The sequence below is a fragment of the Suncus etruscus genome, chromosome 6 (genome assembly GCF_024139225.1).
Source record: "Suncus etruscus isolate mSunEtr1 chromosome 6, mSunEtr1.pri.cur, whole genome shotgun sequence".
Taxonomy (NCBI): Eukaryota; Metazoa; Chordata; class Mammalia; order Eulipotyphla; family Soricidae; genus Suncus; species Suncus etruscus.
In genome coordinates, this window is record NC_064853.1 from 25,384,104 (window position 1) to 25,528,282 (window position 144,179).

General features: G+C 44.7%; 3 protein-coding genes across 3 annotated transcripts in view; 1 reads left to right on the forward strand and 2 right to left on the reverse strand.

Annotated features, from left to right (window-relative positions):
- Positions 1–12,870: 12,870 nt before the first annotated feature.
- Positions 12,871–37,790, forward strand: ECHDC2 (enoyl-CoA hydratase domain containing 2). Its single transcript, XM_049774981.1, has 10 exons — positions 12,871–13,117; positions 19,549–19,616; positions 19,698–19,785; positions 28,233–28,319; positions 29,424–29,516; positions 32,068–32,124; positions 32,350–32,537; positions 35,977–36,027; positions 36,598–36,645; positions 37,642–37,790. The coding sequence occupies exons 1-10, from the start codon at positions 12,997–12,999 to the stop codon at positions 37,717–37,719; spliced, it is 879 nt and encodes a 292-aa protein (XP_049630938.1). The 5' UTR covers positions 12,871–12,996; the 3' UTR covers positions 37,720–37,790.
- A 1,980-nt stretch (positions 37,791–39,770) lies between these two features.
- ZYG11A (zyg-11 family member A, cell cycle regulator) lies at positions 39,771–80,487 on the reverse strand. The gene is made up of 14 exons (XM_049775476.1): positions 80,452–80,487; positions 70,740–70,905; positions 66,531–67,279; positions 61,810–61,950; positions 58,804–58,980; positions 55,620–55,684; positions 53,051–53,150; positions 52,811–52,864; positions 51,961–52,122; positions 51,833–51,877; positions 48,431–48,634; positions 44,892–44,953; positions 44,405–44,502; positions 39,771–39,985 (listed from the first exon to the last, which is right to left on the reverse strand). The coding sequence occupies exons 1-14, from the start codon at positions 80,485–80,487 to the stop codon at positions 39,771–39,773; spliced, it is 2,274 nt and encodes a 757-aa protein (XP_049631433.1).
- Positions 80,488–110,354: 29,867 nt separating this feature from the next.
- ZYG11B (zyg-11 family member B, cell cycle regulator) overlaps positions 110,355–144,179 on the reverse strand; it is a 57,372-nt gene continuing 23,547 nt past the window's right edge. Inside the window, exons 3-15 of the mRNA XM_049775170.1 lie at positions 143,481–144,179; positions 135,653–135,793; positions 134,230–134,406; positions 130,843–130,907; positions 122,803–122,902; positions 122,499–122,549; positions 120,319–120,480; positions 120,166–120,213; positions 118,120–118,317; positions 117,941–117,993; positions 113,994–114,091; positions 111,678–111,877; positions 110,355–111,245 (exon numbers count right to left, since the gene is read on the reverse strand). The exon at positions 143,481–144,179 is cut by the window's right edge and continues 56 nt beyond it. Coding sequence (XP_049631127.1) covers positions 111,687–111,877; positions 113,994–114,091; positions 117,941–117,993; positions 118,120–118,317; positions 120,166–120,213; positions 120,319–120,480; positions 122,499–122,549; positions 122,803–122,902; positions 130,843–130,907; positions 134,230–134,406; positions 135,653–135,793; positions 143,481–144,179 — 1,983 coding nt within the window. The 3' untranslated portion in view covers positions 110,355–111,245; positions 111,678–111,686. The remainder of the gene's footprint in view (positions 111,246–111,677; positions 111,878–113,993; positions 114,092–117,940; positions 117,994–118,119; positions 118,318–120,165; positions 120,214–120,318; positions 120,481–122,498; positions 122,550–122,802; positions 122,903–130,842; positions 130,908–134,229; positions 134,407–135,652; positions 135,794–143,480) is intronic.

The window sequence follows — 144,179 nt, forward strand, 5'->3', positions numbered from 1 at the left end:
TGCCAGAGAGATAGCATGGAGGTAAAGCCTTTGCCTTTCACACAGAAGGATGGTGGTTCGAATCCTGGCATCCCATATGGTCCCCTGTGCCTGCCAGGGGCAATTTCTGAGCATAGAACCAGGAGTAATCTCTGAGCACTGCCGGATGTGACCCAGAAACAAAACAAAAAAAAAACAACAAGTATTTATTTCACAATCATTCTTTAGTTCGTACATTTGTGTACAATATACTCATATGCATGATCTATTTCATAATAAAATATTTCATTCCTGTCCAAAAAAAAGTATTATAGTGCTACCAGAAGCCCTGCCTTCATTGGAGACTGGGGGAAGGGATACAGACTGCCAGGGAGGAAGTCAGATGAACCCAGATCCCATTTTCTCCATTCTTTGGCTATTAAATAAAACTGTTTTGCAGCTCCCAATTTCCTTTTTTGCTAGGCATAATTTTGTATGTTCATGTGCTAGAGAAAGGCTCACACTTAAGAACTCTTCTGGAATCAAATTATGATTTATGTGTTGAAACAGGTAAGTACTAGAAAACAACAGAACAAATATAAAGTTTTAAATCAAGACATGAAATATCACAAATAAGAATGAAAATAGCACATACGCAAGATCAAAACATTCAAAGAAGATAGATGAGTACAAAATTAAGAGACAAATCCTCCCAGGGCCAACAGTAGGTAGTGTAAACAGTATGTAGTGCCTTGCTTTGTATGTGTGATGTCAGACACATATTTTGTATGTGTGGTTTCAGACTCCAGTAGAATGATATAAATTAATGATGTAATTATAAGGTTGGGGTTCAAAGAGACACAGAGAGGAAGAGAACATTTTTCTTCCATGCTGTGTTTATTTTCTTTTCTTTTTTTTTTTTTTTTTTTTTGGTTTTTGGTTTTTGGGCCACACCCAGCAGTGCTCAGGGGTTACTCCTGGCTGTCTGCTCAGAAATAGCTCCTGGCAGGCACGGGGGACCATATGGGACACCAGGATTCGAACCAACCACCTTAGGTCCTGGATCGGCTGCTTGCAAGACAAACACTGCTGTGCTATCTCTCCGGGCCCCATGCTGTGTTTATTTAAAAGAATTAATAGTCAATGCTTCTAGGCCTTTTGTGGCAAGAGAAGTTCCTTGGTAAGAGAAGTGTTCTTTCCTAATCTTTGCAGCAATTAAGAGCAAGTTTTTAATAGTAATAATTAGCTAATTGGGTGAACAGGTAGTTCAGAGGTTAATGTACTTGCCATGCAGTCAACCCCAGTTTGATTCCTGGTCCTCTCCCAGAAATAATCCTTGCGCACAGAGCAAGTAGTAAACCCTGGGCATCACCAGGTATTGCCCAATATGCCCTCCCTCAAATATTATCTCTTCCCTTCTGTGGATTTTATTTCAAAATCAGACATTTCAGAGGCAGTCAGCATTTGTTACTTAAATTTTTGAATTCCAGTGAGTTCTTGTTACTGGGTTGCTCTTAGATAAGAAAAGGGAAAATTATTGGAGCATTTCCTGATCAACTGTGGATTTTACTAAGTGACCTAGTTTTATCCCAGGAGTTCTTTACTTTGCCAAGTGGAGTTCTTTAGAGTCATTTCGGAGGATTTTGCTTTACTTGTATGGCTAAGTTCTCCCCAGATAGAACAGTTTCTGATTCAGCACAGTTGGGTCTATACATGAATGTTTGAATTAACCTATTCCCAACATGGCACAGTGGATATGAATGTTCAGTTTCTCTAAGGTCTTTTACCTCAACTTCCCTCTATGTGTTTGCTCTTGCTGTGATTGAGCAATCACAAAAATTCTTGGCATAGGCCAGTAGTTATGGTGCTCACTGCAACTGGACAATCTCAACTTAAACTAATTTGTCTCTTTCCTCTGTCCCCATAGGGCAGCATTTTCAGCCTTAGAACACACTTCCATTTTCTCAGATGTTCCTTTGGTTTTTTTCCTTGTAGCCATACTAATCCTCTCCTACCCTTGGCTCCCAAGTAGACCTTTCTTCCAAGAGAACACTGTGTTTACATTCTCTTAGATAAGAACAACTTCAAGAAACAATCTTCCAGATGATTGATGCTTTATGCAAGAGAGATCTTGCATAACAGATGGGTTCTTTCCATAGACCCTCAGGGCTAGAATGAGAAACACATACACACACACACACACACACACACACACACACACTTCTACTTCTTGTGGCAGTTACATTCCAGCAACCTCTTTGAAACTAAATTAATGAACTTAAACTAGAGCTCCTAAAGAGAATATGGGACTAGGTTCATGTAGGTTTTTAATCTGTTTTTTTCTGAGCCAATCAATACAATACTTTGCTTGTTTTATTGATTTCTGTTGATTTATTAACATGGAACTCAGGCCAAGAATATTCATTTTTGAACTATATTACTAATTTTCCTTTTGACTTATTTTTGCTTATTAAGCCACAACTGGTACTGCTACCACCGGCTTGGTTCTCAGGAATCGATCCTTCAGTGCATTGAGGACCATGTGGTGCTGGATAAAACCTAGACCTCCCACATGTAAAATATGTGCTCCAGTCCCCTACTACCTCCTTATGCAGAAATAAAAGCAAGTATGTAGACTAAAGGGAAGCAGGGAGAGAAAGCAGTAAATTTCTTGGGCGGTAATAAAATTAAAATTTGAGGGGCCATAGAGATATCACAGTGATTAAAACATTTACCTTCCGAGGCCGGAGAGATAGCATGGAAGGCATTTGCCTTTCATGCAGAAGAATGGTGGTTTGAATCCCGGCATCCCATATGGTCCCCCAAGCCTGCCAGGGGCGATTTCTGAGCATAGAGCCAGGAGTCACCCCTGAGTGCTGCCGGGTGTGACCCAAAAACCAAAAAAAACAAAACAAAACAAAAAAAAACCGAAAAACATTTACCTTCCATACAGCCAATCCTGGTTATATAATCAGCACAACAAGGTTTCCCAAGCACCTCCAAACACTGAGCCAGGATTATCCAGGGAAACACTGGGTATGGCTCAAAAAACAAACTGGATGGAACCAAGATGTGATTTAAAGAGTTCATAGGTCATCAGCCCTAAAGGAACCTCAACAAAGGAAGTTCAGGTCCCACCGTGGACCCAAGAATTGAGGCCTGATAAGCCAATAATGATGCCAGTATCAGCCCAAAGAAGGCTGGAGCCCTCAGAGAGAAGAAACTTCAGCAGAATCAAATGGTTATGATCAGAATTTGAAAGAGAACCAACAAAAGTTTAAAGCTCTTCCCTTTGACAAGGCCCTAACAAAAAAAACTCTCTGTCTGCATAGAAAGCTCCAAGGAGAGGCAATTTGGGAAAAAACAATTTTGCAAAGGTAAGCAGGGTACATACCCATTTGGGATGTAGACTCTCAGCTCTATCCCCTCTGGAGATACGCACAGTGTCTCTTGAGTGTTTTAAACTCTTTCCTTCCTCATAGTCTATGAATCTGAATTTCATTATTGTCTCCTCCTGACAATTATTTTCCCCTATCTGGGAACCTGGGTGGAGGCCAAACTGACTTTCCTTTTCCTGCCAAAAGCAGCCCCCTGTTCGGACATGAAACCTCAGTCCCCAAGAATTCAAGTGATGGGGTTCAAGTCCTTGGCTTGCAGATCCAATGCACCCTGTACCCAGTGGGCCTGGAGAGGCGCTAACAACCATAAATTGCAGGTGCTCCTGGCTGACTTTACCAATCAGAATCCCCAGGCATTTCCTCAGGGAGATCGGGTAGGTCAAGCAGAAAGATTGACCACACTGCACTGAGATTACCACCTCCTTCAGATGCAACTGTCACACCAACATCATTTGGGGAAACACAGGTACCTATGTCTTTTGAGAATAACCATTCAAGTCACCTACATCATAAGTACAGTAGATACCACTTCAGGTACTTTGTTTGAGAGCCATTTAAACACCAAAAATCACCCAAGAACACACAGAAAAGGAAAAACACACACACACACACACACACACACACACACAAGAACACCCTGTATTTTACTGACTTTGTTTGAGTTTGGGAATAAATATACATTGTGTAACTCAAATATTTTGGCACTTCAAGATCTCTTTGTGTAATGATTTAGCATTTTTTAATTTTTATTTACTAGGGTCAAAGATAGTACAAAGGGTAGAGCGCTTACATGCCTTGCATGTAGCTAGCTAACTAGGCTTCAGGCACCAACATTACACAAGGTCCCCCTAAATCTGCCAGGAGTGATCCCTGAGTACAGATCTAGGAGAACCAACAGGTGTGGCCAAAAAAACAGGGAAAAAATGGGGAGGGGAGGAACAGAGGATAGCACAGTGATAGGGCTATATAGTGCACACAGCCGACCAGGGAAGGACTTGAGTTCAATTTCCGGCATCCCGCATGGCCCCCCGAGCCTGCCAAGGAGCGATTTCTGAGCACAGAGCCAGGAGTAACCCCTAAGTGCCACTGAGTGTGGCCCAAAAACAAAAAAATTTTTGAGTTGGTGCATGCTGAGGTACTGACTCTGTACTCAGAAGTGACCCAGGAGGTCTCTGGTATCCAAATGGGATTCCAGGGATAGACTCGAGTTTAACTCCATGTAAAACTTAGCTCCTGTTCAATCTCTTCAGTCCTACAAATAACTTATCTTATTATATTTTTGTTTGATTTGGGCCATACCTGATGGTGCTCAGGACATATTCCTGACTCTGTTCAGGGATTGCACTCTAGGAACCATGGCACTGACAAACCAAGGTTGGCCACATGCAGACAAGCACCTTTAGATCTGTATTATTTCTCCAACCCTAAACATAATTTAAAAAATGTTGGGGATGGGCTGGAGAGATAGCATGGAGGTAAGGTATTTGCCTTGCGTGCAGAAGGTCGGTGGTTCGAATCCCGGCATCCCATATGGTCCCCTGAGCCTGCCAAGAGTGATTTCTGAGCGTAGAGCCAGGAGTAATCCCTGGGCGCTGCCGGGTGTGACCAAAAAAACCCCAAACAAACAAAAATGTTGAGGAGCCAGAGAGATAGCACCTTGGTAGAGTGTTTGTCTTTCATGCGGCTGACCCAGGACTGATGGTGGTTCCATTCCCAGCATCCCATATGGTCCTCCAAGCCTGCCAGGAGCGATTTCTGAGTGCAGAGCAAGTAGCCCTTGAGTGCTGCTAGGATTGACTTAAAAAATAAATAAGCAAATAAATAAAAATAAAAAATGTTGAGAGTTGGAGAGATAATACAGAGAGTAAGACTCTGGTCTTGCATGTGACTGACCCGAATTCTACTACTGGGACTGCCTGAGCATTACTAGGAGTGATCCCTAAACACAGACCCAGGAGTAAGCCATGACCATTGCCAAGTATGACCCCAAAACCAAAAAGAAAAAAATAAATAGAAGTAGTTAAAATAGTACACTAAGTAAGATTTTTTTAAATAGCAACAAAAAAGACAGCTTAAAGACCATAATACCTTCTACAACATATAAAAACCATGTAGTAATTATAACTTATTCAAACCCTGGGATTCACAGGGTTACCCCTGTGCTGGGGTAACACCTGAGCCCTGTTTGCTGTACCTCCCCAAAACAAACAAACAACAAACAAACAACAACCCTTCTTGGATAAAAACAAAGGTCTCTGCAGAGAAACATTGGCAAAAATAAAAAGACTACTGAATGGGAGAATATATTCAGAGACCACATATTTGACAAAAATATAGAAAACACTCACAAAACTTTACCTATGTACAAAAAAGTGTACATCCCCAATAAAAAAATGGGTAGAGGAGATGAACAGACAATTCCTCAATGAATGTATTCAGATGGACAATAGCATATGAAAAAGTGCTCATCATCACTAATTATCAGGAGATACAAATCAAATATGACAATTAATTACCACCAGTAAGAAAGGCATATTCAGGAACCTCCGAAAACGACCAGTGGGGCTGGAATACAGAGAAAAATCACTTTTGTTTAGTGTTGTAGAAGGGTCACCGGGGTCAGACTCCTGGGAAGACAGTATGAAAATTTTGCAACATAAAATAGAATTACCACTTTGCCCAGCAACTCCACCATTGACATCTACCCCAAGAGCACAAAATCATTAATTAGAAATTATTTTGGGGGGGCCGGCGAGGTGGCGCGAGAGGTAAGGTGTTTGCCTTGCAAGCTCTAGCCAAGGAAAGAACCAAGGTTCGATCCCCCCGACGTCCCATATGGTCCCGAAAAACCAGGGGCAATTTCTGAGCACTTAGCCAGGAGTAACCCCTGAGCGTCAAACGGGTGTGGCCCGAAAAACCAAAAAAAAAAATTATTTTTGTACTTTTTTTTTTTTTTTAGTTTTTGGTTTTTGGGTCACACCGGGCAGTGCTCAGGGGTTACTCCTGGCTGTCTGCTCAGAAATAGCTCCTGGCAGGCACGGGGGACCATATGGGACACCAGGATTCGAACCAACCACCTGTGGTCCTGGATCGGCTGCTTACAAGGCAAACACCTCTGTGCTATCTCTCCGGGCCCATTGTACTTCTATATTCAATGTGGTGTTATTCACAGTAGTCAAGCTCTGGAAACAAGTCAAGTGGCCAAGAACTAAAGACTGAATAAAAAAGAAACAGAACTCCAACTCAGTTATAAGATGAAATCTTGGCTTTTGCTACAAGCTAGGTAGAACTAAAAAGAGAAGTTTTCTGAAGAGAAATAAGTCAGAGAAGAACAGCTACTAATGAACTCACTCATATGTGGCATATAAAAATAAAAAAGAGTGGATATAGCTAAGAGGTACTTCACCTCACACACTTGATGCCCTCCCTGGGTTTGATCCACCCAAAGAAGAAGAAATAAAGGGGCTGGTGAGGTGGCACTAGAGGTAAGGTGTCTGCCTTGCAAGCACTAGCCAAGGAAGGGCCACGGTTTGATCCCCCAGCGTCCCATATGGTCCCCCCAAGCCAGGGCCAATTTCTGAGCGCTTAGCCAGGAGTAACCCCTGAGCATCAAATGGGTGTGGCCAAAAAAAAAAAAAAAAAACAGAAGAAGAAATAAAGAAAGAACATGGACAGTGTTCAATGAAACTTGGTAAGTAAAATTACCCAGTAAGGGAGGGAGAATGAGGCAGACTCGAAGTCACATTGGACGGCAGGAAAGGGATTCTGCCTCACTACTATTGTTACTGCCAAAAATGAGCAGTAACTTTGTCCATCAAAGGCATAAATATTGAGGGCCACAGTGATATAGTACAGCAGGGAGGGTGCTTGACTTGCATGTGACATATCCGGGGTTCAATCCCCAGAACTCCATAAGGTCTCCTGATCCAATCAAGAATAATACCTGGTCATACAGCCAGGAGTAAGACCTGAGAACCCCGAGTGTGGCTCAAACATGAAGAAACGAAAAGAAAAGAAAAGAAAAGAAAAGAAAAGAAAAGAAAAGAAAAGAAAAGAAAAGAAAAGAAAAGAAAAGAAAGAGGAGAGGAGAAGAGAGGACAGGAGGGGAGGGGAAAGGAGGGGAGGGGAGGGGAAGGGAGGGGAGGAGAAGGGAGGAGAGGGGAGGGGAAGGGAGGAGAGGGGAGGGGAGAGGAAGAGAGGGGAGGGGAAGAGAGGAGAGGGGAAGAGAGGAGAGGGGAGGGGAGGAGGGGAAGGGAGGAGAGGGGAAAAGAGTAGAGGGGAGGGGAAGAGAGGAGAGGGGAGGGGAGGGGAAGAGAGGAGAGGGGAAGAGAGGAGAGGGGAGGGGAGGGGAGGAGGGGAAGGGAGGAGAGGGGAAAAGAGTAGAGGGGAGGGGAAGAGAGGAGAGGGGAGGGGAGGGGAAGAGAGGAGAGGGGAAGAGAGGAGAGGGGAGGGGAGGGGAGGAGGGGAAGGGAGGAGAGGGGAAAAGAGTAGAGGGGAGGGGAAGAGAGGAGAGGGGAAGAGAGGAGAGAGAAAGAGAGGAGAGGGGAGGGGAGGAGGGGAGGGGAGGAGGGGAGGGGAGGAGGGGAGGGGAGGGGAGGAGGGGAAGGGAGGAGAGGGGAAAAGAGGAGAGGGGAGGGGAAGAGAGGAGAGGGGAAGAGAGGAGAGGAGAGGGGAGGGGAAAAGAGGAGAGGGGAAGAGAGGAGAGGAGAGGGGAGGGGAAGAGAGGAGAGGGGAAGAGAGGAGAGGAGAGGGGAGGGGAAGAGAGGAGAGAGGAAGAGAGGAGAGGGGAGGGGAGGGGAGGAGGGGAAGGGAGGAGAGGGGAAAAGAGGAGAGGGGAGGGAAAGAGAGGAGAGGGGAAGAGAGGAGAGGGGAGAGGAAGAAAGGAGAGGAGAGGGGAGGGGAGAGGAAGAAAGGAGAGGAGAGGGGAGGGGAGGAGGGGAGGAGAGGGGAGGGGAGGAGAGGAGAGGGGAGGAGAGGGGAGGGGAGGAGAGGAGAGGGGAGGAGAGGGGAAGAGAGGAGAGGGGAGGGGAAGAGAGGAGAGGGGAAGAGAGGAGAGGGGAAGAGAGGAGAGGGGAAGAGAGGAGAGGAAGAAAGGAGAAGAGAGGAGAGGGGAAGAGAGGAGAGGGGAAGAGAGGAGAGGGGAAGAGAGGAGAGGGGAAGAGAGGAGAGGAAGAAAGGAGAAGAGAGGGGAGGGGAGGAGGGGAGAGGAAGAAAGGAGAGGAGAGGGAAGGGGAGGAGGGGAGGAGAGGGGAAGGGAGGGGAAGAGAGGGGAGGGGAGGGGGGAGGGGGAGAGGAGGGAGGGGAAGGAGAGGGGGGAGGGGAAGGAGAGGGGGGAGGGGAAGGAGAGGGGGAGGGGAAGGAGAGGGGAGGGGAGGGAGGAGAGAGGAGGGGAGGGGAGGGAGGGGAGGAGAGGGGAGGGGGAGGGGAGGGAGGGGGAGGAGAGGGGAGGAGAGGGGAGGGGAGGAGAGGGGAGAGGGAATGGGAGGGGAGGGGAGGGGAGGAGAAGGGGCCAGAGAGATAGCATGGAGGTAAGGGATTTGCCTTGCATGCAGAAGGACAGTGGTTTGAATCCCGGCGTCCCATATGGTCCCCTGAGCCTGCCAGGAGCAAGTTCTGAGCATAGAGCCAGGAGTAATCCCTGAGCACTGCCGGGTGTGACCCAAAAACCCAAAAAAAAAGAAAAGAAAGGGGAGGAAAAGAAAAGGAAAGGGAAGGGAAGGAAAAGGGAAGGGAAGGAAAAAGGGAAGGGAAGGAAAAGGGAAGGGAAGGGAAGAAAAGGAAAAGGGAAGGGAAGGGAAGGAAAAGGAAGGGAAAGGAAGAGAAGGGTAAAAAGAAAAAAGAGAAACAAATGGATGGTAAGTTAACTAACTATTAATGAACCTATGACTCCAGTGCAGAAAAGCCTTTTTCAGTGTAATGTTGCACTGACATGTAAGTATCTATAAGCTAAAACCCTAGAAATCAATATTTTGGTCTGGAAAAGAAAATGCCATTGATGAAAGAGCTGGTGGCAATAATGATTCCATTTGGTGCAATATTAACACCAAGTCATAAAGTGTGGCCCTGTCTTATGACCTTGCCACTGCTGCTTCCAAATGGCTCTTCTCACCCATTTCAAATAAGTGCCTTTTTACATAACCACTTCAGTAGCCTGTTTCCTAATTTCTCTAAGATGGGGTGAATTGGTGGCAGAAATGTTGCACTGGTGAAGGGGGGTGTTCTTTTTGTGATTCAAACAAACTACATGTTTGTAATCAAGGTGTTTAAATAAAGATAAAATAAGTAAAAATAAAAAAAGAAATTAATCCTAAAAAATCAGTATTTTGAATTGAGATGAAGTGATTTATACTTCTGATATATTTATTGCCTATTAAAGATATTCCTACCAGCAAAATTTAAATGCCTTCTGGGGGCCAGGGAATGACTTAGGTAAGAGGAGAAGGATTTATATATACGAAGATCCTAATATAATTCCCAGTACCACACATTCTCCCAGCCATATCAGGTGTGGCCCTGAAGACCTCCAGCACCACTGGGCTGAGATAACCCCATATTGTCCTTTGGCCAAGTATGACCAGACGTGTCCACTAGACCCCTAAGCACTACTTGGGACTCTCCACTCAGGGAAAAGTGTTCTTCATATAATGTTTTTAGAATAAAACTAATAGCTTTATAAACTTTTAATTATATTTCAGAAGAGAGCAATGAAGTGTTATTTATTTATTTATTTATTTTTGGTTTTTGGGCCACACCCAGTGGTGCTCAGGGGTTACTCCTGGCTGTCTGCTCAGAAATAGCTCCTGGCAGGCACGGGGGACCATATGGAACACCAGGATTCGAACCAACCACCTTAGGTCCTGGATCGGCTGCAAGGCAAACAAGGCTGTGCTATCTCTCCTGCCCGAAGTGTTATTTTTTATGAAAGCCTGCAGGATTCAAAGAAACCAGTGTCTAACTGAACTTATTATCATAATAATAGCATTACTGTGCTGGAGAGATAGTATAGCAGGGCGGGATCTTTTGTCTTTCATGCAGCTGACCTGTTTGAATCTCCAGTACCACTGGAGATGGTCCTCATACACCACTAGGAGTCACTCCTGAGCAAAGAGACAGGAGTAACCCTTGAGCACTGCTAGGTGTGGCCCAAGCCCCCTGTAAATGAATTATAGTATTATTACGGCTGTTCTTTGAGAGGTTGGGAAAATTTGCATCACTCCTGGCAATGTTTAGGAAACCTTATTGTGGAGATTAGAAACTGGACCAGCTATTTGCAAGGGAAGTGTCTGCACCATTTCTTTGACTTACCACTCCCCACAAGACAGAAAACAGAACTCCTGATGACTACATAAGCAGTTGGGGTGGGAGGAGCAGCTGCCAGTGACTTACACTCACAGATATCTTTTTTTTTTTTTTTTTTTTTTTTTGGTTTTTGGGCCACACCCAGTAACGCTCAGGGGTTACTCCTGGCTATGTGCTCAGAAGTTGCTCCTGGCTTGGGGGACCATATGGGACACCGGGGGATCGAACCGCGGTCCGTCCAAGGTTAGCGCAGGCAAGGCAGGCACCTTACCTTTAGCGCCACCGCCCGGCCCCATTCTCACAGATATCTTTACATCCAGTTATTGAGCACAGAATTGGCCTGAATGGAGGGACGAATGGGAGGCGAGGCAGAAAACCTATGACCAAAGGGACTAGAGTGATATAGTACAGTGTGTAGGGCAATTGTCTTGCCTGTGCTCAGCACAGGTTGAATTGCCAGTACCCCATAGGGTCACCTGAGCACAACATGGAGTCCTCCCTGAGCACAAAGCCAGGAGTAAATCCTGAGCACCACCAGGTATGGCCCCAAAACAAAAACAACAACCAAAACTTTTCTGAACAGAGACAATGTCAGAGGGAACATGTGAAATGCTATTTCTTTTTGTTTTTGGGCCATACCCAGTGACACTCAGGGCTTGGGGGACCATATAGGATGCCAATGGATGGAATCATGGTCTGTCCTAGGCTAGCACATGCAAAGCAGATGCCTTACACCCTGCACCATCATTCAAAATGTCTTTTTTTTTTTTTGGCCCTTGCCCTATTACAGTTTTGCTTCAGGGCCTGCTGATAAAACTCAAAGCTGCCCAGAAGAATGTGTTTATTCCAGCTAAATCCCTAAAAACAGAGCTCTGCCAGCAAGCAGACATCAAAGCCAGTAGGATTTAACCAGAAACAAGGACCTTCCCAGACTATAAATGTTACATTTCCTGACTCTGGACAGTAGGGCTCACTCCTCCCTATTTCCCCGAGTGTCCCTTTCAAACTACTGTAGGAATGGAGTTTGTCCAGTTCACTGGACTCTTGCATATCTCTGTGCAGTCAGGGCCGTATGCTCTGACTAAACAAACCAGCACAAACTGCATTGCAGAATCCTCTTTGTTTATTTCGTGGATCCCATGGCTGGAAGGCCCAGAGGCTGCCCAGTAGCCCAGAGTATCATCCTGTCACCCCAGCTCCAGAAAAGATGGACATTAAAAATCCCAAGTATAGGGCCCGGAGAGATAGCACAGCTGTGTTTGCCTTGCAAGCAGCCGATCCAGGAACCTAAGGTGGTTGGTTCGAATCCCAGTGTCCCATATGGTCCCCCGTGCCTGCCAGGAGCTATTTCTGAGCAGACAGCCAGGAGTAACCCCTGAGCACCGCTGGGTGTGGCCCCAAAACAAAAACAAAACAAAACAAAAAATCCCAAGTACAAGGGCTGGAGCCATAATACAGCAGGTAGGGCCTTTGTCTTGCACATGCCTGATCCGGGTTCGATCGGGTAATACAATCCCTCACACACCACAGGAGTAACCTACCCATGAGCATTGTTGGGTGTGCACCCAAAAAAAATATTTCCACTGAGTGGCGGACACCATGACAGCAGCAGAAAATCCAACTATGCTGTCAAACATATGGAATGAGATCCGAGACACAGTAAGCAGGGAAGGAGTTTCCCTTGAACCAAGGCTCCTGGGCTCAATGCCCACCACCACAATGCTCCATTGTATGTGGAGCCTGAGCATAGCATAGAGAGGGAATGAGCCCTGAGTGGGTGTTCTCAAATCCTGCACTCCCCAAAGGAGTCTCTCTCTCTCTCTCTCTCTCTCTCTCTCTCTCTCTCTCCTCTCTCTCTCTCTCTCTCTCTCTCTCTCTCTCTCTCTCTCTCTCTCTCTCTCTCTCTCTCTCTCTCTCTCTCTCTCTCTCTCTCTCTCTCTCTCTCTCTCTCTCTCTCTCTCTCTCTCTCTCTCTCTCTCTCTCTCTCTCTCTCACACACACACACACTCTCTCTCTCTCTCCAGTGTCCCATATTGTGGGATTGTGACTCGCCACCCCTTAACATCTGCTCTCACCACGGCCTGCATGGCTTTCTCTCGGATCCCTTTCCAGACAGGCTGTTCCTTCGAGAAAGTGCAAAGCCTCCTGCTTCTTAATAAATAACGTTTGCAGGAAGCTCAGGAGGCCGGACCTGAGGCCCTGAAGCCAAACTTGTAAAAGGCACGTCAAGGAACTGGGCGTTTCCTCTCAGGGCTGAGATCTCAGAGACTCGGAGCCTTGCAGAGTGCCCGCTGAAGGCCCGGGGCCCAGTTGCAAACTCTTGGCTCTCCGGCTCGCTTCAATGCTGCTGCGCGCCCTGACCCGCGCCCTGCGCCTGGCGCGCCCCGAAAAACCCCTTCAAGCCCGGGGCTGCGCCTCCTCCCCGGAGATCCAGGTGCGCGCCCTGGACGGTCCCCACCAAGGTGAGCCTGCTGGGGAGACAGAGGCGGGGAGAAGAGGCAGAGACAGAGGGGAGACAGAGGAGAGACAGAGGCGCTGGGGAGGGCTGGATGGACACCCAGGGTGCATGTTTGGACTCTGCAGAGGCGTACGCTGGCAGGCGATCACCGCACTGGCCCCAGGCTCGTTGTATATTAACTAAAGTGCTCCTGGGGGTCTGGGCTTGTCAGGGGGTCAGGCCAGCACCTCCACCAAACAGTTCCAGATGCTCGATTTGGGAGGGAGGGAAGGAGCACATCTGGAGGAGTCACTCCTGGCAGTGTTGGGGGACTGTGTGTACTGGCCTCTTGAGAGACACTCGCCTTAGCTCCGCAGAGTGCGAGTGTTTTTAATAAAGTTCCCATTTCCCAGTAGCCTTGGGTCCTGGCAAGGCTCCTGGGAGGTCCAGGCTGATGGGGTAATGCCCCCAGGCCTTTGCGCAGGTTTAACTCAAAGGCGAAAATTCGCTCTGGGGGTAAAATCTGGACTGAGCACACAGCCTGTGGATTTCAAGTTGCATCTGCGGAAATTTCCCAGGGTTGTACCACCCGGACTCTTCTCTCTGTTTGGTCCCCACACTTCTACTCTTTCCTGCTCTGGAAGTAGCCCGTTATAGGTTTTATTTGTTTGATTTTTTGTTTGTTTAGGGGTTACACCCAGAGGCGCACAGGAGTTATTCTTGGCTCTGCACTCAGGAATCATTCCTGGCAGGCTCAGGGAAATATATGGGAAATATATGGGATGCCCAATGTGAGGGTGTGAGGCATGCCCACTGTGCTATCACTCCGGCCCCTGCATTTACACAGGAGCTGCTGCATGGAACATTTCAAGTTGCACCCTCCCCCTCTTGACACTGTTTTGGTCTGATTTGGGAGACACGCCTGGCAAAGCTCAGGATTTTTGTTTGCTCTCAGGAATCACGACTGGTGGTGCTTGGATGAACATCACAGCTCTGAGCTGGATTTCTGGTACTGCACCACATACCAGGTCCCGCAATACGGTTTTTTGTTTTGTTTTCTTTTTAGGTCACACCTGGTGGTGCTCAGGGATCACTCTTGGTGAGGCTCAGGGAACCACATAGGGTGCCTAGGATCAAATCCAGGTTGGCCATATGCAAGGCAAGTGCCTTGCTATCTCTCTAGACCCCCAATACTGAGTTTTCAAGGGTTGATTTCCCATATACATCTAGTCCCTTGCTTGCTTTTGCATACTATATCCTAGTGCACATTCTTAAATATTTTTATTTAAATCACCATGACGTAGACTTAAAAAAAGTCATTGATAGTTGAGTTTCAGTCATACAATGTTCCTTCACCAGTGTTCACTTCCTGCCGCCAATATTCCCAGTTTCCCTCCCTCCTCCCCTCAACCCCAGAGTTCCTCTACGGCAAGCCCTTGTCTCTCTCTTCCCCTCCCCAATTTTTCCTATTTGGTACCATGGTTTGCACTATTTTTCCTGAAGGGATATCATGCATATCACTTTACTTCCTTTCAGCACCCAGTTCTTGTCCAAAATATTCGTTTCCAACAATTATTGTCATAGCGATCCCTTCTCTGTCCTAACTGTACCCCCCCAATCATTTCTATTGTCTTTGGGTGGGTATTATTCTCATATTAATCTTTTTTTATAACCAGTAGATGAGTATTGATCATTCTGTCTGTCCCTCTCCTTCGGACTCATTACACTTTAAGTCTGTCCATGATTAAGCAAATTTCATGGATTCATTTTTCCTAACAGCTGCATAGCATTCCATTGTGTAGATGTACCATGGTTCCTTTATCTACTCATCTGTTCTTGGGTGCTTGGGTTATTTCCAGATTCTGACTATTGTGAACAGTGCTGCAATGAATAGGATTGCAGATGTCTTTTTTGTATTGCACACATCTACACATTCTGTTTTATTTTTATACCACAGTCAGTGATTCTTGAGGGCCACTCATTGGCTCTGTGCTAGAGGTCATTCCCAGCAGTGCTTAGGAGACCAGGCAGAGACAGGGACTGATTCTACATGTATAAAGTCTGCACTCCTGCATTCCTGCTCCTCTCACTTTCCTGCTTAATTCGCCACCAGTGAACAGCAGCAGCTCTACCATCAGACAATTATAATACTAATTCCTCCCAAATTAAAGACTAAGAAACTGAGGCACAGGGATGTGTAATCATTTCAGCCAAATAATTTTTTTTCTTTTGGTTTTGGGTCACACCCGGCAGAGCGCTCAGGGGTCACTCCTGGCTCCATGCATAGAAATCGCTCCTGGCAGGCTCGGGGGACCATATGGAATGCCGGGGGATTTGAACCACCGACCCTCTGCTGAAAGGCAAATACCCTACCTCCATGCAGCCAAATAATTTAAAATTTAAATCTGGAGGGCCCGGAGAGATAGCACAGTGGCGTTTGCCTTGCAAGCAGCCGAGCCAGGACCAAAGGCGGTTGGTTCGAATCCCGGTGTCCCATATGGTCCCCCGTGCCTGCCAGGAGCTATTTCTGAGCAGACAGCCAGGAGTAACCCCTGAGCAATGCTGAGTGTGGCCCAAAAACAAACAAACAAACAAAAAATTAAATCTGGAGGGGCCAAAGCGGTGGCGTGTCTGCCTTGCCTTGCTAGCCTTGGACGGACTGTGGTTCAATCCCCGGCATCCCATATGGTCCCCCAAGCCAGGTGTGATTTCTGAGCACATAGCCAGGAGTAACCCCTGAGCGTCACCAAACAAAATTTAAATATGGGGCCAGAGCAATAGCATAGGGGTAGATTTGCCTTGCATGAGGCCAACCAGAGACAGACCCGGGTTCGATTCCTGGCATTCCAGATGGTCCCCTGAGCCTGCCAGGAGTGATTTCTGAGCACAGAACCAGGAGTAACTCCAGGGGTGGCCTGAAAAAAAAGTTAAATCAAAACTTTTGTTGTCTGCCATTAGGCCATTACTTCCTTTTTTGGCAAATCAGCATTTAAAAGAATAGATTTGAACTTTGATTAAAAAAAAAAAGGAAATAATTTTCAAGGTATTCAAGCAGAGGATAGTTCAATAGTCTGCCTTGTAGCCACAAGGCTCTGAGCTGGATCTCTGGTTCCAAACCACACACCAAGCACTGTCATTGGAGGTCCCCATGTAGCAACTATCTCCAGAGCACCCAAATCAAGGGGGTGAGCCCCCCACAACAAAAAGGAAAGCAAAGGGAAAATTCTTTCAGGACTAGATATTAGGGCTAAAATGGGGGTTTAACCAAATACAACAGAGATCTGAGATCAGCTTCCCCAGGAGATAGGAGAAAAGGTGACAGTCCAGGAGAAGAGAGATGAGGAAACCCAAGGAGAGTAAGGAGGGACTGGAGGAAGCGGCTCACCTAGGAAAACAACCACCCAGAACTATGTGGGTCACTATGTGGGTCTTGGTGTTGGAAGCAACAGCCATCCATTCTACCCTTCACTGAGTCTTGGGCACCAGAGTCTTACTATGTCTGGCAGGTTGGCCTTGGCTGACCCTTTCATTCCAATCCAATTCCCCAACCCCTGGCATCCTGACCCTTCCAAACTTGTACTGTGAGCTTGTATTTTGTTTGATTTGGTTTTGGGACCACATCTTGTGGTACTCGGGTTACTCCTGGCTCTGTGCTCAGGAATCACTCCTGGTGAGTTCAAGGGACCATATGGGATGCCAGAGATCTAACGCAGGTCGGCCACATGCAAAGATAATGCCCTATCACACTGTGCTATCTCACTGGCTCCTGTGGGCTTATTTGGAATAGACCAAGTCTGTGTCTCGCTTCATTGATTCATGTTCTCTCCCTTCGTCTCTGCTGTAAATCCTTCTAGAACTGCCTTTTCCCTATCCCTGTGCTCTTTTCACCCCCCTCTGTCTGGACTCATCATTCTTGGGACTGTTCTCTCTGAGGTGAGCGAGGCTTGGCTCAGACTCACCTTGTTCAGTGGGCCTCTCCCAAATTCCACATTGCCTAGCCTGTGCCCAGGCCCTGTATAGAGAGATCACTCTGGGTCAGCATTGAGAAAATTATTAGCCAGGAACAAGGTGGATCTGGTAAGACTGCAGAGGGGGTGGTGGGTGCCACTCCATTGCTAGGCCCTGAGCCCTGAGCAGGAAGTGTTCCCAGAAATGGGCTTAACCTGTTTCTTTAGGTTCTAGGGTGGGCCCATACACATGACATGTTGCCAGATGGACAGGTGAAAGCTAGGAGCATCCTACGAGGGTTCACGCCCAGAGAGGTTCTAGACTTCCCCTGAAATCTGTGTCTGTTCTCTGCTTATTAAACCCACAGCCTCTGGCTAAGTACTTCTATGCATTACCTTTGTATTTAGTATTATTTTTGTTTTAGTACTATATTTGCTCTATTAATGATTTTTTTTTTTTTGGTTTTTGGTTTTTGGGTCACACCTGGCAGTGCTCAGGGGCTACTCCTGGCTCTACACTCAAAAATCGCCCTGGCAGGCTCAGGGAACCATACGGATGCCAGGATTCGAACCTCCATCCTTCTACATGCAAGGCAAATGCCCTACCGCTGTGCTACTCTCCAACCACCATATTTGCTCTATTAATAATGCTTTCTTGTTGACATATTCTAATGACATATTCTAATAACTTACCCATCATCATGTCATCTTTCTAGTCTTGTTAGAGAAAAGAAAGTCAAATGCCATCAGTGTAATGTGACTTGCCCAGGGATAGGGAGTTGGTATGTAGCTGCTAGGATCTGGCAGCCAGTATTCTGCAGGAGATAAAAGGAAAGAGGTCATGAGTCAATCACTCAGAAAGAAAAAAAAAAAACAGACAAGGAGAGAGAAAATTTTCTGCTGATCCCAGGATGTCATGAGTATATCTATTTCCTTTTTAGACTTTAAGAGTTTCTTTGGGGGGGGGGGGCGGAGAGATAACACAGCAGTAGGGCATTTGCCTTGCATGCAGAAGGATGGTGGTTCAAATCCGGCATCCCATATGGTCCCCTGAGCCGCCCAGGAGCGATTTCTGGGTGTAGAGCCAGGAGTTAGAAAAAAATAGTTTCAAAAAAAAAAAAAAGAAAAGAAAAAAATAGTTTCTTTGGGAGAACAGGGAAACAGGGTGGCAGCTGTGATTGGGTCAGGGCATAGGATGGGTTCCTTAGAGTTCTCCTTACCTGTGCATTGGCCCAAGTCAGACTTACTGGGCTGGTCAGGTCAGGCTATGTATGAAGCAGGGGCTGGAGGGTGTTTGCCTTGCATTTGACCAACCAGATTTGATCAATGCGGATTTGATGCCCTGGATCCCCTATGATCTCTTGAGCCTGCCAGGAGTGATCCCTGAGTGCAGAGCCATAGTAACCTTAGTACCACTGGGTTTGGCCTCCAAACAAACAAAAACAAAAACACCCACCCCAGGCTGTGAAGGAGGGAGGCACTGGAGTTCTCATACTTGTCCCCCACCTCCACTGCAGGATTCAGAGCTCTTCTATGACTCTTGGGTACTGTAAAATAAAATCACCCCCACCACCACCATATTTCCAACCCTGAGTGAATGGGTCTGAAGCAAATAGTCACAAAGAATCAATAAACCAAACCAATCAGGAGAGAATCATGGAGTTTGATTGGCTTCTCCCCCTTGTGGTCTTTTTGCGCCTCGCCAATCCAAACTGAACCTCTTTATTTCCAAACCAGGAGAAAATGACAAAGGTACCTGTATCAAGCTACTCCAATCTAGGACATTTACATATCCAAGGGATAGGTGAAAATGGAAAAGGAATTAATATCGTTTTTTACTATGTTCTCTTGACTCCAATCCTTAAGAAAAACAACCCATTAAAACTTTTGAGGTTAACTTAAACTAGTAAGCATGTGCATGGAACTAGATAAATGTACTTTGCCCTCAATGTTTAAAGAGTTACATAAGTCTAATATCTTTAGATTATATGGTGTGCTGCTAAGAAACAATATGTACTACAACTGGGGATTTGAGGGACAAAGTAATTGTATTGTACATGGGTTCAGTTTTGTTTTTCTGAATGTTCTTTGGCTGAAAGTTCAAGGCTGGGATATCATCGATGGAACTACTGAGAATCCTGTTTATGGGTGATTGGGCTTCCACTGTAACTTTACCCTGTCCTCTTTCTTTGCATCTTTGTTGTCATAATTAAAATAATAAAAAAAATAATTAATAAAAAAAAAAAAAAAAAAGAAAATGGAAAAGGAAGATGGGGGACTGCCTTTGTTTTGGGTAAAGGCAGGGTGTGACCTAAAAGGGCACCAGAAAAGCAAGGCCCTTCTTTCCATGACTTACTTGCTGGGTCTCAAGGTGACCATTGTCTGTTGCTGGGTAGCCATAAGTGGTCACTTTCCCCAACATTGTCCTGGGTCTCACTGTTCCCCATGGTTAAAGTGAGAAACCAGGAACAAGGCCAGGTTCATCCCACTTGGACCACTGTCCCTCCAGGAATCTCTGAGATCCTAATGGACAGACCTCGAGCCCGGAACTCACTGGGGAATGTCTTCGTGAGTCAGGTAAGGCAGCCTGACTGGGGCGCAGGGGTAGTGTGGGGGACTAGGTCCAGGACTGTGACTGGGTTCGAGTCTCTTCTGCAGATGCTAGAAGCGTTGGCGAAGTTGCGGGGGGATCGGCAGGTGCGTGTCCTGGTTTTTAGAAGTGCAGTGAAAGGCGTGTTCTGTGCAGGTAAGTTCCCCCGATCCTCGCCCATCACATGTACCACCCCTGGGCTCCGTGCGGCTCCCACGTGGTGCAGAGTTTGGGGAAAAGGTTAAGCTGGTTCCTGCCTTGGACTCATTCCCATTTGACAGGTGTGAGTTCAGAGTCCCAAAGGTCAGATTCTTTGCAATGGCACCACAACAAGCCAGCAGGAGCGTAAGTTCGACTGGGATGTGACGATGCTCACCTCCAAATCCTCATTTTTTTTTCTACTCTTCCATCCTGCAACTGAGTCCAAAGGCAAACATGAGGTCAAGGTAGGGGCTGGAGCGGTGGTGCAAGCAGTAAGGCGTCTGCCTTGCCCATGCTAGCCTAGGATGAACTGTGTGTGGTTCAATCCCCCTGCATCCCATATGATCCTCCAAGCCAGGAGTAACCCTTGAGCATCACCGGGTGTGACCCAAAAACAAAACCAAAACCAAACAAAAGATGGGATTTGGTCTTTTCGGCCCACCCAGGAGGTCCAGGCACCCAAGCTCACCACTGTGCATCCTGGCATCACTGGGCCTTTCACCATAGGGCAGGCTCCAGGAATTGGTACGCAGCTGAAAAGAGGGTCTCCGGGGCTGGAGAGATAGCATGGAGGTAAAGGCATTTGCCTTGCATGCAGAAGGATGGTGGCTCGAATCCCAGCATCCCATATGGTCATCCGAGCTTGCCGGGGGCGATTTCTGAGCATAGAGCCAGGAGTAAGCCCTGAGTGCTGCCGGGTGTGACCCAAAAACCAAAAAAAAAAAAAAAAAGAGAGAGAGAGAGAGTGGACTCAGAAGAAAAAAGAAAGGGCCAGAGTGATAGCACAGCCAGTAGGGCTTTACAATGGAATAATATGCAACTGTCAGGAGAGATGAAGTCATGAAATTTTCCTATACATGGATGTACATGGAATCTATCATGCTGAGTGAAATAAGGCATTGGGAGAGAGAGAGAGAGAGAGAGAGAGAGACGCAGAATAGCCTCACTCATCTATGGGTTTTAAAAAAAATAAAAGTCATTTTTGTAACAATCCTCAGAGACAATGAGAGGAGGGCTGGAACACCAGCTCACTCCATGAAGCTCACCACAAAGTGTGGTGAGTGCAGTTATAGAAATAACTACACAGAGAACTACCATAATCATGTGAATGAATGAGGGAACTGGAAAGCCTGTCTGGAGTACAGGTGGGGGTGGGGTGGGATGGAGGGAGATTTGGGACATTGGTGGTGGGAATGTTGCACTGGTGAAGGGGGTGTTCTTTACATGACTGAAACCTAATCACAATCAGTTATGTAATCAAGATGTTCAAATAAAGAAGAAGAAAAAAAAAACGCAAAAAAGAAAAGAGGGTCTCCCCAGCCTGCAAAAGGAATAAAGTCCATTAGAGTGGAGCTAGATCTCTGGGGTCTGAGAAGTGGGTCACAGGGTCACTAGAGAGGGGAGACATCATGGGTAGGTGAATGATCAGGATTTCCAAGGATGGGGGAGTTGTTGGGCACTGTTGTCTGCCTGATGTCTGTCTGCCCTGGTTCCCAATCCTTCCTCTGGCCCTATTTATTTCTTCCATTAAGGTCACTTCATGCACCCAATGAGTCCTGGGCTCACTGGTCATCCCATCATAGCCCATAGATGAGGCAGGGCTCTGCCCCGCCCTGCTCTGAAATCCTGGGCCAATTCCTGCCTCAGTCTCTCCACCTGTCACCTTGATGCTGGAGTAAATCAACAATTCCCACGTGTTCTTCTAGACCAGGATTTGACCAGGCGTTATTCTCCTCCACCTGTGTCCCTCTGCCTTTAGGCTTCCCACACATCTCTGCTCTTTTCTGCCACTGGGGCTTACTCCCTAGTTCTCTGGGGGATTTTTGTTTAGGGGGACACACTCAGTGGTGCTCAAGGGCTTCTCTCCTGGCTTTGCATTCAGGAGATACTCTTGGTCTTGGAGGGCTCAGGAAACCATATGGGGTATCAGGGACCTCAGGACTGCACTTGCAAGGTGAAAGCCCAACCCACTGTACTATCACTCTGGGCCCCAATTATCTCCTTTTTAAATTTTTTTAGTTTTTGCACCACATCTGGAAGTGTTCAGGGTGTTAGATCATACCAAGGATTAAATCTGGGTCATTTGTGTACAAAGCAAGCATTTACTCACCACCTATCCCTCACTGTCCTAAACTTTCTATTGAAATGCTAATATCCTCTGGAGGGTCTGAACCACCCACACCTGGAAGGGGTTTGAAGTATAAAAGGTGTTGCCTGGGAGGAAGGAGGAAACTAGGAATTTTGGGGCGCAGCTGAAAGGGAGACTGAGAGCTCCTGAGGGGGGGAAAAAAAGAGGCAGAGAGCAAGAGAAGGAGCAGAGAAGTGGCTGCTTGGAAAAGTCTTAGCATAGAAGCCATGTGAGGAAATGCACATGGCACGGCCATGATATAAAGCTGGCTGACTCCTATAAAACTTTATCTGACTGCCTGTGAAATTATTTTGCTGCTACTACCCTTCTCCAGACCTGCTAGCAGAAGGGGTAAAGGCACCGTGCTGAGAAAGGCCTCACCCCAACACTAGGACTTTAGACTTTATATTTTATATTAAAACAACACACACCACCCCCTCTCTCTTTGGGCCCATTGAAACTCACTAGCCCCTCCTCTTAAAATATCAAGGTGGGGGGCCAGAGAGATAGCATGGAGGTAAGGCGTTTGCCTTGCGTGCAGAAGGTCAGTGGTTCAAATCCCGACATCCCATATGGTCCCCGGAGCCTGCCTGGAGCGATTTCTGAGCTTAGAGTCAGGAGTAACCCCTGAGCGGTGCCAGGTGTGACCCAAAAACAACAACAACAACAAAAAATCAAGGTGGGAGCCCTAGCACAGTGGTTAGGATGTTTGCCATGCATGCAGTGGACCTGGGTTTGATCCCTGCCATCCCATATGGTCCCCCAAGCCTACCAGAAGTAATTTCTGGGAGCAGAGCCAGGAAGAATCCCTGAGCATGACTGGGTTTGGCAAAAAAATCTGGAAAAAAAAATATCATCAAGGGGCCAGAGTGGTAGCACAGCAGTAGTGCCTTGCACTCGGATGACCCAGGACAGACCTGGGCTTGATCCGGCATTCCATATGGTCTGCCAAGCCAGAAGCTATTTCTGAGTACAGAGCCAGGAATAATCCCTGAGCACCGCCAGGTGTGGCCCCCAAAATAAAACAAAACAAAAAATAACATTAAGGGGTGGGGAAGATAGTTAAATGGACTGGAGCTCAGGCTTTGCAAGCAGAAGCCCCAGATAAAAGTCTCCAACACCAAGTGGTTCGTTGAGTACTACTGGGAGTAACTCCTGGGCAATGAGCCAGGATTGACCCCTGAATACCCCAAGAGTGACCCAAAAAAATCTAAACAAAAACTGTACTTAATCATGGACTGGAGAGATAGTATGGAGGTAGGGCATTTGCCTTGCATGCAGAAGGACGGAGGTTTGAATCACATCATCTCACATGGTCCCAAGCCTGCCAGGAGCAATTTCTGAGCACAGAGCCAAGAGTAACCCCTAAGTGCTGTCGGGTGTGACACAAAAAAAAAAAAATTGTACCTGGGGATGTACTGGATAATATGTTCCCATACTATCAAATGTAGGACCCAGGGCTCAGTCCATCACCTCAAAAACACACGCACATCACCCATTATACAAGACATCTTCATAACCCCTTTCTCTTGTCTCTGGTCACTTCTACTTCCTGTTATTGAGATTTTGTTTGGGGATTCATCCATGCCAGTGTTCAGAGGATCATGCAGTGCCAGGGGGTCTTGCCTGGGCTCCTGCAAGCAGCACACATACTCTAGTCACTGTGAATTTTTTTTTTTTTTTTTTTTTTTTGGTTTTTGGGCTACACCCGGCGGTGCTCAGAGGTTACTCCTGGCTGTCTGCTCAGAAATAGATCCTGGCAGGCACGGGGGACCATATGGGACTCCGGGATTCAAACCAACCACCTTTGGTCCTGGATTGGCTGCTTGCAAGGCAAACGCCACTGTGCTATCTCTCCGGGCCCACTGTGAAATTATAGTTATTCCTGGGTGGGTTTCGGGCACACATGTTTTTTTTTTTGTTTTGTTTTTTTTTGTTTGTTTTGGTTTTTGGGCCCCACCCGGCATTGCTCAGGGGTTACTCCTGCCTGTCTGCTCAGAAATAGCTCCTGGCAGGCACGGGGGACCATATGGGACACCGGGATTCGAACCAACCACCTTTGGTCCTGGATCGGCTGCTTGCAAGGCAAACGCCGATGTGCTATCTCTCCGGGCCCACATTGTTTATTTTTTTGTTTTGTTTTGGTTTAGTTTTGGGTCAGACCCAGCAGCGCTTAGGGGTTCCTCCTGGCTCTAAGCTCAGAAATCACTCTTGTCAGGCTCGGGGACCAAATGGGATGATGGGATTCAAACCACCGTCCTTCTGCATGCAAGGCAAATGCCCTATCTCCATGCCATCTCTCTGGCCCAACACATTGTTTCAACACCAACCCCTTTGCTAGCATCAATGTCCTTCCACCAGCCCCTTAACCCCCATTTGCCTTTCACCTGCCAATTTACTTCTAAGAATGGTGCTTTTGTTTAAAAAAAAAAAAAAGTTGTTGCATTGTGGTTTACAGTACTGTTGCTAGTACAGGGTTTCTTACCAAACACTTAGACACCTTTATTTGCATTGCCTTTGAGTATTCACTATTCTACCATTCATTATGTTTCTTTTTTTTTTCTTTTTTTGATTTTTGGGCCAAACCCAACAGCACTCTGGAGTTACTCTTGATTCTGTGCTCAGAAATTGCTCTTGGCGGGCCCAGAGAGTAGCACAGTGGTGTTTGCTTTGCAAGCAGCCGATCCAGGACCTAAGGTGGTTGGTTCGAATCCCGGTGTCCCATATGGTCCCCCGTGCCTGCCAGGAGCTATTTCTGCGCAGACAGCCAGGAGTAACCCCTGAGCATCGCTGGGTGTGGCCCCAAAACCAAAAAAAAAAAAAAAAAAAAGAAATTGCTCTTGGCAGGCTTGGGGGACTATTTGGGGTCCTGGGAATAGAACCCAGGCCCCATTCCAGGCAGGCTGCATGCAAAGCAAACGCCCTACCACTGTGCTATTGCTCCGGACCCTCTTTTAATCTTGAATATGAGAGAATTTTATTTTGGTCTTTTCCCTGAATAACTTTATTTAGCTGATACTCTTCAGGTCCCTCCATGTAGCAACAGATTTCATTATTTTATCTTTTTATGGCTGCGTAATAGTCCATTGCATAGACATACCATAGTTTCCTTATCCAGTAACTATTCTTGGACACTTGGTTTATTTCCAGAATTTTTCTTTTTTGGGTTTTTTTTGGGGGGGTTTGGGCCACATCCGGTGAAGCTCAGGGGTTACTCCTAGCTATGCTCTCAGAAATCGTTCCTGGCTTGGTGGAACACATAGGACACCGGGGGATCGAACTACAGTCCATCCTAGGCTAGTGTGGGCAAGGCAGATGCCTTACCGCTTACACCACCACCTTGATTTCCAGATTTTTTTCTATTATATTTTTTCTATTATGCAAATGTTTATTCTCCATTTTGTTCTTGAGCCTTTAGGGCAGGGGTCTCAAACTCGTGGCCCGTGGGCCACAAACAGCCCTCCATACATTTTGTGGCCCTGCTCTAGAGAAATCTTTTTTTGTTTTGCTTTTGTTTTAGTTGTTTGGGTCACACGCCCCAATATTCAAGGCTTACTACTGACTTTGCCTCCTGTAGCCCCCAGGTAAATTGAGTTTCAGACCCCTGCTTTAGGGCATATTCCAAGAAGTAGAGGTTCTGGGTCAAATAGAAGCTCAATTTCCAGTTTTGTTTTGTTTTTGTTTCTTTTTGAGGAATGTCATTTGTTTTCCAGAAAGGTTGGACCACTTAACATTCCTAGTGCAGTGAATATGAGTCCCTTTCTCCCCAGATCCATGCCAGCACTGGTTATTCTTGTTCTTTGTGATGTGTACAAGTCTCTACTGTGAGATGATACCTCATTATTATTTTATTTGCATTTCCCTTGTGGTTAGTGATGTAGAGCATTTCTTTCATGTGCCTTTGGCTAATTGTATTTCTTCTTGTAGAAATATATCCCCCCTCCTGACTAGTTTCACTCAGCATAAAGATTCCATGTACATTCATGTATAGTAAATTTTCATAACTTCATCTCTCCTGACAGCTGCATAATATTCCATTGTGTATATGGCCCACAGTTTCTTTAGTCATTCGTCTGTTAAAGGGCATCTTGGTTGTTTCCAGATTCTGGCTATTATTAAAAGTGCTGTGATGATTGGGGCCGGAGAGATAGCATGGAGATAAGGCATTTGCCTTCCATGCAGAAGGTTGAAGGTTCAAATCCCAGCATCCCATATGGTCTCCCAAGCCTGCCAGCAGCGATTTCTGAGCTTAGTGCCAGAAGTAACCCCTGAGCGCTGCTGGATGTGACCCAAAAACCAAAAGCCAAAAAAAAAAAAAAAAAAAGTCCTGTGATGAATATAGGTGTAAGGAAGGGATTTTTGTATTGGATTTTTGTGTTCCTAGGGTATATCCCTAGAGTGGTATAGCTGGATCAAATGGGAGCACAATTTCCAGTTTTTTGAGGAATCTCCATATTGTTTTCCATAAGGGCTGGACTAGATGACATTCCCACCAGCAGTGAATGAGAGTTCCTGCTTTCAGCATTCTATCTTCATCTGTGGTTTTCATCATTCTGATTAGGATCTGTCTTGGAATATTCTTATTTGGATCTCTTTTAACTGGTACCCTTCAGGCCTCCTGGATCTAGGTGCATGCACTCTCCAGCTCTGGAAACTTCTCAGCAATTATGTCATTGTTTCTTGCTTCTTCTTTTTTTGGGGGGGAGGGGGTCACACCCTGCAGCGCTCAGGAGTTACTCCTGGCAGGCTCGGGGAACCATATGGGATGCCGGGATTTGAACCACCATCCTTCTGCATGAAAGGCAAATGCCTTACCTCCATGCTATCTCTCCAGCCCCTGACTCTAGCTTCTTTTTCTTTTTAATTATCTTTATTTAAACACCGTGATTACAAATATAATTGTACTTGTATGATTATAGTCATGTAAAGAACACCCCCCTTCACCAGAGCAGGATTCCCACCACCAATATCCCAGGTCTACCTACTCCCCACCCTACCCACACCTGTACTCGAGACAGGCTTTCTTTTTCCCTCATTCATTCACATTGTTATGATAGTTTTCAGTGTACTTATTTCTCTAACTGCACTTATCATTCTATGTGGTGAGCTTCATGTCATTAGCTACACCTACATGGGAGGATGGGGGGAAGTAAGGGTTGGGACTGAGGCAGTAAAATATTAGAAATGAACTTTGTAGGGCAGTATCAAGATCCCAATACAAGATGGATATTATGGATATATAGAATATATGCACACAATAATATCAATATGAAAAAAAGAGAAAAAATTTCCACTGACTGTCCCAATATAAACCAGTGCTAGAACAGCCTGCCCTCCTCCCAGAGCACATTCCCATTAGTGTAGGGAGAGATAGGGGGAAAGCCTGTTGACCCCTATAGAGTCCACCTAGACCGGTGCCCAGGGAAAGACTGAAGTCCAGGGGAGAAAAACCCTATACCTGGCAAGAGCTGGTCTCCAGAATCAAGGATGAAATCGGAAGCCAGATGTCTGCCCGCCCTCCTCCCCATGCACCTCCCCCCTGGAGTACGGAGGGAGGGGGGAATCTGAGGACCACTAAGAGTCCACCTGAACCCACTTCTGGCCATCTGAGCTGGCACCCAGGGAAGGCCTGGAGTCAGGGGAAAAAGACAAGGACAGCTGGGGGCCTGCCATGCCTCCCAGCACTCCCCAGGCTAGGGAGAAAAGCTCTGGTATGGGGCTTCCCAAACCCTATACCTGGCAAGAGCTGGTCTCCAGAATCAAAGAGGAAACAGGAAGCCAGATGTCTGCCCGCCCTCCTCCCCATGCACCTCCCCCCTGAAGTTCAGGGGGAGGAGGGAACCTGAGGACCACTAAGAGTCCATCTGAACTCACTTGTGGCCATCTGAGCTGGCACCCAGGGAAGGCCTGGTGACTCTAGCTTCTTAAGAAGGGTTGCCTTCCTGACCCTTGAGACCCTGATAATTTTAAATTGTTCCTCTTGAATTCATCTCAGAGTTCTCTTATCTGCTCTTCATTTATTTCATGGCTTTTTTCAGTCTTCTGCATGTCACCTTGGAATGCACTAATTCTGTCCTCGGCTGCTCTTCCTCATTGGGTGTTATTCAGCTGATGAGGCCTTCCAGTGAGTTTTTCATTTCACCTACCAAATTTTTCAGCTGTCATGGACTTTTGTATTTTTCTTATGTCTGCTGATATCCTCCTATTACAGCCTGGGTTTCAGCAAGGGGCCACTCTCCAGACGAAGCTGCCCCTCTTCCCTCTCTCCCTGCAGGCGCTGACCTGAAGGAGCGGGAGCAGATGAGTGAGGCAGAAGTGGGCGTCTTCGTGCAGCGACTCCGAGGCCTGATGAATGAGATTGGTGAGGGGACACAGCTACCTGCAAGAGGCTATTCTGGGCCCTTCTCTCTGTCTCCCCATCACCTGTCTCTCCTCTAAATGAAGGCTCTTCCTGTCCTGAGTAGGGCAGGAGCAGGAAACAGCAGAACTTCGCATGGGAATTCTGTAAGGCTGACAGAAAGTATCCACAGAAGGCTTTTTGTCAGGGGTAGCTCTGGTGGCTTCTGGACCTTTTATGTCGGTGAGGAGACTCCTACACACACACACACACACACACACACACACACACACACATAGACACTGATATACATACACATATGGATATAGACATACATATATTCAAACACAAACATACATACACATTGATGCACACACATACACACACTATGGATGCATGCTTCCAAGCTTTCACACACACACACACACACACACACACACACACACACACACACACTATGCATTTATGTTTCCAAGCTTGATAGTGACTGTTCTCTTTGATGAGTGCTCCTTCCTTCCTCCTCCCTCTTCCTCCTCTAATAAAACCATTCCTACAGCCTCCTCCAGGAAACCTTCACTGGGCCACCCTTCAGAATACAGGTCAGGGACCAGGGAGATAGCTCCAAGAGGCAGCATAAGTGCTCTACAAGTAGGGAACTTGGCTCATTCTCCATACTGCTTAGTCAGAAGACAGAACACAGGAGTACAGGTCAAACACACTGATCCCACCGCCTCTGCCTGAGTGTCATACTCCCAGTCCCGCATGTGGCAGGGTAGCAAAGGGTGGGCCGAGCTTAGCCAGCTACTTCCCAATCTAGTTTTCTAACCCATCCCCAAAGTTTCTGGGGAAAACTGGCTTACTAGGCCAATGGGGGTGCACACCTAGCTGTGCTCAGGGTTTTTCTCTTGGCTCTGCTCTCAGGGGACTGAGGGTACAGGGAATCACACCTCCCCTGCTCTGCCTGCCTATTACTGACATGGGAAACTGACTTTGAAGCTAACCTGGCTGAAGTGTAGAGAACCCCCCCCCAACCCGTGATAGTGGGACCCTCTGTCCCTTTCTTCCACTTCTTCCCACCCCAGCCTCCCTGTGGTGCCCTGTAGGCTGACCCTGTCTCTGTCCCCACAGCGGCCTTCCCTGCACCCACCATCGCTGCCATGGATGGCTATGCCTTGGGTGGAGGCCTGGAGCTGGCCTTGGCTTGTGACCTCCGAGTAGCAGGTATGGACAAGGAGAGGAGGATGGGCTGGGGAGTTGTGGGAAGGGGCGCAGGCAGTCTGGAATCTGCAGGAAGCCACCTCAGATCTAACAGGGAGGTAGGGACTCAGCAGGGCCAGGGGAGCTGCTTGTCTCCTAGCTTGGAGAACCAAGAGGCACAGCTCCACCCTAGTTCCAACTAGTCAGGAATATTGTGTTGTTATTGTTGTTGTTAAGACCACACTGGCAGTGCTCAGGGACTACACTCAGCTCTGTGCTCAGGAGTCATTCCCCACAGTGCTCAGGGACAGTGTGAAGTCAGGGATCCATCCCAGACCTCCTAGATGCAAAGCATGTGCTCAGTCTAGTGGACTCTGGCTCCAGGCTTGGTTTTGGATTTGTTCTGTTTTGGGGGAGGTACTGGGTTTTTGGTTGGGGATAAACAGAAGTGCTCAGGAACTAGACCTGTCTCTGTGCTCAGGAGTGACCCCTTGCTGTACTTCAGGGACATATGCAGTGATGAGATTGATACATGCAAGGCAAGTGGCCTAACCGTGTATCTCTGACCTCTATCATGTTGGGATAAAAGAGATCTCTGGCCTAGCTAACATAGATATTCCTGGCAAGGTTGTGTTGTCGGGTCAGAGAAACAAGGGCTGTGTTGTCAGTTCAGAGTTTCTGAAGGGAAGGAAGGAGAAAGAGAATTAAAAACAATCAATCATCTTTTCTTTTTGGTGGATTTTGGGCCACATCCAGAGATGCTCAAGGGCTTTTCCTAACTCTGTGCTTGGGAGTTACTCCTGGCATTGTTGGGGAATCTCTTGGTGTTGGATATTGCACTCAGGTCCTACGAGCTTTGCTATCTCTCCTCTCCCTCTGTGCCTGTGTAAAGAAACAACAAAGCAATGAGCCTTGTCAAAGAGGCTCTTCTGTGGACTTAATTTTGTGTTTTGGGGCCATCCAGCAGAGCTCAAGGCTTACTCCTGCTTCTGTGCTCAGGGGTTACTCCTGCAGATGTGGGTGACCACATGAAGTGCTCAGCATTAAACCTGGATTGGCCACTTGCAGGCCAAAGCCTTCCCTGTTGTACTATCACTCTTACTTCTCTGGACAAATTAAGTTATTTTTTGTTTTGTTTTGTTTTTGGGCCACACCCGGCATTGCTCAGGGGTTACTCCTGGCTGTCTGCTCAGAAATAGCTCCTGGCAGGCACCGGGGACCATATGGGACACCGGGATTCGAACCAACCACCTTTGGTCCTGGATTGGCTGCTTGCAAGGCAAACGCCGCTGTGCTATCTCTCCGGGCCCCAAATTAAATTATTTTAATTTGTTTTTACAGAGCTTGGGGGAGTGTTGTTGAACTCAAGTCTCACATATATCGGACAAGTGCTCTCTCTGACCTACATCCCCAGCCCTACTTGTATAATTTTTAAACTTGCCTGTGTGGTAACTAGTTGGTCCCTTCTTGGAAGCAGTTAGACAAAGTCTGTTGGGGCCAGTACACCAGGGTGGGCGTTTGCCTTGTACATGGCTGACCCCAGGTTCAATCTCTGGCATCCTATATGGTCCACTAGGAGTAATTCCTGAGTGCAAAGTCAATAGTAACTCTGAACATTTTGTCTTTTGTGATCCAAAAACAACAACAGAAAAACAAAAGAATAAAAATTCTCATGTCACCCCAAAGTATAAAACTGTTGAACTCCATGGGCTGAGAGATAGTACAATACCCAATTTCAATACCCAGCACTACATGGTCCCCAGGCATCACAAGGTACAGTCCTGGGGGGTCCCTGAGCACTGATGGGTATCCCTGAGTATCCCTAACACCACATACAAGCCCCTCAGGCCCTTGCACTGATTCCCCCACTCAGATGGCCAAGATTTGCTAGTAGGAGCACCCCCAAAATAAGTTCCACTCCAGAGTCAGAGAGCTCAAAGGACTGGAGTTAAAGCTTTGCATGTAGGAAGCCCAGATTCCATCATGCACCACATAGTTCATCTGAGCACTGAGTCAGGTGTAACCCCCAAACAAAACTAAGGCCAACTCCGGGCATAGAAACAGCTTACACCTCTCTGTCCATTGCTCATCACAGACAAAAAGAACCGGATCAGGCCCTAGCCCCAACTTCATTGCTCTACCTATCTTCATAGGTAAGGCTATCACAATCTTGGGTAGGACATCCATAGGAACATAGAGGGGGTGTTCTTTTGACCCTTCTATGCATCCTTAAGAGTCCCAGAGCAGAAGCTAAAGACAAATGCCCACTAAAGCACATGGGGGGCTTCTCTGAGGAGGTTGCATTTAAGAACATGTGGGCAGGGCCGGAAGGCAAAGACAAGCCAGTTTTGGTAAGGAGAAACTGGGGGCAGCAGTAATCAGGATCTTCAGGCAGATCAGAGTAATTGTAGGGCACCTTTCCCTCACTTCCTCCAGTGCATCCAGAGGCCAATAGCACGTGGGAGCCTCGGCTCCTTGCCTGGGTCCTGGGCTTGTTTTCAGGGCAGGTCAGCAGGGTCTGGCTTTGGACAGTGGGGTAGGGGAGGGCAGGGGCTCAGTCTGTCTGTCTAAACAGCTTCCTCGGCCGTCATGGGACTGATCGAGACCACACGTGGGCTCCTCCCAGGAGCAGGTAACCAACCCCTGTCCTACTCTATGGAGCCTTTTGCCCTACTTTCCCCTGCCCCTGGGCTCTGGACTCTGCTCTGTCTGTTGTGGCAGCTCTTCCCCAGCTCCTACTAGGCATGGAAATTCAGTTCACAGGGACACACACACACACACACACACACACACACACACACACACACACACACACACACACACACACACACACCTTTCCTCTCACCCTCGCACACAGGAGGAACACAGAGGCTGCCCCGGTGCCTGGGAGTGCCGCTGGCGAAGGAGCTTATCTTTACTGGCCGGAGACTGACCGGGGCTCAGGCCCAAGCCCTGGGGCTGGTGAACCACAGCGTGGCCCAGAATGAAGAGGGCACCGCCGCCTACCTGCGGGCACAGGAACTGGCCCGGGAGATCCTACCTCAGGTGTGGTGAGAACCCTAAAGGGCAGGTGGGGGTGATGTGGAGCAGGCCCATTTCTCTTGCTTTTGCCAAACCTTAGGGATGGGACTGATCCTCAGTAGTATGGTTCACTCTGCAGCCACCTGCAGCTTCAATGAAAAATTGACACCAGTAGGGGCCTGAGCCATGGCACAAACAGTAGAGCATTTATCTTGCATGCCCTTACCTAGGATGGACCTCGGTTTGGTCCCCCAGCATCCCATATGGTACCCCAAGCCAGGATCGATTTCTGAGCGCATAGCCAGAGTAACCCAAGCGTCACCGGGTGTGGTCCAAAAAGCAAAAACGACAGAAGGAAAAAAGAAAAACTGACATCAGGATATGACTAGAGCCACAGTATAGTGGGTAGGGTGCTTGCCTTGTACTGGCCAAGCCAGGTTTGATCCCTGGCATCCTGTATAGTCCTCTATAGTCCCCCAAGCACTGCCAGGAGTGATTACTAAGTACAGAGCCAGTATTCGGATATCTGAGTACCACTAGGTCTGACCCTAAAAGAAAACAAAATTGGCATCAGGGATGTGCCTCAATGGTACCATGTAAAAAAAATCACCCCACATGCCATATTTCAACCTGGGTGAGCAGGTCTGTCTGAAGCAGAGTTGCTACACAAAATAGTCCAAATCAGGCTGAGGGTGAAACGTGTAGTTTGGCAGTCTTCTATCTCATATAGAGAGCGAGAGCTGGCCTGCCAGAACTATCGTTTTTATTGAGTACAGAGACCACCCCTAGGTGGGATGGGCAGAGTAATGGCAGATAGCTCAGGCTCCCCTGAGCCAGTTCCACCCTGCTTTACATGGAAGACAAACACTGTTTGGGGGCAAAATTAAGTTATAAACAAATAGATACAAAGAAACCAGGAATGATCTTCGTTTTGAGTAAAACAAGGTGTAATCTAAGAGTACCACCTATGCATGTGTGAGGCTCTGGATTTGATCGCTGCCACTAAAAAGAATTCTAAAGATGTAGTTTTGCAGTTAATCTTCCTACATTTTCAATTCAAACGTGGCTAGTTGTTTTCCAGAGATACAATTTCTGGAAGGCCTATTTCTGACCTTGTGTTGCCCTTAACTGCTTTAAGTTCTTCCTATAGGCTGATACAGTCTCTGAGCATAATTCACTCAGGAGTGAGTCAAGGTCCGGAATACAGGCAGTTCTGTATACAGGCAGGTCAAGAGCCTGCACAGCCCCCGCGACCTGACCACAGGGTCACCAGGAATCTGAGACTGTGCTAACTACTCACCACTCGAAGGGGATGTTAGAGAGACCCTGACTCTCAACGGAGATATCAAAGCAGCTTTAAAAACTGATAGTGCAGGGGCCAGAACAATAGCACAGCGGATAATGTGTTTGCCTTGCTGTGGCCTATCTGGGTTCGATCCCCAGCATTCCATATGATTCCCCAAGTCTGCCAGGAGTGATCTGAGTGCAGAGCCAGGAGTAACCCCTGAGCACTGCCAGGTGTGGCAAAAACAAAGCAAAATTCTTAAGACTGAGTAGTTCATACCCGCTGTTAGATGGAGCACCCCCTCTGTTAAGACACACCCATGGTGCTTGAGCAGGGGCTCCGATATCAGAGAACCCAACTGGTTCTTTGTATCATAAAACAAAAGTACAGCCCCCAAGGGGTTAAGGTACTTGTATTGCATGCAGCTCACCTCATTTTGGTCCCTGGCACCCACATATGGTTCCCGCTGAGCACTGTCAAGAATGAATAAACCCTGAGCACTGTCAAGTTGGCCTAATATGCTCTTCCCCATAAAGTTCAGTATACTGAACTTTTACAGTATGAAAATATTTAATGTTTTGAAATACAAAAAATTGTAAGTTAAATGCAACCAGGATTTTCATTTTAATATTAACAAATGAAAGCCTTTGATTATACAAATAAAATACTTTATTTTAGAGGCCTGAGAGATGATACAATGGGTAGGTGACTTGCCTTGCACGCGACTGATTTAGGTTTGATTCCCAGCATCCTTCCTATATGGTCCCTTGAGCCTGCCTAGAGTAAACTCTGTGTGCAGAACCAGGAGTAACCCCTGAGCCGCCAGTGGGTGTGGCCCCCAAAACAAACAAACAATGCCCTTTATTTTAGAAAAAAAAAAAAGTCCCATAGGGCCAGAGATAGCATGGATGTAGGGCATTTGCCTTGCATGCAGAAGGACAGTGGTTCGCACCCCAGCATCCCGTAAGGTCCCCCGAGCTGCCAGGAGCGATTGCTGTGCATAGAGCCTAGAGTGACCCCTGAGCGCTGCCGGGTGTGACCCTCCCCCCACCCCCCAAAAAAAGGAAAGGAAGAGACAGAAGAAAAATACCTACCCCAGAGGCAGGCAGGGGGAAGTGCAGGAAAGAAACCAGACATTGGTGGTGAGAAATGTGCAGTGGTGAAAGGTGGTGCACACCGTATGACTAAAACTCAATCATGAACAGTGTAACTGTGTATCTCATGGTGATCCAATTAAGGAATTTATTTATAATTTTTAAAAATACTGCAGTTTAGATGAAAAAAAAATTAAGTCAATGCTGTCCATTAGTGAACCATGACTGGGAAATCAAATGATGTGCGACCAGGGTCCCAAAGGTCTATAGATTTATTCTCCAATACTACTATAAACTATTATATATATATATGTGTGTATATATACACACATATGTAATCATATATGATTTTTCCCCTTTTTTGGGGGGGGTCACATCAGTGGCTCTCAAGGGTTACTCCTGACTGCTCAGAAATCTCTCCTGGCAGGCATGGGGGACTATATGGAATGCTGGGATTCAAACCAGCATCTGTCCTAGATCTGCTGCGTACAGGGCAAATGCCCTACTGCTGTGCTATCTCTTCAGTTCCGATTTTACATTTTCCTTGGTGAAAAATCTCTAGTAACTACCTAATTACTATTTATATTTATGATGAAAAAAATCGAACAGAAGTGTAAGATGGCCAGAGCGTAGTACAGCTTGCTGTTGACCTACGTGCAGTCCCCAGTACCCTATAAGGTCCTCCAAACCTGCAAGAAGTGATCCTTGAGCACAGTGCCAAGATTAAGCCCTGAGCACCACAGGGTATGTCCCAGAACCAAAAAGTGGAAGCAGAAGCATCTTCAATCCCAGCTTGCCCTGGGACTCTCCTGGTGGCAGCCCAGAAGTGGGGAGGTTTTGATGAGACTGTTGGAAGACTGTTACAGGGTCATGATATTCAGTGGGTTCCAAGAGAAGAGCCCAAGATGCCAGGGTGAGATAATCAAGATCTAGCCAGGCTTCCTCTTACCTGCTAGGCTATGCAAATATCAAGACAGTAGCGGGAGCTGGACAGATATCCCCTTCTTGTCCAGACTCCCCCAGCAAGTAGTTTTTGTTTGAGCTCCTCTAAATGTTAGTGGATTCCTTCCTCTCGTTTTCGCAGGCCCCCATTGCTGTGCGGCTTGGCAAGGTAGCCATTGATCGAGGAATAGAGGTAAGGAGGTTTGGGGCCACTTACATTGGTGGGGGGTCTAGGAGGGAGCACTTCTATGGCTAGATGGACAGCAATGGGGAAAGGAGTAAGGAAGAGGAGCTCTCTGTGCACTGAGCTTACCCACAGAACATTATTTTATGCTTCCCCTCTTCCTTGGTAGCTTGTGTATAGTGGAACAGTGCTTGGAAGTGGTATAAGCTAAGAAGGAGTCTGGTCGTAAAGGCCAGGGACTGCCTTATTAGTTTTATGTGGTGGGGTTTGGAAGCCACATCCAGGGCACCAGGAATTAAACCTGAGAGCAAAGCCTCTGCAGCCTACTTGAATCAGGACCAATTTGGGAGTGGGGGAGTAAATGAAGGGGCAGGGGGACAAGAGAAGGGTGCCTGCAACTGTCTCAGGGTCCTCTCATCCCAATTTGCTGAAAGGGCAGGAGGGACGCTGGCCTGTCACTCCTGCCCTTACCGAGTCATCTATGGGCGTACCTGGACAGTGAGCTGGAGTGGCAGCTGGCCCTGGTGTGGGTGCCTGCATGGCAGAGGCAGGCTGATCTCAATGCTGCTTCTTCTCCAGGTGGACATTGCCTCCGGGATGGCCATTGAAGGGCTATGCTATGCCCAGGTATGTGGTTCTCTGGCTGATCTATGCTTGTTCAGAGGCTAGACCTGGATGGGGGTGAGCAGTGGCTTAGGCAGCACAAGACTAGACCAGTAGGTCTCTCCCAATCTTTTTAATTGATTGGTTGTTGGGCTACACCCAGCGGTGCTCTGGGGTTTCTCCAGGTTCTGTACTCAGAAATTGGTCCTGGGAGACTGGGGGGCGGATATGAGATGCTGGGAATCAAACCAGGTCCCTCCTGGGTCAGCCACATGCAAGGTAAATGCCCTACTGCTGTGCTCTCTCAGGCCCTCTCCCGATCTCAAGTCTCTGAAGTGCTTCTCCCTGAGGCCCCTCAGTCTCACAGTTCGTCCTGCCTCCCTGCAATGATCAGACTCAGCCCAGAGGAAGTGTCAGGGGCAGGCAGAGACCTAACTCAGGTGTTGGTGTTTGCAGGCTGTGAGCTAAGAGGGAGAATGCGGCTGTTGAACCCTCACTCCCAGACAAATAAAAGGCCCAAAATGCAGGTAACATACCCAACACGAAACAGGCTCCCAGGACTTTAGGAACATGTATGAAGCAGATACCACAAGTCAGACTGAAAGTCAAGTTACTCCTTTTGTTGAGGGGCTCCTGTCTAGTTTAGAATCCAGGGACCATTCCTGACACTACTCAGCCAATAAGGTCAAAGGGTTTGATGCTGGAACCCAAAGCTGTGGGGGCTGCTTGGTACCTTCAGGTGTGGGAGTCCATGCAGAGCCAGGGACTGAACCGGGGTCCCACAGGCACAAGGCATACACCCCTGACCCTGGAGCTACCTCCCTGCCCAATTTCTAACTTGCAGTTCTACTTTTCCTCTATAGAGCAGCCTAGCCAGGCATGGCAGGCACCTGGGCACTGCAGAAGTGAATGCAGGCATCAGCCAATACAATGGCCGCAGGGCCTACCAGGTGGAGAGGCCACGGCCAGATTTGTTGTTAGCTTGTTTGTCTTTATCTTAAACCCATGCTGTTTTTGCAGAACATCCCTACCAAGGACCGGCTGGAGGGCATGGCAGCCTTCAGGGAGAAGCGTCCCCCCAAGTTTGTGGGAGAGTGATTGCTACTACGCCTCAAGCATGGGAACATGGTTGTTAAAGGGTGCTATCTGGACGGAAAATTATAGCGTGACTTTTTGCCATTTCATCTTCTCTTTTTCCACACTAATGTAAGACACAGAGCATGCATGGCTGGCATTAGGGGAGCCCCACCACCTATTGTTCCCTTATTCTCCAGCCTGCTAAAATCTGATTGGTTCATCAGAAGCACTGGACTGGCTCTGGAGAATACAGCTTTCTCCCAACAAAGTTAGCAGAGAAGCCGAGGGTTCCTTATCATCTCAGGGCCCTGACACTGCTTGCTTCTCAGGCCTGACCTCTGTGCCTCAGAGCTCATGGAGGTGGCATGGGGCTGTTTAGAAAAACCTCACCACCCACTCACACACATGGATAAAAGGAAACCATGGTAGTGGCTGGGCTAGTGTAGAGACTTGAGACTGGGATCCCAGATCTCTATACACCTCAGTTTCCTCATCTGCAAAATGAAAATGCTGTAAGAATTTCAAATAAAACACCCCATGTTCAATCGATGTGAATTGTAATTAATGTATAGGGTTCATGTGAGAATCAAATGAAATCACAGAGCAAACCTGTGAAGCACAGAGGCAGCTGAAGAGCCTTCAGGAGCACGGAGCAATCCCCTCAGGCTACGGAGGGCCAGAAATGTGAGGGCGACCCTGGGATTGAAGCCTGCAGGATCAAGCACTGAGGCAAATGGGAGTCAGAATCATGTTCAGAAGAGCACCTTCTTTTTGTTTTTGGTCACACCCGGCAGCGCTCAGAGGTTACTCCTGGCTCTATGCTCAGAAATCGCTCCTGGAAGGCTCGGGGGACCATGTGGGATGCCAGGATTCCAACCACCGTCCTTCTGTATACAAGGCAAACGCCTACCTCCATGCTCTCTCTGGCCCCAGAACAGTACCTTCTAAAAGGATGTGGGCCTAAGGGATTGTACAGGGGTTAAAGCACTTGCCTTTAATGTGGCTAACCCTTGTGGGCACTACATACTGGCCCTGACCACCACGTGTCACCCAAGTGCAGAGCCACGACTTGTGCACAGCCATGTGTGTCCCTCAAGCCAAACCCAAACAAAATAAGGTGGCAGCCGCCATCTATGGAGACTGGGCCAGTTCTTTTCAGGCAAGGATTGAACCTGAACTGCCATGTGACAGGCAACTATTTCGATTGTGTGTGTGAAGGTGTATGTGTATGGAAGATCCATTTGCCTTGCACATAGCCAGTCATGGTTCAATTCCTGGCACCTCCTATGGTCAATAGCACTGCCAGGAGCAATCCATGAACACAGAGCCAGGAATATACCATAAGCACAGCCATGTATGTGTTACTCACCCCACCAAAAATACTGTCTACCTAAAAATACAATCCCAATATAACCTACATCCAAAGGCTCTTATTCTCTATCCTAAATCCCACATGGTCCCTTCACTCCACATACACATCCTCAGATGGTCACATTTAAAGTGTAAAAAAAAAAAAAATAAGTTAACAATACCCAAAATTGGCAAAACAAGTATCTATTTCCTTTCCCTCCACAAGTGGAAGAAGGTTCTTTGGTATTTTTCTCTTTATCCTCCATGAAGCTTGTGCTTTCCCAAAAAACACCTTCCTCGGCATACCGTTTCCAAGAACTTTTTCACGTATAACTTTTCTCAGGGGTCTCACATAAACAAGAACAAAAAACATGAGCAAAAAGATTAACATAAACACCAAAATCTTAATGTCGGGCTTTCATTTCCCTTCCTTTGAGAAACTTTCAGAGATGAGCACTGAGTCAGGGCTGGAGACACTTGGCCCAGCTGCATCGATGCAAAGTCACAGATCTCCTCAGAGTCCAGGGTGGATTCTTCAGAACTGCTGAAAGAATGTTCCCAACTTGATTCTGAACATGGTTTGCATAAACGTTTTTTTGTAACTTACCAAAAAAATTAAATTAAATTAAAAAAACACAACAACAGAAAGACCGTGAAGTATCAAACTCAAAAAGTCCAGTGACACCAGGTTTGCAACATAACCGCTGACAAGGCCGAAGACCTTAGGTGGGAACAGCGGGGTCATCTCCGGAGTCATCTCCAGAGTCCAATCTGAAGACATCATCATCATCTTCCATCGGGGCACTCTGGAAATTCATGGAGTTTAGAAGGGAAGTGGTAATCTGCTGTTCTTGGGAGCGTGCCTCACTGCACTCCTGGATGCCCCACAAAAGCTCCAATCCTCCTTCTTCTACTAAGATTTTGCTATATTTGCTGGCTTCAGGGAGGGAGAAAAATCATACAAATAAATATGATGGAAAAACTGGCATTTTAAATATTCCCAACTCACCACTACTCAGTTTTTTGAATATAGAGGTTAGAACCCTTTGACACAGGAAACTAGTAGATAAAATTCATCTGACAACCATCCAAACTAAGAAAACACTTAAATAATGGTAACTAATAATTATGTTAGTATGTTTCCTGCTAAACAATACTAGGCCTCAAAAAGCTTTAATATGTATTAAAAGATCAAGAATTTCTTAAATTATGAAGGATTTGTTGAAAATACATTTCAATTACAGTTAATCTGTTGATCCAGACACCCTGTAAACACCAGGTACTGAATAAAATGTAATTTTAGAAAATGTTTTATGCATACTTTTGTATACAAAGTCTAGGAATTGTCGAGAAGCCAAAATCACCAATCAGAAAATCAACAAAGCTCAAGTAGTTGACCTGCAACTATAATGGCAGAAAGACTATCAGTTTAGACAAAAATAAACACAAATCTTTTTCTCGTATGTGTCTTTTGGGCCACACCCATTGATGGATGACTCGGGGTTACTCCTGGCTCATTGCTTAGAAATTACTCCTTGTAGGGCCCGGAGAGATAGCACAGCTGTGTTTGCCTTGCAAGCAGCTGATCCAGGACCAAAGGTGGTTGGTTCGAATCCCAGTGTCCCATATGGTTCCCTGTGCCTGCCAGGAGCTATTTCTGAGCAGACAGCCAGGAGTAAACCCTGAGCAACGATGGGTGTGGTCCCCCCCCCCCAAAAAAAAATAAGAAATTACTCCTTGTGGTCCTTGGGATGACTATATAGGATGCTGGGGATTGAACCTGGATCGGCTAAGTGCAAGGCAAGCACCTTAGATGCTGTATTATCTTTCCAGTACTGCCCCCCACTCATTTTTTTTTTAGGTCACACTGAGTGTAGATATTCCTGACTCAGTGCCTGGGGGTTTGCTCCCAGTGGTGTCTGGAATTAAACCCACACAAAGCACACACTTCCTTCCAGCTACCTCCCACCACTTCCAATACATGACCACATGCCGGTCAAACCAGGATCAGCAATATGGAAGGCAGCCCTCCTGTATTTTGTCTCTGGTCGCAGGAATTAAGATTTTCTTAACATACAGCATGTAGAGCATTTGTCTTGCACATACCCCACTTGGATTTGTTCCCCTGCACACTGCCAGGAGTAATTCCTGAGTGCAGGAATAATTCCCTGAGCATCACCAGGTGTGGTCCCAAAACAAACAAAAACATAATAGAAATAAAAATGAGTCCAAGAGGTTTGTTTCTCAAGTGGATAAAGATAAGCGGATAACTATTTGTAGTTTTGACAGATACAGTGAAATTCATGACCAATTTGAATTTCTCTGAGCATGTATGTTTCTGTTTCTTTCCATTCTGGCAAAAACAATGACAGAACTTCTATGGGGGGTAACCACCCTGTCTCTATCTAGGCCTGGGCTCTGGATAGGTATATGAACCCAGAAAAGAAAAAGCCTTTGATGAGAATTCATAACCACAGTACCAACTAGTATACTTTAGGTTTTAACTTTGTATTATCATCAGTCTGAGAACCCGAGTTGAGAAGTAACCATAAAAATGAATCCAAGGGGGCGAAACCTAGAGTGCAGTGGGTGGGGCATTGCATGTGGTCAACCCAGGTTCAACCTCCGGCATCCCATATAGTCCCCCTATGCCTGCCAGGAATAACTCCCCAAGAGTTCAGTTAGAGAAATAACTACATGAACAACTATCATGACAATGGTAGTGAGAGAAAGAGGATTTCTGTCTTGAATACAGGCAGGGAGTTGGGGAGGAGGGAGATGGGGAGCACTGGTGGTAAGGAATGTTACACTGGTGAAGAAGGGTGTTCTTTTTAATGACTGAAACCCAACCACAAACATGTTTGTAATCATGGTGCTTAAATAAAGATATTGCTAAAAAAAAAAAAAAAAAAAGAACTGTTATATAGGGGGGAGGGGAGGAGAGAGGTGAGGAGAGGGGAAGGGAGAGGAGAAGAGAGGGGAGGGGAGGGGAGGGAAGAGAGGGGAGGGGAGGGAAGAGAGGGGAGGGGAGAAGAGGAGGGGAGGGGAAGGGAGGGGAGGGAAGGGGAGAAAAGAGGAGAGGAGAGGAGGGGAGGGAAGGGGAGAGGAGAGGAGGGGAGGGGAGGGGAGGGGAGGGGAGGGGAGGGGAGGGGAAGGGAGAGGATGAGAATTCATAGCTGGAAATGTGGCCCGGAGGTTGAGCACTTTCCTTTCATGAAACACTGGGTTGATGCCTGGTAAAACAAGTGCGTGTGATACAGTGAAATGAAAAACTAAAGGTAACAAGTCCACTTATGCATTTGCCTTCCCTGCAGCCAACAAGGGTTCAATTTCCTGCACCCCAGAGGATTCCCCCAATCGCCACCAGGCCTGAGCACTATTAGGTGTGTCCTCAAAGACCTTTTCCCCCTAAAAAAAGGTCTTTGGGCTGGAGAGATACAAGGTATTTGCCTTGTATGCGTTTAATGAACTCAATGCACAGCAGTACATATGGTCCTCTTGGCACCATCAAGAAGTGACCTCTTAGTATAGAGCCAAGAGTAAGCCCTGAGCAACTGGTAATTGGTATGAGTTAAACAGGACAGTTTAACTGTATCTATCAAAGATAGATAAGTTAAGAGCCTTGCCTTAGCAATAAGTATTCTTCAAGTTAAATCCTTAGTAAGAAGTGCCATGTACTATGCTTGCTTGCATTAGTACTATGTTATGTAGTGATACTATACTAAGTACAATTGCTAGCATTGAGCTAAGCAATGTTCGAATGCTTTACAGAGACATTAGCCCCCTGAATCCTCACGACAACCCTACATAGTATTTTATTCCCATTTGATAGTTGAAGCACAAAGAGGTTAAGTGACTTGCTTTAGTTCCCAGGCAGTAAATAAATGGTCGAACTGGGGACAAAGTATTGCCTGTCTGACATCTGACCTCTTTCTACCACACACATGTATCTTCCCTTTCTTCCTGGGTAGAGAGGGGTCTCATCACGTGACGTGCTCAGAAGCACAGGGAAGACACGGGACCATACACTACTGAAAAGCAAAATCTGTCTTCCTGCATGTAGAACTTGCAAGCTCTCCTTTACAGAGAAAAGAGGGGGAGAAAGAGAGATAGGAAAGGAAGAAAGAGAAAGGATAGGGGAGGAGGGAGCAAGGGACAGAGAGAGGGAGCACACATAGATCATTCTGACATGGGCAGAGTCACTTAGTCAGCATCTGCACTCTCAAATAGAGGAGCCTATTTAAGTGACCATGGCCATGTAAATTAAGAAGCACCCAGTAGTCCAATGGTGGCAACACAATTCTGCAGTTGCTGCTGAACAACTTTGGACAAATCAGTTAATTCCCTGTGGCTGTTTTCTCTTCTGCAACAGCCCAACAATAAATAACGACAGTACTCCCTTCTAGCTGGTGAAGAACAAATGCTTCAGTCATCAAGAGCTCCAGAGCTGCCTGGTACCTGCAAATTGTCCTGCATGTGCAGCTCTGATGGTCCACATTACCCGCTGTTTTGATTGGTCTGGGGTCTGCTCAGACCTTTGGCACCAACTCATCTGCTTTTGTCTACCCACAAGCAATCACAGGGCACTTGGTGGCAAACACCTCTGTGGTGCTGAAGGGATGGGGCCAAGAATCAGCCCAGGTGATCTCTGGCCTAGAGTCACTTGGGTCCAATAGTACTTAAGGGCCACCAACAATACTCAAGGTCCTTGCCAGCAAGAGCATCTTGTGATTCTGGTGAGGTGGGGACAGGTGGTGCCAGGGTCTGAATTCAAGAGCCTGCATGTACTCTCCCACTGAATCCCCTCCCATCCCACCACAGAGCGGGACAGGGAAGCATTGACTCCTCCTTATACTTCCTGATAATCCAACTACAAATTAAAATAATTTGGCATCTAGGAACATAGAATGTCTCCTATTTGAGGCTTTTAAGTTATTATTCAGAGTTTTCACTATTTCCCATAATTGCACAGATCTCATTATTAAAGCTGTCTTTTGTTCTTAGGGATAGGGGCAAACCTAAATTAACAAAAATACTTCCCAGTTTCTTATTGAAAGGCTTAAATTCAGGACATAATCAATAAGGCTTTCAAAAATCCCACCTTATTCTTAATCCTAAACAGCAAGCTGCTAGAGAATGCCTCTAACTCATGGGGTTTTGGGGATGTTGTTGTTTTTTTTTTTGTTAGTTTGGGGGCCACACCAGGCTATCTCAGGGCTGACTCCTGGCTCTGCACACAGCAATCACTCTGGGTGAGTTTAGGGGACCATATGGGATGCCAGGGATGAAACCCAGGTTGGTCTGATGCAAGGCAAGACCTTACCCGCTGTGCTATCTCTCCGGCCCAAATACTTACGGTTTTTACTGCAGACATGATACATAGCCCAGAGCGCCCAGAGCTGAACCTCTGGTTGACAGAAGTTGCGGAGGAGCGGGAAAAATGACTTGAAGGATCTAAAAAGATACAAAGATGGTGTTCATTCTCAGGCTAAGGTCAAGGATAGAAGAGTTTTCAACTTTTTCCCACAGGGTAAGTTCCTCACTGAACTTGTAACCTGTATTTAGTATACAATAATCTCAGTTCATTCTCAAACTTGTATATCTCCAGCCTCATCTTACAAATTGGACCCCTGCAGTGCCCAGGACCACCCTGGGCAGGTCTTCAAAGGGCTGCAGTGGCTGGGGTCCAACCCAGGATGGTACAAGCCTTGTATGAGCTGGAAGCTCTGCACTGTCTTTCCAAGCCTGGCTATTTGGCTCTCAACATATCATAGCACCATGGCCTGGACAGGAGAACAGATATAAATGAGCATTGGAAAAGCACTGCACCATCACGAGAGTACCTGTATGTCACCAAAGATTTCATCTTACAACTTGCACTTGGCCAATTCTGGACAGTTGCATGCTGTACAAAGAGAAAAAAAAAGATTATAATATTGTATTTTATAATTTAGAAAAAGCCCTAACAGGCTATTTCTCGTCACTTAAAATGGCATCCACATGAAACTAGATAAATTTATAAAATAAGGGATTGATAACTGAGGTTACCTACTTGCCAAAACATCAATTAAGTCATTATATGTAGGATAAAAATTCCTGTGGAAAACAATGAGATAAATGGGGCTTCTGTTTAAAAATAGAATGAAGTACGTTCTGCTTCATTCCTAAATCCCATAAATAGAACAGGACATATGGCTAACACTGTTGTGTGTGGTCTCTACAATATCAAAATAAACAATACAAAAAATACTTTAAGGCTAGAGTGATAGCACGGTGGTAGGGTATTTATTTGTCTAGCATGTGGCTGACCCAGAATGGACCAAAGTTCAATGCCCAGCATCCCATACAGTCCCCCGAACTGGCCAGGAGTGACTTCTGAGTGCAAAACCCAGGAATAACCACTGAGCATCACTGGGTGTGGCCAAAATTTTTTAAATATGATTAAATAATAAGATTTATAGATTTAGTAGAACATTTGCCTGGTTTGAGTCCTGGCATACTAAACCCACACACCATGCACATATACACGCACTCACTGTATACACATATATACATGCCACAAAGACCACACATACACACACACAAAAAAAAAACAAAAAAAAAAAAACATACACAATTGGTTGAAATTATCAAAAAATAAAAACTCCCAGGTTTCTTTTCCCATTTCCTAAAAGAAAAGGTGGGGGACAGCAGAGATAGTACAGGGAGCAAGGCACTTCCCTTGCATCTCACCAACCACAGTTCAAAATCCCAACCACTTACTGTTAATTAAATATATATATGTATGTGTATGTGTGTGTGTGTGTGTGTGTGTGTGTGTATGTATATATACATACTAGAACAGGTTGTTTGCCTTACACACAGCTGATCCAGGTTCAATCCTCAAGCACTGCCAGGATGACCCCTGAGCACCACTAGGTGTGGCCCAAATACAAACAAAAATTTTATATATATATTTATATCAAAATATCAATACATAGCAACTAAAAAATAGTAAGATACTGTACCGTATTTTCTGGCACATAAAATGACTTTTGAAACAAAGAAAGTCAACTGAAAATCGGGGGTAATCTTATATACCAAGTATGTCCCGAGAAACGTTTCGATATGCCGCTAAATGAAAATCGTCTGGATATTGCCACAAAACAAATTTTCCAACTCGATCTTGCACCAATCACTACAAGGCTGCTCGGACCGTCTCTCTAACTCAGCCAATCAAAGCAGATACTTTATGCATGCAAATTAGACAATGTTCTGTACCGAATCTACACTGTCAAAAGCCTGCTCAGATTGGCCAGAGTCAGAGAGGAAGTCTATGACAGTATAACCTTTGAACCTTTGCTTGTTTTGATTGGCTCACTGTGGTACATACAATTGCAGCACAGGAACGTTCTGTCTGATACAGCGAATATAGGCCTAAACCCATGTTTTAACTGCAAAATTAGGGGGTCATCTTATATGCCGGAAAATATGGTATTTTAAAATATTGAAGTTATAAAAGAAATTTCTGAAAAGTAAAAACAGCGGGTCAGCAGCTATTCCACTCCTAGGGATATACCCTAGGAATACAAGAATACAATACAAAGGGGCCCTGGAGAGATAGCACAGAGGCATTTGCCTTGCAAGCAGCCGATCCAGGACCTAAGGTGGTTGGTTCGAATCCCAGTGTCCCATATGGTCCCTCGTGCCTGCCAGGAGCTATTTCTGAGCAGACAGCCAGGAGTAAGCCCTGAGCACAGCCGGGTGTGACCCAAAAACCAAAACAAAAAAACAAAAAAACAATACAAAAACCCCTTCCTCACACCTATATTTATTACAGCACTATTCACAATAGCCAGGCTCTGGAAACAACCAAGATGCCCTTCAACAGACGAATGGCTAAAGAAACTGTGGTACATATACACAATGGAATATTATGCAGCCGTCAGGAGAGATGAAGTCATGAAATTTTCCTATACATGGATGTACATGAAATCTATCATGCTGAGTGAAATAAGTCAGAGGGAGAGAGAAACAGAATAGTCTCACTCATCTATGGGTTTTAAGAAAAATAAATGTCATTTTTGCAACAATCCTTAGAGACAAAGAGAGAAGGGCTGGAACTTCCAGCTCACATCATGAAGCTCACCACAAAGAGTGGTGAATGCAGTTATAGAAAAAACTACACAAAGGGCCCAGAGAGATAGCACAGCGGCGTTTGCCTTGCAAGCAACCAATGCAGGACCAAAGGTGGTTGGTTCGAATCCCGGTGTCCCATATGGTCCCCTGTGCCTGCCAGGAGCTATTTCTGAGCAGACAGCCAGGAGTCACCCCTGAGCACCGCTGGGTATGGCCCAAAGACCAAAAAAAAGAGAAAAAAAAGAAAAAGAACTATACTGAGAACTACCATAATCATATGAATGAATGAGGGAACTGGAAAGCCTGTCTAGAGTACAGGTGGGGGTGGGGTGGGATGGAGGGAGATTTGGGACCTCGGTGGTGGGAATGTTGCACTGATGAAGGGGGGGTGTTCTTTACATGACTGAAACCTAATCACAATCATATTTGTAATCAAGATGTTTAAATAAAGAAAAAAAGATTAAAAAAAAAAAAGAATTGACCCTCCCCAGGGGGAAAAATATAGCGGGTCGGAGAGATAGCATGAAGGTAAGGCGTTTGCCTTGCATACAGGACGGTGGTTTGAATCCTGGCATCCCATATGGTTCCCCTGAGCGTGCCAGGAGTGATTTCTAAGCGTATAGTCAGGAGTGACCCCTGAGCGCTGCTGGGTGTGACCCAAGAAAACAAAAAGAAAAAAAAGTAAAGAAAAGTAAAAATAGCAAAAATTCAAAACTCAAAAGTTATGGAAGTTATAAAAAGTTTTAAATAATAGGGACATAGGTAAAAAACAAATGAGCCTGGGGTGGGGACCATCTTGGAAAGGAGGGAGAATGAAAGGAACACAAGAAAATGTTGATAAACAGGGGCCTGAGTGACAGGATAGTGGATAAGGCACTTACTTGGCTTGTACACAGCTAATCTGGGTTTGATCCCCCGCATTTCACATAGTCCCAAGCCCAAGAAAAGCGAATCCTGAGTGTGAAGTCAGGAAGAACCCCTAAGAGGACTGCTGTGTGTGGCCCAAAAGCAAAATAAAAAATTGGGGCCAGAAAAAGCACAGCGGTAAGGCATTTGCCTTGCATGCAGCTGATCCAGGATAAACAGTGCTTCAAATCATGGCATCCAATATGGTCCTGAGTCTGCCAGTAGCCAGCCCCTGAGCACTATTGGGTGTGACCCAAAAAAATCAACACACACACACCCCCCAAAGTTGTGATCTAAAACAATAGATTTTCTGTAAGAAAAGATTCCTCACATTGGGAAGGAGAAAAGACGGACATACCAGATCCTGGAGAATATTGAACCTCTGGAACTGCAGTGCCTCGACATTCCAGGACATAATGTCAGACGTCAGGTGGGCAATGATGCCAGCAGCAAAATAGCTGACCTCCAACTCTTTGCTGTGTAGGAATCTGACAATCAGGGCCAACAACTGCTCATCTTTCACCATCATGGGAGTGAGCTCTGAGACCTCAGCTATGTTGTTCTACAGGTCAAATGGAACAGAAAGGGTCAGGAACACGAATGGCTCTTCCTGTCTGCAACTGTCATATATGTTCGGGACACACACTCCCATCCTCCTCCCATCTCTGCCTGAGCCCCACAATCCCACCCAGTGTCAAGAAGACCAGTGAAAGCCAATCTTGGCGTGAGTACTTAGTGGCACTGTACTCTACAGGAAAAAAAATGTCTATCTGCCATCTCTATCTCATTTAATCTTATAATCAATATAATCGCAGAGAAACTTGACATGCCATGAAACAAACTTGTCAGGTTCACAATGAACTAGAAGAGAAATCTAAGTGTTTCTTAAATATCTAATATTCCTGGGATATTGCTAGTACTTTAGCTTGAAGCTGAAATAGCAGCAATAAAAGGGAGGTAGCCATTTTGTTTTTGGGCCACACCCATTGACGCTGAGGGGCGACTCCAGGCTACACACAGAATCACTCTTGGCTTGGGAAGACCGTGAGATGCAGGGGAATAGAGGGGAATCGAACTGCGGTCTGTCCTAGGCTAGCACTTGCAAGGTAGACGCCTTACCTCTAGTGCTACCGCTCCGGCCCCCGCATTTTCTTTGTTTTATATATTGTATTAGAAAATGTGAAACACTGGGCCAGTGAGATAGCATGGAGGTAGGTTTGCCTTCCATGCAGAGGGATGGTGGTTCAAATCCCGGCATCCCATATGGTCCCCTGAGCCTGCCAGGAGTGATTTCTGAGTGTAGAGCCAGGAGTAACCTCTGAGCGCTGCCGTGTGTGACCCAAAACACAAGGAAGGAAGGAAGGAAGGAAGGAAGGAAGGAAGGAAGGAAGGAAGGAAGGAAGGAAGGAAGGAAGGAAGGAAGGAAGGAAGGAAGGAAGGAAGGAAGGAAGGAAGGAAGGAAGGAAGGAAGGAAGGAAGGACAAAGAAAGAGAGAGAAAGAGAGAGAGAGAAAGAGAAAGAGAGAAAGAGAAAGAGAGAGAGAGAGAGAGAAAGAGAGAAAGAGAAAGAGAAAGAGAAAGACAGAAGAAAGAAAGGAAGGAAGGAAGGAAGGAAGGCAGGAAGGAAGGAAGGAAGGAAGGAAGGAAGGAAGGAAGGAAGGAAGGAAGGAAGGAAGGAAGGAAGGAAATGTGGAACACACTTGTTTTCCTCTGAGAGTCCCCTATGGATCAGTTCAGGCAGTTTAGCTAGACTTCTGCTTTGACAATCACAGTGCTAGCTGAGAGACCAGGGGTGTAGCTCAGTAATAAAGCACAGCCTTACATGCATGATTAAAAAACCCAGGTTTCAAGGGGCTGGAGCGTGGTGCAAGCGGTAGGATGTTTGCTTGCACACTCTGACCTAGGATGGATGGCGGTTTGATCCCCGGGCATCCCATAGGTCCCCCAAGCCAGGAGCAATATCTGAGCGCATAGACAGGAGTAACCCCTGAACGTCATTGGGTGTGGCTCAAAAAACAAACAAACAAACAAACAGGTTCCTCTCATACCCACTAGTACCCCAAAATACTGTCTTTGCTCCAACCTCATCTGAAAGCCCACTGGAGGGATATCTAACTCCAAATTCCTCCCCCAGTGAACATAGGCAATTACTGCTCCCTTTGCAGCACCTTTCAGAAAAGTAGACTTTATACACAAACATTCCAAATGGGAAGACTCAAGTGTAATATCTCAAACTGTAAAAATACACAGAAAGAAAAACCATCAGCACTAAGAGCCTGACTTTGAGAAGTCAACGCACCAAGAGCAGAGAAATGAGCAAAAGTAAACAAAACCAAGAAAATATTTCTGCACAGCAAAAGAATTATCAAATAAAGAGGCATACTACTCACGAGGAGACATTCATAACTCAAAATATCAGATTAAAAAGTTAATGACCAGGGCCGGGCGGTGGCGCTAGAGGTAAGGTGCCTGCCTTGCCTGCGCCAGACTTGGATGGACCGCGGTTCAATCCCCCGGTGTCCCATATGGTCGCCCAAGCCAGGAGTGACTTCTGAGCGCATAGCCAGGAGTAACCCCTGAGCGTCACGAGGTATGGCCCAAAAACCCCCCAAAAAAAAAGTTAGCGACCTCTGCCTGCTACTCTACCACCCCAGGAGAGGCTCGCCCTTGATTGACATCACTGGGTCCATCTCCAACTAAAAGACAGAGAGCCCCTCTCTACTGGGAGTCTCCATACCCAATATGTGCCATATACATAAGAACCCAAGTCTCAGTTTTTGGAGCATGCAGCAACATATCAACTCAACAAATTACAGGCTGCTCATCCTATGAGTACAGGCAAAGAAAACATGCAAAATACAACATCTTCTTGGGACCGGAGAGATAGCATGGAGGTAAGGTGTTTGCCTTGCAAGCAGAAGGACGGTGGTTCGAATCCTAGCATCCCATATGGTCTTTCGAGCCTGCCAGGAGTGAATTCTGAGCGTAGAGCCAGGAGTAACCCGAGCGCTGCTGGGTATGACCCAAAAACAAACAAACAAAGAAATAGAACATCTTCCACCTGACTTCAGGACAAAGGCTCAGTTTCCTGATTCCCTGCGTGAGGTGGCTGAGGATGACCCCAGCGAACTTAATGCCATCAAGGCTCCCCAGCCAGGTAGGATGTCCCAGCCCACAAGGGTGGTACCAGACTCCTGACAGGTGCTTTTAAAAAGTCTCAGTACAGGGCCCGGAGAGATAGGATAGCACAGCGGCATTTGCCTTGCAAGCAGCCGATCCAGGACCAAAGGTGGTTGGTTTGAATCCCGTTGTCCCATATGGTCCCCCGTGCCTGCCAGGAGCTGACAGCCAGGGTTTAACCCCTGAGCACCGCTGGGTGTGACCCAAAAACCAAAAAAAAAAAAAAAAGTCTCAGTACAAAGGCTCACCCCCAGCACAGCAAGACCACTAGGGAAATACAAAAAAGCCTGTCCATAGCAGGCTGAGAAGAAGAAATATACAGCTCAACTGAGCTCAAACTGCTGATCCACAGTCTAAGTTTTAAGTGAATTAGAATAGCTGTTAAGTTGTGGTTTGTTCATCATAAATATTTAGTTCCTATGTGATGTATTCATTATATTTAATATTTACTTGTAGGGATGGTATGACATTAAACAAGTCAACAGATATAAATTGCTAAGTGCCTAGCATGTAGTAGTTACTATGTGTTAGTTTTCTTATTTTTTTTAAACCACTAAAGAACTCAAAACAATTCACCTTACCAAAAGACCAAGAGCTCTGCTCTGTATTGATGATTCTGAAAATGTCTGTAAAAAATAAACAAACAAGTTACTTTGTTGTTGTTGTTTTACAAAGAATTTTCCATATAAACCTGATCCTGTCTTCTCACCTCCAAAAGTTGGACAAAGATGGGCAATCCCCGATTTTCCACAAAGCTCTTGCAGCCAAGTGGAGACTCATCTGTAAGATTCCAAAGTGCTTTCAAAGTAAACAAGAAGGTGACATCATCTAATCGTTCATTGATTTTTCGTCTTATGATTGCCAGGAGTTCCTTTAAAAATGCAGAGACAGGGAGATTAGTATCAATAAGGAAAGTAGTATTAGAAGATCTTTAGAACAAAACCAGTGCCTGCCATTTAATGATTTTGTGGTCCATTTTCTCTCTAAAAAGCTATAAAACCAGGGATCAGGGCTGGAGAGATAGCACAGCGCTAGGGCATTTTTGCCTTGCACGCAACCGATCCAGGACAGTGGTTCGAATCCCAGCAGCCCATATGGTACCCCCGGCCTGCCAGAAGAGTTTCTGAGCACAGCCAGGAGTAACTCCTGAGCATTACTGGGTGCGACCCAAAAAAACACACAAACAAAAAAAGTCATATGGCTTAGGAGCCAGAGCTCATGCTACCATGGGTATTGCATTTGCCTTGCAGATAGCTGGCTTGAGTTTGATCCACAGCAACCTATATGATGCCCTGGGCCTATCAGGTGCGATTCCTGGGCACAGATAACACTATATTTCTTCAACCCCTGAGTTTCTTTAATTAATAAAAAGGGGGGTGGAAAGATAGCTCAAAAAGTTGGGGCACAAGCTCTGCACAATGGAGGACTGGATTCAATACTCAGCATGGCATGGGAACCCCAAGTACCACTGGGAGTAACGCCCTGAGCAACAAGCCAGGAGTAGCCAAGGTGCACTGCTCTATGTGGCCCCCAAACCAAGGTTGTAAGTAACAACTTACCCTGATTGTCATGAAGAGCTCTTCTTTAACTTCTGCGATTTTTGCAGGTGAGAGCTGTAAGAAAAGAAAATGAAAATACTAAGAGAGGGAGGAAAGAAGAGAAGGATAGGCAGACAGGGAAGAGAGGGGAGGAGAAGGGAAGGAGAGGGAGAAAGAGAGAATTCAGGGAGAAGAAAAGGGGGAGAGGGGAAGAAGAGAAGAGGGAGCTGGAGGGAGAACTTGCCTACAGCAATTCCTTACCTGCAGTGCGAGAATAGAGATGATGCTCACTGCCATTGTGTGCATCTTGGAGTTTTCCTTTTTGCTGAGCCACTTCACAACAAACTTGGCAACCTCAATCCTGAAAGCATTATTTTTCTCTTAATAAAGTTTATTAAACGGTACTTGAGAAGATATGACTCAACTTCCTCATAATAAAACCTTGGTGATTATAAAGTCTATCTTGCTCGCCTGTTTCTCTTGAACATATCCCCCCACATTCTCTCCTCCTCTCACATCTTTCTAAGCAAGTTTCAGGAAAGAAAACTTGGCTTCACAAGTAAGTAAGGGCCAGAGCAATAGCAAAGCGGTAGGGCATTTGCCTTGCATACAGCTGACCCAGGACAGACCTGGGTCCGATCACCGGCATCCCATATGGTCCCCCACGCCAGGAGTGATTGCTGATCGCATGGCAGGAATAACCCCTAAGCGTCACCGGGTGTGGCCCAAACGAAAAAAAATTAAGTAAATAAAGATGTCAGCAAAATGCAAGGATCCGAAGAAAGATGGGCAAATCTAAGAAGACATATTTTAGCTTTCAGTGTCTACCATGACTGGTCTGAAAAAAGAACGGAAAGGGCAATCACCAGTGCTGGGAGCTGCTCCCAGCTCAGTGCTGAACCTTTTTCCTGTATTTTTCGGGGAACCACGTAGTATTCAGATCAAATCCAGGGCTTCCTCAGCAAAGTATGTGCCTGCCCTTATAGCTATTTCTCCAAACTACAGAATTCTTGTAAGATGAGGACTGTTGGGGCCAGTGAGAGAGCACAGTGGTGGAGTGTTTGCCTTGCAAGCGGCCGACGAAGGACCAACGGTGGTTCAAATCCCAGCATCCCATATAGTCCCCTGTGCCTGCACTCAGTGCAGGGCCAGGGTAAACCGAGGGCTGTCGAGTGTGGCCCAAAAACCAAAAACCAAAAAAAAAAGATGAGGACCACTGTCCCCATTTTTAAAGTCAACACACTTCTCTTGGTAGGGAGGGGCATCCACACTCAACAGTACTCAGGACTTACTCTGCACTCATAAAGAATTTCAGGAATTAAACCCAGGTTGGTTACATACAAAGCAAGCATCCTACCTGCCATATTATGTCTCTGGCCCAAATCATCTCCCATTTTAAGCACAGGGGCTGGAGAGAGCCAGCAAATAAGGTAATAAGGTGCAATCCCTAGCACCAAAATGGTTACCCAGCCAGGAGTGATCCCTGAGCACAGAGCCCTGAGCATCACTGACTGTATCCTCAAACTAAACCCAACCAGACCAGGGATGGAATAAAATCAATTCGCTTTGAGTGACTCAGCCTACAACCCAGCCATTTTCAAGGAAGGCCTGTGCTCAATTTTTCTGCTGTTTACAGCTTCCAAATACAGAAATCTAAAACATTACAAAGTCATCAAGAGTACCCTCTCTAGAGTGTAAAATAATGATTTCTGAATATCATGAAATAAGAGGTACTAATATTAAGAATCTCCTTTTGGTTTTTGGGTCACACCTGGCGGCAATCAGGGTTTACTCCTGACTCTTCACTCAGAAATCGATCCTGGCTGGCTGGGGGAGGGAAGGGGGGAAAAGACCCATATGGAATGCTGGGATTTGAACCACTGTCTTGTCCTGGGTCAGCTGTGTGCAAGGCAAATGCCCTACCGCTGTGCTATTTCTCAGACCCCAAGAAAAATCCTTTTTATTTTTTTTTTTCAGATCAAAGCATTTTATTTTATTGAGGTGTGGGAGAATCTTCAGGGGAGGATAAGCCGATGTCCTCAGCGAGCCGGGATCTCCAGACCTTACGGTCGCAGAGAAAAATCCTTTTTATAAGGATCTTTTTATGGTAGAAACTTTATACTTTTATATACTTTATATATATTTATACTACTTTTATAGGGTAGGCACTACAGAAAGTTCTTTACAAAACCATCTTAAGAATCACTCTTTTGGGGCCCGGAGAGATAGCACAGCGGCGTTTGCCTTGCAAGCAGCCGATCCAGGACCAAAGGTGGTTGGTTCGAATCCCAGTGTCCCATATGGTCCCCCGTGCCTGCCAGGAGCTATTTCTGAGCAGACAGTCAGGAGTAACCCCTGAGCACTGCCGGGTGTGGCCCAAAAACAAAAAAAAAAAAAAAAAAAAAAGAATCACTCTTTTGGAGGGGACTACACCAGGTGACTTGGGGGCTACTCCCAGCTTCCTGGTGGCATGTTGAAGAGAGGAGTGTACAAGTGGTACCTGAAATGGAAGCCAGATACCACCTACCACTGGCAAAGCATGCTTGCAGCCCTAAAAGACACTGATTTTAAAATGCTGAAACCTCCTCAAAACAGTAATAGAAATCTTATAACTCGAGTTCAAGAAATGTGACTCTGGTCTCCACCTGCCCTGCTCACTTTTGGAAAAGACATTTGCAAATGGGTATGTCTGATCACCTCATAGAAGAGGTGCGATCATTCTCTTCAGACACCTTACTCAGAGCTTAAAAGACCTTCAAATAAGCTAGTAACCAAAGTCAACAACGCTCAAAGTAACAACCTGTCACTGATGAACCAGTTTCACACTTACCGGTCAAATGGAACATCCACAAGAATTCTGGAATTGGTTAAGAAGAGAAGGCAATTCTTCTGCAACTTTTAGAAAATAAAAAAATAAATAAATGATCTAATAGACATACTTTATTCCCACTAAGGGTTCTCACAGCACCTGGAAGCTAACTGTGGATGAACCTCTCTGACAGAAAACCTCACTGCTGCTGACCCTTCCAAATTCCTTACTTCACCTACAATGAACTGTCATATTTACTTTGGCATTCAAGTACCAGTCTTCTCCTTTTGGGGTCTTGGGGTGTTTCTAGCTTGTGGCTTTTCACTTGTGGGCCACATCAGCTGTGCTAAGGGCTTACTCCTGATTCTGAACTCAGGAATCATTCCATCCAAACTCTGCGGGACCAGATAAGGGTGCTAAGGATCAAATTAGGGTCGGCCACAAGCAAGGCGAGAGCCCTACCTGTTGCAGTATCTCTCTGGTACCACCAGTCCTCTCCTTTTTAGAAAAAGGGGGCCTTGTACCTTTAAGGCCTAACAGGACTCATGTTCAAGATAGTCTGATTTGACTCCAAGGGAATGATCTGAAACCTGCCTGATGCAAGCATATAGAAACTTGTTTTAAAAAATCTCATTTAGGGGCCAGAGAGATAGCATGGAGGTAAGGCGTTTGACTTGCATGCAGAAGGTCGGTGGTTCGAATTCTGGCATCCCATATGATCCTGAGTCTGCCAGGAGCGATTTCTGAGCATAGAGCCAGGAGTAACTCCTGAGTGCTGCTGAGTGTGACCCAAAAACCAAAAAAAAATCTAATTTATTGGGCTGGAGCAATAGCACAGCAGTAAGGCATTTGCCTTGAATGTGGCTAACACAGGATAAACCCTGATTCGAATCCTGATATTCATATGGGTCCCCGAGCCTGCCAGGAGTGACTTCTGACTTCTGAGTACAGAGCCAGGAGTAACCCCTGACGCCACCAGGTGTGATCCCCCCCCCCAAAAAAAAAAATCCAATCTATTATCTAGTATAGCAGATAACTCATTTTACAAATATTAAGATAATGATTAGATCTTGGATGGCAGAGAGACAGTACAGTGGGTATGACATCTGCTTTGCCAGAGCGATAGTGCAGCGTTAGGGCGTTTGCATTGCATACAGCTGACCCAGGACGGGCGTTGGTTCGATCCCCTGGCGTCCTATATGGTCTCCCAAGCCAGGCCCAATTTCTGAGCACATAGCCAGGAATAACCCGAGAGTCACTGGGTGTGCTCCCTCCCCCCCAAAAAAAACCTAAAATAAACCCTGGCCAAACTATTTGTTGTTATTTTGGGGTGCTGTGCTTGGGGGAACATAATGGTGTGCTGGCGATCCAACAAGTATGGATTAAAAAGAAAAAAAAAAAAAAAGAATTCCAGTAGCTCCACACTCGTCAATACTTGACATTGTCATCCCAAAATTGTGGAGGACGGAGGCTCACCTACAGGTGCTCAGGAGCAATGCCCAACTTGGTGTTCAGGAGTTGTACCTGGCAGGGCATAGGGGACCATTCAATTCCAGAGATCAAACCCAAGCCGAGTGAGTGTTAATTTTTGGTGGGGGTCATTTTAGGCCACTCTTGGAGATGCTCAGGGATCTTATGTGGTGCCAGGAATTAAACCAGGAACAGTGTGTGCAAGGAAAATGCCTTAACCTCTATACTATTTTCCTGACCAATCAAATATTCTGCCTTTTTTTATTTTGGCTTTTGGGCTATACCCAGTGACGCTCAGGGGTTACTCCTAACTATGTGCTCAGAAATCGCTCCTGGCTTAGGGGACTATATGGGATGGCGGGGATCAAACCCAAGTCTGTCCTGGGTCAGCCTGTGCAAGGCAAATGCCCTACTGCTGTGCTATCGCTCTGGCCCCCAAATATTCTGCTTTTTAAAAAAACTTGATTTATTTGGGGCTGAAGACATAGTACAATGGAGAAAAAGTATGCCTTGAATGTGAATGACCCATGTTCAATCCCCAGCACCCTTTAGAATTCCCTAAGTCTGCCAGGAGTGATCCTGGAGCACAAAACTAATATTAAGTTTAGCACAGCTCAATGTGGTCCTAAATAAAAAAAAACAAAACAAAACAAAAACCTCGATTTATTTGTTTTGTGTTACTAAGTTTAAGTCTCTGTAGTTTGGATAAAAGCTCTAAGTCATACATACAAAATAAACATAATAGGCAACATATAGCCTATCTTTATATTTCTGTTTTTCCTAGTGAGATTTCCATCTAACTCATTACGTTTCTGAAGAATTCTTAAGTAATTTACTACTTTTGATTTTTGTACCTAAGAAATCTTTACTTGCTGAGTTCACTATTACTAAATCCCGTGTTATCTTCTAGTGCTATATTTATATATTTGTCTATAAGTCACTTCAATGTTTACTATCACCAATTTTTTTTTCGAGGGGGGGTACATGGGCAATGCTCAGAAGTTACTTCTAGCTCTGTGCTCAGGAATTAGCCTTGGGGGTGGGGGAAACCTAAAAGAAAAAAATGCTAGGGGTCAGAGAGAGAGCATGACGGTAGGGCATATGCCTTGCACGCCACAGACTCCAAATGGGATGAACCCGGGTTCTGTCCCACCCACCCCCCCCACCTCCGAGCCTTCAGAGAGTGATTTCTGAGCACAGAGTCAGGAGTAACCTGAATGCCACCAGGTGTGGTCCAAAACCAACAACAAAAAGTATTAGCCCTGGCAGTGGTCAGGGGAATATATAGGATGCCAGGGATTGAACCCAGGTAAATTCCATGCAAGGCTTTTATACTATCTCTCCAGACCACTGCTGATAATTCTATAAGTAACTGAAAAATGAGAAATTTGAATTTAAGACCACTGTTTTTGTTTTGTTTTGTTTTTGGGTCACACCCGGCAGTGCTCAGGGGTTACTCCTGGTTCTACTCTCAGAAATCGTTCCTGGCAGGCTCGGGGGACCAAATGAGATGCCGGGATTTGAACCACCGTCCTCCTGCATGCAAGGCAAACGCCCTACCTCCAAGCTATCTCTCTGGCCCCTAATAAGCCCATTGTTTTGATCACGTTTATATTTTTTTCTACAACGAACATAACACCCTTTTCTCAGGATACCCCCCGCCAATCAGAACAATCTATATTTACATCTATTTGTTCTAAATTCAAAGCACAGACAAGTATTCAACTCAAATTACCTGCTGGTAGTGGGGGAAATTTTTCAGAGCCTTGAGAAGTAGAGTAATGATTTCTGACAAGAGACGAACAGGCATCCCATAGGCTAGGCTCTGGCGTGTTAAGCTGAGAGCACAAGCGCTGGCTGTGAACTGCAATGTCAGATCCATAGGGTGATTCCTCATTGCTTCAGCCACCAGCTGGAGATGAAGGTATTTTTAGTACTGCCATGATACTGACGTGCTTTATACAATCGTGTTTTTGTGCTGGTAGGCAAAAATATTTGTCAAGCCAAGTGGCAACGTGTTCTAATTCAAATGCAGTCTCTAACAGAAGCTTGTGATTTTAGACCAAACCAATTCCCTTCTGTGGACTTCAAATCTATGTTGATAAAGACGCTTTCTGGGATGGCATCACAAAAGAGAAGCATGCAAGCTCAATAAAATTTACAAAGCACAATGTTATATATGAAAAGGATGTTTAAACATATTACAAGGTTGTTACCACAGAGAAGAAATAAAAGTCAACAGTCTTTTATAACACTTAAATTATCTAATCTTGGGGCCGGAGGGATAGCAGAGCTGTAGGGCGTTTGCCTTGCACCACAGCTTACCCAGGACGAACCTGGGTTTGATTCTTGGGTGTCCCATATGGTCCCCCAAGCCAGGAACAATTTCTGGGCACATAGTCAGGAGTAACCCCTGAGCAGTACTGGGTATGGCCCAAAAGCCAAAAAAAAAGATCTAATCGTTCATGTTCTTTCATGGTACAAATGGCCATATTGGGGGGGGGGGGGGAATCCCCTTAGAAATGTTTAGGGGGTGCCTGGAGGCATCATTCCCAGCAATACTCAGCCAACTGGGTAGATGGTCCTAGAGCCAGGACATGGAGTTAGTTACACATGGAAGACCACCACGCTGGAGGTAGTGGGGGCATCGAAACGGCCCTTTGGTGTCAAATTCCATCTCAGCCCAGCATACACAAAGCATGTATCTCAGGTTGCTGCCATCTTTCCTGGGCCTGAGAAGGGCCCCTTCCTCCCCTTCCCCTCTCCCCCAGTCCCTGCCCCCCCAAGTAACAACAACGAATTTCAAATAGTAAAGATGAGGTGACTTTCTCAGGAACCGCCTTCTCATGTCACATTCCATATTTTTATTTGGGATGCACTCCTTACAAGACGGGGGGCTACCAGGGCATGTCCAGCCATACTGGAAGGCTATGCAACCCTTACCAAGGGAACCATGTACACTTTCACTGGAGCCACAATCACATAATAAGTCATTCACTTGCTTGACACATGGACAACCGAAGTTCGATCCTGGCACCAATATGGTTCTGCAAGGCCCGCCAGAAGTAAACCCTAAAACACACCCACCTACCGAAACAACTACACAACAACAAAACTAAACTAACCCAGGGCTGGGGAGATAGTGCAATGGGGAGTCCTGGTCTGGTTCCCAGAACTGCAGTGAACCCCCAAGCACCAGTGGGGGTTTACGTTTACCCACTTCCCCAAACTAAGAAAATTTAACTTTAGACACAAAATGTTAGTTCTAACACATTTAGTTATTTTATTGTCTTTTTGTTCTGTTTTTGTTGGGATACTGTTATCCTTCTTTTTTTTTTTTTTTTTTGGTTTTTGGGCCACACCCGGTGGTGCTCAGGGGTTACTCCTGGCTGTCTGCTCAGAAATAGCTCCTGGCAGGCACGGGGGACCATATGGGACGCCGGGATTCAAACCGATGACCTTCTGCATGAAAGGCAAACGCCTTACCTCCATGCTTTCTCTCCGGCCCCTATCCTTCATTTTTTAAAGAGTAAACAAATGAATGGACACATCACAAACAACTCCTTAGAAATGGTGAATTCTTGTTGAAGACTAAATTCTTTTCTTTTTTTGATTTTGTTTTTGGGCCACACCCGGCTGTGTTCAGGGGTTACTCCTGGCTATCTGCTCAGAAATAGCTCCTGGCAGGCATGGGGGACCATATGGGATGCCGGGATTCGAACCAACCACCTTAGGTCCTGCATCAGCTGCTTGCAAGGCAAACGCCGCTCTGCTATCTCTCCGGCTCTAGACTAAATTCTTTTAGAGAACAGTTCTGCTTTCCAAAATGTAGAAACTAGATGTTTCAGATAATTCATGTGCTTAAAATAAAGACAATCTGGGGCCGGAGAGATAGCATGGAGGTAAGGCGTTTGCCTTTCATGCAGGAGGTCATCGGTTCGAATCCCGGCGCCCCATATGGTCCCCTGTGCCTGCCAGGAGCAATTTCTGAGCCTGGAGCCAGGAATAACCCCTGAGCACTGCCAGGTGTGACCCAAAAACCAAAAAAATAAATAAATAAATAAATAAATAAATAAATAAATAAATAAATAAAGACAATCTAGCATTTAACAAGAGTTTTCCTTCTTCCTCTGAAGGCACTTTTACTCAAACAAGGAATAAATTATTAGGGTCGGAGAGATAGCACAGTGGTAGGTTGTTTGCCTTGCACACTGCTGAGCCAGGCAGGACAGACCCAGGTTTGATTTCCATAATCCCATATGGTCCCCCAAACCTGCCAGGGGCAAATTCTGAGTGCAGAATCAGGAGTAACTTCTGAATGCTGCCAGGTGTGGCCAAAAACGAATAATAAAAAAAAAAGAATAAAGGGCCTGGAGAGATAGCACAGCGGCATTTGCCGATCCAGGACAAAAGGTGGTTGGTTCGAATCCCGGTGTCCCATATGGTCCCCCGTGCCTGCCAGGAGCTACTTCTGAGCAGACAGCCAGGAGTAACCCCTGAGCAACGCCGGGTGTGACCCAAAAACCAAAAAACCAAAAACAAAAAACAAAAACAAAAAAAAGAATAAATTACTGTAGTCAGTGGTTTTGATGAATAATTTTAACTGAAATATTAACAATTAGGCATAATTATATAAAATTTACATATAATATATAGTCTCTAAAATATACAATATAAATTTATATATAAATTATATAAATTAATATATATAAATATATAATTACCAAAAACTACTGCTTACCTTTAAAACAGCAGGCATAGTTTCTTGAATTGAAAATATCTGAGTGAAAAGCCGGCAGAGAGACTCCTTAACGAAACAGGACCTATGCATGTACCGATTCAAGGCTCTAGAAATCTGACTCAGATTGGATCCCCCTGCAACCTGAAAAATAAAGACATTACCAAGTTTTCACCTAGTCCCACCATGCACAGGAATAATAATTGCTTAAAACAGCTGGTGTGGGCTGGAGAGATAGCATAGAGGTAGAGCGTTTGCCTTGCATGCAGAAGGACGATGGTTCAAATCCCGGCATCCTATATGGTCCCTTGAGCCTGCCAGGAGCGATTTCTGAATGTAGAGCCAGGAGTAACCCCTGAGCGCTGCCATCCAAAAACAAACAAACAAAAAAAAAGCTGGTGTTTGGGCCAAACAATGGCAGAGCAGGTACAGTGTTTGCCTTGCATGTAGCTGACCTGGGTTCCATCCCCAGCATGCCATATGATCCCCAGGCATTGTCAGGAATGACCCGAGCACAGATCTAGGGGTAATATCTGAGCACTGCCAGTGTGCTCCAACCCAAAAAAAGACAACCGATGTTCAATAAATTATTTACAAATTCGCTCTTATTCAATCACAATTCTGTTAGGTAAATCTTCTCCCCAGCCTCATTTTTTATATCCTTTATTTATTTTTGAGTTCCTGGGAACCACACCAAGTGATACTCAGGGCCTACTCCTGAGGCTCTGAGGCACAGGAATAAAACTTGTCAGCTCAGTGCTGGGGACTGAACTGGAGTTCAATCCTTAACCCCAGTGCTATGTCTCTGGCTCCCAATCTCATTTCTAGAGAGGGGGTAAGCCAGGCAAAATGTGTTGTTAAGTGTAACAAGAGACTTATGTGTATGGCTATAAAGTGCATAGTACTTTGAAAACAAAGCATTGCTATGAAGGTAAAATGAATCATAAATTCGTGTGGAATTCCTAAAACCTAAAAAGCAGATTATGGTTCAAATCCAAGGATCACATTGTCCCCTGAACATGCCAGGAGTCAGCTCTGAGTATTTCGAGTATAATAATAATATAATAAAAAACAAAAAACAAAGACACAGATAAAAAAAATTAGAGGGGCACACTATACCAAATTTTGTTTAGGTGTATTTAATTACCTTAAGCACACACACCCTGGGGTTTTGTTTTTGTTTTTTTTTGTTTGTTTGTTTTTTTGTTTTTGGGCCACACCCAGCGGTGCTCAGGGGTTACTCCTGGCTGTCTGCTCAGAAATAGCTCCTGGCAGGCACAGAGGACCATATGGGACACCGGGATTCGAACCAACCACCTTAGGTCCTGGATCAGCTGATTGCAAGGCAAACGCGCTATGCTATCTCTCCGGGCCCACATACCCTGTTTTAATACCCAGAACAAACAACCTGCTTTTCCTAATCCCCTTACAGTCTTCCCAAAACACAGAAGAACACACACTGTGGTAATCCCTCTCACATCCTACTGACTGACAGAGTCAACAACATCCTCTCCCCTAAATATCCATTTCCCACCTACTAGAAACCAAGTTCCTCTCCCCAAGAGGTTGCCGGATGCTTCTTTGTGAATGCTCTAACCTCACCAGTGACTTTTACATCTTGGGATCTGACTTAAGCAGCATCAGGTTTACTCCCACCTCTGTGCTTAGGGAGCCTGCCTGTGTGCCACGAATGGAACCTGTAAGGCAAATACATTGCTACTGTACTATCTCTCCAGCCCTGACAAAATTATCTTATCAAAACCAGAAGACTAAGGCCAGGAAATAGTACTGCAGTTAGATGGCATGGTATGCCTATCACATGGTCAATCCAGGTGCAATTAATTCCTGGCACCACATCGAAGTTCCCTAAATCATTTATAGGTTTAGCCATGGAGGACCCCAGCACCCCTGGATAACCCTGGAGCAATGTGGCATTCTCAGATCCTTGCAATGAATTTCGACTGGCCAAAAATGACCAGTGAGCTTAGGAGGCCCAAAACAAATACAAATAAAAAAACCCCAAACTGGAAGACTCATGGTTCCTGATTTTTTTTTCCTTTGGTTTTTGGGCCACATCAGGACATTCAGGGGTTACTCCTGACTCTGCGCTCAGAAATCACTCCTGGCCAGCTTGAGGAACCATATGGGATGCTGGGATTTGAACCGGGGTCCTTCTTGGGTCAGCCACATGAAAGACAAACACCCTACCGCTGTGCTACCACGCCAGCCCCTCATTTCCTAATTTTTGAAACTTATTTTAAAGTTGTGCAATCGGGAATCAAAGAGATAACACAGCAGGTAGGGGAAGGTCCCAGCCTTGCATGGGACCAACCCAGGTTTGATCCCTGGCACCCCATAAGGTCCTCTGAGTATTAAGAGTGATCTCTGATAGTACAGCAGTAGGGCATTTGCCTTGCACACACCTTTGCACACACCTGGGTTCGACTCCCCGCATACCATAATGGTCCCCAGAGGTTGCCAGTAGTGATCTCTGAGCAGAGAGAAGAGTAAACCCCTGAGCGCGTCCCAGGTGTGGCCCAAAAACCAAAAAAAAAAAAAAGAGTGATCTCTTGAGAGCAGAGTCAGGAGTAATGCCTAAGCACTACCAAGTGGTTCCAAATAATAAAAGGCTAGCAATGAAGGGCCAGAGATAGATAGTACAGCAGACAAGGCACTAGCCTCACACAGCCAACCTGGGTTTGATTCCTGGCATCCCATATGGTCCCCAGAGCTTGCCAAGAACGATTTCTTTTTTTGGTTTTTGGGCCACACTCAGCAGTGCTCAGGGGTTATTCCTGGCTCTACGCTCAGAAATCGCTCCTGGCAGGCTCGCTGGGGGACTATATGGGATGCCGGGATTCGAACCACCAACCTTCTGCATGCAAGGCATGCTATCTCTCCGGGCCCCGCCAGGAATGATTTCTAGGCACAGAGACAGGAGTAATCCTCAAGTGCCAAAAAACAATAAAAGGAAAGAAAAAAAATAGGAGGCCCTACAGATGGCTCAGTGCCTTCCTTGCCGGTGGTAGGGCTGCAAGCATCATCTCCACCATGCCAACAAGCCCGGGCACTGCAGCTCTGCTGTTTGGGAAGCCAGCACAGCAAGAGAGGGTGTGGTCTCCAGCACACTACACCTGGAAGTGCAAGCATCTGGATAAAGCTGTGAGCACATGTGGCCAGGAGTGCCACTTTGGAGAGCACAACTAGAAGTGACCAACAGGATCACAGCAGACAAAGATACGAAGGAGGGGACAATTACAGTTTTAAAACAGAGGGCTGGGGAAACTTGTCAAATGGCTGAGCACCTGCTTTGAATGCTGGTGGCCCAGGATCAGTCCCCAGCACTGCACTGTCATCCAAGCACCAAAAGGAAGCCCACCCCCAAAAAATACTCTAAGAGCAGTTTCTGAGCTGTCCCAGATGCTGCCCCAAAACCAAAATAAAAAGTTTAAAGTTTTTTTTGTTTTTGGTTTCTTTTGGTTTTCGTGCCACACCTGGTGGCACTCAGAGGAGTTACTCCTAGCTATGTGCTCAGAATTCGCTCCTTGCGTGAACCATATGGGATCAAACTGGGGTCCATCCTAGGCTAGTGCGGGCAAGGCATACACCTTACCGCTTGCACCACTGCTCCAGCCCCTAGGTTTTGTTTTAGTTTTTGGGCCACATCCTATGACACTCAGGATACTCCTGGCTATGTGCTCAGAAATTGCTCCTAGCTTGGGGGAATCATATGGGACCTCGGGGGATCGAACCATGGTCCGTCCTAGATTAGCGCGTGCAAGGCAGATGCCCTACCACTTGTGCCACTGCTCCAGCCCCTAAAAAAGTTTAAAGTTTTAAATTAAGGATAGGGGCCAGAGAGACAGCTCAGCAAATTGAGCACATGCTTGGTAAAGAGAGGACTCAAATTCAATCTGTAGTCCTGCCTGGTCCCATGAGCACTGCTAGGAGTGACTGCTGAGCAAAGCTGGCAGCAGATCCGAAGTACCACAGTGGTATAACCTTAAAAACAGAGTCAGCACAATAGTAATGGCTGACCTAGCATCCATATGGTTTCCTAAGCCTGCCAGGAGCAATTTCGGAGCACAGAACCAGGAATAACCCCTGAGCACTGCCAGGTGTGACCCAAAAATCAAAAAAAAGGGAAGAAAACACAGTGCGTGTCTGACTTCGGCATCCAGGAGGAAAGGGCCAGACTACTACCCAGCTAAGACTAGACAGAAGGGGGGCCAAGGGTGCATCTTCTCATTCAGAAACACAGTAATTATTATGTGCCTTAAACAATTTTTGTCTTGGGCTAGGAGGTAGTTCGATGGGCCAGGTGCAGGAGAACCTCCAGGGGCAACTAGCAACACAGATGGGTGTGACTCAAAAACAAAACAAAAGAAAACAAAAAAACATTTTTTAAATGTTTTGTTTTTTTGGGGTTTTTTTTTTTTTTTTTTTTTTTTTTGGTTTTTGGGCCACAACCTGTGATGCTCAGGGGTTATTCCTGGCTATGCGCTCAGAAGTCGCTCCTGGCTTGGGGGACCATATGGGACGCCGGGCGATCGAACCGCAGTCTGTCAGAGGCTAGCGCAGGCAAGGCAGGCACCTTACCTCTAGCGCCACCGCCCGGCCCCTTAAATGTTCTTTTAACAATAATCCCTAGAGCAAAAGTTCAATAATGTTCTGAAAAATGAAACCAACATATTTTTAGAAAGAAAAAATATAATAAAACCAACCTTCAAGTCTTGCCTGGTAGTAAAGAATTCAGAATAGCCAGCATTCGTAGACAACAGTCCCACAAACCGAATTGTAGGCCGCTGCTGGATAAACTTCTCTACGGCTCCATCAGTGATGTAGTTGCTCCCTGAAATATCCAGGGACACAATTTTAGGGAAGATGTTCTCCTGCTTCAGCACGTGAAAAGCTAGGTCAGACCCGAGTTGCCTGTGGTCAGATATATCCAGGTCAAGCAGATCTGACAGCTTTGTGAAGACCTGCAGGATCTGTCCGATGGTCATGTTCAGGCACTTGAGATAATGCATCGTGAGAGATCTGAGGCGATTCCTGAGCAGCTCGAGTGCAGTGATGTTGGTGACCAGTGTATTGGAGATATCTAAACTCTCTAGTTTGGGGAGGTGAGAAACACTAAACAAGTCGTTGTTGCAAAAACTAACGTTGGAGACATTGAGAACGCGAAGGCCGGTGAACTGACCCCACAGCAGCTCTGAATCTTTAGGGATACTGGTTGAGTTGAGCAGCAGACTCCACATGTTCTTCTGTACCCAAGTATTACTGCAGAGCCCACGGATGATGTCCGGTGCGGGGAGGTCGGGGTGCACAGCGGTGGCATTTAGTTCGGTGATTTGGTGATGGCAGAAGGCTTTGCCAAAGGTGACTGCAGAAATCTTAGCATTTTGAATGTTGACTCGTTTCAGCTTCATTTGGTTGCCTTGGAAGATGCCTGCTGTTCTGTCAGTCAGCTTGTCTACAAGAGAACCAGAAACTTGTAAAAACCACCAGATTGGATCAGAGAGCTAACAGAGGACATGCAATGCTTGTATAGGTCATACAGTGCTTGCCATGCATGCGGCTTACTGAGGCTCAGTCCTGGCACCTGAACACTATCAGGAATGATTCCTGAGAGAGAAGAGCCAGGAAAAAGAAAATAAATTTTCTGACAAAAACTGCCTAATTTTCACAAAATATTATATTTTGTGTGTGAGAGGAGGGGCTTAGGACATGCTTTAGGACATGATGCTCAGAAATTATGCTTGACTGTGTTAAGAGGCCACTCCTGGCAATGCTCAGGGAATCATAAGCAATGCTGGGATTTGAACTGGCGTGGGCTATGAGAGCAAGTCAAGAGCCTTAATCCCTGAACTAGCTTTCTGCAGCCCCAGAAAATTACCATATATACTCGAGTATAAGCAAAGGTTTTCAGCACAAATTGTACTGAAAAACCTGAACTTGGCTTATACTTAGGCCAGTCATCTTCTGCTGGCTGCTGGAGGGGGCGGTGCTTCAGCTCAGTCCACAAGTTGAGGCTGAGCTGAAGAGGTGGGCAGCTGAAATGAACTGTTTGCCACTGAACTATTTAACCTACAATATTCAATAACACATTTAATTAAGTGAAAAACCCACTTAAGGCAGTAAAGTGTGTAAATAAATGTTTATAAATCCTGAATCCTTATTATCAGGGATTTTGGAGTATAAGGATTCAGGGTTTTGTTTTTGTTTTGTTTTTTTTTGTTTTGGGGCCACACCCATTTGATGCTCAGGGGTTACTCCTGGCTATGCTCTCAGAAAGCGCCCCTGGCTTGGGGGACCATATGGGACACCGGGGGATCTAGGGGTATCTGACCGCAGTCAGTCCGCTTGCAAGGCCAACACCTTACCTCTAGCGCCACCTTCCCGGCTCCAAGGATTCAGGTTTTTCAACCATTTATTTACAATGCTTTACTATCTTACATGGTTTATTCACTTTATTAAAGTTGCCATTAAATACTATGGGTTAATGTCGTACATTAATGGTCTACAGTATATAAAAATAATCATGTAAATGTAATTGTGTTCATTTACTGATTCCTCAATTATTTAATTGTTTTGAGTAAATATTTTTTGGGGGGTCACACCCAGCAGCACTCAGGGGTACTCCTGGCTCTACACTCAGAAATCGCTCCTGGCAGGCTCGGGGAACCATATGGGATGCCAAGATTCGAACCACCATCCTTCCGCATGCAAGGTAAAAATGCCTTACCTCCATGCTCTCTCTCTGGCCCCTTATATTTTTTTTTTTTTTTTTTTTTTTTTTTTTTTTTTTTTGGTTTTTGGGCCACACCCGTTTGACGCTCAGGGGTTACTCCTGGCTATGCGCTCAGAAGTCGCTCCTGGCTTGGGGGACCATATGGGACACCGGGGATCGAACCTCGGTCCGTCCTAGGCTAGCGCTGGCAAGGCAGACACCTTACCTGTAGCGCCACCACCCGGCCCCCCCCTTATATTTTTATTTTTGAAATTTACCAGTGGCTGCTCCATTTTCCACCTCGGTTTTCCCAGGTTTTTTTTTTTTGGGGGGGGTGTAAAATTAAGGGGTCAACTTATACTTGAGTATATACAGTATACTTTGCCTATGATAAAATGTGTTCTATGATTAAAAGATGACAACTCCGATTGAAGGGCATGCTGACCACATGATACTCTATGGTGATCTACTTTTCCTATTTCATGCTGCCTGATTTTCGTTTGAGGACTTCACAAGCAGTGCTCATGGGGCCAGCAGGCCACTCTTCGTGCTGAGGTCCTGCTGCCCAGGACCAGAGGACACAGGGTCCCACTAGGGCCACTCCCAGTGAAAGCTCAGTGAAGTGGTCCAATAAATTCCCACAGGAGAGCTCCCCTGGTTTGGTTGTCCCATGTGAACAGTAAATGACATGTGAGAGAGACACCCTGGGCTTTGGCAACCTAGACTCTCTGGACTTCACTCCCCCTACACTTGCTCACTTCCCACTAAGCCAAATAGTGGAGTACGGGGGGGGGGGGGGCTGCGAGGCTCCATAAAGGGGGGCGCATTTGACCTTGGCAAAAACTGTCATAACAAGCGAAGTCCTGTGTTTATATCTCTGTATGTGTCGGGCTGAGTTGCTGTGTCCTGCTTCAAACCCTGCTTCGAAAAGCTATGCACTGCAAAACAGGCTCATTGTAGCCATTCATCCGGACATCACCTCTGATTAAAAAATCAGCTCAAATTATTTTATATATTTTTGTTTTGCAGGTTAAATGTTTAATAAAGATACTATTTACAATGTGCGGGGGAGGGGGTGACGGAAAATAGTCGAGAAGCACTGCACTAAGCTCACCAGAAACAGAACTCTTCAGGCACACCTGCCTCTTGGGGAAGGGAGTAAGATGCTTAAGAAAGATAAGAGAGAGCAAGGAGGCGGAGATAGCATGGAGGCGGGGCATTTGCCTTTCAAGGAGAAGGACGGTGGTTCAAATCCCGGCATCCCATATGGTCCCCTGTGCCTGCCAGGGGCAATTTCTGAACATAGAGCTAGGAGTAACCCCTGAGCGCTGCTGCCGGGTGTGACCCAAAAACTAAAACAAAAACAAAAAACTGTAGATAACTGTCTGCTCTCAGCATTTCAGTAGCCCTCTCAGGGTTGAAACAAGAGGTCCACAATTTTCAAAAAAAAAAAAAATTGAAAAATGGGCCCAGAGAGATAGCACAGCGGCGTTTGCCTTGCAAGCAGCCGATCCAGGACCAAAGGTGGTTGGTTCGAATCCCAGTGTCCCATATGGTCCCCCGTGCCTGCCAGGAGCTATTTCTGAGCAGACAGCCAGGAGTAACCCCTGAGCACTGCCGAATGTGGCCCAAAAACCGAAAACCAAAAAACAAAATACAAACATTGACAAAGATGCCTAAGAAAGATAAAAGGTTCCCAAAGCTGTGCTCTGTTCTTCTCTGGAAGGAAGGGCCAGTTTAGTCTCTGGTCTGGAGGAGTTAGGGAACACCCAGCAGTTCAGGGAGAGTTAGGGAACATCCAGCAGTCCAGGGGTTAGTACTGGCTCTGTGCTTGTCAGAGCAGAATGGTTGGCAACAAACAAGGTAAGCACCTTAACCCCTGAATTCGCTGGCTATGATAAACACTTCCTCTACCAGAGGTCCCAAACTCAGCCCATGGCCCTCAGTACAACATTTTGTGGCCCTGCCCTAGAGGAATCTTTTTTGTTTTGTTTTGTTTTGTTTTAGTTGTTTGGGTCACACACCCCAATGTTCAAGGCTTACTACTGACTTTGCACTCAAGGATCACCCCGACTTTGCCTCCTGCGGCCCCCAGGTAAATTGAGTTTGAGACCCCTATTCTACACTCTTGCTAGTTGGTCTATTCTTTTGACAGCCCAAAAACAAACAGGAAAGAATGAAAAAACAATAGAGAGTTTATTACCTTGAGAAGCCAGCATTTCAAGTAATTGATCGGCTATGTCCGGAGGCAAACTCCAATGTTGTGGAAGACACAGAGTCCCATCAGGTCTTTCAGAACAGATTTTCTCCAGGTTATCAACTAGGTAGTTCATGCAAATGTTGAACAATGAATAAGGAGATGCCTCCTCCTAGAAAATAAAACCCAGACAAACTTTGTTAGGATACATCTGCAGAAAATACTCTGGGTTTAGAACTTCTGCCTTGCAAACAAATGGGCATGACCTCAAACCCGAATATCTAGCATGCACTGAAGAAGATAATCCTAGCAATTTAAGTCTGGCATCTCTGCTGCCTCTGAGTACAAATGACTTCCAGCTGTGATCAAAAGTGTATAATATAACCACAAAAAGGGGTTCTCAACTCCTTGTGAGAACCACAACTAAAGTAATGTGAAGCTCAGTGAGCTGAACGTGTATGCACCTTAGCGTGATAGATGATCCTCATAGCTAGACAGGTGTGCAAACTAGTTGTTAAAATAGTAACAAGGAAGGGAATACAAAAATAAGTAAAAATTTGACATAAAGGGGCCTGAGCAATATAGCACAGCAGTAGGGCATTTGCCTTGCATAGGACAGATCCAAGACGGACCTGGTTCCATCCCTAGCATCCCATATGGTCCCCCTAGCAGGAGCAATTTCTGAGCCAGAAATCTTCTACATAGCCAGAAGTAACCTCTGAGCATCACCTGGTGTGGCCCCACCTCAAAATTTTTATTCAACATAAAAATAAGTCATGGGGACCAGAAAGATAGTACAGTGGTTAAGATGCTTACCTTGCATGTGTTGACCCAATTTCCATCCCCAGCATCCCAAATGGTCTCCTGAGCACCACCAGCAGTGGTTCTTGAGTGCAGAACCAAGAATAAGGCCCCAAACATCACCAGGTGTGCTCCCTCAAAAAAGACAGTCATTCCAGAGGAGCAGAGTGGGGGGAGTGCATGCTCTGCAGAGGCCCAGGTTCAATCCCAGATACATGATGGTTGTCCCCCACCCACCTCCAGTTCTACACATAGCTGGGTGTGACCCTAAGCTCAGACATGGGAATAGTCCACCAGGTGTGGCCTCCAAATTAATTTTCTTGCCATATATTTTGCTGCTTGAAGCAGCTACCTAGAGATGCCTTCGTTGTACTCTACTAATGGTCCCTTTCTCCTCCATGACTGGTGTTTATTCAACAAATATTTGAAAGGCAGGTATATATTAGACATGAATGTAAACTGATTGCCAAAAATAGAAAGTAATCTTGGGCTAAAGCAATAAAGCATTTGCTTTGCTTGTGTCCAACCTGGGTTCTATCCCCAATACACATATGATCCCTTAGATCCCACCAAGAGTAAGCCCGGAGCACCTTGCAGTCCCCCTCAAAAAATATTCATTATCAGAGGCTTCAATTAACCTCCATACTACTTTCAACTGATGAAATTCCCTCAATATTCCTAAACTACTGTACAAATATCATTAACTCTTTGTCCTTGCTACACTCTGCAGGAGTCCTCAAACTTTTTTAAACAGGGGGCCAGTTCACTGTCCCTCAGACCATTGGAGGGTCTGACTATAGTAAAAACAAAACTTATGAACGAATTCTTAGCACACTGCATATATCTTATTTTGCAATGAAGAAACAAAACAGATACAAATACAATATGTGGCCCGCAGGCCATAGTTTGAGGACCACTGCGACACATCTTTATTCCAGAAATAACTACACACCTTTTTTTGTTGTTGTTTTTGGGCCACAACTAGTGATGCTCAGGGTGACTCCTGACAGTGCTTGAGGGACCATACAGGATGCTGGGGATCAAATCCAAGTTGGGAGAGTGAAAGGCAAGCACCCTTACAACCCAAAAAAAAATTGGAAGGGGGAGTTAATTTTGGAGCCATACCTGGTTGTGCTCAAGAGTCTTCACTCAGAAATCAGTCCTGGCAGGCTCAAGGGAACATATGGGATGCTGGGAATTGAAACTGGGTGGACCACATGCAAGGCAAACGTCGTGGGGGGGGGACCTCTTTATCCATTTCTAATGGTTCTTCCCATGACTTGTATCAGCCCAAGAGCACTGCACTACTCCCCTTCCTCTTTTGTTGTGATACCAAGTGCTTCAACTACTGACAAACATCACCAAGCACCTTCCTTTCTTATAAGAATAAAATTCAGGTAGACACTAAATCCAGAAAAATCTCATAAAGACCATAGATTACAGCCAGTCAGGCATTTCTCCTGTGCACAGATCTCTCTTAGATCTCTCTTGCATCCTGTCTGCAATCCTGCACACCTCCAGGAGTGATTCCTGAGTGCAGAGCAAGAAGTAAATCTTAAGGGGGGGGGGGGGGCAGTGGCGCAAGCGGTAGGGCGCCTGCCTTGCATGCGCTAATCTAGGACGAACTGTGGTTCACAACCCCAGCGTCCCATTTGGTCCCTCAAACCAGGAACGATTTCTGAGCACATAGCCAAGAATAATCCCTGAGCATCCCAGGTGTGGTTTTCCAAAAACAAAAAACAAAAAAAACAAACAAAAAAAAAACCTTGAGTACCACTGGTTGGGCCCCTCAAAAAAAAAAAAAAAACACATATATATAAATAAATCCAGGGCCCGGAGAGATAGCACAGCGGTGTTTGCCTTGCAAGCAGCCGATCCAGGACCAAAGGTGGTTGGTTCAAATCCCGGTGTCCCATATGGTCCCCCGTGCCTGCCAGAAGCTATTTCTGAGCAGACAGCCAGGAGTAACCCCTGAGCGCTGCCGGGTGTGGCCCAAAAACCCCCCCAAAAAAAATAAATGAATAAAAATAAATCCAGAAAATTTGAAAACTTTCTATTTAATTAACACTTGCAAATATTATCTCCAAATGAGGTCAAATCACAGGTTTCAGGCCTTAGAAATATGCTTTTATTTTATTTGGGGAGGGCCACACCCGTTGACGCTCAAGAATTACTCCTGGCTATGCGCTCAGAAATCACTACTGGCTTGGGGGGGACCATATGGGACCCTGGCTGGGGGATGAACCACGGTCAGTCCTATGCTAGCACTTGCAGGGCAGACGCCTTACCTCTAGCGCCACAGTCACAGAGCTATGCCTTTAAAGGTCAAAATTCCACTCGCTACATGTAGGTTACTTTCGAGTAACTCAAGGGATCCCCTTGAGTAATCTGTGTGGGATCCACCACCACCCACACCTTCCCACCCAACTCCACACTGTCTCTGAATCTACCTGCATTCTCAGCTTTAGTCCAAATGCCTTTCTCCAGAATTCTCTGTGAAATCTATTCCCTCCACTTTGAAGGTGTAGGTGTAGGGAAGTGCAAATCTTTGGAAAGTGATTAGACCTGAGGGTAAAGTCTTCAAGAATGGAATTTCTTACAAAAGACTTATGCAAGTCCCACCCCTTATACAAAGTCCTTATGAGCCCATCTAAGAGTCCTTATAAAGAAGTCCAACTAAGTCACACCCACTCGATGTATTTTATATTTTCAGTGCTCTATTTTCATGTGTCCGTGTTTATGTGGAAAATAATCTCTAGGAAATTTTATTTGGGATGGCAATGCTGAGTGGTACCAGTGATGGAGCCCAGTGTGCGCAGCATGCGTGCAATCTTTTGAGCTACTCTGACTGCTGTATTCTTAAATGGCAGCAGGAGCAGGGGAAATCATGCTGCTGAGTCGGTTCAATCCCTGGCACCCTGTAAGGTCTCTCAAGCCCACCAGGAGTGATTCCTGAGCCAGGTGTAACACCTGAGCACCACTGGGGTGGCCCAGAAACAACAAAACTAACCAACCCTGGGAAGGACTCTGTTGTCTTATTTGGATATGATCCAGAAGCCAGTACTTCGGGACCCTGTGGCAGTGTGACAGGCAATGCAACATGTAGGTGAAGGCAGCAGAGGACGCAATTTCAACCCAGCCGTAGGTCAGACATGAACTTCTAGGGCTAGGGAGCTAGTGATCTAACCATCCCCCTCTCATTCTCACTGAGGTTATCCTTGTTTAGAATCTCAGACAATTCATAGATCTTTTTGTTCAAACATTAGGTGGCAGGCCCCCAATTTCTTTTCTTTTTTTTTTTTTTTTTGGTTTTTCGGGCCACACCCGTTAGATGCTCAGGGGTTACTCCTGGCTTGGGGGGACCATATGGGACGCCGGGGGATCAAACCACGGTCCTTTCCTTGGCTAGCGCTTGCAAGGCAGACACCTTACCTCTAGCGCCACCTCACCGGCCCTTGGCCCCCAATTTCTAATAGTTACCATCTTGGCCTAGAGCCCATAGGTAAGTCTAGAACCTAGAGCTGACATCTTTGGCATCTGGAGCTCCTTTGCCCATCCAGAGCAGATTATTTCAACCTCTAGACAGAGTTCAACCCCTGTTGCTAAGTGTAGTGGTCCTTCTTTCCTGGCTAGGATCTCTTTATATGGGAAATCCAAAGACGTTTGGTTTTTTTGGTTTGGTTTGGATTTCGGGGACCATACCCGGTGATGCTCAGGCGTTACTCCTGGCTATGTGCTCAGAAATCGCTCCTGACTTGGGGAACCATATGGGACACCAGGGATAAAACCCAGGTCCGTCAGGGGTCAGCCATGTATAAGACAAATGCCCCACAGCTGCACTATCACTCCAGCCCCACAAAGACATTTGTATTGTTAAACTTCCTAGCACCAATTTGGCCTATAAAGGAGCAGGCCTCATTGGTGAGGGGCAGCTAAATTCAACAAGCCTGTTTGAACCCATGCTGCAAGTTCAGATGGTATGTAGAAAAGAGGACACTCCCTTTCTCACCCATTGAGTGGTGAATGGGGTGACACTTGGTGACACTTGGGCATCTCCCTATTTCTACAGATGAGGAATGTCACCTCTGGATTCACTCCTTTTGCATGCATTATAAAAACTGGCAAGCATTCAACTCGAGACTCTCAAGAAAGACAGCCTGATTTTTTTTTTCTACACAAAAGCATGGCCTGAGTATCCTCTGGATGGTAGTGAATGCTATTAGCAATTATGGATTAATTTTGTCAAGCTATGTGGAAATAAACAGATTCCCTGTTATTTGGGGAATTGTGGCAAAAACCTGACCTTTGTAAGGAGTCCCTGATGGATCCTGGTGCTTTTACAATGTTCTTTTTTGGTTCGGGTTTTGGGTTGTTTTTCAAGTTGTGGGGTTTTTTTGTTGTTGTGGTTTGGTTTTTTTTGTTTTTGTTTTTTTTTTTTTGGTGGGGGGGTTCACACCTAGCAGCACTCAGGGATCACTCCTGGCAGGCTCAGGGGTCCATCACCTGCAAGGCAATGCCCTACCTGCAGTTACAAAATTATGTAATAAGTTTTTAAAGGAGAGAAATTCTTGAATTTTGTTTCTTTTTTTTGTTGTTTTTCTGCCACACCTGGTGGCAGAACTACTTTGAAACTGACTTGTTGGGGGCGGAGAGATAGCATGGAGGTAGTGCGTAGGTGGTTCGAATCCGGCATCCCAGATGGTCCCCTGAGCCTGCAAGGAGTGATTTCTGAGCCTGGAGCCAGGAGTAACTCCTGAGCACTGCTGGGTGTGACACCCCCCCACCACCACCAAAATGGCTTGTTTTGTTACCCTTGACTCCAGAGAGTAAAGAGGAGAAAAGTTCTGTTGTGCTATCACCTCCTCCCCCCTCATCAAGCTCTTATTACAGCAACTAAGTGGGATCCCCTGGAGTTAAGCTCTGAGGGGATCCAGCAGTCAACTTGTATTTGTAGCCACTTCTCAGACAGGATGCAGCCTACCCCGAGGCTAATTGCTCTAAGTGCAGCCACCCCCCCACCCCCAGTTGCCCCTTTCCCTGGGGAACTTGAATTTTGCAGAGCTATCAAGGTCACCTCTTCCTCAAGTTATAGCTCTCAGCCAGTTCCTCCCCAGATCCTTCAATTGCATGAGATCCCTCCAGAACAATGGCGAGATTCTGCTCAAATTTATAAGCCTTTCTCATTGCAAGAATTTTAAAACTAATTTCGAAAGATCTGAATAGCGCAGCGGTGGGGTGTGCCTAGCAAGCAGCTGATCCAGGATGAGGAGGAAAGTTGGTTCGAATTCCTATATGGTTTCCCCTTCCCCCCCCCAGCCAGGAGCTATTTCTGAGCTTAAGTGCCCATGGATATGACCCAAAAAAAGAAAGACCTGGAAGGCTACACAGATAGAGGAACTATTATCATTAATAGTTTTAAATACAGTAGGGTTTTAATACAGTGCTTACGTTGCGAGGCAAAACCTCACTGCTGCTGAAAAGGACATAAGGTTTTATGGGGATATAGTATTGGCCAGGAGGTACCCCTAAAAGGGAGGATGCAAGGCCCCAGAGACAAGAAGAAAACTCACACTTAGGCCGAAGAGATTGCACAGTAGGGTGTTTGTCTTGCAAACTCCAGTGCGCTGTTGGGTGTGGCCCAAAAAACTAACCAAAGACTAACAGGGCCAAAGAGATAGCGTGGAGGGAGATAAGGCGTTTGCCTTGCTTGCTGAAGGTCGGTGGTTCAATCCCAGCATCCCATATGGTCCCCCGAGCCTGCCAGGAGCGATTTCTGAGCATGGAGCCAGGAGTGACCCCTGAGCACAGTAGGGTGTGACAAAAAAAAAAAAAAAAACCAAAAAAGACTAGCACTCAAGTTCAGCCTTAGGCAGAGACCAGCTTTTCTGAAAGGGGGCAGAACTCTAGATGGGACAGAAGACTCAGGATCGGGGGATATCAGCTGGGTTGGGGAGGGGGATGGACCAGTTCCCAGTCAAACCCCAACTGATCTAACAGAGGGACAATGGCCATTGGACCCTTCTTTTTCTCAGTGCTTTATTGAGGGACTAAGTGCAAGGGTCAAATCTCTCAATTACAGTCAAGAGCCCCTCATTGGACAGGAAGCAGATGAGATCCCCTCAACCTTTCTTGAACTTCTTGAAGGACTAAGGGGAGCTCTAATATTAGCTAATAGCTATGAGGACCAGTTAATACTCCAAGACAAATGTATCTCTCAGGCTGCCCAGACATTAGGAAAAACCTCCAGAAGGGTCCCACATGCCCCCCCCCCAGGAAATAATGAGGTGCCTTCTTGAGGTAGGCCAATAAAGTTTATTATGCCCTGAGGAAGGAGGAAGCTAGGTGGGAAGAGAGAAACAAGGGAAAAGAGGCACAAAAGGCACTGATGGTAGCTCTAAGAGAGGTAGATTACAGGGGAGATTGCATAGATGAGAAGTCTAAATGTCACCTTTGCAAAAAAGGATCCTCACTTCCTAAGAACTGCCCCAGGTTAAAAAGTAGTCTGGGAAGCTGGAGGGATAGCATAGTAGGTAAGGCATTTGCCTTGTCAGGTCAGATCTCCTGCATCCCGTTTGTCTCCAGGGCCTGGCCTGCTAGGTGTCATTTCTGGGAGCAGAACCAGGAGTAACCCCAGAATCACCACCAGATGTGGCTGGGAACAGAAAAGGAACAAAAACAAAAAAGAAGTTTGGGCAAGGGGAATCAACTGAAAGGTCTACCCTGAGGGGCAATGGTCCCAAAGGGACAGTTCCCAGTCCAGAGGGTGAGGACCAGGACTAGTAGGTGCAGAGGCTCTTGTTCTTTGAGGCCCTCTTATATATCAGACAATGATAAACTTTTCTACATTTAACTCTTGAGTCTGAGCATCATTACTACTCAATATTGTCATCCCTGAAAAGAATTACTACTCAATATTTTCACTTTTGAAAAGATAGAATATAACCTGGGAACTGTGGACAACCACCTGCCTTCACTAATCCTGCAACATCACCACATATGGTTCTCCCAAGTACTGCCTGCAGTGATCCCTAAGCAGAAAGACAGAATAAAGGCTTGAGAGTCTCTGTATAGCCCCCAAAATAAAATTAATAACAACCCTCCAGGGTTCAAAAGATAGCACAAGTAGGTGCTGACCCCGATTCCAATGACACATGTGTCTCCTGACCCCAAGCACTGCCAGGGGGGTCATTCCTGAGCACAAAGCAAGGAATAAGTCTCCAAGTACCACAGGGTATGGTCCTAAAACCAAAGTAAGTAAATGAAACCTTTCAGCAAGCCAAGATTTAAAAAAAAAAAAAAAAACTTCAGAAATCGAGACCCCCCCAAACAGCCAAACTGACACTGAGAAATGAGAAACTGGGAGTAATCTCATTACATAACCCGCAACTATACACAAGTTATCAAAACAGCAAGGTACTGGAATAAGAACAGACTGATGAAAGGGTCAGAATTGAATACTCAAGAAAAAAATCCTCATATCTATGAATAGATAATTTTAAACAAAGGAGCAGAGAACATGGAAAGGAGTAAAGATAAGTCTCCTTGACAAATGGTATTACAAAACTGAATAATCACATGCATTAATTAAAGTTGGATCCATATTTCAGATCTTGAAAGTCAACTTGAAATAGATCAAAGACCAAAAAAAGAAAAAAAGAAAAAAAAATGGGCCCGGAGAGATAGCACAGCGGTGTTTGCCTTGCAAGCAGCCGATCCAGGACCAAAGGTGGTTGGTTCAAATCCCGGTGTCCCATATGGTCCCCCGTGCCTGCCAGGAGCTATTTCTGAGCAGACAGCCAGGAGTAACCCCTGAGCACTGCCGGGTGTGGCCCAAAAATCAAAAAAAGAAAGAAAAGAAATAGATCAAAGACTTAAAGAGATCAGACGGGATTCTATAAAGTACACTGAGGAGGAAATAGGAGCAACAGGACAACAGACAACCACCTGCTTCCATCTCCAGCATCCAATACTTTTCTCCTTCACTACCAGAAGTAGTTCCTGAGTGCAGAGTTAGGAGCAGCGGTCCTCAAACTATGGCCAGCGGGCCACATATTGTATTTGTATCTGTTTTATTTCTTCATTGCAAAATAAGGTATATGCAGTGTGCGTAAGAATTCGTTCATAAGTTTTGTTTTTACTATAGTCAGACCCTCCAATGGTCTGAGGGACAGTGAACTGGCCCCCTGTTTAAAAAGTTTGAGGAACCCTGGCTAGGAGTAATCAGGACATTGCCACTTGTGGCCCTAACTCAGAATCAAAGTTTACTTCCAGCTTCTGCAGGGCCTGGGGGAACCATACCAAGTGCTGAGAATATAAAACACCTGGAATGGGGCTGGAGATAAGAGGAGTTTTCTCCTTGCATGCACAGGGCTGATCCAGGTTCAGTCACCAGCACCCCATATAGTCAGTCCCCTGAGCCGGGAGCAATTCCTGAGTGTACAGTAAAACACTGGGAACCATCTGTGTGGGTGGAAAGCTGATAAAAAAAGAAAAAAAAGCAACTTTCATCCAAGACTAGTGGGAATGTTGTCAGGTTCAAACTCCCACATAGATTTCTCAGGAAAGTTAGAATCGCACTGCCATAGGGCCCAGGGATTACATTTTTGGGTATCTAACCCCAAAGTGCAAAAGCATCCATTCAAATACAACCTGTTGGGCCCCGAGAGATAGCACAGCGGCGTTTGCCTTGCAAGCAGCCGATCCGGGACCAAAGGTGGTTGGTTCGAATCCCGGTGTCCCATAGGGTCCCCCGTGCTAGCCAGGAGCTATTTCTGAGCAGCCAGCCAGGAGTAACCCCTGAGCACTGCCGGGTGTGGCCCAAAATCCAAAAAAAAAAAAAAAAAATACAACCTGTTGCACTTTATAGATAGGCGACCCTCCGAACGAAGACAGGACTGCAAAAGTAGGGAGCGCTTGCCTCGCGCACGGTCCCGGTTCCAGGTTCCATCTCCATGACTCGCGCTCCCCAGCAGAGATCCAGCCGGGGGGGGGGGGGAACCCATCAGTAAGAAAAAAGAGGGGCCGGAGAGCTAGCATGGAGGTAAGGCGGTTTGCCTTTGCAGGCAGAAGGACGGCAGTTCGAATACCGGCCTCCGCTATGGTCCCCCGGAGTCTGCCAGGAGAGATTCTCGAGTGCCGCCGGGTGTGACCCCAAAAACCAACCCCCCCCCCGAAAAACCCTGAAGACAACAGGTGCCAAAGACACGGGGCTAAAGAGTTTTAATGGCTCAAGTGTCAAGCAACATTCGGAGCGGGGCTCGAGGGCCGAGCCCCGTGGAACCCAAGGGGGGCTCCCGGTCGGGGTCCGGGTTCCAGACGGCCGAGACGCAGCGGGTGAGTTCGTTCGAGGAGGAGCGAAGCAACTTGCACCGCTCCGCGGCCGGCCGGAGTCCCCGCTCTGGGACTGCGACCCCCGCTCGGGCCCCGCGTCGAGGCCGCAAGCACCCACGGGCGGGCGGCGGCGGCGGCGGGCGGGACGCGCTTCCCCCAACCCGGCTCGGGGCAAGCTCACCTGCAGCACGGCGCTCCCCTGCGCATCCTGCTGGGCGTCGGGACGGAAGCTCACCCGGGGCACCTGGACCTTGTGGAGCAAGTGAACCATGGCGGCGTCGGAGCACGGCGGGCGTCGAGCGGGGCCCGGATCACACGCGACGCGGCGCGGCGGAGAAGAGGAGCGCGAGCGAGCGAACGGACGCAGCGGCAGCACCAGCAACGGATCCTCGAGCGGCGCAACGGCACGAGCCCGCGGGGGTGGGGCCGGGGAGACACGCCCCCTAGTGACGGACACGCCCCCTAGAGACGGACGCGCCCGTTGACCGAGCCACGCCCCTGGAGACAGCCACGCCCCCTGGAGGCGGCCACGCCCTGGAATACTGGAATAAATCCCGCCCTCAGGAGACGGCCACGCCTCTATTAGACAATCACGTCCCCGCCCCCTGGAGTACGGTCACGCCCTCTTGTAGCCACGCCCCCGGCACAAGCCACGCCCCTAAGAGACAGGCAGGACCTCGGACAGCCACGCCCACTGGAAGACGCCACGCCCCCGGAGGACGCCACATCTCTGGGACCGCCCACTGCCCCCGCACCTGCAGGATCCTGCTGCCCTATTACTTACTGCCTTCCAACCTACCCAGCCTCTGAAGACTATCGTCTCTAGCCAAGGACCCACATTTTTGGACGGTTCTCAGAGGGCTGACTCACTCTCGGTTTTTGGGAACCGGATCCCTCAAAATATGTAAGCCTTTCTGGAAAACAATATGGAGATTCCTCAAAAAAAAAAAAACAACTGGAAATTGAGCACTAATATGATCCAGAAATACCACTCCTAGGATATGCCTTAGGGACACAAAAACACAATACAAAAATGTCCTCTGCATTCCTATGTTTATTGCAGTGCTATTTACAATAGCCAGACTCTGGGGGGGAAAAAAAAAAAAAGAAGCCCGACAACAGATGAGAGGCTAAAGAAACTGTGGTATATATACACAGTGGAATACTATGCAGCCATCAGTAAAAATGAAGTCATGAAATTTTCCTTAAATGGAAAATATTATGCTGAGTGAAATAAGTCAGAGGGAGAGAGATAGACACAGAATAGTCTCACTCATCTGTGGGATTTAAGAAAAATTAAAGACATCATTGTAGGGGCCAGAGAGATAGCACTGAGGTAAGGCATTGGCCTTGTGAGCAGAAGGACGGCAGTTCGAATCCTGGCATCCCATATGGTCCTCTGAGCCTACCGGGAGCAATTTCTGAGCGTAGAGCCAAGAGTAACCCCTGAGCGTTCGGGGGTGACCCAAAAACCAAAAGAAAAAAAAAAAGACATCATTGTTATAACACCCAGAGACAATAGAGATGAGGGCTGGAAGGACTGGCCCATTATATGAAACTTACTACACCAACAACTATCGTGACAAAATGAATGCTTGTCTCAAATACAGACGGGGTGAGAGAGGAAGAGATGGGGGACATTCATGGTGAGAATGTTGCACTGGTGAAGGGGGAGGGTGTTCATTTTTATAACTGAAACCCAACTACAAACTTGTGTAATCATGGTGCTTAAATAAATATATTTTATTTATTTATTTATTTATTTATTTATTTTTGTCACACCTGGCAGCGCTCAGGGATTACTCCTGGCTCTATGCTCAGAAATCGCTCCTGGCAGGCACGGGGGACCATATGGGATGCCGGCATTCGAACCACTGACCTTCTGCATGCAAGGCAAAAGCCTTACCTCCATGCTATATCTCTCCGGCCCCCCAAATATATTATTTAAATAAAAAATATCAAAACATGTAAGGAACTGAAGAGACAGCACAGCAGGGAAGACATGCACACTGACCACCTCGGCTATCATCTATGGTCTCCCAGAAATTGCCAGGAGTGAGCACTGAGCAGTACCCGAGTGGCCCTCTCTCCACTTTCTCCAAAAAGTCTGGAGAAGCACCTTTTGTCGCTGTTTACACTCCTATAAATATTCCCTGTTTTTCCCTGTTTCTACTCCTATAAATATTATATTAACTGAATCAAAGATGAGAACCACTACTGATTTAGTAATACACAAAATTAACTATTTAGGTTTTTTGTAGCCTGAAAAGTACAGTTGGGGGGGGGCACAGAGATAGCACAAGGGGTACTTACTGGAATTAAGGCATCTTCTTTGCTTGTGGAGAATCCTCTTGACCTCTTGAGCACCACAAATATGTACTCCCTCCCACCTCAAAAAATAAGGCCAGGCCCGGAGAGCAGCTAAATCCTCTCAGGTAAAAGTAGACTACAGGGTGACATCTTTGACTCTTTCCTTTTGGGAGAGATTTGATAATTCCATATGCCTTTGTGTTGTAACAAACAATATGAATACATTTGTGCCTGCATGGAGTAAGGAAGTAATGGTGAGTGGGAAATTGAGGACACTGTCAAGGAACTTCACACTGGTGGTGGGATTTCTGTTTGAACATTTAATGCCTGAAATGACTGTCTTAGGAGCAACTTGATAAATGTTATAATAAAAGCTAGAGAAAAAGAAAAATGATGTTTGACTGGTATGTTGGGGGCTCTGGGCAGGACAGCTAGCAATAGGCCCCCTGGGCTGACCACTTAGTCCAGGGGACCAAGATCCCCACACACACACACACACACACACACACACACACCAGGTCTTCAGGGCCATGCCTGGTTAATCGGGCCCTGGGGGGAGCGGGGAGAAATTCCTCCCTATGCATCCAAAATGCACCCCCCGTGCGTACTTCATGTATTAAGAGTATTCCTTGGGCCCGGAGAGATAGCACAGCGGCGTTTGCCTTGCAAGCAGCCGATCCAGGACCAAAGGTGGTTGGTTGGAATCCCGGTGTCCCATATGGTCCCCTGTGCCTGCCAGGAGCTATTTCTGAGCAGGCAGCCAGGATCCTACTCACTATACTATCATTAATTTTATTTTGTGAAGGAGGGGGTTGACTTATGTGGTAGTGCTCAGAAGCTATTCCTAGTTCTGAGCGCCACCAGCTGTGGTCTAAACTACCCTCTCATTAAAAGAAAAAAAAAAAAAAAAAGAAAAGAAACTTTAGGGACCAAAGTGGTCGGCCAATCCAGGTTCCATCCCCATTAACTCATATGGTCCTTGTCAGAAATCATCCCTAAATTCAGGGTCAATATGAAACAGAAGCAGCCCTGAGCACCCAAGGTGTGCCCCCACCACCACCACCACCATAAAGGAGGAAATAATTGAATTAAAAGGACGGAGTCGCAGCTCTCAGACACCAAGACTCGAGGTTCATGCAAAAGCAAGAGGTTTATTGTTGAGCATATATGCAGAGGTCCTCAATCATGACCAAAGACCAGAGGATGAGAGCCCTGAGCAAAGTTTTTCACTTCTTTTATAGTACTCTGGCTGCTTACAGAATGTCTTGTGACAGTCATGTTCCAGGAAGTGCATAAAACATGGCAGTTACATCTCAGGAAATGCCCAAACCATTAACCATAAAGCAATTTACGCAAAACATCCCAGACAGTCACATTTGCCTGCAAACTTTAACTGCAAAGGGTTAGTCACAAGGTCAGTGTGAGTGGTGGGGCCTGATGAAAAAGCAACTTATGGGCCCGGAGAGATAGCACAGCGGCATTTGCCTTGCAAGCAGCTGATCCAGGACCAAAGGTGGTTGGTTCGAATCCCGGTGTCCCATAGGGTCCCCCGTGCCTGTCAGGAGTAACCCCTGAGCACCGCCGGGTGCAGCCCAAAAATCAAAAAGAAAAAAAAGAAAAAAGAAAAAGCAACTTATGCAGCATATCCCATAACAGTTACATTTGTCTGCAAACTTTAGATAATAGTTAATCACAAGGTCAGTGTGAGTGGTGGGGCCTGATGGAAATTGCAGGTAAAAAGTTTATTTCTTTTCAGAATCACTGATTGGAAAGCCCCCAGTTGAGCCATCTTCAGAACCTAAGGCCAGACTCTTAATTTATTTGAATCGCAACTTCCTCATCAGTAAATGCTTCATCGCATAGGGTAAAATAAGGTAATACATGGAAAACACATCACAATGTTTAGCAAAATCAAATCCTTCCTAAGTGGATTTATATGGTAGCGTTATTTTTTCAAGTGCAGATAACAGCTAAATGCTCTCAGAGATCCTTTTATATGTATACACTTGAAAAAAGTCCTACACAGAAGCTTTTGTCCCCATTTTCTAAATTGGTTAACTAAATGTGAGCCAATCTTTTATGTTTCCCAAAGTCAAGTTTCGAAGTTTTTGAGGTGTGTGTGTGTGTGTGTGTGTGTGTGTGTGTGTGTGTTTTGGGGGCTACAGCCAGTGGCAGTCAGTAATAACTCCTGGCTTTTCGCTCCTATCAGGCTCGGGAACCATATGGGATGCCAGAAATCAAACCTGGCATCCATCCTGGGTTGGCTGCCTGCAAGGCAAACGCCCTCCCGCTGTGCTATTGCTTCAGCCCCTTTTGTTGTTTTTGTTTTTATGCCACCCCCGGTGATGCTCAGGGGTTACTCCTGACTATGCGCTCAGAAATCGCTTCTGGCTTGGGGGATCATATGGGACGCTAGGGGATTGAACTGCGATCTGTCCTAGGCTAGTGCACACTGTTTGCGCCACCACTCCCACCCCAATATTTGTTTTGTTTTTATTACTCCTGGCACTAACACTTTGGAATTATCCTTATTGGGGATGGGGAACTCTATGTTGAGGATTAAATCCTGGCTGGTTGCATGCAAAGCAAGCACCCTACCCACTCAGGCCCCAAGACATCTATTGCATGAACCATTGAAAATTTTTTTGGTTTTGGTTTTTGTACCACACCCAGCGGCGCTCAGGGGTTTACTCCTGGTTCTGCACTCAGAAATCACTCCTGGCAGGGTCAGGGGACCATATGGGACGCTGGAGATCGAATCTGGATCTGTCCCAGGTCAGAGGTGTGCAAGGCAAACACCCTACAGCTATCCTATCTCTCCAGCCCTCTAACCTCATTTCTAAACCTAGATTATACACTCTAGAAATCTGCTTTCTCTCTCTCCTCTCTCAATCTCTCGCCTCCCTTCTCCTCTCTCTCTCTCTCTCTCTCTCTCTCTCTCTCTCTCTCTCTCTCTCTCTCTCTCTCTCTCTCTCTCTCTCTCTCTCTCTCTCTCTCTCACACACACACACACACACACACACACACTTTCTCATGCCTCTCCACCCCCATCCCCAAAAACAACATCCCAAGATCTTACGCCACATGTACCCAACCACCAATTTAGGCTGTGTCTTGACATTCCCCCAATTACTATATAATGTTTAATACTCTATTGTAAGGGCAACCCCTAGATCTACAAAAATAGCTGATCTCCCCTTCCTCTTGCTGATTTAATGACAATATCCAGTCATAACCTTTTTTCCCTTTTTTACTATTACTTTATAAACAGATATTTGATGCACACAAACACAGTTGCCATGTTCAAACTGGGCCAACTCCATAGACTCACTCTTTTCTAGAACTAGATGCAAACCAAGCTGTAAAAGATTACGGCTACACTAGCCCACGCAGCAGAAAGCTAGACATATGAGGCTGAGAGGGTGGGCTTCAGGCATACTAAATTGTTTCACCCCGAAGTATTGCTCTGTGGTTCCAGTAAAAGCTCTTCACAATCACAGTTTGCGTATACCCTGGTTTTTAGGCTGATATCACCAGAGCTTTTTTTTTTTTTAATTTTTTTGATTGGTTGGTTGTTGGGCCACATCTAGCAGTGGTCAGAGGTTACTCCTGGCTCTGCACTCAAAAATCATCCCTGGCAGGCTGGGGGACCATATGGATGCCGGGAATTGAACCAGGTCCCTTCCGGGTTGGCTGCATGCAAGACAAGTGCCCTACCACTGTGCTATCTCTCTGGCCCTTCACCAGGGCTTTTTGAAATGACTATAGATACACACACATACCCATCTTGCCTCTTTCAGGCAGCTCAGTACATGCCCATAAAGCTGTAGTATTAGTCATAGTGCTTTAAATTTTTGGAGAACTTTATTTGTCTGATGCTAAAGGTCATCCCTTAAGGTGTAGCCCAATTTAACAGAATGGACAGCTAACAAAAACACAACTAAATCTTCTGCCATTGTGTTAATGACTTTATTAGAGATACAGTAATTTTCACAAATGTGCTTGCTATTGTACTTTTTTTTTCTTTTTTCCTTTTTCTTCCTTTTTATTTATTTATTTTTTATTTTGGGCCACACTTGGTAATGCTCAGTGATTACTCCTGGCTATGAGCTCAGAAATCGCGCCTGGCTTGAGGGATCATATGAGACTCGGAGATAGAACTGTAGTCTGTTCTGAGTCAGCCACATGCAAGGCAAATGCCCTACTGCTGCGCCATCACTCCAGTCCCTGTTTTGTGTTGTTTTTGTTTTTTTGCCACACCGGCGGCACTCGGGTTACTTCTGGCAGGTTTGAGGAACCAGATGGGATGCTGGTCCGTCCTGGATTAGCAGCGTGTCAAGGAAAACGCCCTACTGCTGTGCTATCGCTCTGGGCCGCCTCCTAAAGTTTTTTAATTAAACATTTAAATTTAAAAATTAATACTTGGGGGGGGGGGCAGAGAGATAGCATGGAGGTAAGGCGTTTGCCTTTCATGCAGGAGGTCATCAGTTCGAATCCCGGCGTCCCATATGGTCCCCCGTGCCTGCCAGGAGCGATTTCTGAGCATGGAGTCAGGAATAACCCCTGAGCACTGCCGGGTGTGACCCAAAAACCACACACAAAAAAATTAATACTTGGGGGGGGCGGAAAGATAGCATGGAGGTAAGGCATTTGCCTTGCATGCAGGATAGTGGTTTGAATCCCGGCATCCCATATGGTCCCCCGAACCTGCCAGGAGTGATTTCTGAACGTAAGCCAACAGTAACCCCTGAACGCTGCCGGGTGTGACCCAAAAACCAAAAATAAATAATTAAAAATAATTAAATTAAATGAATACGTTGGGTCTGAGAGATAGCCCTGGAGTTTAGGTACTTGTTTTCCTCATAGTGTTGACCCCAGTTCTATCTCTGATACCACCTATGGTCCCCTAAGTACTGCCAGGAATCTTCCCTGAGCACAGAGCCAGGAGGAAGCCCTGAACACTGCCAGGTATGGCCCAAAAATCAAAATAATTTTAAACAAGTTGGGGCCAGAGCAACAAATAGCACAGTGTAGGACATTTGCCTTGTACACAGCCAACCCAGGAAGGATCTGGGTTCGATTCACAGTATCCAATATGGTCCCCCAAACATGCCAAGAGCGATTTCTGAGCGCAGAGCCAGAAGTAACCTCTGAGCGCTGCAAGATGTGGCCCAAACCCCAAATAATAAGTCATAATAGTAATTTTAAATAAACACTTAAAATAATTTCTTTGACTCAATTTCCTCCTTTAAATTTCTCCCCCATATTTTCTTCTTTATAGTAAAACTCCAAAGTTTTGTCACTACATGCTGCTTCAACCTTTTCCTTTTCACAGTCCACTAAACCATTCTTGCAAGTTACTATAATAATGATAATTTTTCATGTTCCATCTCCATTTGTGCATTGAGCTTGTTTCTTCTCCCAAAGCACTATTTTCACATATGTGTAATGCAAAGGTCTGGTTTTACTGTCATTCAAGGGCCAATCAATCCAGAGAGCTGGGGCTGGAGAGCTGGTACATTGGTAAGGCGTTTGCCTTGCATGTGACCAACTGGATTCTATCTCTGGCATCCCATATGGTCCTCTGAGCACCACCAGAGGTGCAGAGCCAAGCCAGGGTAACCACTGAGCACTGTCAAGTGTGACCAGGGTAGAAAATAAAAGACAAGGCCCGGAGAGATAGCACAGCGGCGTTTGCCTTGCAAGCAGCTGATCCAGGACCAAAGGTGGTTGGTTCGAATCCCGGTGTCCCATATGGTCTCCCGTGTGTGCCAGGAGCTATTTCTGAGCAGACAGCCAGGAGTAACCCTGAGTACCACCGGGTGTGACCCAAAAACCAAAAAAAAAAAAAAAGAAAGAAAGAAAATAAAAGACAGGAGCTGGAGAGAGAGCACAGTGGTAGGGTGTTTGCCTTGCACGCAGCCAAGCAAGACAAATGGTGGTTTGAATCCCAGCATCCCATATGGTTCCCAGAGCCTGCCAAGAGCAATTTCTGAGCACAGAACCCGGAGCAACCTGGGTGTGGACCAAAAACAAAACAAAACATTAAAACAATTACTACAATTATGAGTAGCAATCACTGGTAGAAGAAAGCTTGCCACAAAGAGTAGAGAAGGATCTACTATGAAAAGGGCATGCATGATGACACCCCTTCATTAAGAGTAGTACAAACCAGGGCCCGGAGAGATAGCACAGCGGTGTTTGCCTTGCAAGCAGCCAATCCAGGACCAAAGGTGGTTGGTTCAAATCCCGGTGTCCCATATGGTCCCCCGTGCCTGCCAGGAGCTATTTCTGAGCAGACAGCCAGGAGTAACCCCTGAGCATCGCTGGGTGTGGCCCAAAAACAAAACAAAAAAAAAATAGTACAAACCAGACAGACAGACAGACACACACGCACATACACACACATATGAGACAGAGAGAGAGAGAGAGAGAGAGAGAGAGAGAGAGAGAGAGAGAGAGAGAGAGAGAGAGAGAGAGAGAGAGAGAGAGACTGGGGATATTGGCGGTAGGAAAAACACACTGGTGAAGGTTGTTGTACATTGACTATATGACTAAAACTCAATCATGAACAACTTTATCTATGAAAAAAGTGTAATATAAACAGCCATGTAAACCATGTTTAAGTTAAAAAAAATGTTACTCCTGGCAATAGCAGGATGCTGGTATTTTTGGTATTGCCAAATCAACCACAAGCAACAAGGCAAGTGTTCTCCCCACTATACTATCACTCCAGTCCCCAAAGAAATTCTAAATATTTGGATAGATAGCACAGCGATAGGGCATTTGCCTTGCATGCAGCCAATCCAGGACAGATGGTGGTTCAAATACTGGCACCCCATATGATCCCCTGTGCCTGCCAGGAGTAACCCCTGAATGCTGCCGGGTATGCCCCAAAACCAAAAAAGATGTTCTAAATATTGTATATCCTAGAACTCAGTATTTGTACAACTTTTCTCCATTCTCTGTAACTCAGTCTAATTTCAGAACTTTTTTTTTCTTTTCTTTCTTTTTTAGTGTTGAGAGAAAAGGGGGGGGAGGTGGGGAGAAGTGTAAGACATGTATGAGACATATGAGAGAGGGAGGGGAGGACAGGGAGTAAATTGGGAGGAAGAAAAGAGAAAGGAAAATAGTTGAGAAAAGGAGGTAGAAAGAGAGAGTTAGGATTAGAGAAAATATTGAGTTAATTTCAGATTTTTTTTGTTTTTGGGTCACACCTGGCAGTGCTCAGGGGTTACTCCTGACTCTGTGCTCAGAAATAGCTCCTGGCAGTCTCGGGAGACCATCTGGGATGTCAGGATTCAAACCACCATCCCATATGATTCTCCCCACCCCCCCGAACCTGCTAGGAGCGACTGATAAGCTCAGAGCCAAGAGTAACCCCTGAATGCCACCTGTTGTGGCCCCAAAACCAAAATAAATAAATAAATAAATAAATAAATAAATAAATAAATAAATAAATAAATAAAATTCTGAGGGCCGGGAAGATAACACAGTGGTAGGGCATTTGCCTTGCACACAGCCAATTCAGGATAAAAATTGCTCCTGTTAGGCTTGGGAGACCATATAGGATGCCAGGGATCAAACCTGGGTCAAGCGTGCAAGGCATACACTCTACCCACTGTGTTATTGCACCAGCCTCCTTTTTATTTTATTTTATTTTATTTTATTTTATTTTTTCGGTTTTTGAGCGACACCTGTTTGATGCTCAGGGATTACTCCTGGCTATACGCTCAGAAATCGCCCCTGGCTTGGGGGACCATATGGGATGCCGGGGGATCGAACCGCGGTCTACTCTAGTGCTTGCAGCAAGGCAGACACCTTACCTCTAGCGCCACCTTCCCGGCCCCCAGCCTCCTTTTTAATATTTAATCCTCCTCTATTAATTTTATCTCTCATATTCTAGTGAAATAAGCAGATAGGTGTTACCTCTTCCCCCTCTACCACCATCCTGCATTCTGACAATTATTATTATTATTATTATTATTATTATTATTATTACTATTATTATTTTGGGTACATGCAGCAACACTTAGGGGTTACTTCTGGCTCTGCGCTTAGATATCACTCCTGGCAGGCTTGGGGAAAAATATGGAATGCTGGGGATCAAATCTGGGTCGGGGGGCCGGAGAGATAGCACAGCGACATTTGCCTTGCAGGCAGCCGACCTAGGACCTAAGGTGGTTGATTCGAATTTCAGAGTCCCATATGTTCCCCGTGCCTGTCAGGAGCGATTTCTGACTGCATAACCAGGAGTAACCCCTGAGCGCCACGGGTGTGGCCCCAAAACAAAAACAAACAAACAAACCTGAGTCAGCTGCATGCAAGGCAAATGCCCTATCTGCTATCCCTCCAGCCCTGAGTTCTTACGAAAATGTGCTTTGGGGCTGGAGCGATAGCACAGCAGTAAGGCATTTGCCTTGCACATGGACGACCCTGGACGGACATGGGTTCGATCCTCTGCATCCCATACGGTCCCCCAAGCCTGCCAGGAGCAATTTCTGAGCACAAAGCCAGGAGTAACCCTGAGCACGGCTGAGTGTGGCCCCCCCCAAAAAAAAAGTGCTTTATAGAAGTTACTGTCACTGATCCTAAAGTAACTTTGTGTGTGGGGGTTGTGGAGGTGGTGGTTTTTGGGCCACACTCTGCTGTGCTCAGGGTTACTACTGGCTCTGTGCTCAGAAATCACTCCTGGCAGGCTCAGGGGACCATATGGGATGCTGGGAATTGAACCACTGTTCTTCTGCATGCAAGGCAAACGCCTTACCTCCATTCTATATCTCTGGCCCAGATCCTAAAGCAGGGGTCTCAAACTCGCAGCCCGAGGGCCATTTGCGGCCCTCCGTACAACATTTGTGGCCCGCAGCCGGGCTTCAAATATCACAGTATTCGTGATTATTCGCTTACCAAATATTCGCAATAAAAAATCGCATTAGTAAGAAAAAAATTGCAAAAAATCGCATTAAACATTTGCATACCCTGAACGGAACTGCTCAGGGTATGCAAATGTTTAAAGCGATTTTTTTCTTACTAATGCAATTTTTTATTGCGAATATTCAGTAAGCAAATAATTGCGAATGCTTTGTGCCTAGCACAGACGTCATTTCCACTGCTCCTGCCCGTTGTCCCTTGCATTATCGGAGGCCTAAGGGAGAGAAGTTTATTACAGAATTAAATTTTGTCATACCTTCAGCATGACTTCATCAAAGCCTGCAGTGAAGAGAAAGATTGATGATGAGCACAGACAATTTCAGGAAAAGTGGAAGACGCAGTATTTCTTTGTTGAGCACAGGGGCATCCCCATATGTCTTATTTGCTCAGAGAAAGTTGCAGTGCACAAGGAATACAACTTGAAACGCCATTATTCAACTAAACATGCTGAGTAATGTGCAAAATATCAAGGAAATGAGAGAGCCAAGCGAGTTGCCAGTCTTAAAGCATGTCTAATGAGGCGACATGATTTCTTCAAGAAAGCAACCAAAGAGAATGTTGCATCAGTCGAAACTAGTCACATGGTTAGTGAGATGATTGCTAAGGCAGGGAAACCATTCACAGAAGGAGAGTTTGTTAAAAAAAAATGCATGTTACAGGGCCCGGAGAGATAGCACAGTGGTGTTTGCCTTGCAAGCAACTGATCCAGGACCAAAGGTGATTGGTTCAAATCCCGGTGTCCCATGTGGTCCCCTGTGCCTGCCAGGAGCTATTTCTGAGCAAACAGCCAGGAGTAACCCCTGAGCAACGCCGGGTGTGGCCCAAACCACCCCCCCCAAAAAAAATGCATGTTACAGGCTGCAAGTATTATCTGTCCGGAAAAGAAAGGTCAGTTTAGCAAAATCAGCCTTTCTGCTAACACGGTGGCAGAGCGCATTTCTGACATGTCAAGTGACATTTATCATCAACTGTGTGAGAAAGCCAAATGTTTTGATGCATACTCAGTTGCTCTTGACGAGGGCACAGATATAACAGACACTGCGCAGCTCACAATTTATGTCCGTGGTGTTGATTGCAATTTTGAATTGACATAGGAGCTGCTCACAATAATTCCAATGCATGGCCAGACCACTGCTAATGAGATATTTCGGCATTTGTGTGATGCCATTGAGAATGCAGATTTGCCATGGAAGAGGTTTGTTGGAATAATAACCGATGGAGCACCATCGATGACAGGGAGGAAAATGGACTGGTGGCACTTGTTCAAAAAAAACTTGAAGAGGAGGGTGTAGAGAAGGCCATTGCTCTTCACCATCAGCAGGCCCTTTGCAGTAAATGCCTGCCGTGTGACAATGTGATGTCTGTTGTTGTGAAATGCATCAACCAAATCAGATCCAGGGGCTTAAAGCACAGGAGGTTCCGTGCTTTTTTAGAGGAAATGGAGTCAGAATATGGAGATGTGCTCTATTTCACTGAGGTACATTGGCTCAGCAGGGGAAATGTCCTGAAAATATTTTTTGAGTTGAGAGAAGAAGTGAAAGCCTTCATGGAGAAGGATGGGAATGCTGTTTCTGAGTTGAGTGATCACAAATGGCTCATGGACTTAGCTTTTCTTGTTGACATCACACATAAGCTGAATGTACTAAACAAGATGTTACAAGGCCAGGGGCAGCTTCTCAGTGCTGCCTATGACAACGTGAGAGCATTCTCCACAAAATTTGTGTTATAGAAATCTCAGTTCTCTCAGACAAACCTTTGCCATTTCCCAGCATGCAAGGAACTTGTGGATGCAGGCATACCATTCAGTGGTGAGAAATATGTTGATGCTATTTTTAAGCTAGAGAAGGAATTTGATCACAGATTTGCAGACTTCAAAAAGCACAGAGCCGGGGCCGGCGAGGTGGCGCTAGAAGTAAGGTGTCTGCCTTGCAAGCGCTAGCCAAGGAAGGACCGCGGTTCGATCCCCCAGTGTCCCATATGGTCCCCCCCAAGCCAGGGGCAATTTCTGAGTGCTTAACCAGGAGTAACTCCTGAGCATCAAACGGGTGTGGCCCGAAAAACCAAAGAAAAAATAAACAAATTAAAAAAAAAAAGCACAAAGCCACTTTCCAAATTTTTGTGGACCCTTTTCCTTTGATGTGCAAGATGCCCCTCCTGTGCTTCAATGGAGCTCATTGACCTGCAATGCAACTCTGATCTCAAAGCTAAGCTCAGGGAGATTAGTGGAAAAGCAGACATGCATGGGCAATTTTTGAGAGAATTGCCCCCCAGCTTCCCTGAGTGTTCCCAAATGTTCAAGCGCTCCATGTGCCTTTTTGGAAGCACATATTTGTGTGAAAAGTTATTCTCCAGATTGAACTTCAATAAGTCAAAGTACAGGTCTAGACTTAATGATGATCATCTTCAAGCCATACTGAGGGTCTCAATGCTTCCTCTCTAAAGCCAAATGTGGTTCAGATTTGTGAGAAGAAGCATTGTCAAGTCTCTGGCAACAAGGAATAGGCAAAAGATGCCATGTTCAGAAGAACTGTTCATGATCTTCACTCAATGTTCTATTCATGTTAAGAAATAATTAAAACTATTAATAATGACGTTTGAGGACTTTTCTTTTGTAAAATCTCTTATGTGGCCCTGCCTCACCCCGACTTTGCTTCCTGCGGTTCCCAGGTAAATTGAGTTTGAGACCCCTGTCCTAAAGTAACTTAAGCATTAAGCTTGCACCTACTTTGTGGACACGAATTGAGAACTGCTAAAACTCCAACAAAGGTCATTTGGAGTTTGGTGGTGCCTTTGCTAGCCCCAGAGAAGTCTGGACTCCTGCAGGGGAGAAGAAACTTCAGGAGAAACAAAAGAACATGAGAGAAACCCACTGAAATCTCATAGATCTGCCTCCATGACAGACCTCCATAACGTTAATAAACTTGTTTGTTTGACCACACCTGGCGGCACTCAGGGGTTACTTTTGGCTCTGCACTCAGAAATTGCTCCTGGCAGGCTCTGGGGACTACATGAGATGCTCAAATCAAACCGGTGTTCATTCGGGGTTGGCCATGTGCAAGGCAAACGCCCTACTGTTGTGCTATCGCTCTGACCCCCTTAGTAACTCTTATTTCCACGTGGAACTCCAGGCCAAGTCAGTTTGGGAAATATTGACATGTCAGAAACAGTCTAGCATGCTTGTATTATCTCTTTTTTTTTTTTCCCTGTGGGATCACACCTGGTGGTGTTCAGATTTTATTATTGGTTCTGTACTCAGAGATCACTCCTGGGTGTTGGGGATCAATAAGAGCTTTACCTGCTATAAAATTATAAAATCTCTCCAGGCTCCTCATTCTCTCTCTCGATGTCTCTCTCCCCCCGCCCCTCTCATTTTTACCCAGATTTCCCAAGGAATATTATCTTTTCTCACAGAAAAGAACTTCAGGAGATAACAAGTAAACATTTTATTTAGAGATTATAGAAAGAGAGTGTATGAGAGAGAGACAGCGAGGTGCAAATGACCTTCCTGATATGCTATTGCTCCAGCCCCAGAGTAAGTAATTTCTTCTAGACAACAACAACAGCTTCTGCAAAACACTAGTTATAAAGATTCATGAGAAAAAGAATACAGGATTAAAGCTTGTCTTGCATGCAGCTGACCCATTTTAATCTCTGGCATCACATATGGTTTCTCAAGCACCACCAGCAGTGATCTCTGGGTTCAGAGCCAGGAACAAATCCTGAGCACTGCCAGGTATAGACCCCAAGCTCAAATCAAATAAACAAAAATAAGCAAAACAAAAGGCTTGTGGGAGCTGGATAGTATATGGGTTAAACCACCTTTATAGTATTACAGAGTCTCCTGAGCATAGAAAGAAGTTGTTAGGTTCCTTTCTGGCAGTCCGGTGATAGACAAAGAATCCACATGACGATGTAAAGCAAGTGAGGTTTATTATGCCAGCATGCTGGGGTCCAACCACTCCTGACCCAACAAGATGTAGGTTAGGCCCAGAGCTTGGGGTCTGTAGTTTTTGTTTGTTTGTTTGTTTGTTTTGTTGTTGTTTTTGTTTTTTTTTTTGGTTTTTGGGTCACACCGACAGCACTAAGAGGCTACTCCTGGCTCCACGCTCAGAAATTGCTCCTGGCAGGCTCAGGGGACCATATGAGATGCTGGGATTCGAACCACTGTTCTGCATGCAAGGCAAAAGCCTTACCTCCAAGCCATCTCTCCTGCCCCAGGGTCCGTAGAGTTTTTATAGTTACTGACACCATGCATATTGTTCAGTTAGCTTCAGGAAACAGATAGCAAAGGATACACATTTTGCATAACACAAGTAACATAATTCAAATGGATCAAGGCCACCCTAGACAAGGCATGTCCACCAGGTCCGGATGTGGGAGAGCGGACATAGATAAGTGTTTATGGGCATCATAGGCAACTATTTGCATTAGTTTCTTTTTTACTTTCTTCTTTTTTTTTTTCCAGTCACACCTGGTGACGCTCAGGGGTTACTCAGCAATCGTTCCTCACTTGGGGGACTATATGGGAAGCCGGGGGATCGAACCAAGGTCCATCCTAGGCTAGCGCCACTGCTCTGGCCCCAATCAGCATCAGTTTCTGTGCCTCCCCGGTGTCTCTTTTCTTCTGGGAAGGTTGGTAGGTTCTATTTCCCCACGTCAGACTGATCTCCGGCAATGAATATGAGCAGTAAGGCATAGTTAAGGCATAGCCTAGGACCTAACTGGCCATGCATATCGGTCTGCGTCTGTGAATATGAGGTTGGTATGAGCCCACCTGTCCTTATAGAGTGACCCTTGAACACAGAGCCAGGAAGAGTGCTGCCAGGTCTGGCACCAGAACAAATCAAAACAATAGTTGTAATTTACCCATATATATATGTATATATATGTATATATGTGTATATATATATATATATTAGCTTTTGGTTTGTTTCTCCCATTGTAGTTATTAGCAGGAAATCTTTATTTTGGAAAGAACTTGCTTAGGAAACAGGACCTGAAAGGAAGGAACTGTAACCACAGGGGAGTACAAAGTATTAGCACCCTAAACTTCCTAGTATAAAGCTAATAGGTCTCCCTGAAAGATTCCAAGTACTGAGTAACAAACCAATTACTTAAGACATAGCTCCACAGGAGGCTCAAGTTTAACCACAGCAACCACATGATCTTCCAATTACTGCCAAGAACACACAAATACTGGCCAAGAATAGCCTCTGAGCACCACCAGGCATGGTCGGAAACCCCAAAGATGAGATCAAGGGTAAGGGAGGTGGAGAGATAGTATGGGCACTTTCTTTGCACACAGTTGACCTGGGTTGGATTCCCAGTACCCCATATGGTCCCGGAGCTCCCCCAGGAGTGATCCCTGAGTGCAGAGCCAACAAGAAGCCCTGAGCACCACTGGGTATTCCTCCCTCAACCCTCCCCCCCCCAAAAAAAAAAAAAGTAACAAACTGATGCAAAGCATAGGGACTTAAAGCTCCTGGCTTGAAATAGTGTGATGAGTTCAAACTCTGCAGTCTCGGATACATGCTGTTCTGCCAACGCTTTCCATTGGCACCTCAGTCTGGTGTGTAAGCAAAACGTGCAGCCACAAAAAGGGGTGTGTTCTCTGGCAATTAATGTAAGAAAGCTGTGTGTGGGCCCGGAGAGATAGCACAGCGGTGTTTGCCTTGCAAGCAGCCAATCCAGGACCAAAGGTGGTTGGTTCGAATCCCGGTGTCCCATATGGTCCCCCGTGCCTGCCAGGAGCTATTTCTGAGCAGACAGCCAGGAGTAACCCCTGAACAACGCCGGGTGTGGCCCACAAAAAAAAAAAAAAAAAAAAAAAAAGAAAAGAAAAAAAAGAAAGAAAGCTGTGTGTGCACTACAGCAGCCCTTGGTTGGCACCACAGCCATGACTTGTGTTTCTCCACCAAGAGCCTGAGCGAGCACATGTGCGCGCACTACCCCCTGAAAGAGCACAAAACTCACTGAGCACCATGGCAGAGTATGTGAGTGCTTCCCCTGAGGTTTAACTCTCAGAGAGTACCCCAGCAAAAAGTGTGTGTGGAGGCATGTGTGGAGCTCCTGAGAGGAGAGATGCACTGTCACCCCCCACTGCTGGCAGCTTATGGGGATCATGCCTCCCCCAGACCCCAGATCTATAAGGGGTTAAGCATCAAGGTAGAGCCTTCAGGGAGATTCATAAAAAAAAATATGAAGGATGTCATTTTTTTTTTACTTTGTGTGTGTGTGTGTGTTTTGGGTCACACCCGGCAGTGCTCAGGGGTTATTCCTGGCTCCAGGCTCAGAAATTGCTCCGGGCAGGCACAGGGGATCATATGGGATGCCGGGATTCGAACCGATGACCTCCTGCATGAAAGGCAAACGCCTTACCTCCATGCTATCTCTCCGGCCCCGAATGTCTTTTTTTTTTTGGTAGGAGTGTCACCCTTAATGGTGTCCCAGAGCCAGGCTTGCTCCTGGAGGTGCTCAGGGATCATGTGGTGCTGGGGACTGAATCAGGTCCTCCCATTGTGCCATCTCTCCATGTCAGAGAGGGGCTCTTTTTTGTTTGTTTGTTTGGTTTTGGTTTTTTTGGGCCACACCAGTTTGATGCTCAGGGATTACTCCTGGCTAAGCGCTCAGAAATTGCCCCTGGCTTGGGGGGACCATATGGGATGCCGGGGAATCAAACCGCAGTCCTTCCTTGGCTAGCGCTTGCAAGGCAGCTACCTTACCTCTAGCGCCACCTCACTGGCCCCGAGGGGCTTTTTCTTGTTCTTAGCTTTTGTAGTTGAAGTGGCAGCTTCATGCCCCAATCACAAGGGATTGGGGAACATGGGTCTGGAAGTAAATAAGCTAGAAGGAAATAATCCATACAAGCATGAAGGGAATAAAAACAAGTGCAGGAAAACTTCCTCCACAGCTTTCTTTCTTTCTTTTTTTTTATTTAAACAACTTTATTACATACATGATTGTGTTTGGGTTTCAGTCATGTAAAGAACACCACCCATCACCAGTGCAACATTCCCATCACCAATGTCCCAAATCTCCCTCATCCCCACCCGACCCCCGCCTGTACTCTAGACAGGCTTTCTATTTCCCTCATACATTCTCATTATTAGGATAGTTCAAAACGTAGTTATTTCTCTAACTAAACTCATCCCTGTTTGTGGTGAGCTACATGAGGTGAACTGTAACTTCCAGCTCTTTTCTCTTTTGTGTCTGAAAGTTATTATTGCAAGAATGTCTTTCATTTTTCTTAAAACCCATAGATGAGTGAGACCATTCTGTGTCTTTCTCTCTCTCTCTCTGACTTATTTCACTCAGCATAATAGATTCCAGGTACATCCATGTATAGGAAAATTTCATGACTTCATCTCTCCTGACAGCTGCATAATATTCCATTGTGAATATGTACCAGTTTCTTTAGCCATTCATCTGTTAAAGGGTATCTTGGCTGTTTCCAGAGTCTTACTATGGTAAATAGTGCTGCAATGAATATAGGTGTAAGGAAGGGATTTTTGTATTGTATTTTTGTGTTCCTAGGGTATATTCCTAGGAGTGGTATAGCTGGGTCATATGGGAGCTCGATTTCCAGTTTTTGGAGGAATCTCTATATTGCTTTCCATAAAGGTTGAACTAGACGGCATTCCCACCGGCAGTGGATAAGAGTTCCTTTCTCTCCACATCCCTTCTGTTCACGGGCCAAAGATATCAGCATGGGCCAGAGTGGGTAGGGCACTTGCCTTGCATGTGACCCACCTGGGTTCGGTTCCTGGCATTCCATATGGTTTCCTGAGCCCCGTCAAGTGTGGCCCCAAAACAAACACACACACACACACACACACACACATACCAGTTCCTGGCATTCCATATGGTTCCCTGAGCCCCGCCAAGTGTGGCCCCAAAACACACACACACACACACACACACACACACACACACACACACACACATACCAGTAAGAAGATACACGAGTTGTGGAAACTGAACCCAGTAAGCAGTTTCAGTTTCTCCCTGAGACCTGAAGTCTTTATTGGGAGGAGAAGAACCGTCTCCAAGGTTGGAGAACCAAGGTAGGGGACAAATCCAAAGGTACTTCCAGTTCATGAGTGAAAAGCACAAGGAAGAATTATCCTGAAGAGTGAAACCGATTACTCCAGTATTTAGTCACATCCCATCTAGAAGAGACACTTGTAAGAGATGGTCCTTGACTGTTATTACAAGATGATTATTTATTTATTTATTTATTTTTGTTTTTTGGGTCATACCCAGTACCCAGGGGTTATTTCTAGCTCTGTGCTCAGAAATCGTTCCTGGCAGGCTCAGAGGACCATATGGGATGCCGGGATTCAAACAGCCGCCCATCCTGGGTCGGCTGCTTGCAAGGCAAACGCCCTACCGTTGTGCTATCTCTCCGGCCCCCAAGATGATTTTTTAAAATTGGGGAGTAGGATAAGGCATTCTTGGGGATACTTGGGGGCTATTCCTTCTGGTGTTCAGGGAACCATGCATGACTGGGGATCAAAACAGGACCTCCTACCGTTCCAACAGCTACCAGATGCACTGTGATATCTGTATTGCACCAATTCCAAAGTTTTATCCCAAACATTGACTTTTGAAAGTCAAGAGCTCAGTATGGAAAGTATGGAACTTATGCTCAGATTGAATTTTGGGATTTAACTCAATCTTAAAAAAAATTGGGAAGAGGGGCCAAGAGATAGCATGGAGGTAAAGCATTTGCCTTGCATGCATAAGGACAGTGGTTCAAATCCCGGCATGGCATATGGTCCCCCCAGTCTGCCAGGAGCGATTTCTTTTTTTTTTTTTTATTTATTTTATTTTATTTTTAATTATGAGAACAAAGATGCAAAGATAGAGGACAAGGTAAAGTTATAGTGGAAGGACAATCATCCATAACATAATTCTCAGAAGAAGTCCCCTTGCTGGTATCTTAACTTTGAACTTTCAGCCAAAGAACATTAAGATAAATAAAACAAAATCCATGTACAATTACTTTGTCCCTCAAGCTCCAGATTGTAACACATTATAATATTTCTTAACAGCACACAAGGCAATCTAAAGCCATAAAACTTCCAGGAGCGATTTTTTTTTTTTGTTTTTGTTTTTTTTGGGCCACACTCAGCGGTGCTCAGGGGTTACTCCTGGCTGTCTGCTCAGAAATAGCTCCTAGCAGGCACAGGGGACCATATGGGACATCAGGATTTGAACCAACCACCTTTGTTTCTGGATCGGCTGCTTGCAAGGCAAACGCTGCTGTGCTATCTCTCCGATGGAGCCATTTCTGAGCATAGAGCCAGGAGTGGCCCCTGAGCGTTGCTGGGTGTGACCCAAAAACAAAACAAAACAAAAACAAATACAAACAAACAAGCCCCAAAATTGGGAAGAGTGAAATCTAGAATGATAACTCCTCGGGTAAGATCTTTACCTTGATATGATTGACTTGAGCTCCATCCCAAAGCACCCAATATGGCCCTCAAAGCCCCACCAGGAATGATCCCTAAGCAAAGAACCAGGGCCCTGAGCATTTCTGGGTATGGCCCCAAAACTAAACAAAACTTTTGTTTCTTTTGGGTGCTACTCCAGGCGAGTTCTGGCTCTGCACTCAGGCGTAACCCTTGAGAGGGCTTTGGGACCATATAATGGTGCCGGAGATCAGATTCGGGTTAGCCTCATTTTTTTTTTTTTTTTTGATTTTTGGGCCACACCCGGTAATGCTCAGGGGTTACTCCTGGCTATGTGCTCAGAAGTTGCTCCTGGCTCGGGGGACCATATGGGACACCGGGGGATCGAACCTCGGTCCGTCCAAGGCTAGCGCAGGCAAGGCAGGCACCTTACCTTTAGCGCCACTGCCCGGCCCCGGGTTAGCCTCATTTAACGTTTACTTTTGTCTTGGGGGGCCACACCAGCAGCACTCAGGAGTTACTTCTGGCTCTGCGCTCAGAAATTACTCCTAGCAGGCTCAAGGAACCAAACTGGATACCAGGGATGCAACCTTGGTTGCTGCATGCAAGGCAAATTGACCTCCCTGCTGTGCTGTATCATTCTGGCCTCCTGAACTCTTGCATTTTAATGAAAAAAAAAAATTGACATGAGTACTCTAATGGTTTTTGCCCTCTCAATTTAAGTAATTGTGTGATGAATTAGATCAATTCACCGGACCCTGAGTATTTTTGTTATATTTTGGTTTTCGGGCCATACAACATATTGTAGGGACAGTCCTAAAGGTGCTCAGGGAACCAAGTGGTCCTGGGCCCCTGCATGCAAAACATGGCACTAGTCCTTGCAATTATTTGCCTGGCCCTGGACTCATTTATTTTATTGTTGGTGATATTTCCCCTGCCAGGAGCGATTTCTGAGCTGGAGCCAGGAGTAACCCGAGTGCTGCTGGGTGTGACCCAAAAACCAAAACCAAACCAAAACAAAAAAGGGCCCTAGTGAGATCAGCTGCAAAGCCAGTAATTCCATACATCTTCCTGCTATTTGGGCCTCTTTCAAGAGTTACATTACTCTATGGCAGGGGTGGCAAACAGGATTTTTACCCTCACTCAAAATGGCAAAATGCAATATGTATTTAATAGATTGTTAAAATTAGATGTTTTTGTGTCAGTGTTTGTTTTGGCAGGTCACTGCGTGGTGTGGCTCAGACTCTGTTTAAAATTTTGGCTCTTTATGTCGAACTTGTTCGCCACCTCTGGTCTACGGCGTTGGCTGCTAGCTCTGACATGGTAGAAGGTTCTGGCTCATGGGTGTGGCTGCCAGCAGCTTCATGAATGAGGGTGGGAGGAGTTGGGGGGTGAGGGGCTCAGTGGCCCAGCTCGGTTCCACAGCTCTTTGGAGAAAATCAGCATATCTGGAGTGTTTGGTGGCACTGGACTTTTTTTGGGGGGGAGTTGTGTCACATCTGGCAGTGCTCAGGGATTACTCCTGGCTCTGCACTCGAAGCCTCCTGATAGGCTCCTCCTGGGAGGCTCAGGGACCATATGGGATGCTGGGGATCGACCCAGGGTCAGTCCCGTTGGCTGCATGCAAAGCAAACATGACGAATTAAAAATAACATAGGGGCCGGAGAGATAGCACAGCGGCGCTTGCCTTGCAAGCAGCCGACCCAGGACCTAGGTGGTTGGTTTAAATCCCCGTGTCCCATATGGTCCCCCATGCCTGTCAGGAGCTATATCTGAGAAGATAGCCAGAAGTAACCCAAGCACCGCCGGGTGTGGCCCAAAAACCAAAAAATAAAAAATAAAAAAAAAAATATCGGGCCTGGAGAGATAGCACAGTGGTGTTTGCCTTGCAAGCAGCCAATCCAGGACCAAAGGCGGTTGGTTCGAATCCCGGTGTCCCATATGGTCCCCCGTGCCTGCCAGGAGCTATTTCTGAGCAGACAGCCAGGAGTAACCCCTGAGCACCGCCGGGTGTGGCCCAAAAACCAAAAAAAAAAAATAACATCGATAGATGACAAGGTAATCAGAAATTATTTAGCTGCAAGTTTGGGCCATGGGCCGGGGAAGTGGAGCACTTAAATCCCTTTACCACTGTCCTCCACCGCTGGGATTGGAATTGTCGTCCCCCGCCAAACCAAAAATTTATGTGAAAAATTGTTTTTTTTTTTTTGGTTTTTGGGTCACACCCATCAGCGCTCAGGGGTTACTCCTGGCTCTACGCTCAGAAATCGCCCCTGGCAGGCTCGGGGGACCATATGGGATGCCAGGATTCGAACACCGTCCTTCTGCATGGAAGGCAAACGCCTTACCTTTATACTATCTTGCCGGCCCCAGAATTTTAAGAGATATTGGTTTAACTTGTGAAATAGCTATGAGAAGTAGGGAGCTAACTGTATAAAGGCTTTTTACACTAAAATTTTATTTTTGAAAATTTTTTGTGCTGCCAGGGACCCCATACCTCACACATTAGTCAGTACCCTACGATCAATCACATTCTGGCCCTGAAACAGTGTTATTTTTTTGTTGTTCCACACCTGGTTATGCTCAGGGATTACTTCTAGTGGTGCTCAGGAGACAGTATGCGGTTCAAGGAACCAAACTGGGCAAGACTAGCTCATAACCTTTGATCCTCCAGTGTTCAGTCGTGCAGTACATGGCACCTCCTACCAGGTGTGGCCCTGGCAATTGAGTACTGATAGATGAGGTTTCTAACATGAAAATAGTTTACGATTCTTCTTGGGATTGGGGAGATAGCTTTAAAGACTACAGTCTATGTTTTGTTTTTTTTTTTTGGGGGGGGGCCACACCCGGCGGTGCTCAGGGGTTACTCCTGGCTGTCTGCTCAGAAATAGCTCCTGGAAGGCACGGGGGACCATATGGGACACTAGGATTCGAACCAACCACCTTTGGTCCTGGATCGGCTGCTTGCAAGGCAAACACCGCTGTGCTATCTCTCTGGGCCCTCACCCCCCTATTTTTATGGTTTTTGGGTCACACCCAGCAGTGCTCAGGGGTTACTCCAGGCTCCATGCTCAGAAATCGCTCCTGGCAGGCTCGGGGGACCATATGGGATGCCAGGATTCAAACCACCGTCCTTCTGCGTCTAAGGCAAACGTCTTACTGCTGTGCTATCTCTATGAGCCCTTAGATGTAAATTTTTCAAAGCTAATATCTATAATCAAAGTAGACAAAACACTTTATATAAAATTTATAACATTTATTTAGGCAAAAAAAACCAAAACTCTGTACACACAACATTAATACCTAAGTGATGTCTTGATTTTCAAAATATAACATGATTCATATACAGTGTACTCCCTTACATCTGGCCAGTGAAAACAATAGCATCAGTCCAGATAACTGAGAGCCTTTGAAACGTATACACATTCACTTTCCAATAAATTTTTCATATCCTTTGAATGGAGTTAAACTCTTCCATCAGAATTCAAGCAAAAGATAGTTTTCCCTTGCACTTATATAAATAAGTGGTAATTCTACAAAAACCTGTAATTAAAACATCTTATTCCTGAATATTTATATGAGATTATAAGAAATAATCTTATCATATAACATCTGTCTGTTGATTCTTTTCGCAGTGTCAGGGACTCACACATAAAAAGCAACTGCTCTCCTGCTGATCTAACATTTGCTTGTAAAGGGGAGAAATGACCTCAAGATTTCTGTTTTGATGAAATACTATGTTAGCTTTCATTAGCTTAGTAGATCTTGCTACTAAGTTGATTAAAAAGCTTAAAAGAACTCAATTTGTAACAGTTTTCCTAGCAATCAAAAATTAAATATAAACTATTAATCAACTAGATGTACATTTTCCCACAAAAATAATTTTTCTTTTTTGGTTTTTGGGCCACACCTGGCGGTGCTCAGGGGTTACTCCTGGCTGTCTGCTCAGAAATACCTCCTGGCAGACACGGGGGACCATATGGGACACCGGGATTCGAACCAACCACCTTTGGTCCTGGATAGGCTGCTTGCAAGGCAAACGCCGCTGTGCTCTCTCTCCAGGCCCACAAAAAAATTTTTTAATTTGTATTTTCTAAATATTTTAATAGTTTTTCTGTCTAGCTATAAAGTTCGGTTGTGCTGTTCAAAAGAGCTTTGCTACATCCAGAGAAATGAGAAACAGTATAAACCTTCCTATATTTAATTACATATTTTTTTTAGTCTACCAAATAATCAGTTAACAGAGTATCTTAAGATTTAGAAATCAAAGAATGCACAATTAGGAGTGTACCATATCATGCAAAATCTATGAATTACTAAAAGTGAAATTATTCATAAAACACATTCAGCAAATATGCCTATAACTATTCTCATCACTGGATGAAGGCTGGATCTGCATTATTCCTAAAATAAGAGTTCTTGAGTCAACACTAAAAATTAGAATGTGTCAATACAAAGTAAACGGTAAAATTTAAATCTCAATATCCACACAATCATTTGACCCTGCTACAATGGAGCTGAGGGAAAACCACAAACTGGCAAGATTCTCTGTAAGTTGTCTCAGAACACTAGTCACATGTGGCTTAATAATGGGGATAAGTTCTTTTTTTTCTTTTTTGGTTTTTTGTTTTTGGGCCACACCGATGACGCTCAGGGATTACTCCTGGCTATGTGCTCAGAAATCGCACCTGGCTTGGGATGGCCAGGGATTGAACTGAATTCCGTCCTGTATCAGCCTCGTGCACGGCAAATCCCTACCACTGCGCTATCGCTCCGGCCCAAGTAATGAGGATAAATTCTGAGAAATGCTTGCTTCATGAGGCAATTTTGTTGTTGTGCGAACAGTACAGAGTGTACGTACACAAACCTAGATGATATAGCCTACTACATACTCAGGCTGTAGGTAGGGACTACCATCATTTACTGGTCTGTCGATCAAATATAGTTACTGAACTTACTCTGAAGTTCTAGTAACATATACATTAAAAAACTGCCTGCATCAACTGACAGTTTATGATACTACCTTTAAATTACATGTTCAGTTTAATAATACTGTTTACCCCAAAGAAAAGTTGTGCAAGGTTGGGATGTTGTCAGTGGTGGTGCCCATGCTTATATGCATGAGGCCCTGGATTGGATTTCCAACACACACAGATATATATACATCAAGTTGCACAATGATTAAAAAAAATGTAAACATGCCAGAGGACAGAAGGGTGGGTTTTAAAACACATAAAAAGTTTGTTTTCCCTGCTACTAATCCTTGGATACAATGGTACAATGTTCTATAGAATGTTAAGCTAAAACCATTCTTCCAAATATACCCTCATTTTAATGACTTTATTTTAGGAAGCAAAATAGTTTTACTAAAATAAAATTTACTTAAGAGAAATGTGAGGTAAGGTGAGTAAGAAAGAACAAGGGCTTATCCAGATGGAAGAAAGCCTTAATGTACTCTATCTTAGCACACAAATGTATTTTCATGCAATGTTCTTGAGGGTCCATAGAGAGCTCAGTGGGTCCTGAGACCTTGGTTTTATATGCTGAAGGCCTGGTTTTATCCCTGGAACCTCCTGGTCTTGCAGGAGTAACTCTCGAGTACCAACAGATATGGCCCCAAATAAAAATAAAAACACAAACAAATAACCGTGAATGGTGAAAAAATAGCCAACTTGAAAAGTTCCATTAGAGGCCCTCCATACAGCTTGAGGTGCAGTATTTTTATTTACTTTATGAGACTCATTCTCTCTCCTTTCTCATATTTCCTAAATAAAACTCTTTATTTCACTTAAAAAGGTAAGTCCCATTAGTGAGAGCAACTTTCTAAACTGTATATATAGAGAACTGATGTTTCTAAACAGATGAATCTTTGCAGGCCAGAGATAGAGCTGAAGAGATAGTATGCAGCAGGGCACTTGCCTTTTATACTTCCAACCCGGGTTCGATCCCTAGCATTCCACATGTTCCCCCAAGCACCACCAGAAGTAATTCCTGAGTGCAGAGCCAGAAGTAATCCCCGAGCATTGCTGAGTGTGACCCAAAAACAAAACAACAACAAAAAAAGAAAGACAAGGTTCAGTGGGTTGGGACACTTGTTTAGCATACAGAAGGCTCAGGGTATGATATCCAACACTGCATGGTCTCCTGAGCACTGTAAGAATGACCCTGTACATAGGAGCTAAGAGCAGATCCTGAACATGGCCTGATATGGCCTCAAAGCCAAAACAAACAACAAACAAAAAAAACCTTTGATACTTTGAAGTTTGCAGATTAAATCAAAATTATAAATGGCATTTCTGTACAGGGATAAGGAATAGCACTATTTAAGATCAATTCCTAGAACTAAGTTTGTTATAATTGGGGGGGGGGGGGGTTCGGGCTATACACACAGGTGATGCTCCTGGCTCTATGCTCAGAAATTACTCCTGGCAGGCTTGTGGGACCATATGGGATGCCCAGGATCAAACCTGAGTCAGCTCCATACAAGGTAAATGCCCAATGTGCTATAGCTCCAGCTCCCACAATTTGTTTTTTAATTGAAAAACTGTAACTGCTTACAAAGTATAAAAACCACATCAAAATTTACTTGATGGAAAGAATATGGAGGCTTATTTTGCTCTAATTTCAAACTTTTGATTTCACTAAATGATGACAATTTAGATTATAATCTAAAAGCTCTAATTCCTTTTCTTTTAATGGGTGTAAATCTTGGTGTTATTCCTGAACAAATGCAATGATATTTTAGATCTGCACATACCAATAATTTGAGAAGTGGTTTAAGTTACGTTTTAAACAGCACCTCTAAAGCCACTAAAGTGGATACCTCAAAAGGCACCTCAAAAGGCATCAAGTAGTGTTAATTCCAGAATACAAACCCAAAAGAGAGGCCTAATTATTTTTTTAAAGTATAAAATGCGCCACAACTTTGAATGCTGTTCTTGCAGAGGTCAAATTCATCTTCCCTGTATTGTTCTAACTTTAGGGTATGCACTGTGAAGCTGGCATCTGATTTTTTTTCCTTTGGGAGGGGTGAAGGAGTTTGTGACAATCAGCTGTGCTCAGGGTGACTAGTGGTGGGGTCCAGAGGACCATATTTGATGATGGGGACTGAAGGCTGTGTGCAAGGCAAGGACCTTAATCCACTGTCCAATCTCTCTGGCTGCCTAATTGATTCTTATATTGAGGCTGGCCAGTTATAAGCCTTATAATCTCAAATATATATTCCATTTTAGCCAGATTGCTATAGAAAGTTCAGAGCTTTAGACACACACTCTCAAGAATCCCAACTAAGCACTAAGCATTTTATAATTTGGAATGTGATCAATTGTTTTACCTTTTTATCTTTTCTTCTTCCCTTTTTTTGAGGTTGCTATGCTGGATCTCAGACATGCAAGACAAGCACTACTGCTGAGCTACATCCCTAGTCATTGCTTTCCTTTTAAAACCGTGCAACATTTGGCTATTATCAATGCTCCAAGTTGTGAATTTAATTTTGTATAAAATATTCTCAAGTTAAATTAAATTTAAATATTAAAAAATCATCCAACGACATTATTTTGAGTAATGAAGGAATTTACTGTTATTTATGCACTTTGAACCATGGGATAAATTTAAAAAGACAGAAACCTAAGATTAGTCTATAAGAAACATGCACTTTTGTCTTGAACTGGATAAAAAAAAAAACTTGGAAGTCAAATTTCTCAAATCGTTTCCCTTTTACATAGTAGGTTAGAGATTGAAAATGGGAGGCTGGAGAAATAGTACAGCAGGTAGGGCATTTGTCTTGCATACACCCAACCCAGGTTCAATTCCCAGCATCCCTTATGGTTCTATGAGCACTGCTAGGAGTAATTCCTGAGTGCAGAGCCAGGAGTAATCTCTGAGCATTGCCACGTGTGTATCTCCCCTTCCCCTCAAAAAAGACCAATGTAACTAGCAATTTCCAAGCTATCCTAGATGATCCTACTTTCTACATTTTGCCCTAAATATTAAAAATCAAGCAAAAAGGAACTAGAGAGATAAGTTCAAGGGGCTGAGTACATATTTTGCATTCAGAAGGCCAGGATTTGATCCCAGCACTGCTGTATTCTGAGCACTGCTGGTATAACCTAAAACAAACAAACAAACAAAAAAAATCAGAAAAAAAGGGAGAAAAATTTAATTGAATGTTTCATTTCTTTTGAAATGAACTAGTCTGCAAGAACTTGCATTGCACCTATAAAAACTTCATAAACTGGGGCCATGGAGTTGTTGAATAGTTTGAAGAAAATTTTGTGCACGTGGGAACCAAGTTTGATTCCCAGTATTGCCAGGAGCAATCTTTGGGTACTGGGCCAAGGATAGCCCATGAGCAATAATATGCTGGTTATGACACAAAAACACAAGCACAAAACCAAAAATAAATCACATTCTTTTTCTTAAATCAGAATTGGCTTACCATTTTTTGGGGTTTGTTTTAGGGCTAACACACCTGGTGATGCTCACAAGTTACTCCTGGCTCTGTACTTAGGAATTATTCAGGGAGTTGCTCAGGGGACCAAATGGAATTCTGGAGATTGAACCCAAGTCAGCCGCATATAAGACAAGTGTACTACCCACAGACTATCTCTTGGGCCTTTATGTATGTTCTTGATTGGTTCCAAATACCAATTTTTTCTCTTAGTTAACATTTTGATACCTGCAAAAGGGTTCCAAATAATTAAAATCTGATTAGTGTAAAGTGGTATGAAAAGTCTATGTCAAAAAGGTTACCAACATACTAACATGCCAACTTCTTTCTAAATATAAATGTTTCTGAGTAGTCACAATTATTTAAACATACCATTTAAAATGTCTATTGAAAACATTTTGGCTATTTACGAAAAATATAGTCATCTGATATTACTGATTAAACTTACTTATAAGCTAAATTTTAAAATGAAAATTAAGTTTTTAGGTAACTTGCTTACGCCAATTGTCAAAACTGATATAATGGTAACTATTCTTTACCATATAGTTGTATGGTACCTATAACACTTTTTAACAGGTATCCTAAAGTAAAGGCAATTATTTAGAAAAGAACCCATCAAAAAATATTTCCTTTTATGCAATCTGAGTCATTTACATTTAACATTATTCATCAAATTCAGCTCTATTGTTTTTTGGCAGTGAAATGTAGACATCCGTCAATATGAAAATATTAAGATACATTTATTTTAGAACAGAAAAACTAACTCGCGGTGTCAAAATTTACTATGGTTAATTGTACTGAGTAGGTAATACCATGTACAGTGCCTTTTTCAATCAAAAGAAAAATGACTGAAATGAAAGGAAATGGATGGTTCATTTTAACAAGACAATTCTTTAAGACTTCACATTTTCACAACAATATAACACAGATTGATGTACTATTTTACACTGTGATGCTTGGAGTACTTCGAGAGAGTGCCCAGCATCTGTATTGGAAGCAGTATTCCTTGCTTTCCACGAATAAAGGGGAACAAGTTACTGCTCACTGCTAAAAGTGGTGGGCTCCAGAAAGCTAGCTAGCATGCCCCCATTTTTAAAAATCATACCACAAAGGTAAACTTCTCCCAGTTTTAAATTCTGATCTCCATGAATAGGTCTTCTTTCCAATATTTTTTCTGTGAAACATTCAGGATCTAGTCAGTGAATAGCTTTCATAAGCAGAAAACTCAGATTTTCATTCCTTCACACCAAGAAGAACATCTTGTAAAAGATTCATAGGCTGAGAATAGAGAAAGGTATTTTATACAGGTATAAAATTCAAACCTATGAACAGTACTGGAAATCAGGTCAACTAACTGCTTATCTGGAGCTACAAACGGATTGGAATGAATTTTAGGATCGGAAAAGTCTGACCTAAGAATTCGTGCAAACTTTACCACGAAACTGGAAAATTTCAAGCACAGGTAATTTCAAACACTGAAACATCTGGAACTTTTCCTAGAAGGCAACGATGAAGGAAGAAACCCATCTTGCCTCTTACGTTAAAAATCAAGACAAATGATATAGACTGTTCACATGGACATTACTGTACATCGGCAATCCCAAACTGATCTAAGTCTTGTTACAGAGACACTCTGAATATCACAGGGGGCAAGATATTCCAAATGAACCTATCACAGAAAGGATGCCTGCAATCTGATTATGCAGTTACCTAGTGCTATCAATTTAGTCTGGTTTGGGACTGCTTTTTAGAGGGAGGAGGTCTCCCATGGCGTACTATGTGTTTCTCCAGGCTGTCCAGAATGGCCACAGCAATCTGCTGGACATGGGGATCAGTCTCTTTGTGTTCCTTGATGCTATATAAATGCTGTAATCCTCCTTCCTCAATCAGCATGCTGCAGTATCTTGAGGCTGAAAGAGAGCCAGAAAAAGAGCTTTAAAAAAGAAAGAGCACTAAAATTTATCTCTGGTTGAAGTGATAAATAATACAGTGGTACTTACTTTGCACACGGCAACTGGGTTTGATCCTTAGTGTCACTTGAGAAGTACCCTGCCTGTTGCGCTATCACTCTGGCCCCAGCTTTTTATTTCATCTTTATATATTTATTTTGGGTTTGGGGCCCCACATACAGTGTTCAGGGCTCACTCCTGGTTCTGCAACCAGGGATCACTCTTGGCAGGCTAGAGTGACCATATGGGTGCCAGGGATCAAACCCAGGTGAGTTGTGTGTAAAGCAAGTATCCTCTCTGCCGTCCTACTGCTCCAGTCCCTCCCTTTGATTTTGTGGGGTTTTTTGTTGTTTTTGTTTTGTTTTGTTTTGGGGTCACACCCGGCAGCTCTCAGGGGTTACTCCTGGCTCTCTGCTCAGAAATTGCTCCTGGCAGAGTCGGGGGACCATATGAGATGCCAGGACTCGAACCACTGTCCTGCATGCAAGGAAAATGCCTTACCTCCATGCTATCTCTCCGGCCCTCCCTTTGATTTCTTTTTGCAAACCAGAGAGGTAGTATAGGAATTAAAGTGCTTCTTGCATGGGGCCAACCTTGGTTTGATTCCCTTGAGCACATAGCCAAGAGTAAACCTGAACACCAATGGATGTGAACCCAAAACTTAATTTTTTTGGTGACAAGTGACTTTCAATATTTTTTGTTGTTTGTGGGCCACACCTGGCAGTGCTCAATGAGTTCACTTTGGTAAGTGGTAGTCTCTTCTGGTGGTGCTCAGGGAACCATGCAGTGCCAGAGATTGAACCCAGACCTCCACTACATGTTCCAGAACACTGAATTATCTCTTGGGCCATGAAAGCATAAGTTATAATAATAAGATAATAATAAAACAAAGTTAAGAACCATATAATTTAATTTTCAGTCTGTTGAGTTTTACCTGAGATGTATATCTATAAAATCGTATTTAGGATAACTTAATTGACCATAATTAGGATGGAGAGTATTTTCAACAAATGATAAGGGTCTGGGAGGGAGGGAGAGAAAGAGAGTTATTAGTTAGTTCAAAAGGCTGAATGGTTTGCATGCAAGAGGCCTGGTTTTAACCACAGCATTTGTCTTGTCCCCAAGTACTAGCAGGAGAATGACTCCTGAGTTTAGCCAGGTATTTCCCAAAACACAAACAAAACAAATATGAAAATAATCTAACAATTCTCAAATGTGTATAAGTATAAATTCTTCAGGCCATTCTATCCAGTAAACTTTGAGAACACCAACAACTATAAGTAGTCACAAATATGGGCAACTGTGAAAAAGCTATTGTCTTAGTATGCTTTATTTCCCTCTCTCTCTTTTTGTTTCATTTTAGGGTCACACCCAGTGGTGCTCAGAGGCTACTCCTCCTTGCTCAGTGCACAGTGGTCACCTCCAACAGAGCCCCAGGAACTATGTGTTGCTAGGACCAAACCCAGGCCTCCATTCAGCATGCAAAGCATGCACTTAGCCCATTGAACTCTCCTGCTCAGGGCCCAAGGCCACCAAGACTGAGCACCAGAATGTAACATATACATTAGTTCAGAAGACCTCTGCTCAGAAATGAATTAACTGTAGATCTCCTATCTTTCAATTCCAGGAGGTTAATGAATTTAAGTTCCTTTGCACTGTTATATACCAGCACTGCCAAGTTCATTCTGAGGGAATAAAGTTGGTTTATAGACTAAAATACTTAAGTCTGTGTCATAAAAAATTAGTTTATCAAACAATTTAGAAGTAACTTTATCATTTAAGGTAGGTGTCAACTTGGAAAACAGTTCTCTTAAAAAAAAAGAAAGAAAGAAGGGGCCGGGTGGTGGCGCTGAAGGTAAGGTGCCTGCCTTGCCTGCGCTAGCCTAGGACGGACCGCGGTTCGATCCCCCGGCGTCCCATATGGTCCCCCAAGAAGCCAGGAGCAACTTCTGAGCGCATAGCCAGGAGTAACCCCTGAGCGTCACAGGGTGTGGCCCAAAAACCAAAAAAAAAAAAAAAAAAAAAAAAAAAAAAAAAAAAAAGAAAGAAAGAAAACAGTTCTCTTTTTGGTACATACGATTCTTGCTGCAGACATGCTGCATGGCCCAAACTGCCCATAGCTGGACTCCTGGTGTGGTGAAACAGCCAAGTAATGGAAAAAACGGATTAAAAGACCTAGAAAGTAAAAAGAATAAAACTTACAGCATATATTTAGTAAGATTTTCAGAGTAGTGATTCCTAAGCATTTCATTCTAGGGGAAAAAATGGTTTCTGTTTTTATTTTTCTGTACTTTTCGGCTCACACTTGACAGCACTAGGGTTATTCTCAGCAGTTGTTAGGGGACCACATGGTGCTAAGGATTGAAACTGCACAAAAAGATACACTTAGCCCATTAAACTCTCTCTCTCTGGCCCCATTTTAGAAATTTCATCCTCCTATTTTTTTAAACCACACCCTTCATTCTCCTATTTTCTTTCTCTCTCTCCTACACACATACCCCATTGTACTCAGGGTTTCCTACCTCTGTGCATAGGTTTACTCTTGGTGAGACTGGGAGAATGATATGCACTGTGCTAAGGATTGAATGACAGCTTACTACATGCAATGCAAACACCTCACCTACTATAATATCTCTGACCCTAAATTATTTTTGTTTGTTTCTTTTTGTCTTCGGGTCACACAGACAGTGTTCAGTTACTTCTGGCTCTGCACCTCAATCCTGGTAGGCTCTGGGGCCATATGGATGCTGGGGATCAAACCCAGGTTGGCTACATTGCAAGGCAAGGACCCTATCCATTATATTATCATTCTGGCCCTAAATAGTTGGGGGGGCCCACACTCAGTGGTGCTCAGGAGTTACTCCTGGTTGTGCACTCAGAAATCATTCTTGGCAGGATCAAGGGACAATATAGGATGCTGGGGATAGAGCCCAGGTTGGCTGGGTGCAAGGCAAAATATCCACTGTGCTATCCCCCCCCCCAATTTTTTAATCAATTAAATTTATTATATTTTAGGCATAGAGATATAGCACAGCTTATAAAGTGTTTGCTTTGTACTCAGCCAACCCAGGTTTGATCCCTGGCACCACATGTGGTTCCTTCCCTTGAGTCTTGAGTAATTCCTGAGTGCAAAACCGAGATTAAGCCCTAAGCACTTCCCAGGCTATGGTTCAAAACCAAGCAAACTTTATTATATTCAAGTACCATTCATAAAATAAGTCTTTTTGGTAATTATACAGCAATCTGGAATACCAGCAATAATGAACAATATATCAAGTCAGAATGCTATAAAGGCATAAGTAAGTTTATGCCTAACTGCAATAAAGACTAAATGTCAAAATAGGACTTTAGTAAGTACTTGAATAAATTTTTATACTCTTTGTCCAAGTTAATTTAGTCCACCTGATGCATTACCCAGTTTCTGATCTTTAATGCATACACTGTTTCTTCTTCCTGAAATTTCTGCATCTAGTTATTTCTCAGAATTCAGCTTACTGATGAGGAAAGATTTCTTAAATGTTTTTATATATATATTCTTAACTTCTCTTTTTCAAAGGACTGCTCCATTTTAGAATTCTAGCCTAACAGAAATCTGCCAGAAGAATGGGGGAGCTACAGAAACAAAGAGGCCTCAGACAGCTAGCTTGAACTAAGATAAGCAAGTTCTGCTTTCACAGCTCCCAAGGACAGCAAGTCTGGAATATAAGTGTTGGGCATGTGAGATCAGTACCCATTTATGCTCACTGGCACTTTAAGTTTTGAGCTTTATAGGATATATCAATAAATTAAGTTAACTGATAAGTACTCATGTACTATTACTAATTATTATAAGCCTAGAGTGATTCAAGCAGTACCAGCCAGAGGGGGCTCTTGGCGCCAGAAAGCCCAACTCCCATGCTTCTAAGGCTGACGTATGTGCCACTCTGTGCCAAGAACTCTAACCATTAGCTACATTTGAACCTTGAGTTTTAATGATCCCCTTTCTTCTCTACAACTAACTAGGCCAGGGTCCTGGCCCACTGTGATAAGCTGACACCTGCAATATGTAACACTAGGATTGATAAGTTTTAATGGTCATCTCTTTGTTCATTGAATGTGTCTCTCAAAGTTATGATGTTTTTTAATGTAAGCCTTTGTTCATAGCTGCGTCTATGACTGATAAGTTAAAGTGCTGTTCTTGCCTGAAAATTCCTATATAAACTCTGCAGAAAAGAGCCTCGGGGTCTCTGCTCTGAGATCTGTATCACAGAGACCCTGGACCAGTCAGAATAAATCACCTGTTGCTTGTGCATGGTCTATGTCTCTATGGGACCCTCAAGGCGCCGAAAGGACGGAGGGGCACATTGCCCCGGATCCTAACATTACAACCTACTTCTAGAAAATCTTTTAAATACTCTCATCTTTAATTTCACAGCATCTGCAGTACTTTAGCATAATAAAAATTAATCTGATTTATATTTGGTATCCTTGTGAAGTAAATTTGTTTTGACGTGGAGAAGAAAAGTGATTTTAAGTTATAGCACAAGGTGCTCAGAGCTTACCTCCTACTTCTCCAGAAGGTGGAAGGGAAATTCTATCCATTATTGGGAACTGAACTGGGGCTAGACACACATAAGGAAAGAACTTTGGCCTCTTGTACTATCTCTCCTACCTCAAGGTAAGATTCTTGTATGCTGGGGCTGGAGAGATAGCATGGAGGTAAAGCGTTTGCCTTGCATGCAGAAGGACAGTGGTTCAAATCCCGGTACCCCATATGGACCCTGAGCCTGTCAGGAGCGATTTCTGAGCGTAGAGCCAGTAGTAACCCGAGTGCTGCGGGGTGTGCCCAAAAAAAACAAAACAAAACAGAAAGATTCTTGTATGCTGACACTATGACTGACACAGTGTCTTTCATTTTTCATTTGTTTGTTTTGTTTTGGGACCACAGCCAGCATTGCTACAAGGTTTCAGCACTCTGGCTCTGCACTCAGAAATTAGCACCTAGCAGGCTCAGGTGACCATATGGGATTAGTAAGTGATAAGCTCGTCTGTTCAAATCATTGAGCTATTTTGGGGGGGGGGGGTTAGTGATGCTCAGGGGCTACTACTGGCTATGCGTTCAGTAACGGCTCTTGGCCTGGGGGACCATGTGGGACACCGGGGATCGAACCTAGGTCCGTTCTGGATCAGCCGCGTGCAAGGCAAATGCAGTACCACTGTGCTATTGCTCCAGCCCACTGTGCTTTCTCACCAACTTTGCTTCTTTTATAGCTGATAGAGGAGAGGCCAGAGAGGTGGTAAATAACAGCAGAAAAGATGCTTGCCTTGAACATGGCAGACCTAGATTTGATCCCTGGCACCACAAAAAGTCCCAAGTCCCACCAGGATTGACCCTGAATGCAGAGACAGAAGTACCTCTGGATATGACCCAAATCCTCTCCCCCTTCAAATAAAGCTGGTAAGATAAAAGAAAGGAAGTGGGGCATCAGTGGAATGATTTGAGCACTCTGGAGTTGAGTAGAGTACAATACCATTGTATTATTTTTTTGTTTTGGGGTCACACCTGTCAGCGCTCAGGGGTTACTCCTGGCTCTGAGCTCAAAAATTGCTCCTGGCAGACAGGGGGACCATATGGGAAACCGGGATTCGAGCTACCTTCTGTCCTAAATTGGCTGCATGCAAGGCAAATGCCCCACCGCTATGCTATCTCCTGCCCCATAGTACTACTGTATTCTTTTTTTTTTTTGTTTTGTTTTTTGGGCCACACCCAGTGGTGCTCAGGGGTTACTCCTGGCTGTCTGCTCAGAAGTAGCTCCTGGCAGGCACGGGGACCATATGGGACACTGACTGGGATTCGAACCAACCACCTTTGGGCAAGGCAAATGCCGCTGTGCTGTCTCTCCAGGCCCCCTATTGTATTCTTAAAACAGTAATACTATCGTAAATCATGACACCTCAATTAATGTCTAAGGGAAAAATTATACATATAATAAGAATCACCTCTAGGCAAACAAACTACTAGATAAATAAGGATTATACAATTACCTGTATGCTACCATTTCACACTCTGGAGTTGGCCATTTCAAAATAGCTGAATGCTGGAAGACATGAAACATACAAGAGGATTATAGTATGTATTTAGTATTACTACATGAGCAGGTAATAATCATTTTCCCACTCTAAGTGTTATCTGTATACGTCCAGAACACACCGAGTGACCCTACCAGATCATCCAGAAGAGAATTCCTCTGGCTACGACTTAAAGTCCAAGCTTGTTCACCCCTTGATATTAGATGAGCAATAATTCCAGCTGCAAAGTAACTGACTTCCACTTCGACACTGTGTAGGAGGCTACTGATATGATCTATAAAATCCTTCCACATTAATTCTGAATGTAATTCTTGAACTTCTGCTATATTATTCTGAAAAAAAAAAGAAGATATAAAAATATTAGTATGAAGAATAAATGGGGGCTGTTCCTCATCCTTTCTTGAAAGGTCATTTCCAGCTCCACTTGAAATACCAGTAAGTGGGCCGGGCGGTGGCGCTAAAGGTAAGGTGCCTGCCTTGCCTGCGCTAGCTTGGACGGACCGCGGTTCGATCCCCCGGTGTCCCATATGGTCCCCCAAGCCAGGAGCAACTGAGCGCATAGCCAGGAGTAACCCCTGAGCGTTACCGGGTGTGGCCCAAAAACCAAAAAAAAAAAAAAAAAAAAGAAATACCAGTAAGTGCTGGGGACTGGCCCAGGGTCAGCCACATGCAAGCCAAGTGCCTTTGTAGGGAGCCCCTTTAAGAACGGGCAGAAAATACAGGGTTGAAATGCAGGCATAGAATTTTGCTAAAAGCAGGCAGATTTGAGAATCGATTGTTAACCTTTTAAGACTTAAGGGCACCAAACAGAGAGCCATAAAGCAGGTAGCCTCCAGAAGTAAATGTAAACATTTAAGATCCCCTTATCTGTATATTCCACCTGCCGGAGAAAGGTTCCATTATCAGTACATTCCCAACCTGATGAAGACAGAGCTCATTTTCTGCACATTCCATCTCACCTGCCAATGGATCCTGTTATTTGTCCTGTTCAATATATCTACCTCTTATTGACATATTTATGAGTGGAGCTGTGTCTACAAAAGTATTTAAGCCAGGCCTTGAGTTTCAATAAATGGAATTGGATTCAGTCTTGGCTAGAATCCTTTTTCCACTTTGGTCTGTCTCCGTGTCTGTCTTCTTTGTGTTTGCGTCTCCCTCCAAGAAAGAATAACCACATCTTAACTGGTGTCTCTGCAGGAAGGGCACCCACATGCCTTTACTCCCATTCTTCCTCTAACCACTGCTTCTGTGCAATTTTTTTTTTTTTGGTTTTTCGGCCACACCCATTTGATGCTCAGGGGTTACTTCCTGGCTAAGTGCTCAGAAATTGCCCCTGGCTTGGGGGGACCACATGGGACGCCGGGGGATCGAACTGTGGTCCTTCCTTGGCTAGCGCTCGCAAGGCAGACACCTTATCTCTAGCGCCACCTCACTGGCCCCTGCTTCTGTGAATTTTAAGAAAAAACTGAGATGGCAATTATTTAAACATTTATCAGCACAGGAGAGTTTTAGGTTTTGGGTTATTTTCTGGGGTAGGATCCTCCCTAAACTAAATAATAAAACAGTAGCAGGTTTCTTTCCAAAAAGTACTTCATATTTTGGACTGGAGAGAGCACAGAGGGTAAAGAGCTTTCCTTGCTGTCACCCAGGCTTCAATACCCAGTATCCTATACTAACCCCCAAGCACCACCAGGCGTAATTCTTGAGTGTAGAGCCAGAAACAAACCCTGATCACTTTTTTTTTCCTGGGTCACCTGTTGATACTCAGGGGTTACCTCCATGCTATCTCTCCAGCCCAAGTGTTTGTTTTTTTACATATACCTAGAGTATATGTGTTTTCATTTTTCTTTTCTTTGGGAGGGGGGTGTCACACCTGGCAGTTGCTTAGGGGTTACTCCTGGCTCTGTGATCAGAAATCGCTCCTGACAGACTTGGGGACCATATGGGATGTCGGGATTTGAACCACCCTCAGACCTGGGTGGGCTGCGTGCAAGGCAAACAACCTACTGCTGTGCTATCTCTCTGGCCCTAGATTACATGTGTTTTCTGTAGTTATTTACAAATATAGTAGCAACTCACTCCTTTCTCCCCTCCTTCCTCTCTCTATCCCTCCCTCCAAGAAACTTTTTCCAATGTATTAACATAGGCAGAAAGTAATTACAGCTAATTTAATATCTTACCAAAAGTCCTAGGACTTTCTGTTGAATGGATGACTCAGTTGGAAAAGACTATAAAGAAAACAAAATTATAATTACTGAAAGAACCAAATTATGATAAGTGACCAAATCCAACAATTTCAATGTAAAAAGTGCAAGCTAAATTCCCAATCTAACCTCTAGAACCCTCATGAAGAGTTCTAACCCTTGGTTTTCAATAAAATGTCTGCAAGTGGTTGGAGATTCATCTGTAAGATTCCAAAGAGCACTCAAAGTAAACTTCAATGTTGTGTCCACTGAATTTTGATTGGTTTTCTGCTTTACTATCTGAAGAAGTTGCTGAAAGAAGAAAAACCAAATTAATTTCTGAATTGTCAGTATACTTAATGGGGGGGAATCACTAATATAAGAGTATTGTTTTCATGGCTTACAACATTTAAAAAACTTTTTTTTTTTTTTTTGCATCACTTGGTGATGCTCAGGAGTTGCTTCTGGCTCTACATTCAGGAATCATTCCTGGCAGTGTTTGTGGACCATATCGAACGTATGGGATCAAACCCTGATTGGCCACTTTTAAGGCAAATACCCTGCCGGTTGGACTACTGCTCTGGCCACACAATATTTCTTATTTTTTTGTTTTGTTTTGGGGCTACACCCAGCAACACTCAGAGGTTATTCCTGGCTCTGCACTTAAGAATTACTTCTGGTGTTGCTAAAGGAACCATCTGGGATACCTGGGTTGGAATCCAGGTCAGTGTGTTCGAGGCAAGCTTAGTTTACCTGCTGTAAGTCCCTCTTAGGTTTTAAAATGTTTATAGTCTCTTGATTCAGACTTTCCTTTCCCTTCAGTAAGAAAAAATATATAAGGTTGGAGAGATATATAAGGAATAGGACATTTGCCTCGTATGTAGCCATATATATTAGGTGCTAGGCACAGCATATGGCCCTAAAACTCCTCCAAAGAGTGATCCCTAAGCATAGAGTCCTGAGCACTGCCAAGTGTGGCCCAAAAACAAAAGAAGGTGAAAAAATTTTCAGCACCACAAATGGTCCTCGAGTACTGCCAGGGGTCACTCCTGAGCACTATTCTGCTGGGTGTGACCTACCTACCAAAAAAGGATAAAAAATATAAAAATTCTATATTGTTCTGGGGCTAAAGCCGTGGTGCAGCGGTAGAGCATTTGCCTTGCATGCAGTTGACCTAGGATGGACCACAGTTTGATTCCCCGGCATCCCTTATGGTCCCCCAAGTCAGAAGCAATATCCGAGAGCATAGCCAGGACTCCTGAATTGTCACCAGATGTGGCCCAAAAACCAAAAAAAAGTTTTTCTATATTATTCTGTTTTGGTTTTATTTTGGGGGGGTGGGGTGGGGCGGGGGCATACCCCACGGCACTCAGGAGTTACTCCTGGCTCTGCTCAGAAATCACTCCTGGGGGCCGGAGAGATAGCATGGAGGTAAGGCGTTTGCCTTTCATGCAGGAGGTCATCGGTTCGAATCCCGGCGCCCCATATGGTCCCCTGTGCCTGCCAGGAGCAATTTCTGAGCCTGGAGCCAGGAATAACCCCTGAGCACTGCCAGGTGTGACCCAAAAACCAAAAAAAAAAAAAAAAAAAAAAAAAGAAATCACTCCTGGCATGCATGGTAGACCATATGGGATGCCGGGATTTGAACCACCATTGATTCTGGGTCAGCGCTTGCAAGGCAAATGCCCTACTGCTGTGCTATCTCTCCGGCCCTATTTTCATTTTTCTTTTGAGTGGGGGGGTCACATCTGACAGCATTCAGTTACTGACTGTTACTCCTGGCTCTGCACTCAGAAATCACTCCTCACAGACTTGGTGGATCATATGGGATGCCGGGAATCAAACAGAGGTCCGTCCTGTGTTGGCTGCGTGCAAGGCAAACGCCCTACTGCTGTGCTATCACTCTGGCCTTCTATATTATTCTGATTATACAAATAGTTTAGCAGGCTATCAAGTAAATAAGTATCAAAATTATTAAAACAGGGTTATCTATTTTATCCAATTGGTCACAGCCTAAATTTATTACAAGGGCCAGAAGATAAGAGTTCAACAGAGAGAGTACATGTATTAAATGCAGGATGGTCCAGGTTCAATTCTGTTACTACATGGTTTTCTGGGGTACCAGCATGAGTGACCTCAAGTACAGAGCTGGGAGCTGCCCTTGAGCACCACCAGGAGTGCTGTCATATCAAAGATTAAATTATGCATCTAGAGTAGAGTAGGGATGCAAGTGACCAGAATATAGTTTGCCAGAAAGGAAAGGGGAAAAACTGCCTGAAAACATTAAAAACAAACAGAATCGATTGGTCTATAGTGAAGAGAACACTTACTCTGACAATGAAGAGTTCAGCACCAAGCTGTGCTGTTTGTTCTGTAGAGAGCTGTAAGCAAGCAGAGGATGAGAGTAAATGCCCAAGAAGTCACTAATAAGTTTAATTTCATTCACTGTAACTGAGTCCAAAGGTCAGATAAAAAAAAAAAAATCTCTGGTTTGGAAACTCCAAAGAATAGAATGTAGCTTGAATAAACAGGCTTGCTGAGAGGTTCACCACCTTTATGGCAAACAGATTTTGGGATAGCTACTACAACAGAAATGGTTTTTCTACAGGAAGTTATTTGACAAGGGTTAGGTACCTTAGCAGCCAGAATGGAAATGATAGCAACTGCCATCCTTTGCATGTTTTGATCCTCGTGGTTGCAAAGCCACTGCATGACAAGTTTGGCTGCTTCAAACCTGTAACCACAGAAGGGTTTCATGAATGAATCCTGGAGTCTCAAGCAGTTTCACAGATCTAACTGGGAAATTATACTCTATATTAGACTGATAAAAATAAAAAATAAAATTCCCAGTATAGGAAATAGCAATCATACTTAAGTGTTTTGGAGACAGTGGCTCATTATGCATTCTGTCATTTTAAAAAGAAATGAAGCTGAGAGAGAGAGAGAAAGAGAGAAAGCGAGCACAAGAAGAGAGCGAGAGAGTGAGTGCACACAACAGGTAGGCCTGTGCTCAGGGATCACTTCTGGCTATGCTCAAGATGCCATGGATTGCTGGACAAAAATCAGGCCCCTTTTATGGAAAACATACTATAATCCTTAGATATCTCTCCCCCCCACTCCCTTCCTCTGTGGGATTCGCTTATTCATTGTATAGGCCTACTCTGTTTCATGTTTAAGATAAAATTCAATAGAAAAAGGGAAAAAAGGGGCCGGGCGGTGGCGCTAAAGGTAAGGTGCCTGCCTTGCCTGCGCTAACCTTGGACGGACCGCGGTTCGATCCCCCGGTGTCCCATATGGTCCCCCAAGCCAGGAGCAACTTCTGAGCACATAGCCAGGAGTAACCCCTGAGCGTTACTGGGTGTGGCCCAAAAACCAAAAAAAAAAAGAAAAAAAAAGAAAAAGGGAAAAAAGAGTGAGCAGTTCAGAGGGTACTACAAGTCAGGAAAGAATTTTTTTAGTCTAACCCAAATAGTAAAATGTAGAGGGAAAATAAAAGATAAAAACTGGTTAATAAAAAGGATAAATCCTTGGGCCCGGAGAGATAGCACAGTGGTGTTTGCCTTGCAAGCAAAGATGGTTGGTTTGAATCCCGGTGTCCCATATGGCCCCCCATGCCTGCCAGGAGCTATTTCTGAGCAGACAGCCAGGAATAACCCCTGAGCACCACCAGGTGTGGCCCAAAAACCAAAAACCAAAAAAAAAAAAAAAAAGGATAAATCCAATTATATTACATTTTTAAAATAAAAAAGACAAATCTGGGAATGAAGAGTTAGTAGAGTGGGTAGGGTGCTGCTTGCTTTGCATGTAGCTGACAAAGGTGATCCCCAGAATCCCAGATGATTCTGAGCACTGAAAGGAGGGATTCCTGAGTACAGAACCACGAGTAAATCCTGAGCATCACTGGATGTGGCCACAAAACAAAACAAAAATAAACCCTTGATTTCTGAGTACTTTTTTTGGGACCCACACCCTAACTTTGGCATTACTCAGAGAGGTTACCCCCTGGCTTGGTGTTTAGGGTCATTCCAGTCATTCCAGATGGTGCTCAGGAACCATCTAGTAGAGCTGAGGATGGAACCAGGGTTAGTGGCTTTCAATGCAAGCACCTTAGCACCAGATCTCCCTCTCTCAATTCTTTGGGCACATTAAAAAAAAAAACAAAACTAGAACTGTATAGTTTTTGTTTTGAGGGCCACATCTAGCAGTACTCAGGGCTTAATTATGGTTCCATGCTTAGGAATCACTTTTGGTGAGCTATATGGGTTCCAAGGATGGAACCAGTCAGCTGCGTGTAAGGTAAGCACCCTACCCTCGCTACTGTCCCTCCTACTCTACCCTGAGCAATTTTTGAAGATAAAATGCCAAAGGATTGAATACAGATGGGGAGATAAGAAGTCAAGATGACATTAAAAAACACACAGTTGATTATTTTACCCATAATTTCACTTCTCAAACTTCCTTTAGTATATTAATCCTTGGGACTGGAGCAATAGCACAATGTTTGCCTTTCATGTGGCCAACCAGACAGACCCGGGTTCAATCCCCAGTGCCTGATATGGTTCCCCTGAGCCTGCCTAGAGGGGTTTCTAAGCTCAGAGCCAGGAGTAACCCGAGTGCTGCCGGTGTGGCCCCAAAACCAAAAGTAAATAAATAAAATACATTACTCCTAATTTATTAATGCCTTCTCATTGCATCTCAATACCTAGCAAGTCTGTCAGAGAACTTTGATTCACTTCCATGGCTTTTAAGGATCATATTCTACTAAGCTTTTTTTTTTTTTTTTGGGTTTTTGGTTTTTGGGTCACACCTGGCAGCGCTCAGGGATTACTCCTTGCTCTACCTCAACAATCGCTCCTGGCAGGCTCAGGGGATCTTATGGGATGCCAGGATTTGAAACACCAACCTTCTGCATGCAAGACAAAAGCCTTAACTCCCTGCTATCTCTCCAGCCCCTCTACTAAGCTCTTTACACCAAAAACCCCAAAGAAACCTCGAAACACACATTGTGCTTAACACACGTTGGCTGAATGATCTGATGTAAATCACTCACTCCTCTGCAGCTTCCATCAAATTCACTGTTATCTCCATTACTATTTCCATGGACATCATCTTTGTCAAGCCCATTGCTAGTATTTTGGACAAAATTCCTTTCAAAATCTTCTCCCATTACTTTCTCCTCAGTTTGTACCATATATATAATATTACATATTACATGGAATAATAAACTTTTTATTAGAAACAAATTATTTATATTATAAATATAAAATGCAAATAATATAAACTATATAATATTACATGCCATATATTATATATGTCAGGTATTATATTACTATATAATAATATATCTCAGGTATGTTACTTCTGTATTCATAAATTTTTATTTTATTTTATTTATGTTTGGCTTGGGGAACCACACCCAGCAGAGCTCAGAGCTTACTCCGAGAAGGCTCAGGGGACCATACGGCATGCCAGGCATTGAACTATCACTCTGGCCCCTTCACATTTTAAAACTCAAGTAGATGCTCACAATTTTTTTTCCAACCTAACCTATACATATTGCAAAGTCAATTGCTTATGAGTCCTCAGCTACATTATATATAATATAGTCATATATATTATATTATACAATCATAAAGTAATATAAGTTTAGTAACTAAGAGACTAATTTCTGAAGATCTTTGAATTTGGGGGGGGTGAATATTAGTTTAACTTAGTGTTTATAATAAATTTTAAGTTATTTTCTCTGGCTAGAGAAACAGTATAATGAATAGGTTACTTGCCTTGCAAAAGGCTGACCCAGGTTTGATTCCCAGCACTGCGCTGTCCCACCTGAGTGCAGAGCAAGGAGAAGTCCTGAGCACAGGCAGGTGTGACCCAGAAATATGTGTGTCTGTCTGGTAATTTTTTTCTCATGTGAAGCAATGAAACTGTTAACAATATCATGTCATTTCAAATCAGTCTCTATTATTTACTAAATTTGGAACTAAGACAAGTTCCCTAATGCATTTTCTTTTTTTGTTGTTGTTTTGAAGTGTCAGGGATCAAACAAACACAGGTCTCATGCACGCAAAGTGTACATTTTACTGCTTAATCATGACTCCAGTTTTTTTCATTCTATTTTTTTTGTCTGAAAATATGATTCCAGGAGCCATTCCTGGCTATGTGTTCAGGCGATCATGGCAATGCTGGAGATCCAAACTTGGGTCAACTTCATGTAGCCAAGTGTTTTACCTTGGGTACTATCTCTCCAGCCCAAGATATTTTTTTTTGTTTTGATGTTTTTATGTCATATCCAGAAATGCTCAGGGGTTGCTCCAGGTGGGACCACGCAGAGCCAGGAATTGTATTGTTTATGTTTTGGAATCATATTCAGCAATACTCAGGGGTTGCTCTGGGTGAATACATAGCCAGAAACTGAACTAGGGCCTCACACATACAAGGTAAGTGTTCTACCACTATGTTATATCTGTAGACCTCTAAGATTGTTATTAAGGTTTAAATGTTTTAAGGCATAAAAAAAGTAAAACTGGGGCCGGGCGGTGGCGCTGGAGGTAAGGTGCCTGCCTTACCTGCGCTAGCCTAGGAGACGGACCGCGGTTCGATTCCCCGGCGTCCCATATGGTCCCCCAAGCCAGGAGCGACTTCTAAGCGCATAGCCAGGAGTAACCCCTGAGCGTCACCGGGTGTGGCCCAAAAACCAAAAAAAAAAAAAAAAAAAAAAGTAAAACTTAGTAGAGAACCTGGCAAATACTAAGCTTTTGATAAAAAAAAATTTAATGGTAGTATTATTGTCTTATTCTGTATCTTTATTTGTACAGTTCTCAAAACATAAAAAAACAATTCACTCAACAGCTCTCATCTTCAGAGCAACACAGCATGAATACATAAAGTAGGGATTCTAGAGTCAGTCTTGAATTAAATCTAGATTCTACTACTTACTATCTTAGCATCTCCAGCAAGTTACTAAAACTTTTTGTGTGTTTTTCTCATCTGCAAAATGAAGGTTACAAGAGAAACAATTTCACAGAATTGATGTAATGTCTGAATAAACATATGTAAACTCTAACACAACGTTTGATAATAGCTTTCAATACACATTATCTATTAAGTTAAAGACCCTCACTAACAAAATTTTTGGTTTTGGGCCACACCCTGTGGTGCTCAGGGGTTTCTCCTGACTCTGCACTCAGAAATTGGTCCTGGCAAGGCTTGGGGGACCATATAGGGTGCTGGAGATCAAACCCGAGTCCATCCTAGGTCGGGAGTGTGCAAGGCAAACGCCTTACCACTGTGCTCTCATCTTTTTTTTTTTTTTTTTTTTTTGGTGGGTTTTTTTTTTTTGGGTCACACCCGGCAGTGCTCAGGGGTTATTCCTGGCTCCAGGCTCAGAAATTGCTCCTGGCAGGCACGGGGGACCATATGGGACGCCGGGATTCGAACCGATGACCTCCTGCATGAAAGGCAAACGCTTTACCTCCATGCTATCTCTCCGGCCCCTGTGCTCTCATCTTACTCCGGCCCCCTCACAAACATTTTTTTTTTTTGTTTTTTGGGTCACACCCGACAGAGCTCAGGGGTTACTCCTGGCTCTATGCTCAGAAATTGCTCGTGGCAGGCTGGGGGGACCACATGGGATGCCGAGATTTGAACCACCTTCCTTCTGCATGCAAGGCAAACGCCCTACCTCCATGCTACCTCTCCGGACCCCTCACAAACATTTTTAATGAAATGATCACCTATTGTATAGAATTTTTCCTTCTTGTTCTGCAGCCCACTACATTCCATCAACAACCCTTATCAGAAAAATTAAATTTTCTATTACTTATTCATTTATCAATTCATCAAACATCTACTTAAGCACAAAGATAAGCCAATCATAGACTCTAACCACAAAGAAGCTTAATTCTAGCAGAACACATTGGCTCAGTCAAAGGTATTCAAACTACAGCCTTCTACAGCATGATAAATAGCTGTGGGTCTAGCTGTTTTTATTTATTATATTTTTAATTTAATTTTTCGTTGTTTATGGGCCACACACAGTGGCACTCAGAAATGGCTTGGAGGACCATATGGGATGCTGGGGACCTATGGTCAGTCCTGGCTTGGCTGAGTGCTTGGCAAACACCCCACCTGCTGTGCTACTGGTCTGACCCCAAAGTCCAGCTATTTTTAAACATTACTGGAACAATCATTCATTCACTTATGTATATTCTATAGCTGTCTTTGTTCTTTTCTTTGGGGTACTCAAATTCATATATGTAAACTCTATGCTGACCTACATCTTCCATGAGTTTATAGCTGCTTTCAGGTACAAAATTAGTGTTAATCCTCTGCCTTACCAGGAAGCCAACCCTGGAATAGGATACAATTTTTTGTTTGTTTTTGCTTTTAACTCTAGCTATACTCAGGAGTTACTCCTTGATCTGCACTTAGGAATCATTTCTGTTTGTGTTCAGGAAACCATATGTGAAGCTAGGGATAAAACTCTGTGCAAGGCAAACACCTTGCCCACCGTACTATGTTCCAGCCCTATGTTCTTTGGTGTGTCATCTTTCTTTAGGATGTTTTTTAGAGAGTATGTCTTTCCTAACTTTAATTTCACTGCAATCAATTCAAATGCTCAATATTTATAAGACCTTATAAATAATATATTAATAATGTATTTATAATAATCACAATGATTAACAATTATTTAGTAATAAATAATATGATAATTAGTATTATCTATTTGGAATGTGTTTTATATAATTATAGTCATTTACTTCGGAAGGAAATTTTGGGTCATACCCAGTGGTGTTCAGGGAAACAAAGTGGGGTCTGCTGTATGTAAGGCACTTTTTACCCTTCTGTATTCTCTCTAGCTCCTGTATAAAATCATATAGTTTTTTTTTTAGCCAAACTATTTCAAGTAATAAATGAAACACTTCACTCCTAGAAGTGCCAGGTAACAATATACTATTAGCTAACTAAATTACAGTAAAATTGTTTCTTGAGACATGTTTCGTGAGATCTTTTGTGTATTTCTTCTTCAAAATTCTATCATTAGAAATTATACTTCAGGGCCCGGAGAGATAGTGCAGCAGCATTTGCCTTGCAAGCAGCCGACCAGGACCAAAGGTAGTTGGTTCAAATCCCAGTATCCCATATGGTCCCCGTGCCTGCCAGGAGCTATTTCTGAGCAGACAGCCAGGAGTAACCCCTGAGCACCGCCGGGTGTTCCCCCCCCCCCAAAAAAAAAAGAAATTATACCTCAAGCTATAATAGTGGAATTATTCCCCTATAATAAGGAAATTATAATAACGAAATTATTATCACAAACCATAATCTGTAATCCTTTAGAAAACAAGGAAAAACTCAAAGGGCTAGATGCAGGAGTCATAGTTCAGATGGGGCACCGTTTAACTCCCAGTGCATGACAAATACTCTTGTCCCAAAAAAACAAAGAACAACTTTGGCGTAAACAGATTCCAGATACATGGCTTCCTTTAATCTCTGCTTTAAGTTTCTTTCTTTTTTTTTTTTTTTTAATTTTTGGGCCATACCCGGCACTACTCAGGGGTTACTCCTGGCAGGCACGGGGGATCACATGGGACACCAGGATTCGAACCAACCACCTTTGGTCCTGGATCGGCTGCTTGCAAGGCAAACACCACTGTGCTATCTCTCTGGGCCCTTAAGTTTCTTTATAATCAATAATGTCAAATAACAATAATCCGAGAAATGATAGAATGATAGGGCCTAAAACTAGAAGACCAGATTCTTTCCAGCCTTGTAGTTACTAGTCTTCACAAAATCATGGGAGACATGATTCTTTTCTTGTCTCCGTTTCCCCCCCCCCCAGTTCACAGTATTTATGGATATTCTGAATATTATTTTCTTTTTTTGGTTTTTGGGCCACACCCAGCGGTGCTCAGGGGTTACTCCTGGCTGTCTGCTCAGAAATAGCTCCTGGCAGGCACGGGGGACCACATGGGACACTGGGATTCGAACCAACCACCTTTGGTCCTGGATCCGCTGCCTGCAAGGCAAACGCCGCTGTGATATTTCTCCGGGCCCCTCTGAATATTATTAACCTATATAAATTTTTTTTGGATCACACCTGGCAGCACTCAGGGGTTACTCCTGGCTCTACACTCAGAAATCGCTCCTGGCAGGCTCGAGGGTCTATATGAAATGCCGGGATTCAAACCACCGACCTTCTGCATGCAAGGCAAGTGCCTCACCTCCATGTTATCTCTCTGGCCCCCTATATAAATTATTTTTAAATTTTTCTTTTTTTTTTTTCCTTTATTTCTGATCAATCAGCAGTGCTTGGGTGCTACTCCCAGCTTGGATTGTGTCGGGGATAAAGTGCTCAGGGATCAAGTGGTGCCAGGGATGGAATCCTGGTTTCCACATGCAAGGCAAATAATCTATCATTATGCCAATCCCCACACCACCCCTTATAAACTCTTATGCAAATGGCTATAAAACAGGAATAAAGCTGCTATGAATATCAATATCACGGTACTAAATAAAAGAAAGCAGATTTAGAATTCTAAATCTGTACACCAGGGAGATCCTAACTGGTTTGAAATGAACCAAGACAGATTTTTTTTTACACCCCCTCCCAAGACAGATTTTTAAAATTCCCATTTTCCCCTCATTTTAAGGTCTCAGGCTATTATTACTTGCCTGTTAAATGGAACATCTTGAAGGATCCGGTCACTGCAAAGTGAAAGAAGGCAATTCTTCTGTAACTATAATATCAAAAGGGAGAGAAAAAAAGAATCAGCTAAAATACAACTTTGTTGTTTTGTTGTTCTTTGTTATAGGGACACACCCATTAAGTGTTCAGGGCTTACTTACTTACCCCCTTACACAAGGGGTCACTCTGGCAATGTTGAAGGGATTATGTGTTGTGGCAGGGACTGAACTGAAGCCAGCAGCATGACAGGTAAGTTTAACCTCTCTGAACTACATTTCTGGCCCTACTTTGTTCTTTTTAGCCAGAAGAAGCCTCTATTATCCAATAAGAAAAGAAAATGACTTGAGGAAACTGGTTTATTTATATCTTCTTTAATATATATATTAAAATATTAATTCAAGTGGATCACCGTGAGTTACAAAATTGTTCATGATTTTCAATCATACAATGTACAACACCCTTCATCAGTACACATTTCCCACCACCAATGTCCCTAGTTTCCCTCCTGCCCTGACTTCCTGTTCTCCCCACTTTCGTTCTTTACCCTGCCTGCCTCTGTAGCAGCAATTCCCCTCCTCTCCCCTTCCCTTCCCCTCTCCCTCCTTCTTTCTCTCCCCACCCCCTACCCCCGTTGTTTCCTTATTTTCGACGCTGCTTTGCAATATTATTTCTCTGAAGGGGTATCCTGCATATCACTTTATCTCCTTTCAGCACCCAGTTCTTATTCAGAGTGATTGTTTCCAACCATCATTGTCATAGTGGTCCCTTCTGCACTATCTTAACTGCACTAGCCCCTACCTTTGGAGGCAAGCTTCCTACCACTTGGCCCTCGTCTCAGTATTGTCTGTGGGTATTACTACCATACTATCTCTTTTTTTCTTTTTTACTAATTCCACAGGTGAGTGCAATTATTCTGTCTGTTTCTCACTCTCTGACTCATTTCACTCAGCAGAATACTCTCTATCTCAATTTATGTATAGGCAAATTTCATGACTATTTTATTCCAGATTCTGGCTATTGTGAATAGTGCTGCAATGAACATAAAAGTGCGGTGCCTTTTCTGCATTGTGTATTTGGGACTGCTTCTCCTTTTCTAGATGTGAAATTATATTCATTTTTCAAACAGGACTCAAGATCATCTCTACATCACAACACTGCTTAGTACCTTTGTGTGCAATCCAATCCAAATGGCAGAATTAATAATTCTGTAGTTTTTATATGTAGTTCTAACAGCAAAGAGGACCGTATACAATACCTTATAGTATACATAATTTTCCTGTTGCATCTTTCAGGGGGAAAAGTATGTCTTTCAAGTACTATACTTAATAGTACTTGGGGACTATACCTAGTTCCGTTTGAAGATAATTCCCATCGGTGCCCAGGCAGCCACATAGAGTGCCAGGGTTTGAACTTAGGCCTCTTGACATGATTTACATATGCTCAGTCTATTATCTCAGGCCCCTTTTTTTGAAACACATGTTTGTGTGTGTGTTTAAGTGTGTGTAAGGTGGTATACCCAACAGTGCTCAGAGGTTACTCCTAACTCTGTACTTAGAAATAACTCCTGACAACTCTACTGCTTTTCTATTGCATGAATTTCCTTCATTTTACATTCTATGAGCTTTTTTCCCTTGGTATTCATTACAGGTTCACCTAAAGTTTTCTTGATCTCAGGATATATCTTGTTTGGAAGGAGGAAATCATAGACTTATGCAAAGAGGTTTCTATTAGAAATCATTTTAGTGATATTGCTTTGTTTTCTATATACCTAGCTTCAAAAAACTGAAAAAAGAAGCCTAAATTTAATCTAATCTGGCAGTTTCTCTCAATAACAGACATTCCTCAATGTCCATACAATTACAATCCATTCTCCAGTCTAGATTTTCAATTTTACTTATCTTGAACCTCTACTAATTTAGGAACTCAATGCTAAATTTTAAGAGTTAAGAACACAGAAGCCATAAAAAAAGAAAAAGAAAAAGAAAATAGAAGCCATAGAAGTAGCTCATTGAGCTCTGCATGTAAGCAGGCCCAGATTTGATGCCTGGCACCAGATGGAGTAGCCTCTAAAAATGGAGCTGGTGGGACTGGATTGACTGTACAGTGGGAGGACACGTGTCTTGCACAAGGTCAACCTAGATTCAATTTCCAGCATCCTGTATTGTCACCACCCGCAAAAGGAAGCACGCACAGACGTGGCTTTTGCCTTCCTGGTGCAGTGCCTTCCTCCCAAGAATTATCTGCCAAAAGGCCCGTTTAGAGAAGTCAATCATTGACCCTTTGCATGGATTATTGGCTATAATTCTGACATGGCTGTGACATTACATTTTCTCTTTATTTGAATTTTGTCTTTTTTGCCACTACAGAAATTCGGCCTTAGCTATCCTGCAGACAAAGAAATTTCAGTACCAAGAAAGCCCGCCAAAAGTTCCCCACTGGCTAGTTTGTGACTCTTACCTTCAAGCATAACCTGGCGCCAGCAGCTTGTTTTTCTGAGTCTAGCTCTATGATGGTAAACAATTATTTCCGTCCCCCCAAAAATATATTTTCCGGCAACTATATAAAATATAAACATCATAAATATCTTTGTCTCTCTCCTCCTGGTTTCTTGTAAAACCTGTTCTCTGCTTACCCAAAAACACCTCCATTTCACTTTTTCACCCAGCCCACTAGCAGGGCTCTTTCTCACCTACAGGGTAGTTATTTGATATGTAGATTCTAGGCCTGGTCCCATTGGACTGTTCCTCTGGAAGATCTCCTACTCTGTTTTCCCTGAGACACCTTGCATACCAGAGCTTGTGCTTAAAATGTCATCGGCTGAAAAGTAAAATTTGTCTCTCATCCGTGGGTCCCCATACAATGCATTTTGTGTGGTCTCATTTATTTCATTGTCATATTTCTTATTCGTCCGCTTCGTGTTTCCCGCTTTTTCCCTTTAAACGTTCTCGAACCCTAGGAAGGTTTTGCTTAGGGACGCAAACACGTCCACAGCACTATATGATCTCAAGTCCACCAGGCGTTATTGCTGAGTGCAGATGCCAGGAGAAATCCCAAATCACCACCAGATATGGCCCCAAAACAAAGACTAAAGCAATAGTAACAAAATGAAGCTGGGAATAGCCCGAGAGCACTACTTGGTGTGGCTCCCAAACCAAAAACAAATAATGGGGTTGTTTTGTTTTTTTTTTTGGTTTTAGTTTTTCATGCCATAGTAGGAGAGATGCTCATACCCAGTGATGCTCAGAGCTTACTCCTGGCTCTGTGCTCAGGACCATTGCAGTGTCCCCAAACTAGGATTGGTCCCGGTTAAGTAAAGTGTCTCACAGTCTGTACTATCTCTATGGCCCCTGTTTGAAAGGGGATTCCTTACTTACCTGCTGATGATTAGGAAAATGTTCCATGGCTTTGAGCAGTAAATGTGTCACATCTGCCAGGAGTCTGACAGGCATTCCAGCAGCAAGATCCTGCTTGGTTAAATTAAACACACAAGCACTTGCAGCCAATTGCACTGGCAAATTCATAGGATGATTTCTCATCCCAGTAACCACAAGCTGAAAAAGAAAACAGAAATTTTTTTTTGGTTTTTGGGTCATACCCAGCGGCGCTCAGGTGTTACTCCTGGCTCTATGCTCAGAAACTGCTCCTGGAAGGCTCGGGGGACCATATGGGATGCCGGAATTTGAACCACCATTCTTCTGCATTCGAAGCAAACACCCTCCCTCCATGCTATCTCTCTGGCCCAAAAACAGTTTTCTTAATTAGCATTATAAATACAAAGTCTATTTACATAGAAATATAACTTGGTTCATCCACAATAATTTCCTTTTAATGTTGTTTACGGTTTGGAATCTTGGTAGTTGAGATTAAATCCAGGGTTTCATACAAAGAATATACACTATAGGGCCAGAGCAATAGCCCAATGGGTAGGGGATTTGCCTTGCATGCAGCCGAGCTGGGTTCAATCCTTGGCTTCCCATTTGGTTCCCCAAACCTGCCAAGAGTGATTTCTGATTGCAGTGCCCGGAGTAACTGTTGAGGGCTACTGGGTGTAGCCCAAAAACCAAAAGAAAAAGAATATACACTATTAGTGAACTACAACCCTAATCCCTGCCTTAAGTGGCATGAAAAAGTATCTTACTGAATTCCAACAATTTTCTACTATTGCAGGTGATAAAAAATTAGTTGTAGTCAAATGGTTTTCAGATAGCTAAATATATACCAGAATACTTTCTAATATCAATAATATACTACTATAAAACTTCAATAACTAACTGCGTTCTCTCAGATGACTAATAACTTAAATTACACAGCACCAATCCCATCAGAAAAAAATAATCAAAGATTAATGGGATTTTTTTGGGGGGGGGGGGGTCACAACCGGCAGTGCTCAGGGCTACTCCTGGCTCTACGCTCAGAAATCGCTCCTGGCAGGTTTAGGGGAATGAGGATTCAAACCACCGTCCTTCTGCATGCAAGGCAAATACCCTACCTCCACGCTATCTCTCCAGCCCCTAGATTAATGGGATTTTAAAACCAATTTTCTTTACAAAATCATCTAGAGGGGCCGGGTAGGTGGCGCTGGAGGTAAGGTGTCTGCCTTGCAAGCGCTAGCCAAGGAAGGACCGCGGTTCGATCCCCCGGCGTCCCATATGGTCCCCCCAAGCCAGGGGCGATTTCTGAGCACATAGCCAGGAGTAACCCCTGAGCGTCAAACGGGTGTGGCCCAAAAACCAAAAAAAAAAAAAAACAAAATCATCTAGAAAAATAAAGTAGAATTCTTCACATGCAGTTTCTTACCTTTAAAATTTCTGGTTTTGTTTTCTCCATCACATGAGTCAAGCTAAAAAGGTGGAAAAGAGCTTCCCGGACAAAGAATGCCCGTTCACTGTACCGCTTCAACGCTTCTGCAATTTGAACTTCATTGGCTTCTCCAGATACCTTTAAACATACCAAGAAAATTACCTTTTAAAATCTTTTCTAACCTCAACTTCATCTTAAGATTGTTTGTATAGTTAGCATCTAGGTTACAGAATAGCTTTTTGGGTCATACCCCATGGTGCTTAGAGGTTATTCCTGGCTCTGCATTTAGGAATAACACCTGGTGGTGCTCAAGGGACTACATGGGATGCTTGGGATCCAACTCAATCCAGCCATGTGTAAGGCAAATGCCTTACATGCTGTACTATTGAACCCAGGATAGTTTTTTAAGACTTGAAACAGATGGGTATAACTTCAAACCTACCCAGATCATTTCAAGAAAGTTCACGCATCCTAAAGAGGCATGTTGTTAGGTAAACTTAGAAACTAATAGAAATCTAAGGGTAAAACTTTCTAGACTATCTCTACAATAAATCTCAAAACACTGTAAGATTCCCACAATATGGTCAGGTTTTTATATTCTCTTTTGGGGGAACCCTCTGAAGGAGTACTTAGGGGCCCACTCTCACTACAAGTGATATTCAACCACCAATTGAGCAGGGGGTCCATAGTAGGGTCACCCTAGTAATGTTCACTCAGGTCATACGCTAGGATTGAAGTCAGCTGGGTACATGTAAAATATGCGACCCACCCCTCAAGTATTTCCTCAGTCCCCCCATCTGCCCCTTTTTCTGGAGGTAGATAGCTGGTCACACCCAGCTGTGCTCTGAGGACCATATGTGCTGCCAGGGATTCAAATGAGTTGGCAGGATGTGAGGCAAGCATTTTACTGCCCGCACCATCACTTTAGCTGTTATCTGCTTCTTGAATCCTTCTAAATCACAAAGTTATAACTACACTGGCTTTTTCTTCAGATCATCTTTCCCCAACAACAACAACAATAAATCCCCAACTTTCCCCAAGATATAGTATCATTTTCTTTTTAAATGAAATCTTCCTCTTTCTTTGCCAAATTTTTATTTTCCCTTTCCCAACTCAAGTTAAATTAACTCTTCTTTTTTTTTTTTTTCTTTGTAGTTTTTTTTGGGTCACACCCGGCAGTGCTCAGGGGTTATTCCTGGATCCAGGCTCAGAAATTGCTCCTGGCAGGCACGGGGGACCATATGGGACGCCGGGATTCGAACCGATGACCTCCTGCATGAAAGGCAAACGCCTTACCTCCATGCTATCTCTCCAGCCCCAAATGCTTGCATTTTTATTTATTTTACTCTTTTCTGCTTTATTTTATTTATTTATTTATTTTATGATTTTTGGGTCACACCCGGCAGCACTCGGGTTATTCCTGGCTCTATGCTCAGAAATCGCTCCTAGCAGGCTTGGGGGCCATATGGGATGCCGGGATTCGAACCACCGTCCTTCTGCATGAAAGGCAAACGCCTTACCTCCATGCTATCTCTCCAGCCCAAATTAACTCTTCTTTAAAGGATCTACTGACCAGGTAACCATCAGAACACTTCTTTCAGGGATCAGAGTGATAATACAGGGGGTACTGTATTTGCCTGGAGCACAGCTGACCAGGGTTTGAGCTCTAGCACCCCACATGTTCCCCAAAGTCTCACCAGGAGTGACCCCTGAGCACTGGTGGATGTGGCCCAAAAACAAACTTTAAAAAAAAAAACAAGGGGCCGGAGAGATAGCATGGAGGTAAGGCGTTTGCCTCTCATGCAGAAGGTCATCGGTTCGAATCCCGGCGTCCCATATGGTCCCTCATGCTTGCCAGGAGCGACTTCTGAGCGTGGAGCCAGGAGTAACCCCTGAGCACTGCCCGGTGAGACCCAAAAACCAAAAACCAAAAAAAAAAAAAAACAAAAAAAAAAAACCTTTATAGACATTATCATAATCATTATACTACTAGAATGACCAACAGAGAACATCATATAGTCATCAAATGTATCAATTCAGGGCCAGAGCAGTGGCGCAAGTGGTAAGGCCTCTGCCTTGCCTGCGCTAGCCTAGGACTGACCGCAGTTCAATCCCCCAGTGTCCCATATGGTCCCCCCCAAGCCAGGAGCGATTTGAGTATATAGCCAGAAGTAACCCGAGTGCTGCTGGGTATGACCCAAAAACAAAAAATAAAAAATTTCTATTTTGGGGCCGGAGAGATAGCATGGAGGTAAGGCGTTTGCCTCTCATGCAAAAGGTCATCGGTTCGAATCCCGGCGTCCCATATGGTCCCCCGTGCTCGCCAGGAGCGACTTCTGAGCATGGAGCCAGGAGTAACTCCTGAGCACTGCCGGGTGAGACCCAAAAACCAAAAAAAAAAAAATTTCTATTTTAACCTAAGTCTATTTATGAATTTACCCATAAGGGCTGGAGCAATAGTACAGCATGTATAGCATTTGCCTTACATGCAGCGGACCCAGGTTCGATCCCCAACATCCCATATAGTTCCTAGAGGCCACCTGGAGTGATGCCTGAGTGTAGAGCTAGGAAAAAACCTTGAGCACCACCAGGTGTGGTTCCTCAATAAAGACATTTCTTTATTCTAATTAATACATTTATCTTAAATGCATATCTCATATCTTTAAATCATGTTATATCATATATATGATAGGATAAACTCATGTTACTCATATCATTAAAGATACTCATATCTTTCTTTTTGTAGTGTTGGGGTTTTGGCCCTCTGTACTACTCAGGAATACTGAGTACTGGTGGTACTTAGGTGCTATATGGGAATATGAGGATTGAACTCAGGTCAGCTATATGCAAGGCAAGTGCCTTTTCTGCTCTACTATTCCTCCAGCCTCTCACATATTTTTTTATAAAAGAACTTTTTTAATAAACAAATATTAGAATACCACTGAAATTCACAATAAGTAACCATGAATATCAAGTCAATAATTATTAACATCACAGAAAGAAAAAGCTAGCTGTTAACATATTTGTTGGTTTAAAAGAACACATTATATAAGGAGCTTAAAAATCTAGTATTTGGGGGTCGGAGAGATAACACAGCAGTGTTTGCCTTGCAAGCAGTTGATCCAGGACCTAAGGTGGTTGGTTCAAATCCCAGCGTCCCATATGGTCACCCGTGCCTGCCAGGAGCTATTTCTGAGCAGATAACCAGGAGTAACCCCTGAGCACCGCTGGGTGTGGCCCAAAAACAAAAACTAAAACAAAACAAAAACAAAAATCCAGTATTTGCAAAAAATACAGTTAATATGTACCATAACCATACTATAAAGAAAATCAACTTGAGGGAAACTTTACAAATCAAAAAGATCTTGGGCCAGAGAGAAAGCACAGCAATAGGGCGTCTGCCTTGCAAGCAGCCAATCTGATTGGATGGTGGTTCGAAACCAGGCATTCATATGCCCCCCCCACCCTGTGCCTGCCATGAGCAATTTCTGAGCACAGAGCCAGCAGTTCCTGAGCACCGCCAGGTGTGGCAAAACAAACAAACAAAAAATTTACTCTCTTTGTTGCTGGAACAATAGTACAGTGGATAGGATGTTTGTCTTCCATGTGGCCAACTCAGGTTCAATCTGTTATTTGCAGCAAAAATCTGTCCCTAATGGGCTTCACATAGCTGTTCACTAACTTGTATCTCTGCTGCTATAGCTGCTTATAATTCTACAACAAAATTCCTCTCCTTGAGGGGACAGCCTGGTTTCAGTGACGTTTTCTGCAGGAATTCTGGGAGGACTCTAGCTTTTAAGTCAGCTTTTACTTCCATGTTCCATGTAAGAAAATCTCCTAGAGATGGTGGCTAGGTTCTCCACAGAACTTTCTCATGCTAGTTATTTCATCTATTTATGTATGTATGCTGTGCTGAGGATCAAACTCAGGGTATCACTCATGTAAGACAAATGCTCTATTACTGAGCTCTATCTCCAGCCCCAGTATTCTGTGCTTAATTCAATTTTTGATACAATTTTGTTGTGGGGTCCTGGACACACTCTTAATTTGCATTCTCCTTTTTCCCACTGTGTTGGTCCATCTCTGCTTTAAAAACTGTAGGTTCCTGAGGCCAGAGAGATAGCACAGTGGTATGGCATTTGCCTTGCATGCTACCAATCCAGGATGGACGGTGGATTGAATCCTGGCATCCTAAGCCTGCCAGGAGTAATCCGAATACTGCCAGATGTGACCCAAAAACAAAATAAACAAACAAAAAAAAAACCCAACAAACCAAACAAAAAACTGTAGGTTTCTTGACTGCATATTGATAATTGTAGTTCGTTGTAAAACTCTAATTTATTTTATTTTATTTTATTTTTTTTGTTTTTGGTTTTTGGGTCACACCCGGCAGCGCTCAGGGGTTACTCCTGGCTCTATGCTCAGAAATTGCCCCTGGCAGGCACAAGGGACCATATAGGATGCTGGGATTCAAACCAACATCTTTCTGCATGAAAGGCAAATGCCTTACCTACATGCTATCTCTCCAGCCCCGTAAAACTCTTAATTTCCAGTAACAATTCTAGTCTGAATAAAAAATCTTAGGAATCAGGGGCCAGAGAGGTAGCAGAGGGTAGAGCCTTTGTTTTGCATGCAGCCAACCCGAGTTTGATTCCCAACATTCCATATGGCACCCCAAGCCTGCCAGAAGTGATTTCTGAGCGCAGAGCCAGAAATAACCCTTGAGAGCAGCTGGGTGTGGCTCCCCAAAATTTTAGAAATCAGAGACCATAGAGGTTAAGATGTTTGCGTTGGGAGTCAGAAAAAAGTAGTACAGTGGATAAAAGCACATGCCTGATAGACAGCTGACCCCAGTTCAATCCCTGACTCTAATACAGTGAAAACAAAACAGAAAACAGGCATACAAAGAAAAAAGATAGACTAAAAAGGAGGTGAGGTAATCTCAGTTCTTCCCCCTTACTACGACTTATACTTTGGTTTTCAAATCAGTAGCAAAACAAATACTTTAAAATAAAATTATTTTGTATAGAGTTTTGTTTGTTTGTTTTTAGATCACCCATGGTGCTCAGGGTTACTCCTGGATCTGCGCTCAGGGGGTCATTTGTAGTAGTGCTTAGGGGACCATACGTGATGCCATGGATCAAACGTAGGTAGGCCATGTTCAAGGTCAACAATTTACTTGCTGTGCTATCACTCTGACCCTTTTGTTTGTTTTTATATAGCTGAATAGGTGGCAAGGTCCAGTAATCTCTATTTTTAAAATTCTTTTTTTGTGTTGTGTTTTTTGGAGGGCCACATCCAGTAGTAATCAGGGGTTACTCCTGGCTCTGCGCTCAGAAAACGCTCCTGGCAGGCTCGAGGACCATATGGGAATCCAGGAATCAAACCAAGGTCAGCCATGTGCAAGGCAAATGCCCTGCCGCTGTGCTATCGCTTCGGCCCCAGCCTTCTTCATTTTAAATCCCAAGGTGTTCCCAAGTCCAATAAACGTTTGATGAAATGAATTCAAATATCAGGTCAAAGAACCCAAAGAAAGGCAAAACTTAACCATTTCTACAATAAAAATCATTTCAGAAGTGCTTGAGTTCCCATGGAATATTTTTAATAAGTATCCTTAGGTTCTTTCAAATAATCAAATAGAAATAGTATGTTTAAGAGCTGGGAGAAGGGGCCCGGAGAGATAGCACAGCGGCGTTTGCCTTGCAAGCAGCCAATCCAGGACCAAAGGTGGTTGGTTCGAATCCCGGTGTCCCATATGGTCCCCCATGCCTGCCAGGAGCTATTTCTGAGCAGACAGCCAGGAGTAACCCCTGAGCACCGCCGGGTGTGGCCCAAAAACCAAAAACAAAACAAAACAAGAGCTGGGAGAAGCTCTTAAAGCTCAAAGAACTAGATGCATACTTTCATGAAGGTCCTGGGTTAAGGGACCGGAAAGACAGCACAGTGGTAGGTAGGGTGTTTGCCTTGCATGTAGCCGATCCACGACGAATGGTGGTTCAAATTCCCCAAATCCCATATGGTTCCCCCGTGCCTGCCAGGAGTGATTTCTGAGCACAGAGTCAGGAGTAACCCCTCTCAGTGCCACCGGGTGTGACCCAAAAACCAAAAAAAAAAAAAAAAGTTCTGGCTTTAATCCCTGGATCTGCATGGTCCCTAAATACCAAGCAGGAGTGAACACTAAGTACCACCAGGTATAACCAAAAAAAATACTTAAAATGATATGCTTAGGGGCCAAAGAGATAGCATGGAGGTAAGGCATTTGCCTTGCATGCAGAAGGATAGTGGTTCGAATCCCGGCATACCATATGGTCCCCTGAGCCTGCCAGGAGCGATTTCTGAGCGTAGAGCCAGGAGTAACCCGAGTGCAGCAGGGTGTGACCCAAAAATCAAGAAAAAAAACCCAATATGCTTAAATAGTTCAAAATATCTAAACAGGCTCCAGATGGATACTTCCCTTGCATGCAACTGACCTGAGTTCAATCACATGGCATCAGTATGGCACCCAAGAACCACTAGAAATGATTCCTGAGTGCAAAGCCAGGAATATTCCCTGAGCATTGCCAGTTATGGCCCCCAAAATAAACAAAACAAAAATAACAAAATATCTAAACATTATCATATGAGGAGCCAGTGAGAAGGTAGAGGGGATAGGTAAGGTGCCAATATTAAGTTTCATTCCCAGCACCACCTATAATTCGCGTTAGCATCACCATTCCTAAGGAGTCAGGAGTAAGCCCTGGGCACGGCCAGATATGGTCCAAACACCAAAACAAATAAATAAATATTATCATAATAAAAATTAATGATTGATCCAGGACTTACCATATGATATGGATGACATGCAATTAAATTTGTCATTTAATCACATAAGCATGCCATTATTAATCATTACAGAAATTCTGCAAGGTAGGAATGTTTTACAAATTTAAAAATAGGGCCCGGAGAGATAGCACAGCGCTTTTGCCTTGCAAGCAGCCGATCCAGGACCAAAGGTGGTTGGTTCAAATCCCGGTGTCCCATATGGTCCCCTGTGCCTGCCAGGAGCTATTTCTGAGCAGACAGCCAGGAGAAACCCCTGAGCACCGCTGGGTGTGACCCAAAAACCAAAAACCAAAAAAAAAAAAAAATTAAAAATAAATAGTAAGCTTGCTCTAGCTCATAAAGCAAATAAAAAGATTTTACTTAGGACGCTTACTCTAAAAGCAAGACTTTTCCACTGGACAGGTTCTATATCCTGAACATGCCATATGCATTATTAGATATTTATCTTTTTTTTTTTGTTTTGGTTTTTGGGTCACACCCTGCAGCATTCAGGGGTTAGTCCTGGCTCTATAATCAGAAATCGCTCCTGGACCATAGGGGATGCTGGGATTCGAACCACCGTCCTTCTGCATGAAAGGCAAACGACCTATCTCCATGCTATCACTCTGGCCCCATTAGATATTTATCTTTTGTTTTTAAGCCAGTCAAATTGAGCAGTGGGGGGAGGGGGTTTATATACCAACTTTTGTGATACTAACGTTAGTAAGTTCTGATAAACTACTGCCATCGAACCAGCCAGATGTTTATCTTTTGTTTGTTTGTTTTTTGGGTCTCATACAGCAGTGCTCAGGGGTTACTCCTGGCTCCATGCTCAGAAATTGCATCTAGCAAGCAAGAGGGACCATATGGGACGCCGGGATTCGAACCAATGACCTTCTGCATGAAAGGCAAACACCTTATCTCCATGCTATCTCTCCGGCCCCCAGATGTTTATCCTAATAGAGTTCTTATATACCCAAGACACTGGTCCGCATGACCAAATAATATATTTTTAAAATCTAACCTTCAAAAGTCCTTCGCCTGTGAGAAACTCAGAGTAACCAGCATCAGTGGCGAGCAAACCTACAAACTGCATGCTGGGCCGCTGTTGTATAAAGGCTTCAACAGCTTTATCTGTCACATGCTTTCTCCCAGAAACATCCAGGGAGACAAGGTTGGGGAGGATGTCCTTTTGTTCTAGTAAGCGAAGAGCAATGTCTGATGTAAACTGCTTGTCATCCGAAATATCAAGATGATTCAGATGTCTTAGTTCCCGAACAACATCCAGGATCTGGGTAGTTGTCATTTTTAAACATTTCAAGTGGTGCATGGTTAGGGACTTGAGTCGGTCTTTACATGCCAACAGAGCAGTGATGTCTGTGACTGAGGTGTTAGAAATGTCCAGGCTCTCCAATCTTGGCAGGGAAGCCACTTCAGCCAGGTCTTCGTTGTAAAAGAGAACGTTGGTGATGCTTAATGCTCGGAGGCCAGAAAGCCGACTGAAGCACCGCTCATAAGGATCTTCAAGGGAGAGAGTCAATGAGTTCAGCACTAAGCACTGGAGATTTTGCTGGATCCATTTGTTACTCCCAAGCCCGCTAATGATGTCTGTAATCGTGATGTCAGCATTCACCCCCGTGGCGTCCAGTTCTACTAACTTGTGATGGCAAAAGGCTTTCCGGAAAGCAACAGCAGAGATTTTGGCTTTGCGAATGCAAGCTCG

What these genes read in the sequence shown, in the direction of transcription:
- ZYG11A (XM_049775476.1), bottom strand. Translation starts at nt 80,487, where the DNA reads ATGGAGATGGAACCTGGAACCGGGACCGTGCGCGAG. An exon ending in CTATGCCTGCTGTTTTAAAG is followed by an intron (nt 58,981 to 61,809) that starts GTAAGCAGTAGT and finishes CTTCATCTCCAG; the next exon opens with CTGGTGGCTGAAGCAATGAG. An exon ending in ATTTCCCCCACTACCAGCAG is followed by an intron (nt 55,685 to 58,803) that starts GTAATTTGAGTT and finishes ATTTTCTAAAAG; the next exon opens with TTGCAGAAGAATTGCCTTCT.
- ECHDC2 (XM_049774981.1), top strand. Translation starts at nt 12,997, where the DNA reads ATGCTGCTGCGCGCCCTGACCCGCGCCCTGCGCCTGGCGCGCCCCGAA. An exon ending in TTGTGACCTCCGAGTAGCAG is followed by an intron (nt 29,517 to 32,067) that starts GTATGGACAAGG and finishes CTGTCTAAACAG; the next exon opens with CTTCCTCGGCCGTCATGGGA. An exon ending in TGGGCTCCTCCCAGGAGCAG is followed by an intron (nt 32,125 to 32,349) that starts GTAACCAACCCC and finishes CCTCGCACACAG; the next exon opens with GAGGAACACAGAGGCTGCCC.